The 144,179-nt window shown below is 40.3% G+C and overlaps 1 protein-coding gene and 1 pseudogene across 1 annotated transcript; one reads left to right on the top strand and one right to left on the bottom strand.

The window, feature by feature from the left end:
* Window positions 1-48,141: 48,141 nt before the first annotated feature.
* On the bottom strand, window positions 48,142-93,968 carry TES (testin LIM domain protein). Its single transcript, XM_070423759.1, has 7 exons — window positions 93,765-93,968; window positions 73,048-73,133; window positions 61,587-61,839; window positions 60,145-60,480; window positions 58,032-58,247; window positions 57,502-57,660; window positions 48,142-49,380 (listed from the first exon to the last, which is right to left on the bottom strand). The coding sequence occupies exons 1-7, from the start codon at window positions 93,789-93,791 to the stop codon at window positions 49,192-49,194; spliced, it is 1,266 nt and encodes a 421-aa protein (XP_070279860.1). The 5' UTR covers window positions 93,792-93,968; the 3' UTR covers window positions 48,142-49,191.
* A 4,574-nt stretch (window positions 93,969-98,542) lies between these two features.
* Window positions 98,543-98,986, top strand: LOC139016736 (ubiquitin-conjugating enzyme E2 N-like; annotated as a pseudogene).
* Window positions 98,987-144,179: the final 45,193 nt, after the last annotated feature.

The following is a 144,179-nucleotide window of genomic DNA, read 5'->3' as shown; positions in this document are numbered from 1 at the left end:
CCCTAAGAACAGGAACAAGACAAGGATGCCCACTGTCACCACACCTGTTCAACATAGTATTGGAAGTCCTAGCCATAGTGGTCAGACAAGAAGAAGATATAAAAGGCATCCAAATTGGAAAGGAGGAAGTAAAACTGTTCTTATTTGCAGACATGATATTATACATAGAAAACCCTAAAGACTCCATCAAAAAGCTACTAGATTTAATACATGAATTTGGCAACATAGCAGGATACAAAATTAACACCCAGAAATCTATGGCATTTCTATACAACAATAATGAACTCTTAGAAAAAGAAACTAAAATAAAAAATCCCATTTACCACTGCAACAAAAAATTAAGAAAGTTAAGAATAAACCTAACCAAGCAGGTAAAAAACCTGTACTCGGAGAACTACAGGACATTGACAAAAGAGATAGAGGAAGATATATACAAGTGGAAGAATATACCGTGTTCATGGATTGGTAGAATCAACATCACTAAAATGTCAATACTACCAAAAGCAATCTACAGATTCAATGCAGTCCATATTAAAATTCCAACAACATATTTCACAGATCTACAACAAACACTCCAAAAGTTTATATGGAATCAAAAAAGACCCTGAATAGCCACAGCAATCTTGAGAAAGAAGAACAAAGTTGGAGGGATCATAATATCAGATATTAAGTTATACTACAAAGCCACTCTACTCAAAACATCCTGGTACTGGCATGAGCATAGGTATATAGATCAATGGAACAGAGCAGGGAACCCAGAAATCAACCAAAGCCACTATGCTCAATTAATATTTGACAAAAGAGGCAAGAGCATTAATTGGAGCAGAGACAGTCTCTTCTCCAATAAATGGTGTTGGGAAAATTGTACAGATACATGCAAAAAAATAAAACTAGGCCACCAACTTACACCATACAAAAAATAAGCTCAAAATAGATAAATACTTAAATGTAAGATGTGAAATAAAAGTCCTAGAAGAAATCATAGGCACCAAAATCTCAGACATCTCTTGTAACAGTATGCTTACTGATACATCTCCTAGGGCAGTGGTCGGCAAACTGCGGCTCGCGAGCCACATGCAGCTCTTTGGCCCCTTGAGTGTGGTTCTTCCACAAAATACCGACTTCTGTGCATGGGCCACGAAGTTTCAATCGCACTGTATGTGCGCGTCCACATGTGGTATTTTGTGGAAGAGCCACACTCAAGGAGCCAAAGAGCCGCACGTGGCTCGCGAGCCGCCGTTTGCAGACCACTGTCCTAGGGCAATAGAAACTAAGGAGACAATACACAAATAGGACTACATGAAAATAAAAAGCTTCTGAACAGTAAAAGAAACCATCAACAAAATAACAGGGAACCCCAGTACGCTGCTGATGAGAATGCAGACTGGTGCAGTCACTGTGGAAGACTATGGAGTTTCCTCAAAAAAATTAAAAATGGAACTCCCATTTGACCCAGTGATCCCACTTCTAGGAATATATCCTATGAAACCTGGAACACTCATCAGAAATAATATATGCACCCCTACATTCATAGCAGCACAATTTATGATAGCTAAGATTTGGAAACAGCCTAAGTGCCCATGAGCAGATGAGTGGATAAAAATATATGGTACATTTACACAATGGACTACTATGCAGCAATAAAAAAGAAAGAACTCTTACTATTTGCAACAGGGTGGATGGACCTGGAAAATATTCTGCTGAGCGAATAAGCCAGTCAGAGAAAGATAGGAATCACATGTTCTCACTCATATGTGAAATCTAATGAACAACATAAATTGATGAACAAAAATAGATCTAAAGACAAAGAAGCACCAAACAGACTGTCAAACCTCAGAGGGAAGGCAGGGGAGGGTGGGTGGGTGAGAAGAGATCAACCTATGAACTTATATGCATATATGCATAACCCAGGAACACAGACAATAGGGTGGTGAAGGCCTGGGGTTGGGGGCAGGGGCAGCTTGGGAGAGGTCAATGGGAGACAAAGGGGACAAAAGTATTCTTAGCTCATGGGACATATAAAAACAGGTAGCAGCCTGGACTTGGCCCACAGACTTTGCTTCCCCCTCGTCTACCTGATTCAAAGTCTTTTTGTTCCTTAAACATCTCATGCTGTTTATTTTTTAGTTGCCTTTTTAAAATTTATGCTGTCTCCTCTACCTGGAATTCCCACTATTCCTTGCCCACCCCTACCTCTATCTTTACAAGATTGTTTTTACAAGATCAGCTCACTTATCACTTTCCTAAGACTTCCCCTGATATGCTCCTTTCCCTCAAGAGTTCCTCCTTTGTTTCCATAATAACTGCATAACTGTAATTGATTTTATCACTATATTAAGAGTTTTCTGTTTATGTAATTCCTTCCCAACAGACTATACCAGTGATGGCAAACCTATGACACATGTGTCAGAGGTGACACACGAACTCATTTTTTTGGTTGATTTTTCTTTGTTAAATGGCATTTCCTATCTAATAAAAGACACATAGGGTAATTAACCGTACCTCCGATACGCTTCCCATTGGCTAATCAGAGTGATATGCAAATTAACTGCCAACCAAGATGGCGGCTGGCAGCCAGGCAGTTGAAGCGAACATGAGGCTTGCTTGCTCCAGTGATGGAGGAAGCCAAGGTTCCCCACCTGCCATGGCCGGCTCTGAGCCTGAAAGCAACAGCTCCGAAAGCAACTATGTTTCAATTATAGAAGCTAAACAAACCCCAGATACCTGCTTTCAGCAGCCAAGGCCTCAAGCTGGAGCCGGGTCTCAGAGCTGGAGGCGGGTCTCAGCTCCAGTGACAGCCATAGAAGGTAAATAAATCCCAGAATTAAAAAAAAAAAAATGGAGAGGTTGGGAGCTTCAGTCACCCACCAGCCTGAAAACAGCCCTCAGCCCCTCACCCAGACTGGCCAGGTACCCCAGTGGGGACCCCCACCCTAAAGGGGGTGTGACCAGATGCAAACAGCCATCATCCCCTCATCCAGGCTGGCCAGGCACCCAAGCAGGACCCCCACCCTGATCAGGGACACCCTTCAGGGCAAACCAGCCGGCCCACACCCATGCACCAGGCCTCTATCCTATATAGTAAAAGGGTAATATGCAAACTGACCCTAACAGCAGAAAGACTGGGAATGACTGGTCACTATGACACACACTGACCACCAGGGGGCAGACGCTCAATGCAGGAGCTGCCCTCTGGTGGTCAGGGCGCTCTCACATGGGGAGCTCTGCTCAGCCACAAGCCAGGCTGATGGCTGCCAGTACAGAGGTGGTGGTGGGAGCCGCTCCTGCCTCCTCAGCAGCATTAAGGATGTCCGACTGCAGCTTAGGCCTGCTCCCCGCTGGCAAGTGGACATCCCCCGAGGGCTGCCGGGCTTCCAGAGGAATGTCTGCCTGCCATCTTAGGCCCAATTCCCTGGGGAGCAGGCCTAAGCCAGCAAGTGGTCATCCCCCGAGGGGTCCCAGACTGCGAGAGGGCACAGGCTGGGCTGAGGGATCCTCCCCCCCCCAGTGCACAAATTTTTGTGCACCGAGCCTCTAGTAAATATATAAAATAAATATAAAAAATATAAGTCTTTGTTTTACTATGGTTGCAAATATCAAAAAATTTCTATATGTGACACAGCACCAGAGTTAAGTTAGAGTTTTTCAAAATGCTGACACACCGAGCTCAAAAGATTCGCCATCATGGACTATACAATTGGGGACAAGAACTGTGCCTCTTTTTATTACCATATAGCTGGCACCTACACAAAGTAAACATGGGTTTTACATATATATGTACCTATTACACACATATACAGGGATGGGCAAAAGTAGGCTTATAGTTGTGAGTACGTGAAATACATGGTTAATAAAGTCACTTTAATAACCATAACCTGCATGTCTTTTTCAATACAAACTACTGTAAACCTACTTTTGCCCACTCCTGTATAATTCATATATGTATAAATGTATATTTATATTATATATAACATGTGTATACATATACTATGTAAAGCCATTTCCATAAAACAGAAACCTTCAGCTTTATAATTTATTAAAGTCACTGCCTTCTAAGATTCAGAAAATATTTGTAAAACTTTTTTGAGCCATGAAGTTAATTCTTGTGAGGAAAGCCAGGTTGAGAGCAATGCCAATCCCACATTTTCTAGGACTTGATTGAAAGACTATATAAAGATATGTATTAAGCCAATTGTGATTATTGGGCCATCTATAGATTCATGTAAATGTATCTAGTTTGCTTCTATATTTCAGTGTGTCTCCTTTGGTACTTTCCTTCTGAAAAACAGGCTGTATTACTGGGCACATTTTAGCACCCCGATTAGTCATGGATGTGGTGATTCATCAGGTTGGCTGGAAAAGTGAAAGCAGCCTTGCCCTTCCTAAGCGCTGGCTATTGGAAGCTCTTTCCTCCCCTCTGAATCAGACGTGTATTTGTTTGAGTAATCAAGAAAGAACTGTCTGTCTTGTGACCTTAGAGGCTGGTGGAATGGAGCAACTGAGTGCTTTTGGCATAGGAAAGTTAGCAGAACAATGCAAATCTGTAAACCAGAGGCTGCTCTGCTTGGCCACTTGCGCTGGGCAGAGTTGAATGCCACACAATCCTCTGATTTCCGGCAGGATTCTTCACCTTCTACCGAAAACGATTTTAATATAAGCAAAATGGATTTCAAGTTGTATAAAAACAGTTCTTAAACTCTCTGCATTTTATCGAATTTTCTATCATCTATTAAGACTTGCAGTTTTCCCAAAATGAGGATTCTAAATCCTGGTGTGATAAGAGCCAGTAAGTGGCAGTTTTACATGATGGATGTCATTGGGGGAAAAGCACATAAAACATCCCTGCTGGGGAATAAATGAATCAACCTCATGCAAATTAGATCAGGCGATTGGACCACACAAAGGGCGTATTAGAACCATTTTAAAGATGAGTGAGAGGAGTGAGAGGGAGCCTGAGAATTTTGAATGAAATGACAGATCTGATGACAATGAAGCTAAAAGAGTCTGGTGGAAGCAAAGAATTCACTTCTTATAGTGAATTCAGCTGAAGGAAGTCCAAGTATCTGATTTTAAGAACACCTATTAGACTAGTTACAAGAGAGCGTCTCTCTTTTTCTCTCTTTCATTAGGGGTATGTGGGAGATCGTTAGAAGGCCAGATAGAGGTACAAACTATAAAGCAGTGAAACATCTCAGTGGACTCCGTTCTGCCTTTTGTTTGACATTCTTGAAATGTATGCCCCATCTCTTGATATCTTTAAGTAATGTACAATGTTCTTTTTCTTGCCTCGGGAAACATTTCATTATCAGAGTTGTGCTTATTACAACTTTTTTGAATCATGTTCCCAAGTAATCTTATTTCAGGTATAATTTGGTGACAGTTATGTGTGCTGTTCAGATGTCTTCCTAAAAGGAAATAAGTTGGAAGTAAAGTCACTAGTGAAGTCAACTCAGAAAAATGTACTCTATAAATATGAAAATATGAGCATTGTTAAAGACCATGTTTTAAAAATACCAATTATTTTTACTGGAAAGCAAGTACAATAGAACAAAGGTATATCTTTAAGGGGATAGTAAAAGGGCATCTGCAGGGAGCAGCTATAGAGTCAAACCTCAGACTGACCTGTGGCAGAGCCACATACAGGTACCAGCTTGGAGGGCAGAGCGCTCCTAGCACAATTAAGCTTGACCTTATAGTCCTCCCTTGTTCCTAGGTAGCTAATGGGCTGTGGGAGGTGCAGCAAGTGCTGCCAAAATAAGGCTTGAGTAACAAAATAGATTTGAAACTTGCAAGAACATTGTAAACATGTTGACCACTCCCCTTGTTTTGCATTGTGTGTGAACTGGCAATAAAATAAAGCTTTGGCTTACAGACTATGTCACTGTTTCCTCATCCAGGCAGTGATCCACCTGGTCCCAACTGTATTCTCTTGTCTGTCTTCTTTAATCCTTCACCGCCCCTCCTCAGGTTCACCCCTGGCCATGCTGGATGTGAATAAGGTACCAATTTGAGAAATTTGAGGAGGCAAAAGTTTTAAATAATTATTTTCAAGCCCTGGACAGTATGGCTCAGTTGGTTGGGCATCATCCCATGTACTGAAGGGTTGCTGATTCGATTCCCTGTCAGGACACATGCCCAGGTGTGGGCTTGATCCCTGGTAGGAAGCGCACAGGAGGCCTCCTACCAGGGATGTTTCACTCTTACATTGAAGTTTCTCTCTCTAAAAAATCAATAAAAATATTTAAAAAAATAATTCGGTCAAGAGTATTACTTCAGTGGTTACTTAAAAGACAATTCTCTATGTAAAATGAAAAACAAAGGCCAACTTGAAGAGAGTAAGAGTTAATGTTATAAAAAAGATGAATATAAATCATGTTTCTTTTCATAACCCAACATCTCCTTTTCTCATGTCCTGTTTCCCATGGGAGAAACTTCCTCAAACATGTCAGTTCCAGGTTTGGTCACCCTCCCTAAGGGGATGAGAAACTCAGTAGGCGCTGGCCCGGTGGGGATGGTCTGGGGAAGAACAACAATGCTCAATTTCTTCCATGGACTTACTGGGCTCACTTCTCGCATTCACGAGCTAGGTAGTGGAGGCTAATATGGATACAGATCTAAAGCCAAGTTATTTTTTACCTTTTTCTTTTTTAATTAAATAATTTATTTTTTAATTGTTGACACTATTACAGATGCCCCCTATTCCCCTCCGTTTTGCCCCCTCTACCCCCACCCCAGGCTTCACCACATTGTTGTGTGCGTCCATGGGCTATGCATCTATGCATATATGTCCTTTGGGTGATCTCTTCCAATCCCCCCAACCCCCTAACACTCTTCTTCCCTGAGATCTGTCAATCTGTTCCGTGTATAAATGCCTTTGGTCCTGTTTTGTTTGTCAGATTATTTTGTTCATTAGATTCCACATACAAGTGAGATCATATAGTATTTGTCTTTCTCTGAATGGCTTATAAAGCCATGTTCTTAAATCCACCTTCTATGGGGCCACTGGTCTCCCTCTGCCTTTATCGCTCATTTGGTTCTGAATTTAGGTAAGAAAGAGAAGAGATGTTTTTAGATCTGGATAAAGCTCCAATAGTTGATTTTTTTAAAATTATGTGAAATGCAAGAGGTGTATATAAGTATTTTGTTTAGAATTAATTTGTTTCTAAGAAGCAAAACTGGGTAAAGAATATAAGCTAAATTCCATGATATTTATTTGTTTATTCTAATGTAGGACATCAAAATAGTAGATGTATAAAAGAGAACCAATTAGATGAGATTAATTAACCAGAGAAGAAATGGAGTATCAAAAAAAACCTGAAAGGAGAAAAGAATTATGAATTTTGCTCCTTATGCTTTCTTTAAAAAAAAAAAAAGATTTGAAAATGTTTGCGAGAGAAGCATGGCCATAGGCACTATGAGGCCATGCAATGAAGTCAGACTGCAGACTAAGGGTAATTGATTCCAGGATTTAATTAAAGATCAGTCATAATAGGGCACATGAAATGCCATGAGTCTGTGCATGAAAAGCTGCCCACTGGACAGAGGCAAGAGTGTTCTGTACTGGAAGGAGAGAGCTGCCCTTTAAGAAAGAAAGAGGAAGAACTAAAAGGGTAGTTACAATAAAGCTAGAGACTGGGGGGGAAAGGGGGGTCGGGAAGGCAGGACAAATAATGGGATTGGAAAGTGACTTGACCAAAAATAGGCAGAGCAACTGAAATACAGATCTCCAGTGGAGTACACTTTTTACTTGGGCTGAAAAAGACAATGACGATTCATTAACCATCTTTACTATAAACTAAGCACATCTCATTGAAAACCCTACTTTCATTGTAAAAGAACTTAGTGAGGACTTCAGATTAACAGTCTTTAATTAAATAACGAGTGACTAAAATTTAGTCCTTCCAACGCTGCTTTCGCCAAAAAGTACATCTTCTCCTCCACCTCCCACTCCTCCACCTCCCATCCTTCCATCTCTCACCCTCCCAGGTCCCGCCCCTCTACCATCCCCCCTATGGAGGTGGCCAACTCCTACTCATTCAATACTCAGTTTAATGGCATCTCCTCCGAAGGCTTCCCTCCATCCCTTCAATTCCCACTGCGAGCCTTCCATGGCCTCTCTCAGGTTTAGACGGGCTGGCCTAGTGTTTAAAAACTTGAGCTCTACAACAAGAAAGTTCTACGTTTGAAAACATCTCTATAATTTGCTGTCTGCATAGTCTTGGAAAATGTTATTTAATCTTGGCTAGATTTGGTTTCTTCATCAATAAAATCTGGCAAATGATAGTAGATATTCCATAAGGCTGTTGTGGGCACTAAACAAAATAATATACACCGAGCACCCGGCACAGTGCCTGGCACACCGGGAGAGCACGGGAGATGGTGGCTGGATTATTGGACTGGCCGTTGTCACTCCCCAGCACAGTGCTGGTCACACTGCACTCAACTGTTTGTCTGCATGTCTATCTGCATGTCTGTTTGCATGCACTCTGGGAACTGGAAGTTGAATCCCCAGTGCCTGGTACATTGTGAGACCCCTAAACATTTGTTGAATAAATTAAAAGAGTATGCTTACTCCATTCTCTACTATAAATGCTGCTGCTGTCTGTTGTTATATTTTACAAAGGGCATGCTAGGCAAGAATCTGCCAAAGTGAAACTATATCATTATCTATTTGTTCAAAAAAATCTAAAAATGGAGCTTCTCTATTTTGATAACACTCTCCAGTCAACATTTCTCTAAGTTAACCCTATACCTCCACTTTAAAATGAAAACCTATCACTTAATTTTTTACATCAATGAAAAAAGAAAACAGCTGCCTTCCTTCTCTATAAAATAACCTCTCATACATGTGGATGTTTACATTAGCTATTTTTATCACTCTACTTTGTAAAATAAACTTATTTCTTTAAACTTTTAAAATAGTCTTTTCTTTTCAAGCCCTTTAATAATTGTGATTCTGTAAGACACTGGCCATAGAACATTAAAACAGTGGAAAATGTGGTGAAGCTTTAATGTGGTACATTTAACACTTGAAGAAGTGACATTCATTTTAAAATGAAGAGCTACATTTGGAAGCAGTGGTCTTCAAAAACATCGTTATACTGGTAAATAAAGTCTCAGTAGTTTTAACCACTTGTGCTAGTTGATCTTTCTTGCTTTTATAAAATATATTTCTAAGGGGTTGAATTAAGTGGATATATCAAGAATCTTAAACTATTTTGTTCTTGGCACATTACCTACATTTCTCAAGATCTGGCCCAAAATGTAAATTTGTATAGCCACAGTGGAAAACAGTATGGAGGGTCCTCAAAATATTTAATATAGAACTAATCTATCGTTCAGTAAACCCATTTATGAGTATATACAGGTTGGGGCATAAGTAGGTGTACAGTTGTTCATATGGAAATCTACACTAATAAAAGAGAAACATGGTAATTAGCGTACGACCGCTACCCTTCCCATTGGCTAATCAGCATATCCTTACGCAAATTAACTGTCAGCCAAGATGGCGGCCGGCAGCCATGCAATGAAGTGAACAGGGAGGCTTGCTTGCTCCAGTGACTGCAGACTCCAACGTTCCCCATCTAACTTGCCGGCCTCTGAGCTGCAACTCTAAGCAACTATGTTGCCAATATAGAAGCTAAACAAAACCCAAGAAACCAGCTTTCAGGCCTTCAGCCAGCCGGACCACAACATTGTATCAAATACAGAAGGAAAAACAAAGGCCAGAAACCAGCTTTCAGCAGCCGAGGCCTCAGAGCTAAAGCTGGCCCAGAATAAAAAAAAGAAAAAAAGAAAAAAAGGAGCGGTTGGGAGCTTCAGTCCCCTGAAAACGGCCCTCAACCCCTCAGCCAGGCTGGTCAGGCACCCCAGTGGGGAACCCCACCCTGATCCAGGACACCCTTCAGGGCAAACCAGCCGGCCCCCACCCGTGCACCAGGCCTCTATCCTATATAGTAAAAGGGTAATATGCCTCCCGGCACCGGGATCAGCGAAGCAGCGAGGCTCCCACCACCAGGATCAGCGTGACAGGGGGCAGCGCCCAAACCCCCTGATAGCCCTGCGGCTCTGTGAGTGACAGGGGGTGGGGCCACAACCTCCCTATCTGCCCTGCTCTGTTCATGACAGGGGGCACTGCCCCAACCCCCCAATCGGCCCTACCCTGAGCATGACTGAGGGTGGCATCGCAACCTCCTGATCCACCCTGCTCTGTGCATGATGGGGCAGTGCCCCAACTCCCCAATCGGCCCTGCTCTGAGCCCCACCAGGGGCTGCACCTAGGGATTGGGCGTGCCCTCTGCCACCTGGGAGCAGGCCTAAGCCAGCAGGTCGTTATCTCCCAAGGGGTCTCAGACTGCGAGAGGGCACAGGCCGGGCTGGGGAACCCCCTCCCACCTGAGTGCACAAATTTTTGTGCACCGGGCCTCTAGTAATATAATAATTAATAAACAATAATACCAAAATAAACTCTTTGCTTCACATACTCACAACTGTAAGACTATTTTTCTCACCCTGTATGCAAAGGAAAGGAAAACAGGATCTAAAAGGTATTTAGGCCTGGCCAGTGTGGCTCAGGGGTTGATCATTGACCTATGAACCAGGAGGTCACAGTATGCTTCCTGGTCAGGGCACATGCCTGGGTTGTGGGCTCGATCCCCAGTGTGGGGCGTGCAGGAGGCAGCTGATCAGTGATTCTCTCTTGTCATTTATGTTTCTATCTTTCTCTCTCTCTCCCTTCCTCTCTAAAATCAATAAAAATATATTTAAAAATAAAATAGGTACTTACACTTTCATGTTCACTGTAGCATCAATCACAATAGCCAAGATATGGAAAAAACCTACTTGCCTGTTAATGAATGCGAGGATAAAGAAAGTGTGGTATCTGTACCATGGAATATTCTTCAGTCATGAGAAAGGAGGAAATCGTGCCACTTGTGACATCAGTGCACTTGAGGAGGTTATGCCCAGTGAAATAAGTCAGGTAGAAAAGACAAACATCATGTAATATCACTTATATGTGGCATCCAACAAAGCCAGACTCATAGAAACAGAGAGTAGTGGTGATTACTCTTTTAAAGATTATTTATTTTTTAAAATATATTTTATTGATTTTTTACAGAGAAGAAGGGAGAGGGATAGAGAGTTAGAAACATTGATGAGAGAGAAACATTGATCAGCTGCCTCCTGCACACCCCCCATTGGGGATATGCCCGAAACCAAGGTACATGCCCTCGACCGGAATCGAACCTGGGACCCTTTAGTCCCTAGGCCAACGCTCTATCCACTGAGCCAAACTGGTTAGGGCTAAAGATTATTTTTGACATTTGAAAATGTTTAGGATACAAAGTAAAATTTAAAACCAGCTTATAAAATTGTACCTTCAGCATGAAAATTTTGTTTAAAAGAACATTTTTAAAATAAATATATTATGGCAGGCATTTGTTGCATATGTGGCCACCTATGGTATAAGACTTGAAACTAGGGCTGAATATTATGAGCTGTCTTGACATTTGGTAAAATTGAAAGCGTCTCGAATGACATGTCTGCAAGTTCCCCTCCTCACTCTGCTCCCACGGATAAGGTCCATACCCAAACTTAAGAAGGTTAGTGATCCTCAGTATCACAAGGACCAGGCATAGTTCCTGCTTATTCCTGAGTAGCAGGTTTCAGTCCTTTGCTAGCCCATGGAATTATTTAAACAAGCCAATCACATCTCCTGCTGGATGGAAGGATCATTCCATGCTCTTGATCTTACCAAGTGTCCCCCTCCCCCAGGTTGTGAGCGTATGTGATTAATAGACTCTGTCAATCTCACCTGTTCAGTGTTAGGTAGCATGTGTTCAGCCAGTCCCATAACTACAGACCAGAAATCCTTCCCTACTACAGGGTGAATAGGAGGTAATAAAAACACCACCCAGCAATAGTTGGTAAAAATCTCAACAAAATATAAAGTCTGAAGCCATTTTACCAGCCTTCCTTATAGCTAGGACATCTATACTAATAAAAGGGTAATATGCTAATTAGACCGAAAGTCTTCCAGGCATCCTTCCAGACAAAGCCACAGTGGTGGGGCCAAGGCAGAGGCGGTCAGGGGTGACCAGGCCTGCAGGGGAGAGCAGTTAGGGGGATCAGGCTGGCAGGGGAGAGCAGTTAGGGCGATCAGGCCAGAAGGGGAAAGCAGTTAGGGAGATCAGGCTGGCATGCGGAGTGGATAGGGGTGATCAGGCAGGCAGGTGAGCAGTTAGGAGCCAGCGGTCCCAAATTGTGAGAGAGTGCAGGCCGGGCTGAGGGACCACCCCTTCCCCGCCTCCCCTCCCTGCCCCGCCCCGCCCATGCACGAATTTCATGCACCGGGCCTCTAGTGTGTATTTGATAAGGTTTCCACTCACTCAGCTATATGAAACTTTGGCCTGGAATGTGAGTGGTTAGGCACTCAAGGCAGTGCTCTCTCTGAGTGTGGCAGTGGTGATATCTGATAGTGTGTTTACTGCAGAGGTGAGGTTTTCTTATTTAGTCCCAAACATCATCCTGGGAAGTTGCAGTGTTGTGATCAAGATGTGGCAAGAGTGGTGTGGATTGGACAGGGTTCCAGATTGGGTGTCTTATAACACTAAGTCTCTGACCCTCACAGATCCTGTGAAGACCCAGTATCTTTGGTATGTACTTCTTCACTATTTTCTAAAATTTTAAATTAAATTTATTGGGGTGACATTGTTGATAAGATTATAAAGGTTTCAAGTGTACAATTCTATGACACATCATCTGCAAATTGCATTGTGTGTTTACCACCCAAAGTCAAATCTCCTTCTGTTGCCATATATTTGACCCCATCCCCCTTTTCCTCTGGTAACCACCATATTGATTTTTTGTTTCTCTCATTTGTTCATGTGTTGCTTTCAGTTTTATATCCCACATATAAGTGAAAACATGTGGTTCTTGACTTTTTCTGTCTGACTTATTTCAAGTAGCATGATATTCTCAAGATTCATCATTTTGTTGCAAAAAGTATTCTATTATTTTGTGGCTCAGTAGTATTCCCTTGTATATATGTACTACATCTTTTCTATCCAATCATCTATCAAAGGATATACTTCTCTTGCCTTTGAGGTCAAATTCATAAAGTCTTTCCTAAGAGTAAGATCCATATATTTAGGAACTATGTTTTCTCCTACATAATTTATTGTTCCAGATCTTATATTTAGGTTTTTGATCCATTTTGCATTAATTTTTGTGTGTGGTGACAGCAGTCTAATTTCATTCTTTTTGCATGTGGTTCTCCAATTTTCCTACCACCATTTCTGCTATTCACAGCATAGTACTCTGACCAAAATAATAAATGGTATCAGAAAAAGATACAGGCACCCTAGCCGGTTTGGCTCAGTGGATGAAGCATCAGCCCGAGGACTAAAGGATCCCAGATTCAATTCTGGTTAAGGGCATGTACCTTGATTGCAGGTTCACCGGCCCTGGTCAGTGCATGCAGGAGGCAACCAAAAGATGTTTCTCTCTCACATCAATGTTTCTCTCTGTCTCTCCCTCTCCCTTCCACTGTCTCTAAAAATCAATGGAAAAATATCCTCAGGTGAGGATAGGAAGGAAGGAAGGAAGGAAGGAAGGAAGGAAGGAAGGAAGGGAGAGAGAGAGAGAGAGAGAGAGAGAGAGAGAGAGAGAGAGAGAGAGAGAGAGAAAGAAAGAAAGAAAGAAAGAAAGAAAGAAAGAAAGAAAGAAAGAAAAAGAAAAAGGTACAGATCCTAAAGAAAATGGAAATCTGTGATCATATGGCCTGCTTATGTCTGAGGAACCACAGAATAAAATTGTTAGCAAATAATGGGACTCTGCCATCTATGGCAAACTGGCAAAATAGTTAATTAATTCTTCACCTATGATTACATGGAATGGCAGCCTTTAGGAACAACAACTGATCGGGAACAGTGGGATATACATGAGAAATACAAGGATTGTGGGCCAGGCTGGTTACTTGTAAGCGCACTGGAGAACTTATAGAAATTAAACATCATGCTCAACATCCAAAATCCTTGTCTTGATGCAGTCAATGGTAGATTATTTCCTTGATCATACAAAATGATCTTTTAAAATATTTGGTATGGAAAATTGTAATTGAAAATAAAATTCAAACTTTTATCTTGAGACTTACCAAATTACAAATATATATTTAACTTGTAGTCTGCTCTCATGTAAAAGTTAGGGCATTTCTTGGGTAAGATGGAAAACTATGTATTTATATAAGGCTAAATGAGAAGAATCAGAGTATGAGAGTATATAAACTCCTAAATTCCACAGACTCTCCTCTGTCAGCAGAAATCCATTTTTCTTCTTTCTGCCATGCGTTTTCCCTGGCTTGCTTGGAGACTTGCACCGGTCTTGCCTAAGACGGGCCTTGCAAAAGGATCCTGCTTTTCTTCAAGTCTGCCTGTACAACCTCTCACTGACGTTAGCATAACTAGAGTCATATATCAGTATGTTCTAGGGGAAACTTTCAAATAAAACAGGGATTAGAAAGTTTATATACCAGATAATTACAAATACTTTATTAGACTTCTGGTCAAGAGGGCAGAATAGTAAATACTGTGCTTGAGTCCCCCCTACAACCACATCAGTATTACAACTAAACTTGAGAACCATGTGGAGACTAGCGGAATAGAACGCCTATAACTATGGATATAAAAAAGTCACTTGAAGACTAGCAGGAGGGGTGGAGACTAAAACGGGTTAGGCTGGTCCCACACCCACATGGGTGGTTAAGAATCTAGAGGGATATCTCAGCTGTAGAGGTCACCCTTAAGGGGAAAAGGGTCCCAGCCCCACACTGGGCTGCCCAGCCTTGAGCATCAGAGCCAGGAAGAGGAGTCCCCACAATATCTGCTGTGAAAATCAGCAGGGATTTCAATCCAGTGAGAGAGAGGGCTGCTACAAGCACAGGCTTCTTAAAGGGCCTGAGCACAGACTCACTCCCTCGCTCACAAGCACTTTTCCTCAGCTCCAGTGAAGGGACAGTGGCTTGAAAAGCACCAGAAACATAGGGAGAGGAACTAAATTGAGTGGCTTCAGGATGAGGCCTGGAGGGGCAGCTCTCTCAAGACATAAGTGCCTGCAGGCACCACTGTTCCTTTGTGGAGCGCTCACCCCACCTACCATGCAGGCACAGGCAGGCCTCAAATCTGAATCTCCACCAACCTGGCTAACATGCTCTCCCCACATGGTGATTCCATCGAACCCTGCCCCTACTGACTCAACCACGAGCCCAAACCTTTTTCAGCAGCTGTTCTGCAAAAGTGGCCAGCCTCAGCTGCACTGAGGACTTTCCTAAAATCTCTCAAAGGCCCACAAACCTCAAACAGGCACTGTTGGCCTTGTGCCTGTGCCACTTGCTAAGCAGCCCCAAGTCAACACTAGGGCCAGGCAGCCTTGGTTTATAACAAAGCATCTCCCAGAAGCCTCTAAGCTCAAAGAATCTCACACTAAGAAACACCAACTCCAAGTCACTTTGTAGTTCCAGCAGGTGGCCCTGGGCGAGGCACAGGGCGTGGCTGACCTTCAGGCCTTTACTGGATCCCCTTGAAAGAGGCCCCAGATGCAACACAGCTGATAGCTGGCTTCAGACTATACCAGAGTGTCACCGTTACCTCCACAAATGACATATCCTAAGGGTAAACACAGTGGCATCAGAGTCCTGTTAAAGCAAATTCTGCTCTGTTTAGTTAGACCCTGCGCAACAGCTCATCTGCTGTGGTCATGTCATCTTATTATTTTTTAAATTGATTTCAGAGAGAAGGGAGAGGTAGAGAGATAGAAACATAAATGATGAGAGAGAATCACTGATCGGCTGCCTCCTGCACGCCCCACTCTGGGGATTGAGCCCACAACTCGGGCATGTGCCCTTGACTGGAATCGAAACCCAGGACCCTTCAGTCCGCAGGCTGGTGCTCTATCCACTGAGCCAAACCAGCCAGGGCCATATCCAGTCTTCATATCCAGTCAGCTAGAGGTCAATCCTGCCCACTGACATGCCAACAGCAATTCAGTCTCAGCTATAATGGGAGGGCATACACAGCCCACACCAGGGACACCCTTAAGCACCTGTTTTAGGTGACAGGGCGGATTACACCACTGGGCCCTGCAGGACACTTACTGTAAAAGGTAATTCTGCCAAGACTGGGAGACATAGCAGATCTATGTCATATATAGAAACAAACACAGGGAAGCAGCAAAAAATGAGAAAACAAAGAAACATGTTCCAAATCAAAGAACAGGACAAAACTTCTAAAAAAAGAGCTAAATTAAATGGAGGCAAGCAATTTACCAGATACAGAGTTCAAAATACTGGTTATGAAGATGCTCAATGAACTAAGGGAAAAAATAGAAGAACTCAGTATGAACTTACCCCAAAAGATATAAACCATAAAAAATTTAGAAATAAAGAATACAACAACTGAATTAAAGAATACATTAGAGCAATCAACAAGATAAGAGGAAGCAGAAGATCTAATCGGTGATTTGCAAGACAAGGTAGCAGAAGACACTCAATGAGAACAGCAAAAAGAAAAAAAAGTATCCCTCCAAAATGAGAACAGTTTAAGAGGTCTTTAGGACAATATCAAGCATACCAACATTTGCATCATAAGGTTATCAGAAGAAGAGAAAAAGCAAGGAACTAAAAATGTATTTGAAAAAAGTAATGATGGAAATCTTCTATAATCTGGTGAAGGAAATAGACATGCAAGCCCAGAAAGTGCAGAGAGTGCCAAATAAGATGAGCCCAAAGAATCTCACATTAAGAAACACCATGATTAAAATGCCAAAATTAAAGACAAAAAGATAATCTTAAAAGCAGCAAGAGAAAAGCAATTAGTTACTTATAAGGGAGTAAGACTGTCAGGAGATTTCTTAACAGAAACTTTTCAGGCCAGAAGAGATTGGCACAAAATATTAATGATCAAAAGCAAGAATTGACAACCAAGATTACTCTACTGAGTAAATCTATCATTTAGAATCAAAGGAAAGATACAGAGCTTTCCAGACAAGAAAAGCTAAAGAAGTTCATCACCACCAAACCAGTATTACAAAAAAATGTTAAATGGACTTCTTTAAGAAAAATAATTTTTAAAAACTAAAAACATCCTATAGAATAAAGAGGTAATATGCAAATTAACCCTCACGCCCTCACAAGATGGCTGCCTACAACCAGGCCAGCAGGGGGGTTAGTGAGAGACAACCAAAGGACTGAACAAGCAGGCTGTGTGGGGCGACCAGGCCGGCAGAGGGGGGCAGTTGAGGGTGACCAAGCTGGCAGGGGGGGGCAGTAAGGGGTGACCAGGCTGGCAGAGGGTGCCTAAACTGGCAGTCGGACATCCCCCGAGGGGTCCCGGATTGTAGAGGGTGCAGGCTGGGCTGAGGGGACCCTCCCCCCCATGCACAATTTTTGTGCACCGGGCCTCTAGTAAATAATAAAATGACAATACTTACATACACCTATCAATAATTACTTTAAATGTAAATGGATTAAATACCCTAATCAAAAGACATAGCATCAGTGAATGGATAAGAAAACAAGACTCATACATATGCTACCTACAAGAGACCGACTTCAGATTGAAAGACACATACAGACTAAAAGCAAATAAATGGAAAAAGTTATTTCATGTAGGGAAAAACAAACAAACAATAAAAGCTGCAGTAGTAATACTTATAATAGACAGCATGGACTTTTAAAAAAATTTATATTTATTGCTGAAAGTATTACAGATGTCCGCTTTGTTTGTTTTTCCCATTGACCCCCTCCTCCCCACACCCAGCCCTCCCAGGCCTTCACCACACTGTTGTCTTTGTCCATGAGCTATGCATAAAGTTCCCTGGTTAATCACTCCCAGGCTTCCCCCTGAAATTTGTCAGTCTGTTCCATGCTTCTATATCTCCAGATCTATTTTGTTCATCAGTTTATTTTGTTCATTAGATTCCACATGTGAGTGAGACCATGTGATACTTACCTTTCTCTAACAGGCTTAGTTCACTTAGCATGATACTATCCAGGTCTTATCATTTGCAACAATATGTATGGACTTAGAGTGTATGATGCTAAATGAAATGAGTCAGACAGAGAAAACAAATACCTTCTATTTCACTTATATGTGGAATCTAAAAAAACAAAATAAATAAACAAGCAAAACAAATGCATACATACAGAAGACAAACTGATGACTGCCAGAGGGGATGGAGTTGGGGGCTGGGTGAAGAAAGTGAAGGATTTAAGAAGTACAAATTGGTTGTTATAAAACAGCCATGGGAATGTAAAGTACAGCATAGAGAATATAATCAACAACTATGTATGGTGCCAGGTGGGTACTAGACTTATCAGAGGGATTACTCCATAAGTTACATAAATGTGTAACCACTATACTGTACACTGAAATCAATATAATATCGAATGTCAACTGTAATTGAAAAATAAATTTTAAAAAAAACTTCAGTAATTTTTGTTGGCAGAAATGTGGGGGTTATAAGTGGGAATGAATTCTGAAGGAGCTAGCCTGGGAGGGTGGTCATTTCCTGTGTGCTCATTTTCCAAAAATCCATTGTGCTGTTCATTTATCACCTACCCCCTTTTATTCATATTTTATCTTAATAAATTTTTAAAATATCAACAAATCTGCATGTTCAATCAAATCAGAATATGATGCTAACCCAACTAAAGCATTGTCTTGCTTTTCTTTCTGCAAATTGCTCTTCAGTGACTTTTGAGTTTACCTTTTATACATATATGTATCATTTATAACAAGCATTCATTAAATTTATTTTCTGTTATACGTGTTATTTTTAATAATTAAAACAAAGCAGTTCTTTCTATGATTTGAGCAGAAAGAGGTTCCAAAAGGGCTCCAGATGTACGTGCAGCCTCTGACTCTCTCCCTCTTGGGAGTCTGGTACATTGATTGCTGACGTCACTATTACATCCCAACTTTTTACCCCCTGGTTCCAGCACACAAAAGCCTGTTCAGTTTTCTCTACTTAGAAAAATTAAGATAGACTGATATTTTCAAAGTAAATTCTACTATATAGGAATAAAGAAGTACAAAGAGAAATCTAGAAAAAAAATTAAGCCTGCATTGAAATAGTTGGGTTTCCAGTAGAGATCTCATCCTGCCATAACTACCCTATTCCCCACTTCATCACTCCTATTTTCCTACTATTTTATATACGGTGGGGTAGGTAGGAGCTAACTTTAGTATCTAGTCCATAGCTCACAAAATAGCCACAGGATCACGATGGAACTAGAGGGGAGATTAATATTTCTGAGGAATCCTAACTTGGAATCAAATGTAGTAACTAATGAGATTTGTATTGTCTCATTTAACAGAGTAAGAGTGCTTTATTTACATGATAAATAGTGGCATAGTGTTGGATGAGAAAATAGCAATTTGGAAGTTTAAATAAAGAGGGATAAGTGTTGACATTGGGCAGCTAAGGATAGTTCATGGACATGCCTCATATTTGTGGCTGAACTGTATATTTTTTTAATACACTTGTATTCTTTAGGAAGCCATAACTGTATTTCCTAGTTTCTTTTGCATCTAGGATTTAGGCATATGATTCAATCAGATGCATCCATACAAGTAATTAGGTGAATTAACAGCATCACTTTAAGGCAAAAAATACTAGTGTAGATATGAATCTTTTATTCTCTCATGAAATACACTGGTTCTGATTTGAGAGTGTGGTCTCAACCTGGGATCTTTATAAACCAAAAGGTAGGTGTGGAGCTAGCTAGGAGGGAAGGAAGCTAAATTTTATCAATTTCTGAAGCTGCACCAACTTATGAAAACATTTATATAGACACAATTGTGTTTTATATGTCTTCCCTATAGCACTTACTGGTACTGTTTTACAGGTACTAGAGGTTCGGTGAGGATTGTATATATTATTATTTTAAAATCACTCAAGTATATTGGAAGGTACTCCATGTCAATGCTAGTTTAACAGGATATATGCTAAACCAGTATGTGCTAAGGGGTTTAGCAGCATTTGTGGTTTTAATTCCATAATGGTGGGGCGAAGGGAGGGAATGTGGGGGAAAAGAAAACATCCCACCCTGAAGCTGGGAAATATTTTGAATCTGACATCACAATTAATATGAGGGTAAAATGAAAATTTCCTAAAGCGTGAATTCAAAATTCCACCGTTCTTGCCAGGCAGGGGCGGGCCTTGGTCCAGCTGCAGTAGTTGTGTTAAAGCCAAACTCTAAGATAGAAGAGATAGGAGAAACACAGGCGCCAAATATGCTAGTTAGGAAAAGTGGAGGCTTTCTATATTTTAGTACTCATCTGAGGAAATGTTTATTGATTTTTTAGAGCGAAAAGAATGGAGAGAAAGAGAGAGAAAAAAATTTATGTGAGCAAGAAACATCAATTGGTTGCCTCTCTTATGTGCCCCAACCAGGGATCGAGTCTGCAACCTACATATGTGCCCTGACTGGAACTGAATCTGAACCTACCACCTTTGCGTGTACAGGACGCTGCTCCAACCAATTGAGCCAGCCAGCCAGGGCAAAAGAAAGCTTTTTACATGGAAACTGTGAGGTGCCTGAGAAGTCACATTCATTATCAGAATGACATTTAGCACTTTGATAAACTGAAATCTCATGGTGACTCTGTGCAGTAAAGATCACAAGTTATTCCAAAGCCTGTATCCTTCCTAGTAAGCCATTAATCAAGATCTCCCAATGGACACCCAGGAAATTAGACACTTTTTCATTTAAATTAAGTTTGATGCTTGAATTAAATATATGTGAATGTCAGACTTAAAATATATATACTCATTTCTAATATTTTTGTGAAGAACAATTTTGTTCTTGTCAGCATAGATGGAGATAAATGGTGGTGCTTGAAATAATGTTAAGGGAACTATTATATAAATTTAAGTTAAAGTAAACTCTGTGGGGACTGAGAATGAGTGACTTCGGGATTTCCTTGCTTCCCTTGCCCACATTTTCATGTATTTTAAATGAGTTTAGTTAGTAAAAGACTCTGAAAAGAAATCTATCTTCACCATATATTTAGATTTTTCCGCAGATCAAAGGATGGTATTTGCCTCATGGTTGGTATGAATTGGAGAACAAGGTTTCTGTTCAATAGTATATTTCATTGGATTCAAGAAAGTTGGTGAAAAACACCATTATCTCTACTTGGCCCATGCAATCTCTTCAGTATAGTTATGATTCAGTTATTTTGCAAGAGTGTTGGAAAAAATAACCTATTGCTATCTATCAGTTCCTCATCTGTCAAAGAATGCTTCTTAGATGCTCAGTAATGGGTGAATGTGTGAGTCATTTGCTTAATGGTGAGTGCATTGTGTAATCATTAGCTCTACTTTCAGACTTTTCTAAAAAGGTTTAAACAATTTTGCTTCCTTGGTTGTTTAAGGTTAGACCCAAGCATGGCGGTCTATCTATCTAGTCCTAGTTTGGGCCTTTCTATTACATGTTCAGCAATACCAAAGTCATGTTTGCAGTTGAATTTTATTATTCTGAAATTTTTTCTCACTGCCTGATCCAATTGTCCAGTCACCACTGTCCTTCATTTGGCCTGTGACTGCTAACAAGACACCTGGCAACCTGGAAGGGGGAGGGGGGGTATTGTGCTCCAGGTCTGAATCATTTAGCAAATATTTATGAGCAACTGCTAGAAGCCATAAGCATGCAGGTTGCTGTGCAGGTTGCTGTGCTGGTTGCTAAGCATGCAGAGTTAAATAACATCCACACACCCCCTCCTTGAGTTGCCCACATTCTAGTGGTGTAGATGGTGATCTATTCCTTTCTCTTGACAAATTCCCTGATACCTTAAAGGTTTAAAATAGTAATGGAATGAAGTGAACAAAGAAAAAGTGAAAGACACCCTAAAAATCACATCTGAGTTGGTCTCAAAGACATTAAAAAGCAAAATTTTACATTAAGTTAGATTTGGGCCAATAGAACCTGTAGAATTTTCAGTTCTACCCAAAATCTGAGATTGGTTTTATCACTTGGTGCAGAATTCCCACCTGACCCTAAGTGATATTACACTTTCATTCTCTGTGACTGTTGCCCTACTTTTGGCATAAAACACCATTCTCTTTTGCCTCCAAGTATTTCTCCTTTCAGTTTTATATTACATTTAAATTACCTTGCGATATTTTTTCTCTCCTCACAGTACTTTCCTTACCACCTATATCTCTTGCTCTTCTGGTTTATTCTCACAGGTTGTCTCCTACTTTCTTCAGGCCACCTCTCCCTCCAATAAAGTTTGGCTTTTCCATCTACTGCTTCAAAGCCATAGTGCTAAAAACACCAATTATTTCTTCTTCATTCATATTCTTTTCTTAGAAAAAATCCTCCCAATTACAAGCCCCCAAAGACTGCAGCTTCATTATCACATGGATCATGACAATATCTGATTGTACCAGGAGTGGAAAAGTGCCTCAAACTGGGCCAATCAGAATGTGCAATGTTAGAAATTCGACTCAGAGACACACCTGTCTCAGGTAACAGTGAAGAGCTCACAGCAAGGTCATAGAGAGCTCAAAATGGAAACAAAGCCATAGTGAGCCAAATGCATATATGAAAACTAAGATAGTGAGGGAAGCCAGAGAGTCATGTTGAAGGCCATGATGAAGAATCTGTAGACGAGGGGAGCTTTCACATGAAATATAAGAAAATAAGAACACTTTTGAGTAAGAATTCTATGGTTTCAATTGTCAGAATTTCCTTGACCTTCAGAGATCATTTGTGTCTTTTGTGCTCGGAGTACTTAGGGTTAAAATAAAATTTAAGCCATGAGAATTTAAGTATAGGTTTCTATTTGTATTTTTTAATACTAAAATGAATACATATTTCATAGAATTAGCTTGGATATTTTTCCCAATGAATAAAAAAAATGATGCTAGAAAACCTTAAAAATTATTCCAGCCCTAGCTGGTTTGGCTCAGTGGATAGAGTGTCAGCCTTCGGACTGAAAGGTCCTGGGTTCCATTCTGGTCAAGAGCACATGCCCGGGTTGTGGGCTCGATCCCCAGTAGGGGGTGTGCAGGAAGCAGCAGATCAATGATTCTCTCTCATCATTGATGTTTTTATCTCTCTCTCCCTCTCCCATCCTCTCTGAAATCAATAAACAAAATTTTAAAAGAATTTTATTCCAGCTGGCTCTATTTATTTACTAACGTATAAACTGCTTAAGTTGCTCAATGTCTCTAAGTCTCCATTTTCTCACCTGCAGAGTAGTGATAAAAATATTATCTGATAACAAGACTAGAGGCCCAATGCACAAAATCTGTGCAAGAGTAGGCCTTCCTTCCGCTGGCTGCTGGCACCAGCTTCCTTCTGGCACCCGGGACCTGGGCTTCCCTCATAGCCCTGGCTTCATCCGGAAGGTTGTCCGGTCTAATTAGCATAGTATGCTTTTATTATTATAGATTTTTGTGAGGATTCAATTAAATAACATGTAAATGAGGTAATATATATAAAGAGTGTATGAGTGCCTGACTCTTGGTTAAGCACACTAGAAATGCTGGTCACATTGGTAGTAACGTGATCAACAATGGTATTATCAACATCATTTTTATAGTCAAGTCTACTTCCACCACAATTTCTTCACATCTTTCCTGTATCCTGACACACCCTCTCCCCAACCCCTGAACCACTGAGGATGGACTCCTGTGATAGCTCTCTTGCACAGTGCTCTTACTCCAAAATTACCTTTGTTCATTATTTCACCTTCCTTAGCCCTCTTCCCAACTATACTCTCCATCCACAGTACACTGTTTGAGAACTGAGTCTTGGATGGGAGCAATCCAATTACAGTGATTCACATTAAAGCTATAATATCTAAACTACTCAGAAGGCCTGGCCTCTGAGAAATAACACTTGTCTTCTGCCCTGGCCGGTGTGGCTTGTTTGGGCGGAGTGTCATCCTATACACCAAAAAGGTAGTAGGTTCAATTCATGGTCGGGGCACACACCCAGATCGTGGGTTCGATCCCCGGGAGGCAGCTAATCCTTGTTTCTCACATCAATGTTTTTTCTCGCTCTCTCTTTTCTGATGGGAACTTTTTTGGGAAAAATCCTTTACCTCATATTTTGCTATTGATATGAATAATACAGATGTACAGAAAAACGTGTCTTCTTTAAACAGGGAATGTAGATTTCTTTCAAACACCATGGAACATTTATAAAAATACTAAAATTACTATTAATGCAACAAAAAAAAGCTTAAAAAATCCAAAAGGTAGAAATTAAGAAACTACTCAGGCCACAGCCTCATCTCTGAAAGCTAAAAGAAAAAGAAAAGGCAAGGGATGCTATTTTTATTGACATGTTTTTTCAAGTTAAAGTTTATAAACCTTTATATGCTATATTATACAGCCTTGAAACACATTTTTTTAATTTGTTAAAAATAGGAAAAAAGTTCTAAAGAAAAACCATGCAGACTTTTACACAAATATCCTTGGGAGGTTAAGAAAGTTTAAGTTAAATGGTTTAAGTAAAAAAAGTTTAAGTAAAAAATTTAAATTAAATAACTTTTCTTGAATAAGTTGGACTTATTAGAGCAACTTTATTCTTTTCCCATAGTACCTTAAGTGCAAGCTTAGTTCAGTTTTTTCCCCACTGTTGAATGGCATCTCAGATGGGTCACTCAGCCACGAGGACACTCAAATCAATAATTAAAATGCCCAGTTTAATACAGTGATCAGAACTCTAAACTTCACTTAAGGCAGTGGTTCCCAAACTTATTTGGCCTACCACTCCCTTTCCAGAAAAAATATTACTCAGCGCCCCCTGGAAATTAATTTTTTTTAAATTTTAATAGCAATTAAACAGAAAGATATATGTATTAACGTTTCTATCTTTTTCGTAAAATATAGTAAAGAAGGGTGTAAATTAGAAACATTGAAGTTTGAAATTATGAAACTATTTATTGAACTCAGAATAGAAAGGTAATACAAAAAAAGTTAAAACAAATGCACCTGTGGCCATCACCACCCCCTGGATCGCTGCAGTGCCCACCAGGGGGCGGTAGCGCCCACTTTGGGAATCACTGACTTAAGGTGAAGCTTTCTTCCTTTCCTCAGAGAGGGGGCAATTAACCCCACACAGCCTCTCTCTGTTAGAGTTTCTTTGCATCTCCAGGCAATTCTCTTGAGTAGGGGCCCTTTTAACACTTCCTAAGTCTACGCCCTCCCAGGGAACTACTTGACAGTTGTCAGGCGTCCTTGCCCTACCTACTCCTTGGAAAGTATAGCTTGTGCCCAATGTTCCAATTTCCTGTTTCTGAAAAAAAGAAACCACTCCAACCATAGACATCTCTAAGGAGGCCTCAGACACCATTTCATCCAAAGGGTATACTCACTAATATCTCAAGATTATTCTCTCACAGCTGTTCTCACCTGACTGAGATGGAAGGGGTGGTGGATTGTGGGGACACACAGTGATCTAACGGCTTCTCTAGCATCTTTATCCATCAGAGTGGGGATTATTTGGCTTGATATAAGGGGACACAAATGAATCTTCTCTTTAAACTCTTCACCTTCATTCTTTAGTCACTGAAGGTGTGTGATCACCAGGGAGCCATCGTCTTTTGTGGGACCTGAAGCTGATACAGTTTTGTGGGGGTGTTAACAAACAGAACACAAAAGAACAAATGCAAAATTAGGAATGAATGTGAATATTTACTAAGAGGATGAAGAGAAATCAGAACTAATTTAAAAACTTTAGAAGCTTACAAGTACCCTAAATCTCACAAAATTAAAAAAATAACAATATTTTAAAAAATTAACTGATCGACACACCTCTAAAATACCTTTTCTCATATGTTTTTGGTTGCATATTCTTTGATATCTTCTTCATATGCCAATGATTTAGAAATACCATTTTTAATAGATATATTAAGAAGGTATTTCAATTTTTGCTCTTGCATGGTTAATTAAAATTTGTTTTTTACTATTAGTTTAAAAGTTTCTTCCACCTTTGCCTTCTTTATTGTATCTGCCATGCAAATTTTTGATATTCTTATAAAATTTTGGGAAACCACTAGAAAGTTTCTTTTATATATGAGCTTTAAGGTTCGGGGTGTTCCCAAGTTTCTGGTGCAGCAACCAAATCTCCTTTTCATGAGCATTATTCATTGTCTGGGTGGAGCCTGTGCAAGTTAATTTGTTGTTAATCCACTGTGAACTGCTGATATTGAAAAACCTGGTTTTATAATGTCTTGGCACGTATCTCTAGGTCAGCAATCTTCAACCCCTTTTCATCTTATGGCACACATAAACTAATTACTAAAATTCTGCAGCACACCAAAAAAATATATTTTTGCCTATCGCGCAAAAAATATAGGTGTAATTTTGATTCATTCACACTGGATGGCTATTGTTGCGTTGGCTATTGTCATTTTTTTTTATTTGACAATATAAGGGAAAATAGGTCAGTGGCCCCGACTATATAATCAGGTATTTCAAGTTTTAAACATTTTGTGGCACAGTGGTTGAAAATCGCTGATCTAGTTCATCCAGTCTCTTGACTTGGGATGTGAAGACTCAGCACTTAATCTATTGTTCTTAGCCTTTAGGACTTCGATTGAGATAGACCTTAAATGGTATTACAAATAATGTATAAGATCTGTGTGTGAGGATTATGTTAGTTTAAAAAACTAAATCAATTTCTGTACCCTGTAGACAGAAAATCTATATCCCACCTTTCAAGCCATGCAACTTCTAGACATTGTTGTAAGGGTTAATCTTTGAAAAGACAGTAAACCTAGAAATTCGTTATATAGGGATACTAGAAAAGGTCAACTGTTTTAGTAGAATTTGAAGAAAGTAGCAAAAGATGCCAGAAAACAATTTTTAAAAATCATATAATTGTATAACGGTTATTCTGTTGTTTGTTCTAACCTTTCTAGTTTTAGTTTGATGTGAATAAGTGATGATTTCCTTAACTTTACTTCTACCCCGTTCTCAGTTCTGTTACATAATAGACTATTAGATGATAGTAAGTTTGATAGCTCATCTCATAAAAATCTGCTCATTTTACAGAAGGAAGGAAAAAGAATTAAACATAAAAAGTGACTTATACTGAGTGCAAACTGGAGTCTGGATTCTGATCTCCTAGTTGGTTGACTTTCACCCCCACATGCCATGACAACCATTGGCATTCTGTTTACACACAACCAGGTCTTCCATTTGCCACTAGTACTCAAGGTTTTGTTTTTGTTTTCCTTCTGAAATTAGTTTCTTCATCTGCTGATTCCTTAGACCTGGAGTCCTAAATCCCACCCCTTGAGGAGCCAAGTACATTGAATAAAATGATGGCCATGAACTGATTGGCCAAACCTACTCTTACCCAAAGTCCCAAGATGAATAGCTTCGTTGGGTTTTAGTCCTACTTTTTTTTACAGAGGATCAGCACCACCTCAGCTATTTCAAAGCAAATCTAATGTTTCGATCCAGGGAATGACTGGGTCTTCTGGGCACGTTTCTGGGTGCACCGCTTGTTCTTTTCAAGGACCTCTCCATGAGTTGCTAGAGTGTGAAGACTGCTTTCCTCTGAAGAAACCACTGGCCTACATACTTCTATTTAAAAAAATCTGTTACAAGGGGCATTTCTAGTTATCTTTCTGCCTGTTCTTTATCCATGTGCCCGAAGAGAGCGATACGGCTTTGTGAGTCAGCTAAATAAGTTGAATAAATTGACAAATCATATAACTGAAGAACAGGTGTTAAACCACAAACCCAATGCTTTCATAATGGACTCCTTTCTATCACATGACTTTCTTCAAAAATATCGTTTTCCTCTAACCACCTGTGCTTTTAAGTTTCTAACAATCTTGCCTTTTCTTAAACCAGGTCACTCCCTTTCCTTTGTTCCTCCCCTCCTTCCCTCTCCCCACTGCTAGATTTTTTTGTTTGTTTGTTTAACAATTCACATGAAGTGCAGTTTTAATCACTAAATCTTACTGATACTGGATTGTTATCAGTTAACAATCCACAAGACATTGAAGAAAGGAATTGAAGATACTAATGAGTGGATGCATATACTGTGCTCATGGATAGGGAGAATTAACATCATTAAAATGTCTAAGCAATATACAGATTTAATGTATGTCCTATAAAAATATCAACCACATATTTCATTGAACTAGAAAAAGCAATCTTAAAATTTGTATGAAAACACAAATCACCCCAAAAGAAATCTTGAAAAAGTAGAGCAAAGTGAGAGGTATTACACCACCTGATATAAAAAAAATACTACAAGGTTATAGTAATCAAAACAGCATGGTACTGGCATAAAAACAGACACACAGATCAATGAAATAGAATAGAAAGCACCGGAATTTATGATCAATTAATCTATGACAAAGGAAGCAAGAACATACAATGGGGGTAAAGACAATCTATTCAATAAATGGTGTTGGGAAATTTGGACTGATACCTGCAAAAAAATAAAATTAGGCCACCTTTTTAGACCATAGAATAAACTCAAAATACTGTAGATTAAAGACTTAAATGTAAGAACTGAAACCATAAAACTACTAGAAGAAAGAAAAGGCAATAATATCTCCACATTTCTCATAACAATATTTTTTTCTGATATATATCCTTAGGCAAGGGAAACAAAAGAAAAAATAATCAAATAGGACTACATCAAACTAAAAAGTTTTTTCATAGCAGAGAAAACCATCAACAAGACAAAAATATAAGCTTGAATGGAAGAAGATATTTGTCAATGATACATCCTATAAAGGTTTAATATCCAACACTTAACACAACTCAACACCAGAAAGCAAACAACCAAATTAAAAAGAGGTCAACATAAAAAATCAGAAACACCAATCAGAAAGAATATATGCACCCCTATGTTCATAGTAGTGCAATTTACAATACCTAAGATTTGGAAATAGCCCAAGTACCCACCAGCTGTGGCACATTTACACAATGGAATATGACGCAGCTGTAAAAAAGAAAGAACTTTCACCATTTGTAACAGCATGGATAGACCTGAAGAGTATTATGCTAAGCGAAATATGCCAGTCAGAGAAAGATAAGTATCCCATGATCTCACTCATATGTGGAATCTAATGAACAAAACAAACTGATGAATCAAATAGAACCAGAGACATAGAAGCATGGAACAGACTGATGAATATCAGAGACAAGGTGGCCGTGAAGGGGTGGAGGGGGGAGTGATTAACCAGGGAACTTATATGCATATATGCATAGCCCATGGACACAGACAATAGATTGGTGAAGTCTTCAGAGGGGGGGTACGGGGTAGAGGGGGTCAATGGGAAAAAACCCCACAAAGAAACAAAGGGAACATCTTTAATACTTTAAACAATGAAGATAATTTTTTTAAAAAGGTGGTGAGCACACAATACAATGTACAAATGATGAATTATAGAATTCTAGTTAATTGCATTAACCAATGTTACATCAATACATTCAATAAAAATGAAAATACAAAAAATGGGCAGAAGACCTGAATAGACAATTCTCTAAAGAAGAAAAATGGATGGCTAGTACACATATCAAAAGTTATTCAGCAATACTTTTAGCGAAAAATAAAAATTAAAAAAAAAAAAAGTTATTCAGCATCAATAAACCTCAGGGAAATGCAAATCAAACCTACAATGAGATACTATCTCACATCTGTCAGAATGGCTATCACCAATAAATCAAAAACAAAAAAAGTGTTAGTTAGGATGTGGAGAAAAGGGAACCCTTGTGCACTGTTGGTAGGAATAAAGATTGGTGCAGCACTATGGAAAACTGTGGGGTTTCAAAAAAATTAAAAATTAAATTGCCTTATGACCCAGCAATCCCACTTCTGAGAATATATTTGAAGAACCCCAAAACAATAATTTTAAAGAATATATACACCCCACAGTATTGCAATATTATTTACAATAGCTAAGATATGGAAGCAACCCAAGTTCTCATCAATAAAGTAGATAAAGAAAATATGGTATATAATATAAAATATTAGTAGGTCTTAAAAATAATAAAAATCTTGCCCTTGCTGGTGTGGGTCCATTGGTTGGAGTATCATCTTGTACTCCCAAAGGTCTCAGGTTTGATTCTAGGTCAGGGCTTATACCTAGGATTCAGGTTCAATCTTGGTCCGTGCATGTATGGGAGGCGACCGATCAATGTTTCTCTCTTTATCTCTCTCTCTCTCTCTCTTTCTCTCCTTCTCTCCCTTCCTCTCTCTCTGAAATCAATAAACATATCTTCTGGTGATGATTTTAAAAAATATTACCTTTTGCTACAGCATGGATGGACCTAGCAGCCGTGGGCAAACTATGGCCCACGGGAGGGATCCGGCCCGTTTGAAATGAATAAAACTAAAAAAAAAAAGACCGTACCCTTTTATGTAATGATGTTTACTTTGAATTTATATTAGTTCACACAAACACTCCATCCATGCTTTTGTTCCGGCCCTCCAGTCCAGTTTAAGAACCCATTGTGGCTCTCGAGTCAAAAAGTTTGCCCACCCCTGACCTAGAGGGTACTACACTAAGTGAAATAAGTCAGTCAGAGAAAACAAATATCATATGATTTCACTTAAATAAGGAATCTAAAGAAAAAAATAAACAAATAGGAATAGACTCATAGATACTGAGAGAACAGACTGATGGTTACCAGTGAGGAGAGGGCTTGGGGGACTGGATGAAAAAGGTGAATGGATTAAGAAGTACAGAATAGCATAGGGAATATAGTCAATAATATTGTAATAACTATGTATGGGGACACATAGTTATTGAAATATAGAGGGGAATCACTCTGTAAAGTACGTGATTGTCTAACCACTATGCTTTGCCTATGTATAATATTGATGCTGAAACAGGAATTTTTAGGGGTGAAAAAGACAGGTGTAGGAAATTTTAGAAACTTTAGAAATTAAGGGGACCATGGAAGAAGCCCAGGGCTGCAGAGCAGGTGTATTTCCATAGAATAGAGGAGCTGACAAGCTGCAACAGGTACATTTCCATAGAATGAGGGAGCTAGGAACAGCAAAAGGTCCATATTTACAAAATAAAGAGAAGGAAGCCCTTCATCCAGAAGGCAAAGAAAGCCCAAAGAAAATAGGAAAACAATAAGGAGGTGGGGGGGGCCTCACATGTCCATGGTGAGGTTCAGACTTTTGAGCTCAGGAGTTACTATAGTAACCAGTCTAAGGGGATGGTGACCAATCAGAGGGGATATCAAGGCACAAAGATCTACAGCCTTTATAAAGTGTAGAAATAGGAACTCTGTGGGACTCTTTCCCCCTCCCCACGTGGGAATCTGTGCTTGTTCTTCAATAAATTTCCACCTTTGTTATACCTTCTGTCCTGGATTCATTCTTCTGCTCCCATGGACAAAGAGCCCAGGAACCATTCTGCCCAGGGGAACATGGCGTGTTCCAGTCCAAAAATCCTGCCTAGATTAATAGAGGACTCAGCTTCCTCTGAGGGCTCATCCCTAGTATCACCAAGATATTATCCAAAAGGTGAGTCCAACAGTATTTCTTGGGACCAGAGGACGCCACCAGCCCTGTTCATATGCTCGCAATTCCAGAAACAAATGCCCTCAGTGCACCCTTGGAAGCTTCTAGAAGTGACTGTTACCACTGCTTATGCTCTGCCTGTGTTTGCTTAACATTACCATGTCCTGGCTAAAAGAAGGGAGTCTGCCTTTTCTCTTTACCACTCTGCCCCAAGAGCTGTGAAATCTCTAAGTCCATCAGTGCAGTTCAGCTAACCACTCACTAGTTCCAAATTATCAGCCAATCTGTATTGGTATTTTCTTTGTAAAATTCTTCAATAAATGGTATCCATAAGCCATCTTTGGAAAATATCTCTTCTTTTATTGATTTTAGAGAGAGACGGAAACATCAGTTGGTTGCCTCCCGTAGGCTCCTTGGCCTGGGATTGAACCCACAACCTAGGTATGTCTGCAACCTTTTTGGTGTATGAGACGACCCACCAGCTGACCCACCAGGCCAGGGCAGAAAAATATCTTTATACCAATACAATGTTCATAAAAGTTGGCAAAAAGGCAGTTAAAAGAGGCAGGGAGTATCACGTAGTGGGGCCGGTAGAAGGTCGGTGCAAAAGACCCACAAAAAGCAAAACTATGGCCTGTGGGTTGAAGAAAATACTCAGAACTTTGTTACCTCTCAAAAAGTAATGTGTCAGAGAGTTCATAGAAATGAGGCTCAGCCCTAACCAGTTTGGCTCAGTGGATAGAGCGTCGGCCTGCGGACTCAAGGGTCCCGGGTTCGATTCTGGTCAAGAGCATGTACCTTGGTTGCGGGCACATCCCCAGAGGGGAGTGTGCAGGAGGCAGCTGATCGATGTTTCTTTCTCATTGATGTTTCTAACTCTCTATCCTTCTCCCTTCCTCTCTGTAAAAAAATCAATAAAATAAATTTTTTTTAAAAAAGAAATGAAGCTCAAATAGACTAACACATGGATTTAGGAAGATTCTAAACTCAAATATAGGAGGCAGTGAAGCATTGCTACCATCATCTGCCACCTCCTCGGGGGCTTTTGTATTGTACTTGAAAGATAATCAAAATAAAAGTTGGAAATATTTTCTGATGGGTGGTTTTCCTGGTACAGATTCACCTTGAACCTATACTTTTCCTACTAAAACTATGGATATTTTTTATAGAAAATATTTGTCTTTCCACCACAAATTGTCAGTAACCCTAGTGAGAAGAAACTGCATCCCAATTAGAGGTGAGTTAAATGCTAATGGCAGCCCTATGTGGCTGCCCAGGAACAGTGTGTCCAGAGGGGCTCAGGGGATGTGCTACGATATCGAATCTGCTTCATCCTGGGGCAATGCGCAAGACCCCAGTGGCAGAGCTCATCTGGGGCTCCTCAGAGAGCAGCCAGAGGCTGCTGCGTTCCACCAGCAGGGTGCCCACTCCTGCCACTCTGCACAGACAGGATGCAGCAGCCAGTGACTCCTGTTCACTTCAGCAACCAGCTCCCCTATCGTGGGCAAGGCCCCTGCTCTACAAATCACCACAGATTTGGTGGCTTAAAAACCATGGGAATGTATTCTCTTGCAGTTCTGGAGGCCAAAAGACTGAAATCAAGGTGTCAGGACATCAATGACACATGAAAATATTTCCCAGATATCTAGACATTAGGAACTGGTGGTCAGAAAATAACCGAAACTAGTAAACATTGTTAATGCCTACTTTAAATATCTAATAGCATGGTTATATCTGCACAATGGAATAAAATGGCAATACATGTAAGAGGAAACAACCTAATAGCATAACATAAAATTCAAGATAAAGTTAAGGGGGGAAAAGCATGGCACAAAAGAATATATACTGTACAAATCCATTTATTTACAGATTCATTTATGGTGTTGGACATCAGGAGAGTGGTAGCCCTTAGGAGGCTATAGACTAGAAGGGGGTTCTGAGTTACTGGTGATGTTTTATATCTTGATTGAGGGCAGATGGCTCAGCCATGATGTGAAAATGCATTGAAATGTACACTAATGAGCCCTAACCGGTTTGGCTCAATGGATAGAGTGTCGGCCTGCGGACTCAAGGGTCCCGGGTTTGATTCCGGTCAAGGGCATATACCTTGGTTGCGGGCACATCCCCAATAGGGAGTGTACAGGAGGCAACTGATCGATGTTTCTCTCTCATCGATGTTTCTAACTCTCTATCCTTCTCCCTTCTTCTCTGTAAAAAATCAATACAATATATTAAAAAAAAAAAAAAAGAAATGTACACTAATGATACTATACTTTTCTATATGTATATTTTCTTCAATCCAATTTAACAAAGCATAATTGGCCATTGAGCTCCCTCCCTGCTGGTCAGGGGGTGGTGCTGAAAGTTCCAACCCTCTAATCACATGATTGGTTCCTCTGGAAAACTCGGGTATGGTTGAAAGGGCCTTATGCTGAATAACTAAAGACACCTTTATCTCTCTCATCACTTGGGAAATTCCAGGGTTTTAGAAGCTCTGTGCCACAAACACTCAGTGTAGAGTGTCACTTACACTCCTGTTAAGGACCCAATTCAAATGTTGCCTTTCTCCCTAAAGTCGGGTCTGCTCTCCTTATCTCTACTCCCTCCCTGCACCCTTCCACTGAAGGCTTACCATGTGTAGGATAATTACTGTTCGCCTGTCTTCCTCTCTCCCCACAGAGTGAGCTTCTTGAGCCCCTGAGCTCCTGGTACACACCATAAACATCACAGTTTTGGGAAACTCTAAGTGATTGATTATTGAATAAGTGAAAGAACACATGACATTTTCTATATGTTGATGAGACTATTATCTGGTAAATTTGCTGACGTCGGGGCTGTGCCTAGTAACCATGTCAGATTACAGATACTGAAGGGACTTTTGTATCAAGTCTTAATGGTAAGTATTCAAAATAGATTATTTATTTTCCATTCCCTTTTCTCACATCACTGACCTGTATTTGGAACTATATTTTACAGGGTATGCGAAATAAATAACTTGATTTGTTTCTTTGAATATTAATCAAAATTAGCAAGTGTCTTAATTTGTTTTGCCAGATAAGTGCCTATTATTGATAAGAAAGCTTATTTTCTTCCACTTATCTATATATATAAAAGGCTAAGTGACCATCCAACCAGCTGGTAGAGAAGACACGCACTGACCGCCAGGGGGCAGATGCTCAACGCAGGAGCTGCCAAGCTGCAGTGACTTGGCAGTGGCAGTTCTCAGGTGACACACCCCAGAACCAGAGAGGTGGGAGCCCGATTCCTCATGGAGCCGTGTGATTCCACCAGGCCAATGGACCCCACCTGCAGGAGGGACCCTGCTCACTCTGCACCGCCCCAGGTGCAGTCAGCTGGGGAGGGACCTCAGAAGGTTGTCCCCAGGGTGTGTCCAGCCCATCTCGCCCAGTTCAGCCCCACTGGCCACCTTCTAATTAATTTCCTTTCAATGTGCACGAATCCGTGCACCAGGTCACACTAGTTGTAAATAAATGAAGAAACATGGTGGGAAACCGTTTTTTCACATCTGTTCTGAATTTTTTTTTTAATCCTCACCAAGGATATGTTTTTTACTGAATTTTAGAGAGAGAGAGGAATGAAGAGAGAGAGAGAAAGAGAGAGAGAGAGAGAGAGAATCCATTGCCTACTATATGCGCCCTGACCAGGGATCAAACACACAACCTAGGGTATTCCCTGACCAGAATCAAACCCACCACCTTTTGCTGCATGTGAGGACACTCCAACCAACCGAGCCGCTCAGCCAGGACTGTTCTGACTTTTATAAACACACCTATCTTACAATATTCTTTAGCCTTCTTGTTGCCTTTAAGGATGGGATCTATCAGACTTTACAGAATTGATAAAAAGTCTTTGTCTATGGCAACTGTGTATTCTCAACCGCACATATTTCCACTTCAGCTCACCAAAGGAGGGACTGCTTTTATTTCCCAAACAGGAAAGCTGGGTCATCTAAAAGGGTCATGAAACAGACTCTTTCCTAATCAGAGACCTAGGAGCCTGGCCATGCGCACCTTGGCTCCTGTGGCTTTGGAGACACTGCTGTGGGAGTGATTTTTCCGTCGCAGGAGAGACACCGTGATTTTCCTCATTGCACTCCAGTTTCTCGAGAATGTGCATGAAGTCAGATGTTGAACTAAACTCTAGATTTCTGTCTTCTGTTTCAAGTACATTCCATACGGATTACGGCACAAGTGTAGGTTATACCACTCAGCCTCCCTACACACTGTGACTCATAAGGAAACCCCTTTTATCGGCTGCCAGCAAGTCAAGAGCTTGGGAGAGCAGTGTTTGAGAGCATGTGTTCAGAGCGGGCCTGGGCTGGGCTGGAACGTGGTGTGCATTCCGGGTTGACAAGAGTGTACCGTTTACCACTGCAAGGCAAGGTGGAGCTGTTGATGCTGAAAAAGAGTCAAGGAGACTGCAAATACTTAGCAAATGAGGGCAAATTCTTAGTAAATGAGGGGGAAAGTAAATAAGGTCATCGTTCTCTCTGCCTCTGTTTATCTTTCTTCCTCTCTCTTTCTCGTTACTGTATTTTCAAAGCTGAGACATTAAATGTAAATTTTCCAAAGTCCCTTATTCTTCATGTAACAGATCAGCCTCAGTGTTAGTTCTTTCTGCAGCTCCACACCTATCTATCCCTAAGATCGCTAAACGTGTGATGCTGACTAATGTTAGTTTGCAACAGCATTACCATACAAGGCAGCTTTGAATTCCTCATGTTAACCTTTTACTACTCTTTTCAAGTTTCCCAAGCATTGCCAAACATCTTGAACTTTGCAGGATGATTATAAACGTTATAAACATAAACCTCTGATTCCACTTTGAAACCTGCTAAAGAATGCCAAAATTATATTAACAATGCCCATTTCAAATCAAAGCCCTGGAATACCATTTTGTTGGTATCATTGGGCAATTGACAAATGGGCAGTGCGACAGCTTTGCTGGTTTTCAAGATTATACAACCCAGAAACAATCCTTGGCCTGCGAAGCTGGCCTGTGTGTCTGGGTTGTTTGCAAATGCCTCGTATGTTTAGAAAGCTGCCCCTTTAAAATCTCCAAAACATTTGTTAGAAACACTTCATAATGTAAGTATGTTTCCTTTGGCATCTCAGCAGGGCAGTGCTTATTTTCAGCAAAATATGAAAGATTTGGTTGAGGAACAGAAAGGGTTTTGTCTTTAACAGGCTGTACGGGGCTGCTGCTGGTTGCATGGCCCAGAATCAATGCAGTACGAAGCCACTCCTTCACCAGGGAAGGCCTTTCCTTAATGATGACCTGATGCTGTTGGGGGATGCACAGGTGCATGGAAGAATCCCTGTGGAAGACCAACCCAGCAAAGGAAAACTACTTTTATGTGGATCCGACATGGTTTATATGAAAGGGAAGAGACATGTACACAGTGTGGCAGCACAGTGAAATAAATACAAATTCAGACCTTCGGGTCTATTATCAGAGTTCAAATTACGGTTCTTATGCTTCCTCATAGTGGCTTTGATCAAATTACATAATCCCACTGTCCTCAGTTTCCTTATCTACAAAATGATATAATAAAAGTATTTACCTTTGGCCCTGGCCTGTTTGGCTCAGTGGATGGAGCGTTGGCCTGCGGACTGAAGGGTGCCAGGTTTGATTCCTGTCAGGGGCACATGCCTGGATTGTGGGCTCGATCCCCAGCGGTGGGCATGCAGGAGGCAGATGATCGATGATTCTCTCTCATTGATGTTTCTGTCTCTCCCTCTCCCTTCCTCTCTGAAATCAATAAAAATATATTTTTTTAAAAAGTATTTACTTTCAGTGTTGCTATGAGGATTGATGATATATGTATACAGCATTTAGAACACTGACTAGCTCAGCTCATCAAAAGAATATTAAGGCAATTTTTAACAGAAAAGAGTGACGAAGAATGAATTTTGTTTAAAAAAAATGTTTTGGCCAAAATTTTCTCTCACATGATAATGCTTGCCCTAACACATACACATACAAGAAAGGTCATTGTAAAGCTATTAACTCTTCCTTTGGTAAAATCCATATTAAGTATTCTGATAAATGCTCTATGATTATCCCCCAAAGGTCTTTTGGCTGAAGATAAGTAATGGAAATTCCCATGTTCATTTTATAAGTAAAAAAAGCAAGAATTATTCTCAGCCTTTGATGGGAATGTTGAACCCTCCCGCGGGGAGGCACCCCTGGCCTCAGGGGCCCAGCCTGCCTGCTCGCTCGGCCTCATGCTGCCCTAGGAGTGGGCAGAGAGAAACCCTTAGCAAACATTCCCTGGTGAGGATGGTTTCACAATAGTGCCTTACAGATAGCTCGTAGATTTTGCAAAACTCTACAGGGCACTTCTTGATATTGGAAAATACTGGGTGCAGTGCTATTTGGTGGACAATCAATTCAGAATGAAAGTACTGTATGCCACTGTGGTCCTCTGCTGTCCTCCAGCTTCTCTCTTCCCCGTTTCTCCAGCCCGCATTTCAAGCCCTTTAGCAGAATTTTATTTGGAAGTCATTCATTTTTAAATTTAAAAATTTTTTTTAAAGAAATAGGGTAAATCACTGATTAAAAACAGGATCACAAGCCATTCTTTTTTTTTTTTTTTTGTAAATTATATGTCTTGACAAACTTCTGAACTAATATCAAGATTCTATCTCTTCTATTTGATTTTCTTCAATGGATTGCTACTTTAAATACCTGTCTCCTTTATGAAATATGAGATTGTGAACTTCTTGAGGGCAAGGCCTATAATGTATATAGTTTTATACCCACAGTACTTAGGAGCTTATGGGTGATGGGTAAATCCTCCCTCAATTTTCCTTATATTTCATAGACTTTGGAGAATAAACATGGCCCTGTATTCTAAGCACTTTCCCCGTGAATCTTTAGCAGCATTAATGGTGTTTCTTACCTTGGCAACTGGAGTGCTGAGGATTCCATTTGTCGAGCAAAAAATTCAAAAATTGAAGACTCTCATGGGAATACAAGCCTCCTGCTTGCTCCCAGGTCATGGTCCTGTACCCTGGAATGTACTGTGCTGAAAATAGTGCTCACCAGGTTTTCTGAGTCTAGGTTATTATGTGTTCCCGATGTTTCTAAACTCTACTACAGAATAACACGTAGTAGCATGCAGAATAAATTCACATTTTGCAGGAATTCTCCTATATGTATCGAATAATTCTGTTCAACAGAGGTTGCAGATACCATGGCTGCAAAGCAAATTACCCCAAACTTTTGTGAAATAAAGCAAGCCTTCATGTGCGTTTATGGAATCTATGGTTCAGGAATTTGGACAGGACTGAGTGGTTCAATTCGTCTCTGCTGATGTCAGGGCCTTCAATTGAAAGAAGCGAGGCAGGGGAATGGGATCATTTGAAGACTCATGTAGTCGCCTGTCGACGTTGATGCTGGTATTGACCTTGGAGCCTCAGCTCCTCTTCACATGGACCTCTCCACGTGGGTGCTCCCAGTGAGCTTCTCTGGGCTTCCTCACAGGTGACAATGGGTTTCATCCCTGAGACAGAGCCTGGGGAAGTCCTACTGCTTGTTATGACCTAGCGAGGAAGGCAGGCATGCCACATTCTCTTTATCCAGGGAGTTACAAAGTCCCTCTCAGGTTCCAGGAGAGGGAAGACAGACTCCAGGTAATGAGTGACAAGGCTCTGGAACAGCATGTGGGACCAGAAAGATTACTAGGACTATTTTGAAAATGCAATCTGCCACTTCGGAATTTATATCCCCATTTTATCGATGAGAAATTAAGACAGATAAGTTCTGTGGTTGTTCAGAACATTCAGTGTTTACTGTGAAAGTACTAAAACTGCTAGTGACATGTTTATGTTTTCAGAAAAAAGACAGTACATGAAACTTGGCTTAATTTTACCTGGAGAAAAATAGAGTAACATGAAAAACATTTCAAAACTATCATTGACATATAGTCACATTTGGTAAGAAGAATAAGACCCTTTTTGTAAGTTAATATAAGATGTTAACATAACTTTTATCCACTGACTACTTCATCTTCATCTCCAACCAGAGGTGTGCTTTTTTTTTGTTTTTTGTGTGTGCACGGTTGCTGGTTTTTTCAGATCCAGATTTCAAGTTCTAAACCATAACCCTCCACTTGACTCAAGTTCAACAAATTCCAAAGCAAACTCATCATTTTTTTTTTCTCAAGAGAGAACAATTACCTGTGACTTGAAAATGGGTCAGATAAGAATGAGACGGTGAGGGGAGCAAGCCAAGCACACTCCAGAACCAGTCCCTCAGGCACTTCCTCTTGTCTCTTGCACAGACTCCCCACCATCCCTGGCTGTGGAAGAGGCACCCTGCCTAAGAAAGATGTCCCCAAATGGCGCCCATTTCATCTCTCCAGTCAACAGAAACCCAAGCTTCAGAACTAAACAGCTGCCTGGCAATCCCATATCTTCCAGCTCAAGACTGAATTCTAAATAACTATGCATCATAGTGCTCCCTGTCATCTGCCAATTCAATAGTCATTTCCTTTCTTCCTAGATCAGAAAATTATTGTTCTGGGGAGCTACGTGCCCAGCCCTCATAGCATGAATTATGATTGGATAAGTCAACCGTAGCTACTATTTTCCTTTTCCTCTGAGCATGTGACCTAGTTCTAGCCCATGAAATGGATCACTAGGTAAGTCTATTAGGGGCTCCAGAGAAAGATTTTCCTTCTTGCTAAGAGAGTAAAATACTCCTTTTCCCTCTCTCTGCTTTATACTTTGGGTGCTGTTATGTGAGGGAGGGGTGCTTGAATAAAAAGACAAACCTGAGAATGGAAGGCAACACATAGAGGATGGCATAGCAGAGAGGTTAAAAGAGAGCTTCTTAGAAGCCAAATTTGTGCTAGGCTATGACTTGTCTTTAAAGCACTCTTAGTTTTTAGTTACTTGTTGCCAAAAGCATTCCTAACTGATGACTCATCCCTCTCTGGCAAACTGTCAGAACTAACCTTGGTATGCCTCTCGGCCTTGTTTATGGTAGGCATCTATATTTTTTGGCCTCATTTGGAAACCTGATATCCATTCTGCGTTGTAAACCCCCTAATCTGGCTCAATCCTTCCTATACTCCCTAATATTACCTCTTAGGGAGTCTGCCTTCTGTGAACTGCAAACTCACTTGTACTCTCAACCTCTGCACCTCTTTGCTCCAGCTGATGATCTGTTACCCAGCAAGGTCTCTGTTTCTTCTGTAGTACTTCAGGTAGAGACCAGTTATTTTTTTCTCCATATGGGCATTTCCCAGTGCTTATGAGGTAGGTGTCTTACTTATTCTCCATTGTTATTTCCACTAATTCCCTTTTTTTCCCCTTCCTAACAATCAAAGCTTTTTGAAGTATAGTAAATGACCTCAGACTTAACCAGTCATTTCTACCTTTAGATGGCATCTATCAATTTCCAGAACACTGTGTTTTTGATAACTTTAGCCTCTAGATCACTCTTCTCTCCACTATTTTCCTTGCTGTTACTCTTGGTGACTTCAACATATTCACAGATGTCCATCCACATTTGGGCCTGTTATTCCCCAAGTTCCTCAAATCTAACAATCTTGTCCTCTATCCTGCTTGGCTGTAACTCTGAGGAGAGGAAGAATCAATGGGACCTGACCAGGTCTCTGGGCTCCTAAGCATAGCCCTCTTTTTTAAACTATACCATAATGCCTTCACGACCACTACTTCTGGTGATACCAACTCAAATGGCCCTCTCTGCATTTGATAATAGCTGACTCTAGTGACTATAACTGGCTATAAGGATTTTATTTTTTGTTGTGTTTTTTTTTTTTTTTTAATGTGTGTGGATGTGTGTTATTGTCTGAAGGTCAAGATATCCCGGAGAAGCCCAGCCAGCATGGCTCAGTGTTGACCTATGAACTAGGAGGTCATGGTTTTTTGATTCCCGATCAGGGCACATGCCCAGGTTGTGGGCTCGATCCCCAGTGTGGGGCGTGCAGGAGGCAGCCAATCAATAATTCTCTCTCATCATTGATGTTTCTATCTCTCTCTCCCTCTCCCTTCCCCTGTAAAATCAATAAAAAGATATATGTTTTTTAAAGATATCCTGGGGAAAATTATTGAATAAAAATCAATAGTAGCCTTCACAAATGTGAGCATGAAATGCAATTCAAAACAGGCATGAAAGTTAATGATATCTTGTTTTGAGTATTTCAAAATACATTATCAGATTAAATAGAAGCTACAATGGCATCTGTTTCCCATGAAGAGAAAAAAATAATTAGCTAAACTAAATATAATTTAGCTAATGGTAAATATATGAAAAGTGCACCCATGTACCCAACACAATGATTCCTTTTCACATACAAGAGTATTCAGTGTAATCATGAAAGTTGACATGGAACACTTAAACCAGGAGAGGTCAAAGAAGGGCAGAGAGAAGCTGGTAAGAATTTGTGGTAAAGTGCTATGAAATGGAGACAGCACAGGAGTCATAAGTTTTCTGAGGAAGTAAGTGAACACATAGAAGACAAGTTCAGATCTGCTAGGGCAGATCTTGAGACAAAGGCTTAATACAGATCTTGGGTGGTGGTGTCTACTTTGTAACCATGGTGAAGTTGGTGAGCTTAAACACTGCATGCTGGAAATTCCTTAAGAGTGAGTCAATAATACATCTTTTGCCTTTGATGAAATTGGGTTGAAATACTTCAAAGTCAGATTTTGAAATCTATGCTTGAAGACTTCAGAGTCATAGAAGTTTCGCCTATCCTTGATTAAAGAAAAACAAGTCTTAGCTCCCCATTTCCAAAAAAATAAAAATAAAAAAAGATACAACGAACATGAAGGCCAGTGAGTCTCTTGAGCAACTGGTATTTATTAACGGAATTAAATCACCCAATCCACTGATTTCTCAAAACTATAACTGCAATCCAAGCGTTACAAGAAAAATTTCTTCTGCTTAGAGATGAATAGGATATGTGTGCATTCTGTGAATGAGTTCATGATTTATTATTCTAAGATGGTCTGTTCCAATAAGATAGTAAATGTATTACCTTAATATACTTCATCAACGGATAATGTGTCAGAATCTTTTTTTGAACTTCCTGGGTCTAAGGAAAGACATTTCTCTCCTCTTTTTTCTCATGTAACCCCTCTGTTCTCAAGTACCCACTGCTGATTAGGGGAAAAGAGAATCAGAATTCATCATTATACCGTCTCTAAAAGCAAGATAGTGGCTTCTGCAGAAGGGAAAAGCACATCTCTTTTCTTACTCTCTATGGTACCTTTATCTTGGTTCATATTTTGCTATTTTCTCCCTTCCAATCTAATCCCTTTCAGGGTAAGGGTCTCTCTACTGCTAACTGCACAAGTGTGGTTGTTAAATGCCTGCTATATTGAGTGCAAACAGGATAAGCTATATCTTAGAACTTAAATGGGATTTGGATGATAGAAACTTTCATTTATTGACCAATAGAAAATAAGTAGAACAAAAGATTATTCATTATCTACTTTGAAAAAAATGCATGAATCTAGATAAAAACTTTTATTACTTCCCTATCTTTTCCTCACTGCAAGAGGATTTAACTAATCTATTAACTATCTTGTTCTCTTGTGAAGTGTTCAAAGGACAGCGTATCTGAAACAATTCCTTTTTACCTGATTAACACTTTAAAGTGGCGGGAAACTTTGAAACCTTTCATTCTCTTATAAGGCCAAACTAAACATAAATCAGGACAAAGAATCAAATGTAGTGGTTCTGTATCTCCCTGGCAAAGTAATTTATTGTTCTAGGAAATTCCTAATATGCATGCAGTTAGCATCTTTGGTAGTGAATTGTGGCTTTGGTCAAATTTCTTGGGCCTTTACAACTCCTAACCAGCCTGTTTCTACCTCAGACCCAAAAGAGTGGAGGCTAGACAGGCAGACATATGAAGAGTGGACATGTTAGTACGTAGGAAAATTGTTTCAACTTATTCCCATTTAGCCATGTTTTGGGGAAGAGAGGGAGTGAATTTAAGGAGAAGCACTATCAGTCAAACAAACAGAAACTGAAAAAAATCAAATTATTCTGGGTTTTTGTCAGAATATGCTGCTATTCCCACTATACAGAAATACTTCACACTGAGGGAAAATACATTCATGATTTGCTAATCTGAAGAAGAATAAATCTACTACTATTCCACATTTGTTTCCTTTTTACAATAGGTTGCCATGAAAAAATTCTTAGAAAACCAAATCGAGTTGCAATTTGTGTATCAGAGTAATCCTTGTTAGATTTATCTCAAGAGAAGATAGTTTTTCCTTTTTTCTAAAAGAAAAATAACTCCCACAGGACTTGAAAACTAACAACTTAAATGCCTTGATTTATTTTAACGTTTCATAAAACTTATCCCTTTATTGTAATGAAAAGTCTAGTTTCTGTTTTGGCAGAAGCAGCCTTTGTTTGGGTCGTTTTTAATCCTTGGAGACAGCTCCCCCTGCTGTAATAAGTGCTTAATTGCAGAAGGATTTTTTTTTTTTAACAGGAGGCTGAGTGCCCTTGTTCCATAGACTGGATTTACAGCTAAAATTCTGCACAGCCTGCTTGAGAAAACAAGGCAAGTATAGCTGATTGGACTATATTTTGTCTAAGGAGCACTGAAGAAACAAGACAAGACTGGTAGCCCTAACCGGTTTGGCTCAGTGGATAGAGCATCGGCCTGCGGACTGAAGGGTCCCAGGTTCGATTCTGGTCAAGGGCATGTACCTTAGTTGCAGGCACATCCCCAGTGGGGGGCGTGCAGGAAGCAGCTGATCGATGTTTCTCTCTCATTGATGTTTCTAACTCTCTATCCTGCTCCCTTCCTCTCTGTAAAAAATCGATAAAATATATTTTTTAAAAAAAGACTGGTAAACGAGGGGGAGTTGCAGAAAGGGGGACCCCCGCCCCCTCGAGATGGTGCTCATCTGAGAGGCCTGACAGATAGTGGCTGCAAAGCTCCCTTTCCTTGGGAGTGTGGACTGGCATCCGAATGCAAGGATATCAAACCCTGAGCGATGGAGATGAAAGGAGAGCCCGTGAAGCATTGGGCAGAGGAACCCAGGGGAGCAGTCTGCCTGGGAAGCAGGGTGTGTGCCTTCCCAGGGAAAGAACACGCCTAATGTCAGCAGAAAAGCCGGAGAGATTCACCAGGGTGTGTGGCTCCAGAATAGAAAGCCTCCTGTGGGTTGCAACCAGCCGTGACCTAAAGGGACCCTCTGCTTTCCTGAAAGGCATGATACAGAGCCCCAGAAAGCATCTAAATTGTGTGGCAGGGAGAAGAGAAAGAGGGTCCTCCCACCTCCAGAGAGAGTCTGAGCTGCCACTTCAGCTGCCAGCAGGGCAAAGCAGGGACTTAAAAAATATATGTATTTTTACTGATTTCAAGGATGGAGAGGGAGAGAGAGAAACATCAATGATGAGAGAGAATCATTGATCGGCTGCCTCCTGCACGCCCCACACTGGGCATGTGCCCCCACCGAATCGAACCATGGTGTCCTGATTCATGGGTTGACACTCAACCACTGAGCTATACTGGTTGGGCAGAGAGCAGGGATTTTATGACCCACACTGAAGATAGCTGGAATCACGAACGGAGCTGGGAATTTCGGCCTCAGCTTTATGAGATCAGCTGTGTGGAGAACCTGCATGGGGCTGACTTTGTAATCCCTTTTCCTTGATGGGAGTGCAGGGACAATGAGTCCTAGCAAAGCAGTTTTCTGCTTGTTTCTTTCTTTATGGTTTTTTTTTGTTTGTTTTTGATGGCGCCCCATGATATCCACTGGGAAGTCTTATATTGGGGAGAAAGAGCAGCAAGAGCCGGGCTTTCTGTCTGCATTTGGCGAGGCTGACACAAAGGCCCTGTGAGTTCAGCCAGCGGTTACGGGGAAAGGTGGGGTGGAGTACATCTACCTCTCCTGTAGGCTAGGAGCACCTCCCCAATAGGAAAACGGCTGGATTAGCTCTCTGAAGCCCCAGATACTCCCACTGGGCAACGTTTGGTGCTGAAAGGAATAGCTCAGAGGAGGATGATCCAAGAATAAGACTCTCATGGACTATTGTTTGGGACCAGGAGGAAAAGCTTAACACCCCTCCTGGGGGCTGGGAAGGCAATATGCTCACCGGAGATCAATCCTACTGGACCCAGGACAGCTGAAACTGAAAAGGCAGTAGGCTATATCCAAACAGAACCTACATCAGGCCATTTTAGGGGGAACTAGGGTCGGAGGACATGGTACAGACTGAAGAGTTGGCTTCAAAGCAGAGATTAATCTCGCCTCAGTGAGTGCCTGATGGCGAAATCTCTAAGTAAGGGGCCCCCTAGCCCTAGTTATGTTAGCCTGCCTCCACCCTAAAGACACTCTTCGAAAGACACTGGAGAAAGACCAGGCAACTACAGAGGGAGGCGGCCCTCAGAGAGCCTCAAACTGACCAGCTACAAATGGACACCAAGAGCCAAACTTGGACAGCCCCTGACATTGGCTGACACAAAGGCACCTCTCAGGAGGCCTGAAATCAGCATACAAAACAGTGAGCGTTGTGGAGACAAACTTCACTTGGCTTACTTAAAAAAAAAATTGTTTTGTTTTGCTTTTTTGTTGTTCTATTTTAAATATTTTTGGCTTTATTGCCTTGATATTATTATAATTATTAAGTTTTTGCTTTTCTCTCTTATTTCATATTTCTTATTGGCTTCCTTCCCTTTTTTTCCACCTTCTTTTGCTTTATATCTCTTCTTACCTTTGCATAACATGTTTTTCTTTCTCTTCTTGTCTTTACTGTTTTCATTTTCCTACTCTCTACTCTTATTTTGCTCTCCCTTCTTTCCTTTCAGAATCTTTTTTCTGCCCAGTAACCGTTTTATTTACTTATTTATTTTTTAACTATTAGCAATATCCTTTTCAGTCTTTTTTTATTGCCTTAGTATTTGTGTTCTCTTTTCTCTTTCCTAATTCTCTTTTCTCTTCGGTTGTTTTTATCATGGTTATAGGGATATTTTGTATGTTCCAGTTCATTTCCTGTCGGTTTTGTTTTGTTTTGCCCTGTCATCCCCTGTACAATAGTTCACACAGTGTGGTTGTGGCTGATCCCCACAGTTAGCCAGCCTGTGAGGACAGCTCTCTGGCAAACAGGACAACAACAATCTAGATCCAATCACATGAGAACCCAAATAACACACAAAGGGACACACATACAGCTCAGTAGTTCAAGGAAAACACACCACTGGGTCCTACAGAACATTTACTACAAAGCCCAACCCACAAGACTGGGAGTCATAACAAATACATATATAATGCATAGATATGAACACAAAGAGACAACTAAAATGGGGAGAAAAAGGTCCCCAAAATGTAAGAAAAGGAGGAATTGCCCGAAAAGGACCTAGATGAGATGGAGGTAAGCAAGTTTTCAGACATAGAGTTCAGAGTAATGGTTAGAAAGATGCTCAAGGAACTCAGTGAGAACTATAATAAACTTAGTGGGAACTTCCAGGGAGTTAGTGGGAACTACAAGGAATTTAGTGAAAGCTACGTCAGTATGAAAAAAAGATATAGATATTATGAATAAGAACCAAATAGAAATGAAGAATACTATATCTGACATCAAGAATACATTGGAAGGAATTAAAACCAGGCATTATGAAGCAGAGGAATTAGAAGGTAAGGAAGAAAAATAAATTAAGAGTATTCATACAACTCAACAAAAGGAAGCCAAACAACCCAATTAAAAAACGGACAGAGGACCAAAATAGACACTTCTTCAAAGAGGACATACAAATGGCCAAGAAACATGAAAAAATTCTCCATGTCACTAATTATCAGAGAGATGCAAGTTAAAACACAATGAGGTACCACCTCACACCTGCCAGAATAGCCACCATCAATGTTAATAAACAAGTGCTGATGAGGATGTAGAGAAAAAGGAACCCTAGTACACTGCTGATGGGAATGCACACTGGTACAACCATTATGGAAAAGTATGGAGTTTCCTCAAAAAATTAAAAATGGTACTCCCATTTGACCCAGTGATCCCACCTCTAGGAATGTATCCTAAGAATCCAGAAATGTCAATCAAAAAGAATATATACACCCCTATGTTCAGTGTTATTTTATCACTGTTATTTACAATAGCTAAGATCTGGAAACAGCCCAAGTTCCCATCAGTAGATGAGTGGATAAAAAGCTGTGGTACATTTACACCGTGGAATACTATGCAGCAGTAAAAAAGAAGGATCTCTTACTCTTTGAGACAGCATGAAAGGATTGGGAGAGTATTATGGTAAGTGAAATAAGCCTATCAGAGAAAGAGAAGTATCACATGATCTCACTTATATGTGGAATCTAATGAACAAAATAAGCTAATGAACAAAATAAATCCAGAGATATTGAAGCATGCAACAGACTGATGTATTTCAGAGGGAAGGGGCAGGGGCTGGGAAGAGATTAACCAAAATGCTTATATGCTTGTATGTATAGCCAATGGTCAAACAATAGTGAGGGGAAGGTCTGGGGAGGCAGCAGGAGAGGGTGGAGGGGATCAACAGGGGAATAAATGGGGACATTTATAATACTTTTAACAATAAAAATTTTAAAAAGAATATAATAAAGGTACAATTATTAAAGTAAAAGAAATTTTATTTTGAATAATATACATATCATTAATTTTATTTTTCATAGTGCATAGTATATGTAAGTATACAAGGAAAAATAAACATTAGGGATACCTATGGAATGAAGTATATAAGTGAAGAAGGCTTTCGATATATAGGCTTAGTAGCATCACAGGACAGTATCCATTAGAAAAAAATAAAAACCATGCAAAAATATATCCAAATCATGGTGAGGAAGTGCAGTCAGTACAAATTATAGTTTCTTGGGTATAAAAAGTATATATGTTCTTTGGATTGAAAAAATAATATATAAATATGTGGCATGGATTTTAAGTCCAAGCCAAACATCATCTAAAGTAAAAAGTGGGATGCCACATGTGACAATAAAATATTAAAGGCCACATATGGAGGTCACCAGCTTACAAAGAGACTACTAAGAGGTAGGGAAAAATTTTTTTATAAGAAATGCAATGAAGCTACCTCTGCCTAAATTAGAAAATAGTGAATGCCTCGACATTAAAATGATAACAGCTCCCCATACTATGTTGCATTTCTATTTCCTCTGTCAAAAGAATTCACTGTGCATCACTACAAAGTTCAGTGAATATGATGAGGTAATAAATGTAGAGCTTTGGCATTAGGGAAAGTTTAATATTTTTCATTTTACACTAGAGGGAAAGAAGAATATAGAACAAGAAATGATCATCTCTCCATTCAGCACACTACCTTTTAATTGCTTCAGATATACTATTTGGCACAAGGGGAATAGAGATATAAAGATATAAACCCAACCTTCCAACTCAAAGATTTTACATCTAGAAAGCTAAAAAGATAACATTCTTTACCATTTTAAAATTAAATGCTCAAAGTGTGTTTTAAATGTTGAGATGATAAAAAAAAGTGAGAGAAAAACAGCAAAGAGAGATACTTAAAATCTTCTGTTTCCTTTATAAAAGTTTCTTTTTTTTTCCATTTATTTTTCTAAATTGCATTTACAGTAGGAATGCAGACAACTTTGGATAGCTGTGGCTCAATATCGCGTGGTGCTCTCCTCTTAATACATCATCTTCTTGCACTCCACTGAACAGAAAACCATCCCTTCCACCGGCATGAACTTCTGCCCAATGAGACACTTGCTGCAGCAGGAGCACAGAAAGCACTCTGTGGAGGCATGCCAGCTGAAATTGTTATAGGTCACCCGCTGCACTTCAGGATCAATGGCATTGTGGCATCCTTGACATACCTGATACAAAAAAAGGAGAGATGAGATTGACCTTTCAAGTAATCTTTCTAGCCAACAACTGTTAATGGGGTTTATATGCTGAGCACAGTGAGAAATAACAGGTGAAGGCCAAACAGGTAATCTGATGCTTGCAAAATATCCCCATGGTATTCAAGGCAGAAAGTCTTGATGGCAAGTTCCAAAGCAGTGCATCTGGTTCAAGGGTATTCTATTATAATTGCACATTAGTAATTACAAAAAAGTTTATGGTTTTTCCTACAACACCAAATTCTAGGAAGGCTGTAGAGCAACAGGAACTCTGTCATTGCTGGTGGAAGTGCAAAATAAGGCCATTTGGCAGTTTAACTAAACATACTTTTATCACACAATCCAATAATCATGTTCTTTGGTATTTACCCAAAGTTAATAACTTATGTCTACTCAAAATCCCTCGCCTGGATGTTGCTTTACTCATAATTGCCAAAACTTAGAAGCAATCAAGATTTCCTTTATTAGGTGAATGGATAAATGGTGATATATCCAGACAATGAAATATTACTCAGTGGTAAAAAGAAATGAGCTATCAAGTCATAAAGAGACATGGAAGAAAATTATATGCAAATTATAAAGGGAAAGAAGCTCATATAAAAAGGCTACATAGTGTATGAATTCCAACTATGACATTCTAGCAAAGGCAAAATTATGGATACAATAAAAAGATGAGTGGTTGCCAGGAGTGGAGTGTGTGGCAGGGAGGTGGGAGAGATAAAGAAATAAATAGGCAGGGCACAGAAAATACTCTTTATGAAATAATCATGATGTGTGTATGTGTATATCTACTTATATAAAAACCCTGGGTGGTGTTCATCACGACCAGACCAGAACCGCGACCAAGCGGAAGGAAGTCAGTCCTGAAGGGGATTTCTTGGCAACAGCTGCACCCTCCCCCCGAGCTGTTTCCTGTAAGGGCGGGGTTTGAGGCAGGAACCCGCCCTTGGAGCATGGAGGCATATCTTTATAAAGTGTGCCACGCCAGCACAGCCAAGGGTGAACCTGAGTGGGGGCAGCTGAAAGGCTTAGAAAAGACAGACAAGAGAATGAAAGCCGGGTCTCGGTGGGACGCTGCTTCTCTGAGAGACAGCGACCATGCCCACAGCCATGCCTTTATATTAGAGCAGGTGCTAGGAGGCAAAGTAAGGGCGTGACCAAGATGCTTAAAACATTCTGCTGGGTTTCAATCCTACTCAACTACATGCAGCTGAACTCTATCAAGCCTACATCACTCAGGCTCTTGGGGCCATGTGTTCGGACCATAGGTTCAAGCTTACAACTACAGCTGTTGGCTATAATTGTGCTGGGAGGGCCCTGCTCTCCAAGCTGGGACTTGCACGTGGCAATGAGAGGACTGTGCCCTCTCATCAGTCCAAGGCTTGAACCTGTCCAAAACACTGTAGCAACTCCCCAAAATAAAGTTTCAATTCTCTTTCTTTGTTACTAATGTTGTGGCCCCACCCCATAACAAAGAAACAATTTCCAGAGGATGAGGCCCAGGAATCAGGATTTTAAAAAGATTCCCAGGTGATTCTAATGTGCAGCCAAGATTGAGAACCACTGCTATAGATAATATTAAAAATATATCTAAAAGTGCAATTCTTTGTCCAAAAAATGAGCATGTTCAAAAATTAAATGAAGAAAATTTGGATATACTCGATGGAGATTTTCACACATATTTGAGTGATGATTCTTTGATTCCACAGATGATGCTTAAAAGGAAAATTTTCCCATCGAATTTCTTAATAGTATTACTCCTTCGGGAATGCCGTGTCATAAATTAAAATTGAAAGTGGGTGCAATCATCATGCCATTGAGAAATCTCAATAGTAAATGGGGTCTTTGTAATGGTACCAGATTTATTATCAAAAGATTACAACCTAACATTATCAAAGCTGAAGTATTAACAGGACCTGCAGAGGGAGAGGCTGTTCTGATTCCAAGAATTAATTTGTTCCCATTTGACACTGGCCTCCCATTTAAATTGATTGGACGGTGATTTCCCATGATGCCAGCATTTGTGATGACTATTAATAAATCACAAAGACAAACTCTAGACAAAGTAAACATATTCCTACCTGAACCCATTTTAGCACATGGTCAGTTACATGTTGCTTTCTCTCAAGTTTGAAGAGCATGTGACGTTACAGTTAAAGTTCTAAATTCTTCATCACAAGGGAAATTACTCAAGCACTCAGAAAGTGTTTTCACTCTTAATGTGGTGTACAGGGAAATATTAGAATAAGTTTAATCACTTTATCAGTCAGTGTTTGCATCACTGTTGTTTTTATACCATGCTTTTGTCGTTTTTATATCATGCCTCTGTTGTTATATCCTTTTGTTACTGTTTATTTATTAATAAATTTATATATTATTTTCATATACATTTTACTAATTTCCTTTCATCTCTCACACTTCTATTATAGAGAAAGGTCAAATAGCAATATTAAAATATCTCTGCTAATTAATTCCCTTTTTTAAAAAAATATATTTTATTGATTTTTTACAGAGAGGAAGGGAGAGGGATAGAGAGTCAGAAACATCGATGAGAGAGAAACATTGATCAGCTGCCTCCTGCACATCCCCCACTGGGACACAGAAAATACTCTTTATGAAATACCGCAACCAAGGTACATGCCCTTGACCGGAATCGAACCTGGGACCCTTGAGTCCACAGGCCAATGCTCTATCCACTGAACCAAACCGGTTAGGGCAATTAATTCCCTTTTAATGTGCACAAATTTCGTGCACTGGGCTACTAGTATATATATATATATATATATATATATATATATATATATATATATATAAATATGTATAATTTTATATAAATATGTAAACATTTTCTATATATATATATATATAAGCCCAGCAATCAGAAAGGCAGAACGACCAGAATGACCGGTGGCTATGATGTGCACTGCAGCAGCCAACCAGCCTGATCCGGGCCCCAATCGACCCCCAACATCCTGTTTGGGGGTGGGGCTGGCCAGCCAACTGCCTGTGGAACCTCCTCCCAGCTGCTTGCCAGACCCCATCTGTGCACAAATTTGTGCACTGGGCCTCTAGTATAAATATAAAATTATATATGTACTAGGGGCCCAGTGCACGAATTCGTGCACCTTGAAAGGAACTGTAGGATGCGAGGCCCCGGTGGGCAAAGGAGCGGGTCTTGGCCCACCCTCTATGCCCCTGTATGGCCCCTCCTGCCGCAGCCCCAGTCCCCTGACTGCCAGCAGCTCCGCTCCCACCACTGCTGCTCCCACCCGCTGACTGTGCTGACCCTGCTCACACTCGCTGTGCGGAGTGATTAGGGCCAGCACCAGCAGCGGATGAGAGTGGGGCCGGTGCTGTCAGTGGGTGCAAGTGGGGTGGCACCGTCAGTGGGTGTGAGAGGCGGCTGCCGGCCCTGATTGTTCCTCAGGAGCAGGGGGAGGTGGAGAAGCCCTGAGGGGCGATTGGGGCCAGTAGCCGATGCTCGCACCCACTGATGGTGCCGAGCAATTGGGGCCGGTGCCAGGTGCCAGCAGCAGGTGTAAGCGGTGGCTCCAGCGCTCGCAGCAGGTGCGAGTGGGGCCAACGCCGGCAGCGGGTATAAGGGCCCGAGGAACCGCAGAGCACGGGAGCAAAGAATTCTCAATAACCACCAGAGGCTCACCCCAATGACAGTGACCAGCAAACCGCCTTGGTTTGGCACCCCCGCTTACCTGCTCTACCATCCCACCGTGGCCAATGCCCGCCATGTTCTGTGTGCACCTCCCGGTGGTCAGCACACATCATAGCAACTGTTTGTTCTGCTGTTTGGTCTATTTGCATATTAGTGTTTTATATATATAGCTATTTATATATAAATAATTTGTCCATTCTATACATTGTCCAAAACCAAAAAAAATACACCAAGAGTGAACCCTAAGGTAAACTATGAGCTTTGGGTGATTATAATGTGTCAATGTAGATTCATCCTTGGTAAAAAATGTACTATTCTGGTGAATGATATTGCTAATGGACAAGGCTATTCATATGTAGAAATAAGGGGTATATGGCAAGTCTTTTACCTTCCATTAAATTTTGCTGTAAATCTAAAACTGCTCCCCAAAAAAGTCTTAATAAAAGACTTTTCTTCACTCCTTCAGAATTTGAAGCGTTAATTTTATCAGTCTTACCTATGACACAAGATTATTAGCACCACTAATTTCTAGATAGTAGTAAGTGAAAAATCATGTTTAAAGTAATTAAGGACTTAATTAAAAACACAGTGTTTGAGAATAATTAGTTTGCAATAAAAACATAACTTGTAGTTAATTGGCTTCTGTTCTGTCATAAGTCATAATCTCTCTCTCTCTCTCTCTCTCTCTCTCTCTCTCTCTCTATATATATATATATATATATGGCTAATATGCAAAGTGTCCCCTCCGGAGTTTGACAGGGAGACTGGGAGTTCGACTGCTTGCTATGAGGTGCACTGACCACGAGGGGGCAGCGTGGAACATGAGGGGTGGGTGGATCTGAGGAGGGTCATCCAACCTGAGCCTCCTTACTTGACTAGACCTCAAAATGTGGCTGCTCCTCAGCAGGCAAACTGGTTAGGGTGTGAAGTGAGACCTTGTTACAAATACCTATTTCAGGTCTGCAGTATACTTTCCATATTTTTTAGAGCTCCATGACCTTTAATTACAGAAACTGTAGCTGTTTAATTCACACACTGTCTACCCACTCTTCCTGAGAAGCAAGGGAGAGATCTCTTTGCATTATCAACACAGAATTCCTGAGTATAATAAAAATGAGTGTTTTAATTACAAATGCCCTCCTATTTTTAGCGGCACCATGCAAGCAATTGCTTTTTATATATTCATTTATAGATTTATAATTCATTTTGAATGTTCTCCTTTGTAGTTTTCTATATTTTATATTAACTTTTCAATATTTTTAAACTTATTTATGTAAAACAGAAGGACTTCACACTCAATTTTTTATTCGCTTGCTTTTAGACCATGAACTATCTTCTTTATCTAAGCCTATATTTGTGGATCTTTTTATAATCTTTTAAAACACACCCTATTATCTGTAATTTCTAAGAGATAACTACTGTTCAACTATACATAAAATTAATTATTTAGGTTAAAACATAACTAATGAACACACTAAATTTAAGGTTTATAGTTTCATAAAATTTAGTTTTATTAATAATTTGATTGCCATTCATCCCAAGGTCTGACACATAATCCTAGGTGAAACATACTGACCCCTGGTTCTTCATAAACCTGGAAGCAGCCCAGCCCTCACTGAGGGTTTGGGGACTACCCAACCCTGCAGGGAGATGATATGCTTCCTGTGTTCAAAAACCTCAGATATTTCAGAGCTCTTATTTCCTTCAAGCCCTCCTACTTCTTTTATTTTATTCGTGTACACAATGTGAACTAGCTAATGGGAATTGCTGTAAGGAGCACTCTGGCAGCAGGGCCCTGTGAGATGTTGGAGATGTGAGTTCTGGGGAAGGCCCTTTGATACTGGAATTCCAGAGACAGAGACAAGCTCAGTGCATTTCCCATTATCCTCCTTCTAAGTTAGGTTTTTTCCTCAGAAATGCCTTGTTTTGAGCTCAGTTCTTGTCTTTAGATTAAACATAAGTTGTATCTCTCTCCTTTTATATAAAAAGAAAATTAAAGGATCTAAGTAGATCAATCCCCTAAACTAAATAACCTTCTTCAAAATTTTACATCCTTTAGCATGTTGCATACTTTCTTTGCCACCAGCTGGAATTTGTTTAGGTGGTGATATGTTCATTTTGATATTAGGGAAAGGACCACAGTATATCTTACATAAAAGTAAACTTTTAAAATCATATCATATTATAAAGCGAAATAATTTAGAGTAACTCTTTTTAAAAAATCATATCTGTGATTATAATCCTCCACTGAATTGATAAAATGCAATGGAGAGAAGCTTGTAACAGTTAAAGCAGCTTCATCTATTTAAAGCGTCATTCAATAAGTATTTATTATCTACTGTATTGTTCTAGTGTTGGAAATAGAACAGAAAACAGGGCAAACAAAAATCCCTGCCCTTGTGGAGTTTGCATTATAGTCCTGGAGACCAAGGTCACTCACCCTACAATAAAATACACATTATGGTATTCCTCTTCTGTAGAGAAACTTGCAACTCTATTCAGAAAAACAGGACTTTTTGGCTAGATTATGTATCAGGCCACATGGTGGTTCAACATCTTTTCCCCAGGTATAAGGAGGGCTCATGTTGACCTCAAAACAAATGATAAATCTCAGAGCGCAAGTCAATTACTCAAAAGTTTCCTAGGTTCAGAAAATGAGGATATGAAAATGAAAAGGCAAGCTCTATGTTCCAGCTACTTATAGTCTAGTGGAGGAGACAGATGAGTTACATTAACAATCACACGCATGTGCGTAAGCACACACAGGAACCCAGGGGAACGGAGGGGTAGCCAGCCTAGTCAGAGAGAAAGGGTTGGGACTTAGTGTAGGGAATTAGGAAAGGTGTTCTGAAAAATATTAAACCTAAACTGAGTCTGGAGGAAAGTGCTGGCACAGTCAGGTAAAACAGGAATAGGAGGATATATCAGACAAAAGAATAAGTGTGAGCAGAAGACAAAGAACAGTGTATAAACTAGAAAATACTGGTAACTTGTGGAAATGTATGATTTGGGTTGGATAACTAGTGGAAGCAGCTACATAGGCAAGAAGAGACTGGTGCATTTATTAAGCAAATGCTTAAGGAACAAATTTGCATTTTGAAAGATTACCTTCCATTGTTATGGAAGGTGACTGAATAAGATCAAGAGTGAATGTGGGAAAACCAAATATTTGAGGCCACTGCAATAATCCAAATAACAAAAAATAAAGGTCTGAAGTAGAGTAGCTGTAAATATGAGGTTCTGAGATATATTGATGAGGCAAAGTTGATAAAAAAAAATAACTATATCTGAGGACAATGGATAAGAGTTGGAAATTGGCATTGACACCAAAATTTGTTAGCTTATTTTCATAGTATCACACTCCTAGAACAACATAAATATGTTATTTTATTTCTTAGTGAGGAGACTACTTGATAGCTCAGGGGGATCTTTAACTAGGATGTATTTTTCTGCATATAAAAAATGTCTATTCTTTTCATATTCCCTGGCTTATTTACCATATGTGGTCAACCTTTTATTTACTAAATTATCTCTTGACCATCATGCAATAGCAGCTGTGTAAGTAGGGTAGATCCAAGAAAAAAACAAAACAAAAAACTCTCACATTAAATACTTGAGTGTTTGGTCCGAGCAAATAAATCATTTAGATTTATTTAGTGCAACCCAATAGTACATATTAAATCATTTAGATTTACCAATTCAAACCAAGAATTACAGGTCAAATTTTGTTATACTAAATTAATTCCATGAGAATTTAAAAAAGAGTCACTGACCAGCTGGTGTGGCTCAGTGGCTGAGCATCAAACCATGAACTAAGAGGTCTTTGGTTCGATTCCCGGTCTGGGTATATTCCTGGGTTTCGGGCTCAATCCCCAGTAGGGGATGTGCAGGAGGCAGCTAACTGATGTCTCCCTCTCATCGATGTTTCTATCTCTCTATCCCTCTCCCTCTATCTCTAAAAAAAAAAAAAAAAAAAAAACCATAAAAACATATTTTAAATAAATAAAAAATAGGCACTGTACAGGCTCCAAACAGCAAAAACAAAGCTCTGGTGGATGGTCTAATAACATGAACAGAAACCATAAGTACTAAAAGAGATCTAAAGAATATGAACAGCCCCTAGAAATCTTAATTTAAATAGAATCGGATCGGCATGATCAGAATCAATTAATCTCATTCTCATTAAGAAACTTTTTTTAAAATGGGGATTTGATTATCAAGTAGCATTTAGGATGCACAGCTAGAAATCTTGAGGTGGCCAACAGTGAACACATGTATTGCTTTTGCATTATCTGGATTTTAACACCCGAGGCAGGAATTATGTTTCATATTTGAAAGTAGCACTTTCTATTTCTCACTTCTAAGAGGCTTAAATAAAGGCATAAAGTCAAGTGATAGAGCAGTATCCCTAGAGTGCTCCTCACCACAGCATGGTTCTTCACGTAGCAAGGCTTGCACACGGGCTTGTCGTTGACCATCACGTAGATTTCCCCAGCGAGGATGTTGTCACAGTCAAAGCAGCAGAAGTGTTTCAGATGCCAGTTCTGGTTTTCTGCCTGGGTGTACTCATTGCTAAAGATCAGCTGGGAAGAGAATAAAAATAAGATGAATCGTGGATTTTTGCTACAATAACAAAGCTAGGCTCTTTAGACAAGTACATCAACTTACTTTCTTCTCTGAAAATAACTTAAAACTTGAACTTAGATGATTAGTTAGTTTAGTCCAAATCAATTTTTTGCATTTCTGGACAATCTTTCCTCAGTCAACACAATTAACACAGCATACAGAATGATTGAAATTAAAGTTTTTCATTCAACTTCTTTGGATGTAAATAAAGCAACTGATGCTTGGCTAAGTTATGTTGCCTTCTCACTAAGGGGAGCCTTAGGATGGTAAGGGGACCATATGGGGAAACAAAAATGAGCCTGCATGCAAGTGGCCCCAGAGAACTTACCTCATCACAGCCAGCACATCGGGGTTTCTCACTGTCACAGTAATGTCTGCCACAGTATAGCTTCCCATTCTTCCAGAAATAAATCATGTCGACCAGGAGTTCATGGCAGGTACTGCAGACAAAACAAGCTGGGTGCCACAGTTTATCGTAGCCAGCCCTTTCAGCATAGATGGCTGGGTCACCTTCCTTCATGCCCAGTTTGCAGCAGTAGCAGGACTGAAAGGGAATCCATCCAAAACAATCTGGTCATCATACAATTGGCATAGCTCATCATCAGCTTTAGTAAAAACTCAGAGAAACCACTTTTAAGAGAAATAATTTCTACTGAAATCATAGTTTGTTCATGTAGACAATAAGGTGAAACAATCCTTGACTTTCTCAAGGCTGTTCAAACCTAATTCTTATACTCTATGTGTAACAGAGTATTGTTTCCTGAATTAAAGCACTTATGGAAAAAGGCTAATAGTAATTTTCACCTAAATTTATTTCATTTTTCCATCACCATTTATCCCCTCTATGCCCTCTTTCACCTCCACCCGTGCCCCTCCACCCTGCAGGGAGCTGTTGGGGGTGGGAGAAATGAGCTAAAAAGAACATTTTCACCTAAATTTTGAGTGGGTCTCTAAAAAACTATTACCTTAGAGCTTATTAGTACCTTTTAAAAAGAATTTCTTTTTATAAAACTAAGTCTTATTTGTTGAGGTGCTAACAGAATCTATGAGAAATATATTAAGTTTAGTTCTCGGATGAACCTGGAGAGCATTACGCTAAGTAAAATAAGCCAGTCAGAGAAGGATAAGTAACATACGATCTCACTCATTTGTGGAATATAATGAACAAGGTAAACTGATGAACAAAAATAGATCCAGAGACATAGAAACATCGAAAAGGCCATCAAACCTCAGAGGGAGGGGAGGGGAGGGGTGAAGAGAGTTGCGAGCAGCCAGGGAGATCAACCAAAGGACTTGTATGCATGCATAACCAATGGACACAAGACAGTAGGGGGGTGAGAGCATGTGCTGGGGGGGTGGGAGCAGTCAGGGAGAGGTCAATGGGGGAAAAAAAGAGACATATATAATACTTTCAACAATAAAGAATTTAAATTTTTAAAAAGTTTTTTGTACATCTGTATCACAATTTTCTCCAAGCCATTAAAAAAGACTTCAATTTCCCTCTTTAGGAGAGATTTTAAAAACTATGATTGAATATATATCCACATAAATTTAAGTCTGCATTTTAGGTGCAATGTACCAAGCAAAACTGAATTAATCTAATCACATACTACTCTTATTTATGGGAATAGATAATTAACACCAAAATTATGTTTAAAAAGAGATTCTAGATTAGTATGCTGTATTCCAGCTTGATACCAAAGCTAACTACTGTGTTTACTAAAACTCACAATTATCCTTGGCAACAAGTAGTCAGAAAACTTGGCTCCAGACCAGTGGTTCCCAACGTGGGGCACACGCCCAACTGGTGGTCAATTTGATTTTTAAGGAGGGCAATTCGTGAATGAGTTATTAGCAGTGAACTTTTTTCCTTCCTTATGGTTCTAGGGACCTTATATAATGTATATAAATATATACTGTGACATATTTATGCATTTCAGTTCTCTATTATGTGTTTTGAAACTATTTGCTATTTTTTCATATCACTTCATATTATTATTTTTTTAACAATTTCTTAGTGATTTCATCCTCAGTACTTCAACTGTCCTTTCATTCTTTTATTTTTCTCTTTCATCGATGCCATATTCTTTGTAAGCTTGTTTAGACCAAGTTAATGGTCTTTTAGGCTTCCTCCACGTGAATAGCAGTTCACTTTTTGAATAAAAAGAATTATATGTCACAGTGGGCGGGGGGGGGGGAGCATCAGGATTTTGGAGATGCTTAGGTGGGGCATGGCCCAAAAAGGTTGGGAACCACTGCTCTATATACAGGTTTCAAACATGACGATTCTTTAAAATCAGCATAAACTGAATTTTAATTCAATTTATTTCCCTCACCTACTCCCTTTTGGAAACAGAAGAGTGGTCTCCAAAAAGGTTCAAAGAAAGGGTAAGAACCTATAAATTACACCAACTGGACCAACGTGTGACCACTGTACTCACATACTGAGTTCTTCTGTGCTCTGCCGATTTGTCCTTCATGGTCCCCACTGATGCCATGGTGCTTCTGTCTCCGCCAGAGATGCACACTCTGCCGGAGTCTTGAGCATTCATCTCACGGGGAAGTTTGACATCTCCTACTCCCAGAGCTTCGCTCTTGTATTTCTTCACAAACTGCTCCATCTCCTTTACCTCTTTGGGAGACAACTCATGGCACTTTGAAGGGTCCTGGTCGTGTGCAGGGAGCTGCTTTGCCAGCTGCTTCTTCCGGTACTGCGCCCCCTCCGAGCCTGCCACGGGCTGCTTCTCCTTGGGCAGCATCTGCATGTACTGCCTGGCCTGAGCCACAAGGAGACCGGTGTTAACTAGGAGATGACTTGGCCATTAGGACAATATTATTTTATAGACACATCAGAAGCACGTTACTTAACATAGAAGTTGGTTTTATCTACTATAGTATTAACAACAAATTATCTTCATCATATAAGTATCTTGAGATATTAGCATATTGAAAAGTGATATACCTAATAGATTTAATTCAATAAAAATTAACACATTTTTCTTCAAAAAACTTAAGATTTTTGCCCTAGCTGGTCTGGCTCAGTGGATGGCGTGTCGGTCTGTGGACTGAAGGGTCCTGGGTTTGATTCTAGTCAAGGGCACATGCCCGGTGGCAGGCTCAATCCCCAGTGGGGGGCAGTGCAGGAGGCAGCCGATCAATGATTCTCATCACTGATTTTCTATCTCTCTCCCTCTCCCTTCCTCTCTGAAATCAATAAAAAATATATCTTTAAAAAAAAATTAATATTTTTTCTTCAATTTATAAAAACATTTGGGTTACTAATGTTTACTTGTGCAAAATATACAAATGTACAATTGTAAGAGAAGACAGATTTTTAGGCAGCATGTATAGAATGGCCTATGGATCAGCAGCATTTTCATTATAAAAAATATCACCATAAGATTCACTCTAATGATTTAACTCATGTTCTTAAAAGACTTCCAAGTGTCTCATCTGGTTAAAACAGGAGCATTATACAAAATACATTTTTTTGCCTTACATAGTAAAATATAGTGTTGAATATGTTTGGAGTTCTAAATAATGACAGAAATTTTATTCCTAAGATATTATTTACCATCATAAGAGGAATATTCTCAAGAGTAAACTAGAAGAGTCACTAGATTTGAAAAATACGTTTTTTTCACCTAAACTATTCATAATATCAAACCATTCCCTCAAAGAGGTTAACGTATTTGAGAGAAAAATGCTATGAGGTATCTAATCCTACTTTCAAAAGACTATAATAAGAGTTGAAAGTCAAAGCAATGGGACCCTAGGAAAATAATAGACCTGAAGTTGATTAGGTCACTAAAGGAACTGCCCTAAATAAGTAGTTGGGGAAGCTTAATAAAGATTCCTCCTCCCTGCACACCCGCTTATTTACCAATGCCTGATTCTGAACAGGAGGAGCCCACTCGTAGGTAACTGTATTGATGGAGACATTCTTCTTGGCAGCAACTGGATTGGTCAGTATCATAACGTTGCGTTTATACATGGGAATTCCATCTGATTTTAGCTTTGCAATCAGGGTGGTGTACTTGGTGTCTTCAAAAAGTTTCCCCACTTTTCGATCCTCTTCATTGCTCAGTAGGATATCATGTTCTTCTTCACCACACTTGCAGTTACGACATATTTTTCTATGATTTTGGAGAAAAGCAGGCAATGATTAATTCTACAAAATCAATTATAATTATGTGCATACATTTATAACTCACAAAATACTTTTACATATATTCCATTTTATAGTACTCAAGGTAAAATCTTTTTTTTGTCAGAGAAATACTAAGTAGCTATCCATAAATTTAAGTAAGGAAACATAAAAATGTACCTTCACTTTACAAGACCTTAAAAAAGTTAGTTTTTTATTTTAAAATACATGCTCAAGAGGCCATTCTGAGAGTAATACCACTTGGTATTCTTCATTCTCATAAATAAATAATAAATAAATAAATAAATAAATCCAGCAGAAAAGTATCAGAGCAAGAAGTTTCTTTTCTTTTTTTAAATAATCACATTTTATAGCCATTACTCAAGTTTTTCTTTAAAATGAGAGATAGATTGATATAACTTTTCTCATCAAGGACTATAACTCTAGATTTAGGTTTATCTTTTCTGACCAATTTCCTTTCCCATTTTCCATTTCTTTCCTCCTTTCTCTGCCCTCTTCTTTTATTTCTTCAAACACTTAGTGATCACCTACAATGTGCTCCATTATGTATATAAAGAGATAAATGAAAATTTCTGCTCTTCTTACACTGCCAGCTCCCCCAATCTGGTCTAGTACATAATTACTCATTCATTCATGCAACATATATGAGTGTTTATATACCAAGCAATGTACTTGATAGTAGGACATAATGGTGACAAAAATAGGTCCAGTCTCTGACATTCTAAATCCTCCCACCTGATGGGGAGACAGACATAAACACACACACACACACACCCCTATAATTGCATTTATGATAGGAAAGAAAGTACAGGGCACCTTGAGAGGACATAATTTTGAGTTGGAAATGATGAAGAAAGAAGTTCTTAAGAACATTGCTCAATAAGTGACATTTAGGTTGAGATCTGAAGGATGAGGAAAATATAGGTGTGAATTGAGTATGTATGTGCATATTTGGGAAGGGGAAAAGAAAGGAGAAGAAAATCCTTCAAACATTCTGGGTAGAAAGTATATTTGTGGTGGTCTTAAATTAGGAAGAGACTGTTCCCTTAGGTTCCACGACCAGAGAAGGCTGGTAGTGAAGTAAGAAATGTGCAGTGTCAAGAATGGGAGGTGGCCATGGGATTACACAGGGACTTGTAGGACACCTTTAGGAATCTGGCCTTCATTGTAAGAGCATTCAGAAGGCACTATAGGCTTTTAGGTTACAGAATTACATGATTGGATCTATCATTTAAAAAATTATAATATCTGCCCTGTGGAGAGAAGATGAGAGGTACACATAATTGAAAGTAGGGAGGTCAATTAACATGTCAATGGTTTCAAAGAACAAATCAAAGGACAAATTTAAGATCTCCTTGAATGTAAACCTGACTACACATTGTGGTTGATTTGGATATAGTGATGGTGAAGGGAAGGCCCAGTCATAAAATGAATACAGGTTTCTGGAATGAGTAAGTTTGTAGAACAAATATAATTTATTAAGAAAGTAAATGCAAACAAACATATCTGAGGTATGGGGAGAAAAGGTTGATGAAAGGACTCCACAACTGAATTACTGTTCATTTTGAAATATCTATGAGACTGGGTAAAGATCTCAACATTATAGGATATATAGATCTAGTGTTAAAAACTGTGGCCTGGTAAAACATGTAAACTCAAGATCCAGGGAATGATGAATATGCATCGTGAGTTGAATAGGTCTCCTTCACTTCCTGGGGGAGGAGTGGAGGAAAAAGGTGAGGACTCAGGAAAGAATCTGGCTGAAGAGCAGATCTAGAAAATGTGACAGAGGAAACTGGAAATAGAGACTGTGGTGTTAAAAACAAACCAAAATCCAAGGCAACAATAGCAAGTAAATCAGGGGGCCTCTGAGAGTTTTAAGAAACATTCTAATATCCTTACACTGTCAGGGAAATATTAAAGATATAAATTAACATTAGATGTTAAGTATGCATGCTAAAATATCTAGATAACTAAAGAAAGAAGTATTGCATATAGTTTCTAAACTAACAGAGAAAAGGGAATCTATATATATAAAATTTTAATATGCAAATAGACCAAACAGCAGAACAACCGGTCACTATGACATGCACTGACCACCAGGGGGGAGGGCGCATGCAGAACATGGCAGGCGTAGGCAGCAGAGAGCGGAACATGGCAGGCAGGATGGTGGAGCAGGTGAGCCGGGGCACCAGATGAAAGCGGGGTGCCGGTTGCTATCATCGGGGCAAGCCTCTGCTGATTAGTGAAAAATCTTTGCTCCCACATGCTGCGGCCCGCCCAGTGCTCGCACCTGCTGCCGGCACCAGCCCTGATGGCACCTGGGGCCAGTCCTGATCACTCAGCGCCGTCAGTGGGTGAGAGCAGCATCTGCTGGCCCTGATCACCCCGAGGGCTTCTACACCTCCCCCTGCTCCTAAGGGGTGATTGGGGCAGCAGCCACCACTCACACCTGCTGCTGGTGCCAGCCCCAATAGTTCTGCGCCATCAGCAGGTGCGAGTGGGGCCGGCGCTGTCAGTGCATGGGAGCATCGGCGAGAGCAGAGCTGCTGGCAGACAGAAGACCAGGGGGTTGTGGTGGGAGGGGCCGGGTGGGGGTGTGGAGGACGGGCCAAGACCCACCCCTGTGTCCACCGCGGCCCACAGTTCCTTTCAAGGTGCACAAACTCGTGCACTGGGCACCTAGTGAAAATATAAAATGCAATTAGTCAAGCAGAAGGCAATAAGAAAAAAGAAACAGGAGATCAGGACTTGTAGAAAGCAATAATTAAGACGGCTGATATAATCCAAATATATCAAAAGTCACAATAAATGGACTTAATTCTATAGTTAAAAGCCAATGGCATTCATTGGATAATACAACAAAATCCAACTATATGCTAGTGTAAAAGACAGTTAAAACTTAAAAAGTGAGAAAGGATGAAAGTATAAAGATCCAAAAAGATAGTACCGGCAAATACCAGCAAAATTAAGTTCGATACCTCTATTAATATCATACAAATTGGACTTTAATGCTTTTTCCTTTTAAAGATTTTTAAAATTGACTTTTAGAGCAACAGGAGGGGAGAGAGAGATTGACATGAGAGTTGAGAGAGAAATATCAATTGGTTGCCTGCAGCGTGCCCCCTAGAGCGTGTGGAGCCCACAACCCAGGCACCTGCCTTGACCTGGAATCAAACTGGCAACCTTTCAGTGCATGGGACGATGCCCAACCAACTGAGGAACACCAGCCAGGGCTGTTTTTTCCTTTAATGAGAATTAAGTCATTACACAGTGATAAAAGTTTAAAAACACCTCTATGATGTAACCTTCTAAACTTAATAATACCTAATAACCTACCTACAAAATATATGTGAAAATAAAGAACTACATAAGAAACAAATGGACAAACCCATCATTATAGGAAAACTAACAAAATTAGAAATAAAGATTTGAATCAGACAATTAATAAGCTTTATATAAAAGACACATAAAAAATACCATAGGGGGAAAAAAATACCATAGGACAGTGACTGGAGAATACACATTCTTTTCCAGGCACTTGAAATACTGGGAAAAACTGAACATAGAGCAAGTCTCAAGAAATGCCAAGGACTGATCATCAACCACAGTATCCAAACAGAATGCAATTATGGTAAAAATCAACAAAAAAACAACTAGAAAATACTTCTTACAAAAAACAACAATAAAAAATACTAAAAAACTCAGTATTGAAACAATCACAATAGAAATTAAAACAAAAATATTTTCAAAAAAAAAGAAAACAAACTTACTTCTTGAAACTTGTAGAACACATCTAAAGGAATACTTAAGGGGAAATAAATAGCTTAAATGCTCAAATTAGAAAAAAAAAAAGATTAATAAGCTAAGTGTCCCATTCAAGAAGTTAGAAAAATGCAAAGTAAGCCTAAAATAGAAGGAAGGGAAATAAAGATAATAGCAGAAACTAATAAAGTAAATGTTTCCTTCTCTCTAAATGCAGAAAAAGCCTTCAATAACATATTCCAACATCTTTTCTGATTACATTTTGTTTATTAATTCTAGCTATTGTAGAGAACTTGAAATAATTTTAAAAAGGGTTTCTGGGAAAAACAACAACCCAAAAAAACTCAGCATACATCATACTTAGTACATTCATTTTAGGACCTGAAGCAAGAAAACAACCTTGCTATCACTACTTCATTCATATTGCCTTGTGGGTATTAATCAGAGCAAACAAGAAAAATTGAAGAAATAGAAGTTATAAGGAGTCATCAAAAAGAAAGAAACTAAACTACTGTTATTCATAGATGCTATGACTAATCATATAAAATGCAATGCATTAGCATCAATAAGAATTTAGTAAGTTTTCTGGATTTAAAGTTAATACAGATAATTGGACTTCTCTACATGAGAAAGTTAGAAGAAACAAACAAAAACTCTGAAATGAATCTCTTTGCCAAATAAATTATTAAACAATTACAGATTTTTATGTTCTGAGTTTTCTTGAGATGAGTTTTACAAATGGAAGATATTAGATATGACCTGTACAGTTTCAGAAAGTGAGAAACTGAAGCAGAGAAAGACAGAGAGCAATGGAGAAGTATAAAGGGTGGGGAGGCAAACTACTTTCCCTGAACACACACTAGTCAGAAATGTTTATTTGGCAAGAATCTGCTGAAGAGTTTGCATATTCTGACTAGACTCTTACATCTGGTTATCTCATACTCCCATCTAGTGGGAAGGAGCATACTATTCTACTACAGGATGTTGTCTTCATTCTTGTTCTTTGGTTAACAAAAACAATATAATTAAGCATAAAACTGTCACACTGCTTTTGGATCAAGTGTAAAATAATACCTTTCTGAGGGGAAAGAGCTGGGGTGGGAATTTAGTTCTGAATATAGATAAAGAGGTCCATATGTGGCTGTGAATTATGGCATACATCCTAATAATTAGCAAGTGATTGACTAAAGAAGTAATAATGTCACAAGGACATGTGGTGAATACTAGGCTTCTACAGCTGTATAACATGCGCACCACAAACCAAGGGAAGTTAGGATTTTAGAAACTGCAAGATAAATAGTAAAAGAGTCAGTGACATAACGCCTGCTGATTTCTAAAGCATGAACTGTAACAAACAGTAGCATGGATAAATAAATTATATTTACTGTGAAAGAGATATATGCATATTAACCAATGATATCAGAGCCACCTGTATTCTTTTTCTTACTTTTTATCTTGGCTATTATTGGAAGATTCACATTTTGAGGAAATCTGTTTTCTCTACTGACCCCTTGACCCACCCAATATACTTTTATTAAGAAAGTAAAAATCAGGTTAAAACAGTACACCAATAGCAACAGGGATGAGGGAAAAGAAGTAGCTAAAAAAGTCATACTGTGCTCAATTATCAGTTTTCTGAGTGGGGAAAAAAACTATAATTGATTAATTACAATTTTTGAAGTCACAAATATATAACAAGCTCATCTACATCCTCGCTCCAACGGTTGCGAGGTGACCTGCACTAACAGAGCACTTGGCAGGAATATGACTTAAGAAAGTGGAATGGCTCTTTCAGCTGGAGATGTCATCACTAAAACAGTTGGAATGACTACATACCTTCCAATCACTTACACTGATTATGCAATAAAAAGGGACAGCTACAAAACACTATGCAAAAAGAAACCTATAAAATGTGGGCCAGGGCCTAAGAGCTATCCATTGTGGAAACCTGTGCTCTTTACTAAACTAGTTTTAAATAATTGTTTTAAATACTTTGCAGCAGTGCTTTATATTTGAACCTCCCATATTTAAATTAGGAAATTTTATTTTTTAGAAATATGTTTTAAGAACTTTTAAAGTCATTTGGAAGATATCTGAAAAACTTCCTATATAATAAAAGGCTAATATGCAAATCAACTGAACAGTAGAATGATCAGTCACTATGAGGTGCACTGGCCACCAGGGAGCAGATGCTCAATGCAGGAGCTGCCCCCTGGTAGTCAGTGCACTCCCACAGGGGGAGCGCTGCTCAGCCAGAAGCCCTGAGCTGGACTCACGGCTGGCGAGTGCAGCGGAGGTGGCAGGAGCCTCTCCTGCAGGTACCCTCCCCCGCCCCCCCACCCAGTGCATGAATTTCCTGCACTGAGCCTCTAGTATTAAAAAGAAAACCTTACTGAGAAATTGGGGAAGAAAGGATATTGTTATCTTGGTATCCAAAAAAGGGTATGAGAATGAGTGGAGCGTTTATCTCATTTAATTTCAGTCTGTAACCCAGATTCCATCCTTCTTAAGAAAATGAAGGACTTTTAAAAAATGGTTTTATGCAAAATGAAAACAAAAACAGGACATGGGTAAGCACAGTACCTATGTGGTAGGGGCTAGGTTTGTAAGTTAGTGTAGTATCTTTCCTCAGATGAGTCCTAAATAAGTTTTGATGACATATGTACACTTAGAATACTTTGTGCTTACTATATTCATTTGAGTTATACTAATTGCTAGCAGTTATTTCAGGAGCATATAAATCAATTCCCATACTCAAGCGCAATTGCGAAATCTCTACATCTTCTAAACTGTTCTGTAGAGTAATTCTCTACAAACTCTCCATGGGATGTTAATTTATACAGAATGGAAAAGGAGGTGAGGAGTGTCAGAATTTAGTTTAAAACAGCCATTTTTATGACTTTTAAAAAAATGCAAAGGAAGACTGGTAGACTGGGAAACTCTAAGGTGTTGGGAGAGGAGGATTATTTGTACTAAAAACTTGTACATTAATGCACACACACATACAAAGATTAATATGAATGACAAATCAAAACTTCATACTCACAATTTTATATTAAAACTTCAGAGTTCTTTCATTAAATCCTAGACAGTACCAAAATTTACCAAAAACACTGCCTCAAAAACACACACATAGATTTACAGTTTTAAGCCAAAGGCATTCAAACTATCCCTCATCCTCTGAAAAGAGAAATGTTTTTATATCCCTATTTGTAAAAAATTATTTTCCCAAGGCAAGTAGTAGCAACTGGAGTGCTCTAACAAGTTGCCAGCATTCACAGTGATTTAGAGGCATGGCCAAGGCACTGCTACAAACCATAATTTTAAAAGGGTTGGAAGATGCCCTTTTATAACAGGGATACACATATATGGACTTAAGTGTGGGCCTCTGTTATAGAATTCAACACAGGCATGAGTCCATTTATGGTGGGGAATTTTTAGTTTCAGTCAGCTCCACACCAATCAGACATTCTCTCAATTGATCTATGGCTCCAATAATATTGCTATACTTTCAATATAAAATAATTGGCTATAAACTTCTTAAAATCTTGGGTTTATGTCTTACATTTCATAAATATTTGTTATCTCTAAATATTACTTGAAAGTGTGCCCAGAAGGTAGTACTTTTTATTCAGTAAGTGTTGGGCATCCTTAGTCTTTTATTCTCCTCTAGTTTTGTAATCACTGGTGCACTGAAGAAGACTGACGAAGGGGAGAGCTCATAGTTAAAGGACCCCATTGTGCACTAAGATGTCTATATCACAAAAGTACCACACTTTAGAGAAGACACCTGGTGCTGTTTTAGGTTCACTGATCATGACAGTGTATGCCTGGGCTCTAGTTTCTGCTCTGCAATGTAGAAAGGTGGTGGTGATAAGGAAGGTTTTGGCAAGCTTTGGATCCAAATTCCAGCTCTGCCATCTTTAAACCATGTCTTTGGTAGGTTATTTGACTTTCCTAAGTCTTTGATTTCTCATATGTAAAATGGGAAAACTACTGCTTATCTCAAAGGTATAGCCAGGTACATAAAATGTTGTGATAAGTAGAATTTTAAGATGGTTCCTATCACCTTTACTCCCAGGTGTTACTTGCATGATCATGTAACTTTACATGGCAGAAGGGAAATTATCCAAATTTGCCTAATTTAATCACATGAACCCTTAACAAGCGATGAGTTTTCTCTGGCTGAGAACAGAAGAGGAAGGCAGAGAGATATGAGGTGCAGAAAGGATTCCAAGCACTGCTGAAGGCTTTGAAGATGGAAGTGCTCTGTGTGAATATGAGCAGCTTCTAAAAGCTGAGAGCAGCCCCTGGCTGACAGCCAGCAAGAAAACAGGGACCTGGCCTATGACTTCAAGGAAATGAATTCTACCAACATCAGCAATGAGTCTGGAAACAGATTGTTTCCCCAGAGTCTCCAAATAAGAGCCCAAGCTGGCCAAGATTTCACCCTTTTGAGGCCCTAAGCAGAGAATCCAGATAAGCTTGCCCAGACTTTTGACCTAAGGCATAAACGGATGTTGTGTTAATTAATAAGTATTGTTTTAATCTGTGCCTCCCACCAAAAAATCTTATGTTGAAGCCCTAACCCCCAATGTGACTACATTTGGAGATAGAACTTTCAGGAGATAAAGTTATATGAGGCCATAAGAGTGGGGCTTTAATCTAATAGGACTGGTGGCCTTATAACAAGAGGGAGGGAGGGAGAAAGGGAGATCTCTTTCCATGTGCACACAGGCTAGTAGTCCCTCCAGAATTATAAGGAAGTAAATTCCTGTTAAGCCACATAGTCTGTTGTAATTTGTTATTGAAGCCTGACAGACTGATACTGGGGGCAAGGAGGACTTGTCAGAGGTAGTGCTTGAGCTGAAGCATGAAGAATAGGAAGGACTTTGTGTTTCCTGGTGGTGAGATACATGGTCTTTCCAGGCAAAGGAAACATGCAACAAGGCACAGAAATTTCAGGTAGCAGCATCCATCCAAGCTGTTGGAGCATAAGGTACTTGGAGGGGGAGTGGGAGATGAGGCTAGAAAAGCAAGCTGAGGCCAGACACTGAGGCTTAACATCAAAGGCCAAAGACTTAACCTAAAGGATCAAGTTCAGTGGGATAGTACCAAAAGTTCTTAAGTATTGGGAAGTATAGAATAGTATCCATTTTCAAAGGACCACTCTTGTGGCTGTGTAGGAGGACAGACTGATATAAAGTGGAGAATAATTTAGCTCTGACATTCACATTGTGCCTCATGAAACCCATGGGTCCTAGAAGTCAAGGGTCACCATAAAAATGGAGAAGGAGGCTAAGTGGGCAGGTTCCTGGGACCCCATCCCCACTTTAATCACAGCAGTTCTGTGGCCCTAGCCTCAACCTGGAATCTTTGTTACACTCAGGACAGCCAGCCTATAATATTTTACTTCAAAGACTACTGAAAAAGTGGGTCATCTGTAGGTCAAGGACACTACCCTCAAAGCCTTCCAGTTGTGGTGAAAAAGTCAGAGAATTATCAAGAATTCTCAGAAAAATATATCTGGACTCCTGCCAGGAAGAAGACAGAACTAGTACCATGTGAATGGGCCCAAGCTAGATTGGGGGTCATGCCAAAGCCCTAGTCTTTCATGGCTCTTAACATAGTCTAAGACTACACCTACACAAGTAAATGATTCTGTGTGGAAACAAAATTGTAAAGTAATTTTCATGCCACAGAGATCTACTCTTATCTCATATATTTTTTACCTCAAAATATCAGGTTGTGACCTGAAATAGGAAAATAATATAGCGCAAACAGAAATTACTATAAACTAACCTTCTGGTTTACAGAAAATATGTTATCATTTAGGAATGAGCTTTAAAAATCTCATAGCAATTTTTTGCAACTGTACTTGTATAGCAGAACTAAAGAGTATTTTCAGATTGCAAAGTAAGAACTTTATGCCCAGCAGAGGGCAGTGTAGTTCTCCACAAAGCCCTTATGAGCACAACAGAGAATGGTGAGCATACAAGGGGCTGAAATATTCTAATCCATTAAAACTATTTTGTGTCTGTCTAGTGACTTTACTTTTCTCAAACATGTCAGACATATTGCCTAACAGTTATCCTTGAAAAGGTAGCACAAAGACGAGCTATTAAAGTCTTGTAGTAATTAAAAAACTCCCTGGAAAAATTTAGCTCCCTACAAATGAAAAAATGATATGATCGTTTCTGGGAGGGCTGAGGTTTGTGTTGTCTTCACTATTTAAAACAACTGCCTTTTTGTTTCCTGAAACTTAAAAGCTAGCTTTTTTTCTTTTTCTTTTTTTTTCTTTTAGAGAGAGAGGAGAAATAGCGATCAGTTGCCTCCTGTACGTACCCAACCTAGGTTTGTGTCCTGGCTAGGAACAGAACCAGCCACCTTTCAGTGAACAGGATGATGCACCAACCACCTGAGCCACACTGGCCAGGGCTATATAAGCTGTCCTTTAAAAGAACCTAATATGCCATCGTTTTTTTTTGTTGTTGTTGTTGTTTTACATTCTTTTTTAACTTACGCTGTACACAGCCTTTTACTATAGAGAGTTTCCTATGGAAATAGGCAGTTCAGAAGTGGTTCTCAAGTGAGGTTCATTCTAACAGGCAGCTGACATCCTAATGATGTATCCTGATTATTTTTTTCCTTCTAACAATAATGTGCTGATTCTAGCTTTGAACAGATTTAGAAACTACCATTATGGTCTTGACAACCATTGATGAACACCATTCATGTTCTTCATAAGAACAGGTTTTAAATACAATTTTAGCTTTATATTAAATACACTATTACTTTTAAAACATGAAAGTAAGATCTATACAAAATTCACATTTTTTACCTACTAATATTTGTCCTCCATATATAGGAACTTGACTCAAATCAAGACACTGGCAATCAATTATCATTTTGTTGTTATTCTCATAAATTCCAGTGCTTCAAAATTTCTCAGCAATAAATTTATAATGGAAAATTTTGAAGAAATCTAGATTCAAGTTTCCTGACAATCTGGACCAGAATGCCCAATCCATCATTCATACTTATTGTTTATTGCAAATATACAGACAACGATGTGAAAAGTTACCAATAATTATAAAGAGACTAATCATTAAATTAATAAACAGTCCTGGGAGATTACCACAAACCGCAAAGAGATATACTCAGTATGCTAGATTCCTAAGAAATCTGAAGGACAGCAAACAAATTAAACAATTCTAAATTATGGCCCAATTAGCTCAAACTTTACAGGAAGACAGACTAGCTTTATTTTTCATTTATTTCTTATAAAAGAATGTAACAGATCTGCAACTTAGCAACCAAGCAACAGAACTTGTAAGAGATTTGCACTGTCTGAGAAAGCATTGCCAAAGAGTAGAAATTCCTAATGTGGTTGTAGTTTTCAAAATATTACCTCCAGAAGTGCAGTTCAAATCCTTCACATTTTTCTTTGCATTTTAAACAGGGAGCTCCAAATCCTTGCTCATGACCTAAGCCCATCTGTTAAAAAGAAAACAATGTGGATTTATTATTACACATTTTAAAAATCTAAAAAACTCAATAAATTACACTTTCAATTCCACTTACCACTCCTGTTTAAAAAACTTTCAAACAAATCTTTTAGGAGTATTACACTGTTTAGTCAATGATGACACCCAAGTATGTATATGGGGACTCCAAGTACATACATAACATACTTTGTATTCTTATTGCTTTTTTCCAAAAAAGAAAAGCATCAGAATAAAATTATATAGAATATTGCAATTTGCAAAACGTCATGAATTGGTATCTTTGGCCACTACATGCCCTGTATACAATATGTACCGGGAGCTTAGAAAGTAAGCTTGGCCCCAAATGACCTACTTTGTGTGAAATATTTTAGGCAGTACAATACAAATATTACTTATATTATGATAAATATAAGAATAGCAACAACAAACATATATTGGATGCCATGGAATTGAGATAAGTATGTATACCCTCATAAAATGCTTATAAAGTAGACAACATTATTTTCAATTTTAGAGATCAACAACTAAAATTCAGAGATGTTATGGAACTTGTTTAAGATCAAAGTGTTAATAAGTCCAGATCTGGCTAACTTTGAGGCATGTGCTTTTATGCCAGGGTGGGAGTAGGGGAATTACGATTGCCCTTATTATAACAAATTAGTATTTTTCTTTACCATATTAAACAATAATTCTCAGGAACTTCTTGACACATGACCTGAGTGCTGAATGGGGGAGGAGGAGATGAGGGAAGGACACAAGAAGGCAATGGAAGCTCTTTTACCCAACTATTGATAGAATAGTAAAAAAGATCAACCAGCTTTGTATCAGCACATTGGCAAAAAAATAGCTTATTTTGTGTTTTAAATACCACATTAGTGACTACTGAAAAAAATCATTATCTGCTAGTGCCTGGAGAAATATTTCAAGACAGACATGCAACAGATTTTTTTCAATGGCACCTTTTTGTAATGTTGCCAAATTGTGTTTGTCACTAAGCATTCAAAATCACATTATAACTTGTTCCTTGAAAGATCAGCCCAGCCATGTCCTGAAGTTTAATAATTTTTTTTTCACATAAAGAGAGCCCTTCCTTTTTTTCTGAAGAAAAACACCACATCCTCTTACTATAACTAAGGGCATATTCAAAACCAGCTGGTCCACCCAGCTGCTTGGGAGAACCCAGGTTATTTTAAGTAAGACCATCTCAAACACGCTTTCCAATGGTGAAAAAAAGCTGTCCAACATGAACTAAACTTCATCACCTTTGCCACGTTTACATTACCAATTTTCAAAAGAATAATAATTCTCCAAATTGTATCTTTAACTTTAACACTAGAATACACTTTTTTTTTCTTTTGAGAAATCAAATTGTTTCCTTATCACAGATGATTATCATCTGCAGTACAGAAATAAAAAACAGGCTAAGCAAAAGCCAGAGATGACTAATTCGAGTTTTCTGGTCTTTTATAAATGCACTAGAGGCCCGGTGCATGAAATTCATGCACTCGGGGGGAGAGGGGTTCCCTCAGCCCGGCCTGCGCCCTCTCACAATCCAGGAGCCCTCTGGGGATGTCTGACTGACAGCTTAGGCCCGCTCCCCCAGAGAGCAGGCCTAAGCCATCAGTCGGACATCCTTAGCGCTGCTGGGGAGGTGGGAGAGGCTCCCACCACCGCCGCTGTGCTCGTCAGCCATGAGCCTGGCTTCTGGATAAGCAGTGCTCCCCCAGTGGGAGCACACTGACCACCAGGGCGAAGCTCCTGCATTGAGCATCTGCTCCCAGGTGGTCAGTGCACGTCATAGCGACAGTTGTTCCACCATTCAGTTGATTTGCATATTAGCCTTTTATTATATAGGATAATTAAAGTGTTTTCTCTATCACAATACTCATAGTAAAATGAATAGCTAATCTACAAAGGTGTATTCTTTTTCAAGCCCTTTCTAGTTTTCCATTAAGGAAAGTTAACAATCCTGAATTCACCTGGTGTATGGAATTGCTTCCTACTGTGTTCCATGCATCATCTGCTAAACTCTGATCCTAAATAAAAATTAAGATTACATTATTAAGGCTTAATCACATAACTCGCTTAAATCAACTACTTTAAAACTCTCTGATGTATAATTCACAGTAAAAAATATGTTATCTCATGACACAGAACTTACATACACACATACAAACTCATGTGTGTATAAGTATGTGTAAGTCCTGGAACAAATAACTGAGACTAAGTGTACTTCTGCCTTTAAATGAATTTTTTGCCTGTTTTTAAATCTGAATCCCCTGGTCTAAGCAACACTGGGCTTAATAAAATACTACAAACATACTGAAAAAATACCATTATATTTTTTTATTTCTGAATGAAACTTATAAGGTCAGCTAATACCACTAATAGAACCTCAAACAGCAGACATTTTATACTAAGTAACTCACTGCTGATCTACAAAATCAGCCTTGGAAAAGAACAAGTTGTTTCTTTCCTAACTGCCTTTTATCTTCTTAAAATAGTTGTCAAAATTTTATTAGAATTATTAAAACTGGTAGTATTCCATGAATATCTGCTCTTTTAAAGTGTCCCACACAGTTTTAGTGCTGAACAGGCCTAGGCTTTCCCTAATATAGGAGATCAGGAAGCTAAAATCCAGAGGAGGTGACCCGCTCTTGGTCACACAGTTAGTCAACAGCAAGTTAACCTAAAACTGGATGTCTGGCTCATGTCCAGAGCTGAGGGGTAGACCTCTACAGAGTGTCCAATAGGAGCCCTTCAGCCTTCCGAAGAGATGTCCTGGCTCACTTTCGTTTCAAGGAAAGGACTACAAGCCTCCAAAGCCTCCTGCGACGCCTCTAAGGAAGACTTTCAGAGAGCTTTCAAAGGAAGATTTGGATCTGTCAGGAAGTAGGGACAGCTCTTTTGAACAAGTGATGCTTGAATTGTGATTTTTTAAAAAATGGGAAGAATCTAAGTCAGTGAAGAGGAGGAAGAAGTTCATTCAAGGCAGAGGGACACCACACGGGAAGGCCTGTGGCAGAAGAAGGCCTGGTAGAAGCAAAAGACATCTTCAAACATGAGAGGTGACGGGGCTAGCCTTGAGTAGGCAGAGTGGTGTTTCCTCCCTTTCCTTTTCCTGTTCCCAAGGAAGAAATAAATGTTCTCAAGTAGTTGGTACCAAGTCTTGGGCTACCAGCTTTAACAGTGAAAAAGATATTCCCAGACAGGATGAGACTGTAAGGGAGAAGTGCTACCAGAACCCAGGCAACTGGGCTGAGTGTGGGAGGACAAGAGCCCCTCTCATCTCTGCTACCCACACCTCAGAGGGGCCACCCTCAGGGAAAGTAGGAGACCTGACTGAGAAAAGCAGTAATTTGAGGAAATGGCTCTATTGCCTGCCCTGGAAAGCTCAGAAAGCATTGCTCCAGTGTTCTTCCATCCCTGTTCGCCTGACTGGAAGGCCAAATTCATCTCCATTTAGGCTCCTTCCAGCACAGTTGTGACCACCTAAAACAAGTATTACCTCCCTACACTTCATTTTTTTCAAATGCTCAAACACAAGGAGTAAGGGCACTCTGAAAATATCCGAGAGAGAAGTACATGAAAGAGAGTGGAATGAGGTCGTGGCAATATGATACACTCTCTCCTACGATAACCCAACGGAAACAGTTCTAATTTAAAATAAACACCCAAACAAGAAACACACCTCATTTCCAAAACCAGTTAGTAGCTAAAGCAACTAGAGAGAGTTTCAGACTGAAAATGCACTTATTTTTTGGGGAGTTTCATTTAGAGAAATTATTTTATAGCTATAAATATCTATATATATATAAAGAGCCAGGGGCCATCACAACTGAACTGACGACCGAACAGACAACCAAACAGGCTGATAGGGGTGACAAGGCTGGCAGGCTGTATGGGGCGACCAGGGTGGCAGGGGGGCAGTGAAGGGTGATCAAACGACTGAACAGCAGGCTGTGTGGGGCGACCAGGCCGGCAGGGGGGTCAATGAGGGGTGATCAGGCCAGCAGAGGGGGACAGTTAGGGGTGACCAGGCTGGCAGAGAGGGGCAGTAAGGGGTGACCAGGCTGGCAGGGGGGCAGTTAGGGGCAACCAGGCCAGTTTGGAGGAGGCAGTTGGGGGCAACTAGGTTGGTGGGGGGGGGGGCAGTTGGGGGCAACCAGGCAAGCAAGCAGAGGCAGTTAGGGGTGATCAGGCTGGCAGAGGGCCAGTAGGGGCCACCAGGCAGGCATGCAGGTGAGCAGTTAGGAGCTAGAGGTCCCAGATTGTGAGAAGGATGTCCAACTGCCAGTTTAGCCACATGGGGTCCCAGATTGGAGAGGGTGCAGGCTGGGCTGAGGGGGAACCTCCCCCACCCGTGCATGAATTTAGTGCACCAGGCCTCTAGTATAGCTATAAAACTTAAACCTAATTGACAGTCAGCACTGAAGATCTCTAACTAATGCCACATTACTGGGTGGGAATTTCTTCCATATGCTTACCCTCTTTATCAACCTGTGAGGATAAAAAACCCACAATGCCACTCAAAAAACAAAGATAAGTGGTTCACCAACTAGTGTTTTCTCTGTTTAGTAGACTGCATGTTCCAGACTGAATTATAACCAGAGTGCTATTGTGTTCTCTAATCCAGTTAAACCCAATGTATATAACATTGCACTGGAGAAGACATGTATCTACTAGAGCAGCCGTGGGCAAACTACGGCCCGCGGGCCGGATCCGGCCCGTTTGAAATGAATAAAACTAAAAAAAAAAAGAGACGATACCCTTTTCTGTAATGATGTTTACTTTGAATTTATATTAGTTCACACAAACACTCCATCCATGCTTTTGTTCCAGCCCTCCGGTCCAGTTTAAGAACCCATTGTGGCCCTCGAGTCAAAAAGTTTGCCCACCCCTGTACTAGAGTGAGGCAAATTTCTTCTGCTTCTCTTCCCACCCCGATTTAGGCATCTGTATTCTCCCCTTCACAAGTCAAGCACATATCAGATAAAGGGAATGTACTGGTACTAACTCTACTCTATAATAAAATGTGCTTCAGAACCACAGCTGCCCCAGGCACAGTTTCTCAAGGCTGAATCCCATACCTTTTGGGGCCAAGGTTCACAGGAGCTGGGATTCCCTAACTCTTCCTGGTCTCAGTTCAAGATTTGAAACGTCCCCTGCCCCAAGAGTTCAGCTAATTTCTCTCCCTCCTTCATGCTGTGTTCAGGATTCCCTCACTATACCTCCTCCCTTCTCTCTACCCTCAACAAACACCATACTCTTAGGGCAGGGTCCTTCTCCTTTCCTCAAGAGCCATATCTGTTCCTCTTGGATATCTAGATCATGTAGGTTAGTTCCTGCCCAGGTGTCTGGGTTTGAGAATTTTTGGTGAGTGGTAACACTTGGAGTGCGGGAAACGAGTTAAGTCGGCTCGCGTGAATTGCGCGTACTCCGCGGGAGCCGTCTTAACTCGGTTCATATAGATTTGCGGTGGAGTGCGGGAAACGTGTAAACTCGGGCCGATTGTAACTGCGTATTACCAAATATTTGTTTGTTTGCCGTTCACAAAGATACCTACCTGCGTATGCGAACCGTTTCATACCCATTGGGGTAATAGGTATCATAAAAATCCCTGATTTTGCGCGGGAAACCTAAATAATTGCCCGCGCCATCTTATATTTTGGCGGGAAATTCACCCGACACCGTAGTGGTAAGAACAGGAAAGGTATGTGGGAGGGGTTGGTGGAGAGCCCAGAAAGCTCCTCTGCTAAGGCACCCTGACTGTTAAGAAAGTGAATTGATCAAGAATTACATGGCAATATATCAATTATGTCTCAATTTTAAAAATTACATGGTTATAGATACTAGAGAACTAAAGAAACAGAGAACTATAGGAATGTAGAAGGATCACTGGAGGAGAGTCAGAAAAACTGGGATCTGGTCACAGGTGTCAATGTCAAGTTTTAGTGATTTTAGATGTCTTCCCTTCCATCCCCAACACCCTACCCCGGACTTCATCTATGACTAATCAACTAGATGAACTTGAAGACACCTCTTAATTCTATAATTATGACTGCAAATTATGTTTTATATTAACTTTATCTTCGTTTGTTATTCAATATGGTCATCTGCTCAATGTTTTAAACACTAAATAGAAAATAATTATTTGAGAAAGCAAATATATTATTGGCTCTTATAAATCAGAATTGTCTGAACTTAGTTTGGAAGAATAGTTCATAAAGTACACATAGAAAACAAAAAACTTTCAGTTTTAAGGGATAAGACTCAGTTCTGTTGCATGTAATTATTTCAACAGCAAATATGATATGGTATTCCCTGCAGAAGCGACACTTGGTGACAAGTCCCAAAGCTGTCTATTTCATTTAATTTTAGTAACACATTCTGGATAGCATCAATACAAGGATATAACAGATTAAGATTTCTTCTTCAGTTCCAACAAAAGCAGATCTTTTTGATTGACTATATTTGTAAAAACTATAGTCAGACTTTGAGAATACCTACCAAATTCCTTTGAAAATATAAAAACAATCATAATATTTATCCTGAAACACAAGTCATAGAAAAATATGTTTTTTTCTATGTGCTTTTTCTATGTGCCTTAACTATAGGCTCCAGATACCAAACTTATTTCCCTATGATCTGTACCTCCAAATACCCTCTTATCCCCTGCTTATTTTAGAATAAGAAATGGGAATATAAATTTCTCCATATTCATAATTTCAGGCGACCCTTCTGACCCAGAAAAAGGTATTGCATATCAGATGGAGGGGGAAAAAAAACAAAGAAGGGTGGGGAACACATAGTGTTTCAAACATAGTTTGAGTGATTTGGAGACCATTTGGATCTGGAAGCTATTATGCAGTATTCAGGGTGAGATCATCTGATCATGCTGTTTTCATAACCAAATTTTCTTCTGGAGCAAGGAAACATGTCATTACAAAAAGGGGTAGTGTTACTAAGACTTCTTTAATAATCTTGAAATGAAGCTGACCAAAGTAGATTATATGAAATATACATATATAATCCCCCTTCGTCTGTATGTATGTATATGTACATATCTATTTATCTACTTATCTTATATGTATACTAGAGGCCCAATGCATGAAATTCATGCAAGAGTAGGCCTTCCTTCCCCTGCTGCCCCTAACTGCCCTCCGCTGCCAGCAAGGTTGCCCCCAACTGCCCCCCCCCCGCTGGCCTGGTCACCCCTAACTGCACCCCCTGCTGGCCTGGTCACCCCCAACTGCCCCCCCCCCGCCAACCTAGTTGCCCCTCACTGCCCCCCCTGCTAGCCTAATCGCCCCTCACTACCCCCCCCTGCTAGCCTAATCGCCCCCAACTGCCTCCCCTACCGGCCTAGTCACCCCCAACTGCACCCACCCTCCCCTCGGGCCTGGTCACCCCTAACTGGCCCCCGCCGGCCTGGTCGCCTCTTACTGCCCCCCTGCCAGCCTGGTCGCCCCATGCAGCCTGCTTGTTCAGTAATTTGGTCATCCCTCACTAACCCACCTGCAGGCCTGGTTACTCCACGCAGCCTGCTTGTTAGGTCATTTGATCGTTCCTCACTAACTCCCCTGGCAGTCTGGTCGTAGGCAGCCATCTTGTGAGGGCATGATGGTCAATTTGCATATTACTGGTTTATTATATAGGCTGTTTTTCAGGAAACTATTGATACTTGGTCCTTTGGTGGAACAAAGAAATGTTGATTTAAAGTTTAGTATTTTAGATATATTATTAGATTTAATGTTTTCCTTTTTATAATTTGTAAATTACTTTGATTTCAATTTTTATGATAAAAGTAACCATTTATAAGTAATCATTTCCCATACTTGTTTGAGTACCTACCAAAGCTATATTAATTGGGTTCTCTAGAGAGGGGGCATTTGATTTAACATGACCAGGTATTCTGGTCTAGTATAGAGAACAGGTATATTTTCCTAAACAGAATCTTCTTCAGAGTTTTTGTGGTAAATTGCAAATATGGCCACAATTTTTTTACAGTACTTCCTATTAAAAAATGAAGTCCATTTTCCTACCCTTGTGAATTTGGGCTGCCAATGGATTGATGGAAGTAGTGTTATGTGTACTCTAAGCTTGGACCTCAGGAGACCTTTTTGCTTCTAACTACTTTCTTGGAACCCTGCTGCTGCCATTTGAAGTAGCCCAACTCAGCCTGCTGGAGGATGACAGACCCCATGGAACAGATGAAACATCGCAGCTGAGGCTCCTCTAGACCGTCTGTCCCAAGGTGCCTGCAGATGCAGTGAGCCAGCTGAACTCAGCCCAGGGTGCTAAAATGCAGAAGCATGAGTGGAATATCATGATCAGAAACTACAAAATAAACTGTTATAACAAGCCACTATGTTTAAGGGTGATTTTCTTAGGCAACAAATCATAACTTACACTCCTGCTAACTACTGGGATGCAAGTGAGCTATGGAAAGGGTTTTCCCACTCTGAGTTACCCTCATAGCCCTCTGTACATATGAAAGAATAAAGAGTCAGGATACGGTAGCTTCCTTGATATCATTGGTCATTTCAGAACGGCCCCTCTTTCTAATACAGTCAAATCTAATTTTGATTTGTGGTTGTTCCATCAAGATAAAGGGAAATTATAATTAATTTGCAACTAAAATTTGATCCTAGTTGTCAGAAGGTGGTATAGGCATGTTTTGAAAGTTGTCTGTTTCCTCTAAATCGTTAGACAAATCTAAAATGACGTCTATGTGCCTTTCATGCTGAGAAGTCCTTGGGCTATAGTCTGAATATAGGACAAAAAGCACATGAAATCAAACCACTTTTCTAATAGAAGAAAAATCAAAAGATGGGTCAAAAATTAGTTAAGATTCTTATGTTTACACACCACATGTAAACACAATTCATTTTTGCAGGGTAAGGGATGGTGTGAAAAGGCCTGGCAGTAAGTAAATAATTTAAGGCACCTGGCAGGAGTGTTCCTGCATTTCTCCCCTCCTTTTCTCCATTTACTCAAGACCCTTATTTGTGCTTAAAATTTTTGTTTTTGTTCTAAATGCCCCTGGATGCCATTCCTGAGCAAAAGTGGGTAATGAGATTGTTTGTTGGGTGCCCCCTCCCCCAATCCTTGTTTTCTGTGCCTTCTCTTCATTGGGTTTTACTCCCTTGGATCCTCCGACTCCCCTGGGTAGCCCCCTCAAATGGATCTCTCACCCAGTGCCCCAAGCCTTTCCCTTCGTTCTCTGCTCTGTGAGAAACATCTGTACAGTAAAACCTCGATATAAAGGACTAATTCCACTGAGGGGGTGTGTCTGTTAAAGTTAAAAGTCCATAATATAATAAAGTAGGTTTTCCAAATGCATATGTTAAAAAATTAACAAATTAGTTTACCTATTTTTACTTATGTAGACATGTTTGCATAATTAAAATTTGGAACAGACTGTGGAATCTCAGAGCGAAGTCGAAAGTCCATTATATAATAAAGTATATGTTCCAAATACATTATGTCAAAAAATTGACAAATTAGTTAGTTTACCTGTCTCTATGTAGACACGTTTGTGTAATTAAAATTAAGTATGCATGAAAAGTTTAATTTCACAGAAAAGTTTTCTATATATATTACTATAATTTTAAGTTTATACTGAATAGGTATAGTAAATGCTTGCATTCACCAGTCACCCTGAGTAAACAAATGAGCATGGCTGGGGCGTGGCTTAGTGCACACAGGAACAAGGGCTGGCAGGTGTTAAAACTGCTGCAGAAAGTCATCCAAGTGACAAGAGAACCAGTTACTGTGGGTGATTCGATGTAATCACGTGCTAATCTTCTGTCAAACATTGTTTACAAGCAGTGACACTTGAATTTATATATGTAGACTATAGTTGTATATATGTAATATTTATATTGGTAAAATTACTACAGTGTTTTTTCCAACATGGGACCTATTTGCTAAAATTTGATAAAAATAACTGAATTAATAACAAAAAATAGCCAGTTAATTTCATTATAAGCAAATGTTGGTTAAAATCATTTTAAAATTAACAGGGTGTTAATTTTCACGTATGACACATGGACAGGAAATTTTGCCCATTTAACACATTGTATACGGGAAACGTATTTATACGTTTTACGTTGACTGTAAGTAGTAGAGCGCGGGACACAAATGGCCTGCGCCACCTGTTAGCGCGCGATAAAAACTACCCGCAAACAATGTGTTAATCCGAGGTCCGCAAAATTGAGGGTTTACTGCACTATTTTCTTTTCTTGCATGTGCTCTGATTAGATATTTAGGGAATTAGTGCCAATAAGTCACATGATTGTACAGTCACCCTCCCCTTGCCCTCACCCATCTGTTACAACAGGTTACTCCTAAAAAATAATACTACAGCCCTTAGGTCTGGCACAAATGGTGGCAATATTCAAGTGTTGGGTTACACAGAATCTACACTAATAAAAGAGAAACATGCAAATTGGTGTCACTCCATAACACCCACCAGCCAATCTGATGAGTATGAAAATTAACCCAATAAAGATGGTGGTTAATTTGCATACACAGGCACCGAGCGAAGACTGAAGGCTCCAGAGGACTGAAGACTGAAGACTGAAGACTGCAGTAGAGAAGCCAAGCCTCGCTGTGGCCAGACCAAAGGCCTGGGTCCCGGGTGCTGGAGGAAAACCAGTGCCGGCAGCCAGGGGAAGAAAGGCCTATTGCATGAATCTTCATGCAATGGGCTTCTAGACTATAATAATAAAAGTTTAATATGCTAATTAGACTGGATGTCCTTCTGGACAACCTTCGGGATGAAACCGGGGCTGCGAGGGAAGCCCGGGTGCCAGGTGTCTGCCAGCAGCCAAGACCAGGCAGGCAGGCAGGTTAGCGATTAGGAGCCAGTGGTCCAGGATTGTAAGAGGGATGTCCGACTGCTGATTCAGACCCAATCCTGAGGGTCCCGGATTGGAGAGAGTGCAGGCTGGGCTGAGGGGACGCACCCCTCCTGTGCACAAATTTTATGCACCAGGCCTCTAGTGTTGTCATAAAATGCTTGATAATAATATTCAGGTGCCTACTGAATGGTTTGAAGATCTATGAAGGGTTTTCCTCCCTGTACATTGGATTTCTCAATGATTATGATACATCTGTTTACTGTCTATGTGCAGACACTATACTTTGTGCTTTAAAACAGTGGTCGCCAACCTTCTGAACCTCACGGACCACCAGTGGTCCACAGACCACCAGTTGGCAACTGCTGCTTCAAAGGTTTCCTTAAACCAGCGGTCAACAACCTTTTGGACCTCACAGACCACCGGTTGGCGACCGCTGCTTTAAAATATTCATCTCCATTATTCTTATACCCTGGTAAGATAGGTGGCTGTAGCCCATTTTCAGATAAGAATCCTGAGGTTTAGATGGTTAAGTAACTTTGCCAAATCCACACAGTAATTTGCATGAAAGTTCCAGGGCTAAGAACTAAACGCAGGATTCTAAGGCTGATAATCAGTCTTGCTGCAATGCCCTCCTGTGCTCCAGCCTTTTGCTTAAGGTATCCAATGACCTAAAGAAGATGAAAAATTTGTGGAGTCAACATGGTCCCGACCCAAAAGGGGAGCCAAGCACAGCCTACATCAGCTAAACCTCAGTGTGACATTTCCTCCTCTACCTCAAGCGATGACACAATGTATTAAAAAAGAATCAAAAGTAGGACAGATCCTTAACTATAGGTTTGGCTCCTATGCTAGCTCAGTGACTTCCATAATTCAAACCCATGACCTGGAAAAATGAGTAATTACTGTTGACCATGTACCTTGGCTTTACTGTAGAAGAATCAAAACTAAAAAGGTAATAGTATGAATAGCAAGAGTTTACCGACTTTTCACAGCCATGTTCTTTCGTTTCATGTTATGTATTCTTCCTGAAATGCCTTTTTTTTTTTTTTGCCCAATGAAATGGAATTTTTCCTATGAATGTTGTTTCTGCCATAAAATACTCCCAACCCACATAATTAGTTATTTACTTCTACTTCTGAGACTTCATAATAGTGGTCTATATTCCTATTATTGCAGCACTACAAAAAGTGTGGCAGTCCATGAGACACATAAGCAAACTGAGAGTAAGCAATTAGCAAATATTAAGCAATTTGATGCACTTAATAATTTTTTTAATTGGCCTTGCATTTGTCTTTTTTTAGTAATTTATTTCATTTTTTTTCATTTATTTCATTTTACCCAGCATCATAGTTAATCCACACACCTACCTTGCCCACTAGCTAGCTTGCCAGCCTGCATTTTTTAAAATCTCCCCAAGCTGACACCACAGTGTTTTGGGGATACGAGCTCAAAAGGTAATATTGATAGAAACTGAGTTAAGATCTTTCTGTAGTCTTACATTTAAACTGCCCTCTTAATAATCTCTATGAAACACAAAAGGTAACTTTCTTTTGTTTAGCCCCAACTGTTTTTATTGTAGGCCAATACCAGTAAAGGGAGGCAGTTTCTTTACCTTCACTTTGTGACTCATTCTATCATGGCTTTCATGATGCTACTCAGAGAAACAAAATATCCACATAATATCTGCATGACCATTTTTTCAATGAAACATGATATCACTTTATCTTCAAAGAAAGCAAGGGCAAGTTCACTGTGGCTACAGACTTATTAGTAGACTCATCACCAAGGCATTTGTCTGAGGCTTTCAATCTTCTTTGCTGGTCAGATAAAAAGCTGTGCAATGAACACACAAAATCCTTTTTGCAATATTGCATGGAGGTCAGAATGTCATTATAATAAACACAAGATGAATCATTCATGTTTTGAGGATGACTCAGCACTTCAGAGATTAATCATCCTATATAATAAAGAGGCAATATGCAAATTCAACATCACTCCAACACACAAGATGGCCACCACAAGATGTCCAGCAGGGGAGGGCAGTTGTGGGCGATCAGGCCAGCAGGGGAGGGCAGTTGTGGGCGATCAGGCCAGCAGGGGAGGGCAGTTGTGGGCGATCAGGCCCGCAGGGGAGGGCAGTTGTGGGCGATCAGGCCCGCAGGGGAGGGCAGTTGTGGGCAGTCAGGCCTGCAGAGGAGGGCAGTTAGGGGTGATCAGGCCTGCAGGAAGGGCAGTTGGGGGTGACCACGCTGGCAAGGGAGGGCAGTTACAGGTGACTGGGCTGGCAGGGGAGGTCAGTTGGGGGCGACCAGGCCAGCAGGGGAGTGGTTAGGGGGTGATCAGGTTGGCAGGCAAAAGCAGTTAGGGGCAATCAGGCAGGCAGGCGAGCGGTTGGGAGCCAGCAGTCCAGGATTGTGAGAGGGATTCCAGATTGGAGAGGGTACAGGCTGGGCTGAGGGACGGGGACACACACACACACAAACACACACACACACACACACACACACACACACACCTGTGCACGAATTTCATGCACCGGGCCTCTAGTCTAAACTAATAAAAGACAAACATGCAAATTGACCATACCTTCGCTACACCTTAAGCCACGCCCATCAGCCAATGAGAGCAACTATATGCAAATTAACCCAACCAAGATGGTGGCCGGCAGCCAAGGAGCTGGAGAAAGCAGGAGGCTTGGTTGCCCCAATGATGGAGGAAGCCAAGCTTCCCGCTTGTCGCGCTGGCTCTGAGCTCCACTCCAAGAACAAAGTTTCAATTATAGAAGATAAATAAATCCCAGATACCTGCTTTCAGCCGGCCGTGGCCACGGAGCTGGAGCTATCAGGAGGCTTGGGTTGCCCCTGGCGATGGAGAAAGCCAAGCTTCCCTGCCACCCGCCCTGGCCGGCTCTGAGCTCCTCTCAAGGCTACAAAGTTTCAATTATAGAAGGTAAATAAATCCCAGAATAAAAAAAGAAAAAAAAAAAAAGGAGAGCTTCCGTTGCCGGGGGGGGGGGGGGGGGGGGGGCTTGGCCAGCCTGAAAACGGCCCTCAGCCCCTCACCCAGGCTGGCCAAACCTCCATGGGGTGAGGGTCCCCACTGGCGGGGGGGGGGGGGGGCTTGACCAGCCTGCAAACAGCCATCAGCCCCTCACCCAGGCTGGCCAGACACCCCAGCGGGACCCCCACCCTGATCCGGGACACCCTTCAGGGCAAACCAGACAGCCCCCACCCATGCACCAGGCCTCTATCCTATATAATAAAATGGTAATATGCAAATTGACCCTAACAGCAGAACAACTGGGAATGACTGGTCACTATGACACACACTGACCACCAGGGAGCAGACGCTCAATGCAGGAGCTGCCCCCTGCTGGTCAGTGCGCTCCCACAGGGGGAGCTCTGCTCAGCCACAAGCCAGGCTGGTGGCTGCCAGCACAGCAGTGGTGGTGGGAGCCTCTCCCGCCTCCTCAGCAGCACTAAGGATGTCCGACTGCAGCTTAGGTCTGCTCCCTGCTGGTAAGTGGACATCCCCCGAGGGCTGCCGGGCTGCCAGAGGGATGTCTGACTGCCAGCTTGGGCCCTATCCCCCAAGGAGTGGGCCTAGGCCAGCAGGTGGACATCTTCTATGGGGTCCCAGACTTCAAGAGGGCATAGGCCAGGCTGAGGGACCCCCCCCCAACAAGTGCACAAATTTTTATGCACCGGGCCTCTAGTATATATATATAATAGTAGTCTTACTGTCAGCAAATGAGATCCAAGCAATTCTCATTGCTGCCTTCTCATACAGCTCCTTCCTTAGAGCTTTGCTCAAACCTGAGCAGCCCCTAATTCTTTCTGTTGTTGTTGTTTTGATATATTTTTATTGATTTCAGAGAGGAAAGGAGAGGGAGAGAGAGATAGAAACATCAATGATGAGAGAGAATCATTGATCGGTTGCCTCCTGCACAACCCCTAGTGGGGATCGAGCCTGCAACCCCGGCATGTGCCTTTGACTGGAATCAAACCTGGGACCCTTCAGTCCACAGGCTGACACTCTATCCACTGAGCCAAACCAACTAGGGCAGCCCCCAATTCTTAGCAGACTACCTAAGGATCAGAGAAATGTACTTATTGACATTTTATTGTTCATATTTTCTATCTTTTTTTCCCTTCATCTTCTTACTAACTGCTTTTTATCTTGATGCTTTTAAGATTCTTTGTCTTTAACCTTTGGCATTTTTATATGACAAGAATCCTGGTGCACGAATTTGTACACCAGTAGGGTCCCTCGACCTGGCCAAAACCGGCTATCCAACATCCCCCAAGGGGTCCCAGATTGTGAGAGGGCGCAGGCCAGGCCAAGGGACCCCATCGGTGCACGACAGGGACCAAGGAGGGACGCAGGAGGTTGGCCAGCCAGGGAGGGACTGCAGGAGGGCTCCAGGGCATGTCCAGCCCATCTCACTCAGTCCCGATCGGCTGGACCCCAGCAGCAAACTAATCTACCAGTTGGAGTGTCTGCTCCCTGGTGGTCAGTGCACATCATAGTGACTGGTCGGCCCGTTGACTGTCTGCGCCCTGGTGGTCAGTGCAGGTCATATCAAGCGGTTGAGCTGCCTTAGCATATCATTAGCATATTATGCTTTGATTGGTTGAATGGCCAACCAGACGACTGGACACTTAGCATATTAGGCTTTTCTTATATAGGATGTGTCTTGGTGTGGGTCTTTTGGGGTTCCTCTTGTTTGGGACTCTCTGTGCTTCCTGGACTTGTAAGTCTATTTCTTACAAGTTCTCTGTTATTTCTTCAAATAGGCTCTCAATGTCTTGCTCTCTCTTTTCTTCTTCTGGCACCCCCATAATGTAAATGTTGGTTTGCTTGAATTGTCCCAGGGGCTCCTTACACTTTCTTCACATTTGGATTTTTTTTCCTTTTTTGCTCTTCTGATTGGGTGTTTGTTGTTTTTTTGTTGTTGTTGTTGTTTTTTGGTTTTTTTTGTCAGATTGGCAAAAAATATATTTTTGGGTGTGCTGCAGAAATTTAGTAATTAGTTTATGTGTGCCATGAGATGATAAAGATTGAAAATCACTGATCTAGAGGGAAAAAGTGATGAGTGTCCTAAGAGTTACAGAAGAGATTTTTTTTTAATTGCTTAAAGTATTACAAAGGGTATTACATATGTCTCCTTTTTTCCCCCGCCCTTGACAATCCCCTGGCCTCCCCTACCCCCCAGTGTCTTGAAAGAGATTTTGCATCTAGCTTTGGAACAAGAAGAAATATTTCATGGAAGTTGGTAAATGGTGGGGTCAGGGGGAGGGGTCTTGAAGGATGAGAAAGACTTAATATTTTAGATGGGCAAGTAAAGCCAAGCGGTAAGGTGATGGATGGTACACAGCTAATAGCCAGCTGAGATATAAATCCCCAATTCTACTTCATAGTATAGCATAATAGAACAAGAGGAACAGAAAACCTACTTTAGTTTTATTCAAAAACAATATTCAGGGCAAGTTAGAGAAAGTGACTTTTCATATCCAATTAATGTAATGAATCACATCATTGGTTAGAAGAGAGAAAAGCCAAGCTGAGGACCACTTTACTGCCTTTTGTACTTGTTCTCAAAGACATAGTAACTGCCTCTAAGGCAAAGCCCTGGAAGTACCGGGCCCTGCCCTCCATTCTCCCTCACCTTGCCAGTGATTCTTGCAGCAAGACAGGTGTCAAGCAGAAATCCAACTACAGATTTGATCATCAAGGTCACTGCATACTTGCATTTTCCATTTCAATCAAGAGCCCCTAAAATAAAATGCTCTTTCTAATTTCTAACAGAAATAATATATGTGGTTCAGTACTCTTTCCAATTGGTTTCACTGTGATTTTTTTGTTTAATGACAAAAGCTTTTAAAACAAGTTTGGAAGCTAAGAAAGGGGATTTTTAGTGACTTATCTTTAAAATGCATCTCATCTTTTTTTTTAATCCTCACCCAAGAATATGTTGTTGTTTTAAAATTAATTTTAGAGAGAGAGAAAGGGAGAGAGAGAACAAGAGCAAAATATTGATGTGAGAGAGAAACATCCATCAGTTGCCTCCCAACATGCCCAACCAGGATAGAGCATGCCACCTCAGTATGTGCCCTGATCAGGAATCAAACCCACAACCTTTTGGTGTACGGAACGACATTCCAACCAAGCCATCTGGCCAGGGTGCATCTCGTATTTTAAAAATAAAATAAAATAATAAGATAAAATAAAATAAAACAAACAAAGAAGAGTACTAGAAAGAAATGCAAGATGTTAGGAAGAATCAAAAGATAGAAGTTAGAAGGCAGAATAAATAAAGTACAAAATTAAAATTTTTGCAGCAATTTCAGGCAGCATATGGGAATTACTGGAGTTCTGTTTCCTTTTAGCATGGTTCTCTTTCTCTCTGGTATATTTTTAAAGGAAAGAAAAAAGCAATTTTCATGGGAGAGTATAACACAGAAACGAAAGAGGAAAACAGCTGGCTCTGGGCCATACTTTACCATTCACCCCAAAATGAAACTCCGTTCCTGCTCTCCAAAAGCCATTGTTTTTCGCCAAGTAGACATAGGCTCTACTTACACAAAGTCAGTTATAATGAAGCGACTGATACATAAGCGATACAAATGTATAATTCAGAAGATAGTGCAGAGATGTAAAAGTCAAATTCTATTCTAAAATATTAAAACAAAAACTCTGCATAACCCAACTAGCTCCCACATCCTAGCAACAACTCAATTACTTCAAATAAAACAAAACATAGTAAAATCTAATTATGAAAAAGAATCTAATTATGAAAACCCCTTGTCTTTGTGATGGTGGGTTTTACCTGGTAATTAATCCAAATGTGTGCAAATGATAAATGGAAACCAACTTCTCCTTTTATAAACCAAGAATCCTAAAATAGGATCATTCACTTCATTTGTTGTGGAATAAAGACAACCCTCTTTAATTCCTATACAAAATGTTAATGGAAAAAAATAACATCTTTCATCTACCTGGGGAAAATTCCTTATGAAAACAATAGTATAAGGGTTTTAGAAGGGGAAAATGCCACATATCTTAAAACAGAAGTCAAATTTAGTTTTATTTAAATAGTTGGTTGTGTCTTTGCTCCAACTTCTGACCTGGCTTTTTAAAAGTTACATGCAAACTATTACTGTTCCTGTATACCCAAGTAAAAAAGGAGAACTGAACACTATCTGGGTGCCCAAATAGGGTGAGAGGGCTTTGCCAATAGATCAGAGATAATCTTGTAATGAGTCCTTCTGATGTGTTAGAAAACAATTTCTAAAAGGAATGAAAGGGCTTTTTTGTTTGTTTGCTTCTTTTGTTTGTTTTTAGATTATGACTAAGACTATAAAATGTATTCCTGGGATCTCTAACCTTTGGACTGGGAAACTCTGTGGAACCCACAGGATATCAATTCTTTCAAGAGTCCTACAAAGCCACAGAGAGGGTATAGTTAGCAGTCAAATTGGACATGGCTGGGATCTTTTAATAGTTTCCAATTGACTGATTGAGGACGAGGTAGTGAAACAAGGACTTGTTATTGTTATGCGATTATCTGTAAAAGTTTTACATTTATGGTATCCTTTTTCTTGGGGAAGGAAAGGAGGAAAATTAGAGAGAAGGGTAAGATTCTTGGTTGAAAAGATAACCTTTTAAAGTAAAGGGGAGATGAAGGAAAATAATTACACCATATATCAATGGCATTCTTCATCATAATCCACATTTTAACACTAAGGAAATGGTTTATAAATAATGTCTGCCTTTTTCCCTTGCAAGCACAAAGTTAATTCTTAACTTCGAACTTTCTCCCTTGGAAATATTTCTTCTTTGTCTCAAGTACCTATTTTTTCTTTTTAAAAATTAATTTTATTGGGATGACATTGGTTAACAAGATTATATAGGTTTCAAGTGTAAAATTCTATACTACATCTTCTGTATATTGCACTGTGTGTCCACCACTCAAAGTCAAATCTTCTTTCATCACCATATTCAAATATCTTCAAGATCATTTTAGATGTTGACTTTCTTTTTTTAAGTAGACTTTACTTTTCAGGGTAGTGTTAGGTTCACAGCAAAACTGAGCAGAAAGCACAGAGTTCCCATATATCTATCTCACACACAGCTTCCCCCAGTACCAATATCCCACGCCACAGTGGTGTATTTGTTACAACCACTGTGTTGGACACATCATTATCCCCCGAAGTCCACAGTTTTTATTAGTGTTCGTTCTTGGTGTTTTTTATACTATGGGTTTTGACAAATATATAAGGACATGTATCCACCATTACAGTCTCATACAAAATAATTTCACTGACCTAATAAAAAAAATCTTTCACCTCTTCAGCCCTCCCTCATTCCCTCCCTCAACAAAGAATGCTGACTTTTAAAAGTAGTTTTGAATCAATATCTATAAGCATTAAAGACCCCTCCAACTTTAGACAACTACTCAGTTAAGTAACTGTTACCCATTTAAAAAACAATGTTCCTCAACAGAAGGCTAACTAAGCAGCAACCAAGATGCTCCCTTAGTGGCAAGCAATATTAACAAAAAACATTAGTGTCATTTAAAAGCAAATAGAAGAACTACGAAACCAAGTGGGAAAAGACTGGAATGCAATGACACTACTCGTAAAATTTACATTTTCTGTTCCTGTCCTTAGATTGCCTTTGAATGCAGGTTCCAATAAGGGACGACCTGTTTTTCCCACTGCAAGTTTTTTTCAACAGCTTCCTAACCTGAATATTTGAATTTTCATACATGTTCAAAAAAACCCAATTTGGGGCATGAACAGAATTCATGCTCAAGTCAGGACTCTGTCTTTAGAAGACAAGATAATAGCCACAGTGGACAACCATCGTGGGCAAGAGAAGAACTTAGGTTCCATTCTCTCTGCACAACTTCCTTCCCTGTTTGCTAAGGGGCAGCTGGCTGAACTTCAGGGCGAAGTCAATATGAGCAATTCCGTGGAACCAGAGCTCACACCCGGCGCATCACACCGGAATGTGACATCAGCATCCCTTATGCGTCACGGCCGGGACCCCCTCCCTTCCTCCCCGGAGACGCGAGGCTCCTGGCTCCCAGACCGGAGCGGGCAGCTCAGGTGGTGCCCGGGGCCTCGGCGGGAACCATTCCTGGGCGCTGAAAGCCCTGGTGACAACCGCCTTTGGGGCCCGCTGCCAGGAGGGAGAACGTTTTCATGGCAGAGTTACCTTCCCGGGAGGGAGGCAGTGCTTCGGAAGTAAAGGAATGAATGAATGCACACACACACACACACACACACACACACACAACGATGATCACTCTTCACGGTATCACGCCCTCGGGGTGAAGCCAGCGCCTTCAATCAGCGCTCACAGCGGAGAGCCCACAGCCGCCTCGCTGGGAGGGGGGGTCGGGCGGCCAAAGTCACCCCAACACCTAAGCCACAGAGGCGACACGAAGTTGAACTTCCTGAGGCCGGAAGAAGCGGTGTCAGGGTCCCGCCCGACGCACCCCTCCGCTCTCCCGTTTCTTTGGGGGGCGGCGAGGCGCGGCTGAACCGTCTTTAGGAAAGTTTCACATACTTCCACCCACGACGCGGTTGGTCCAGAGAGGCCCCGGGATTTCAGGGGTTCGGGGGTGGGGGGAGTCGGGCGCCCCCTCTACCCCGGGGGCAGGTACCGGTACCGCAGCCTCGAGCGGCAGGCCCTCGCGCCCCACCCACCGCCCGCGGCCAGGTGGAGCGGCCGCCCGCCCCTACCTTCTTCACTCTGGTCTCCAGGTCCATGTTGGCGAATCGCGGGGTTCCGTCTCCCGCCCAGGATCTCCCGCTCGGGTCCGCCTGGCCGCCGGCTGCGCCGCGGCGATGGGGGTGAGGGAGGTCGGGGTGACTGCGGGGAGCCCGGCGCCTCGGCAGCAGCCACTCGCCCGGCACCGGCAAACTTCCGCAGCCGCGCCAGGCGCAGCCCTCCTGCGGCGGACCGGGAACAAAGAGGCCCGGGCAGCCAATGGCAGCGGGGCGGCGCCGGGCCGCCGCCAATCAGCGAGCGCCGCAGGCACCTTAAGCGGCCGGAATGCGGCGCCGTCAAGGTGAGGGGCGGGGCCACGTCCCGAGCCGCGTCCTAGGCAGGCGCTCGCCTCGCTGGGACCTAGTGGCTTCGCGGTGCCTGGCTCCTCTGCAGACCCCGGGCCTCTGCAGATCCCGGTCCCCTGCAGATCCCGGGCCTCTGCAGACCCCGGTCCCCTGCAGACCCCGGTCCCCTGCAGATCCCGGGCCTCTGCAGACCCCGGTCCCCTGCAGACCCCGGTCCCCTGCAGACCCCGGTCCCCTGCAGACCCCGGGCCTCTGCAGACCCCGGTCCCCTGCAGACCCCGGTCCTCTGCAGACCCCGGTCCTCTGCAGACCCGGGCCTCTGCAGACCCCGGTCCCCTGCAGACCCCGGTCCTCACCAGACCCCGGTCCCCTGCAGACCCGCTTGTGAAGGATGGGGCTCAGTGTGCCTCCAGGTTCAGACGAGGAAGAGCCCTCTCCATTCTGGCAGCTTGTACCTATGTCTGCTTTCCACCTGTGTGCTGAGGCGTGCTTATCCCCCTACTAGCTTCTTGGTTTGTTTTCCGGGCAAGGAGAAAGCAAAGGCATTGTAGAGGATGGGCATTGCACCCCAATTTCACTACTGAATGGTGAAGGTAGCCCTTTCGCAAATGTTTTCTCCACAGTCCCAAGCACCGACAAAACCTATTGTAGAATTGAACACCTGAAACCGACATAATTTTATTAACCAATGTCACCCCAATACATTCAATAAGTAAACATAAGGACTTGGGATTTGATTCTAGGGGGGAGTCAGAGAGACTTAGGGTTCTAAGTGGAAACCCTGGAAGCATGATTTTTAAAAAATGGGGGGAACCTCATCTCATATTCTCAGCATCAATGAAGATTGTCATGTATGTTTTCTGAGCATTGGATTGTTCCAACGTGAGAATGGTGTGAGAATGGTAAGACAGGTCGTGTGGTTCCTTGGGAAGTGGAGGCTTCTTGACCCTGCTGTGGGGAGCGGTGTGAGGCTGCTCAGGTGTCTCCTGTTTGGGGAAGCAGTTTCACAGCCCTGACATGCCCCGCTGGAGCACCAGCACGGATCCGTTTCATGGCCTCATTCAGGGACAATTGAAATAAATACCCGCAGGTTGGAGGATCTGGAAGGGATCCTAGAGGTTACTGAGTATGGCTTTCTAATTTTACAGGAAGCTGCGGATACCAGAGATGCAAAGACCGGCCCAATTGCTGAGTCTCCTGGGGCAGAGTTAGTGCTTATAAGTGATTAAGCAATGTGTCCGGCATGTTTGAGAATGTAAACACAGCATTTTCACTAAGTAAAAGAGAAAAGTCCAGGTTTTGTTTGATGTTATGACAAATATATAACGGGTGAACAGCAGGTGATTTCCTAATCTGGAACTTATTTTTTTTATATAATGAAAAAGTCTCTAATGGGGGAAAGGGAGGATCTATGTAATACTTTCAACAAATAAAGGTTTTAAAAAATAAAATAAAGAAGTCTCACCCAGCTGAGTGGCTCAGTTGGTTTAGCTTCCTTCCCTGCACCTAAAGGGTTATGGATTCAATTCCCTATCAAGGCACATACCTCAGTTGTGAGCTCGATGCTTGGTCAGAGTGGGCACATATGGGAGGCAACTGATGCTTTCCTCTTTCTCTGTGTCCCTCTCTCTCTAAAACCTATGAAAATACCCTTGGGTGAAGATTTAAATAAATAAGAGAAATGAAATGAAATGAAAAAAAATTCCAGAAAAGTAGATGTTTGGGTCCAGATGTCTTTCCCATTTGCCTCTGAAAATTTGGTAACTGAAAACATTCAAAATTTATTTTAAGCCAACACTTTCAACCCCTTGCCTCCCTAGCTATTTGTTAACATTATTCAACAGAACATTGATTTATAATGTGCATGTTTTCCTTATCCTATTAATAAACTAAAAGTGGAATGACCAAAATGGATTATTACTCAGTTGAAGTAAATCTTTCCCATCCTGTTTTCCCAAAGCAGCCTAAAACTTTGGTCCCCTACAATGTTTACCCAGTGTAAAATCCATTGACATGAGTTTATGACAAGGCAATTCAGTTTCTTTCGGGGAGATTAACAGATGGAAAATATCCAGTAAAACAGTTTAAATAAGGCATCAAACAAATGTTGTAACAGAAATTTTTAGTTTAGTTGGTGGGATTTCAGAGATGACACTAAGGAATCTGTAACCATTAAAAATTGATTTTAACTATTACATTCTGTCCTTCCTCTCCTCCCTGCCCATCCTCCAGCATCACTTTGTATGTGTATCGTTGGCAAGGATGGAAGTTGAAATTCAGTGATTTCTGTTTGGGTTCATTACTGTACAAATTATACAGAAAATAAAATTGAGGTGAATAAGTGCTAAGTTGGGAGGCTTAGATTGTGAGTCCCTATTCAGCTATTAAGGTGTTAAGCTAGATATTAATGTGTTAGAACTGCCCTACTTGGTGACTAGATGTGATGATGATAGAGGAATGAATAGCAGATGGTACACACGTTTCTGGCTTAATTGCCTTTGTAGAAGATTCGGGAAATAAGAATATATAGAATGAGGGGCAGGATTTTGTTTAGTTTTGCCTTATTTGGGGGATGGTGGAGATAAAGAGTACTGCTTTAAATATATTGGATTTTAGATTGGGATATTGAAGTGAAGTAGCTAAATATAAGATGAGACCTGGACTGGAACAGTGATTTAGGAGTAAACATCCTACATAATTAAATAATTTAAAACTACGGGTGGAATAAGATTACCATGGGAGATTGCAAAAGAAGAGAATATCAGTGACTACAATTGAGCAAAACTGAGCAAGAGAAGCACAGAAAGGAGATGTGCTAGTCAGAGGGTGAGAAAAAAATTATTGTAGTGGAGTCCCAATGACCAAGAGAGGAAATTCAAGAGTTAATTAGTCAACAATGTCAAATTGTAGAGGAGGATCAAATGCCCATTGGATTTAACAAAAAGAAAATCGTTGGTAAACTTGGGAAATGCTAGCTATTAGACATGAGCGGAGCAAGGACAATGGGCCAAATACAGAAACTCACCAGGGCAGAAAGTTCCAGATGCCTAGCAAGGGGGCAAACCTGAGAAAACAAGAACTTCACCCTCAGGGTAGCCTATCCTCTCCTAGCATATACTGGTCATGTGGTTTGGACCCCTGATCTTTCATATCACTGGTCAGGCGGTTTAAACCCCGTGAACTTTTCCTCCCTGAAGATAACATCTAGGCCTCAATTGTATTCCAGCTCCAGGCCCAGAAAAGCAGCAAAACCAGACAAGTGATGCTGTAGCTGCCTCAGGACACCCTGCCCTGGCACTGACCAATCAATGGAGACCACAAACCTGAAAGAGCATATCTGAAAAGCTGATCGATATTCTATGGAGGCAATCCCCTGAAACCTCCCCTAAGATTTCCACCTCCAAGAAAGACATAAATACACTCAGGACAAAGGACCCAGTGCACCCTCCCCCACCAAAGAGCATGCCAGTGCCATTCCCCCACAGGCACGAACCCCCCAACCTCAAAGGGACCCCATGAGACTTACAACCAGGGGAACAATGGACAACAGCTAACCCCCTGAACCTGTCTTTCTCCAAGGCTCCCTTACCTTTGATTTCTCAATGAGCCAGAGCAGCCCAACCTAGACTTTTCTGTTGCTTCTTCTACGCCCTTCCTTGTTTCACTGTCCAAAGTATATTTTTGCTGCCATCAGGGACCCAATACCCTTTGACTCAATGCTGTGTAGCCTTTCCCTTTGGAATTTCCATTCTTCATCTCCTTTTCCTTGAATAAATTCGATTTTCTTTAACCATCATCTGAGATGGATATTTAGCCTGCCCATGTACCACCAACTTTAACCTTTCACTGCTATAACCCACCTGAAATAGGATAATGGCCAAAATCAGGTAATAGCAATGGATATGGAGAGTTGGAAGAAGTAATAGTGGTATTAAAAAGAGAGAAAATATTGGAATTGCTTGATTGGTTTAAAGGGAGGAAAGACAATTAGTCTAGAATGACTTTTTGGCATCTATACTGGGTGACTGATATGGTGGATGTACCTCACTCCTTAATGTAAGAAACACAAAAGAAGGAAGATTGAGAAAGATAAATGGGTTTAGTGTTGTATGCATTGATTTTGCAAGGACAATTGGATCTGAGTGTGGTGGTCAAAAGAAAGACCTGGGCGAGAAATACAGATGATTGATTATAAATACACAGGCACACACATATACTAGTACACAAATACATATGTACATATAAACACAGACACACTAAACATGCTAAAATCACTGGGAAAAGGAAACACCAATAGGAAAGTTTGTGAAAAATTCAAAAAGAAATGAAGAGAGAAATATAAAGTATTATAGATAAAGAAACAAACATTGGAAATAGGATAAGACTCATGCATGAAGTTAGCGGAGTCGGAGACTAAACCAGATTCCTAACTGGGATCTGACAAGATGGCGGGGCTGCCATGCGGGATTGCAGAGGAGACCCAGCGTTCCAGGCAGAACTTACTGCCGGTGTGAAAGGAGAACCAGAGGAGAGCAACGCCTGTTATTTTCATGTGGCCCCAGGATTCCCCTTCAAGGGAGGGACTTTTAAACTTGAACTATTCCTTCCAGAAGAACACCCAATGGCAGCACCTAAAGTAAATTTCATGACCAAAATTTCTCATCCTTATGTTGACAATTTGGGAAGAATATGTTTAGATATTTTGAAAGCTAAGTGGTCCCCAGCACTGGAGATTCAGACAGTTCTGCTCTTGTTCCAGGCTGTACTCAGTGCTCCCAATCCAGACAATTAATTAGCAAATGATGTAGGGGAGAATGGAAGACCAACGAAGCCCAAGCCACAGAAACAAGTGGACATGGACGAGGCTACATGCCATGGAGACTATTTAAATTGATCTGATCATCAAGTGTGCATCACTTCTCCTCTCTGCCAAGATTCCTTCCTTTGTTGTTTGCATGTAATGAACACAGTCTTAGAAGCATTACAGAACAAAAGCCCACACATCTCCAGTCCTTTGGTGATTAAACGCACATTAGCAAATCTGTGTCTTGTCCTGATTCACTGTTATAAAGCATGAGCGGAGGCTAGAAATATCTGGAAACGTTTAAAAGCAGTGGGCCCTCTCTACTTTTATTAATTTCCCCCATCATGGTTTAAGTATAAAGCACTGTGAATGAAGGTAATTGTCAGGGTTAGCAGCCAGGGGTATTGGTGTTTTTCTTTGTTTTATTATTTTTTTTGAAGGGGGAGGTAGTTTTATGGGCTCTTTTCCCCCTTTTTGTGGTAATCTAATTGCATTGGATAAAAGCAGCTAACCAGTTCTTTAGAATATGCTCTCTAACCAAGTCTAACTTTATGTAGACGCAGTAGATGGACCAGCTTGATTGTTTGAACCAAAATGGGAACATTAAACAAGCACCATGGCCCTCACTAATAACGCTATGACTGCTGTCAAATGCAGAATCCTCCCTTCAGGGAAAAGCTTGTGACCGTTTTGTATGGCTTGTCTAAAAACTTCTGTAAATCTTATGTTTTAGTAAAATATTCTTGTTATTCTAAAGGAGAAGAAATTGGATAAAAAGATCCAACATGTGGACAATATGAGTCCCCAAAGATAAAAACTAAACCAAAGGAACAAATATATACTGAAATCTCTGATCCAGGAAAACTTTCTTGAATTAAAAATAAGTGATATGAAACTACATATTGAAAGAACTTACTGCATACCTATGAATATTGACTCAAAATAACCAATACAAGACATATTCTAGTAAAATTACTGGACTTTGAAAAATAGGGGGAAAATACTCTGGGTATCCCTCCAGATTCAGGGATGGGTATGACTGGTAAGGGGAAGAAAAATACATTAGATACTTTTTCTACAGTAATTCTTTAGATCAGAATAAAGAAGAGTCACATATTAAAGATATTCAAGGAAGCTAGTATGAACCAGGATTTTATATGAAATGACTTTCACGAATAAAGAGCACAGGCAAAATGTTATCAAGGTAGAACTCAGGCAATACAGTTCTCATGCCCCTTCCTGAGGAATCACCTTCACATGGCCCGTGTGTGTGTGTGTGTGTGTGTGTGTATGTGTGTGTGTGAATCCTTCTTTCCTTTCTCTCATGAAGACACCTTTTATTGGATGTAGAGGTCACCCCTAATCCAGCATCACTTCATCTTAACTAATGATATCTGCAAAACACCTATTTCCAAATAAGGTCAGATCCTGAGGCTTCAGTAGATATGAACTTGGGGGGACACTAGCCAACCCACTGCAGTGGAGTACCGAAAGCAATATAACCCAATAAAACCCCTGCTTTGAAAAACAAACCAATCAGTGGCAAACACTATATCTTCCAGAATCAGGCAGATCAGAACTAACTTTATTGTCAATGGAATTAGTTCCTTCATATTCCCTTTCAGATGCACTGGATTGTTACTTTTGAAAGGGTCTTCCTTATCCATTGGCCCTAAGGTGAATGCCAAGAAAGGTATTGTTTGAGATTTTTCTTCTGGAGAATTGTGCTACCATAAAAGCACCGTTTGAATGATTGGAATATTTGAGATATTCCAGTAAGGAAATAAACGGTAGGCCAGTTTTGCTAGGCTTGAGACTTAAGATAGCCATATGCCTGTCATCTTTATTTCAGGGGTACTTTAAATCAGTATTTCTCCACCATGATACCAATGACATAATGAGCCAGATAATTCTTTGTTGTAGGGGTCTGTTCTGCATATGGCAGGGTGTTTAACAGCATCCCCAGTCTTGACTGACTAGATGCCAGTAGCACCCTGACCCAGTGGTGACAACCAAAAGCGTCTGTTTTCCGTACAGCAAAATTGTCCCCCGTTGAGAATCATTACTTTAAATGATTCCAGAAACCTATAATTTATTGTTGTGTAACAAACCACCTCAAAACTTAGTGGCTTTAAACCTCAACAACAAAAACACGTTTATTTTACTCACAAATCTCCAGTTTGAGCAGAAAGGCAAGGATCCTTTGTCCCTGCTGCATACAACACCAACGGAGATGGATGAACTGGAATAATGCAAGATGGCGTCACATGGATCATGTTGGTGCTGTTAGATGGGACCTCAGTGACGTTTGCAGGTGGGAGGCCTCCGTTGCTCTCTAGCATGTCCTCTCTGAGCTGCATGGGCTTCTTTACAGCATGGTGACTGGGTTGCGAAAGCAAGTGTTCTAAGACAGTGAACTGGAATTTATGGCAGTTTAATGATCTGGCTATGAGAGTCACACCGAGTCACTCCCATCATGCTCCATTGTTTTAGATAATCACAAAGATCTGCTAAATTTAAGGGAAGGAGACAGAACCCCACCTTGATGACAGGATGCTAAAATCACGATTTAAGAAGAGTAGGTATATAGGATGGGAGATATTGTTGCAATCTTCTTTGGAAAATATAATATTCTACCATGTGCCCTATTGTAATAAAAATTTACATCACTTCCACATGAAATATAATTATTTCACCTTAAAGATCTTTGCGTCTCCTCAATTCACAGTCTATATCTGTCACTTAAATTGAATCCAAGTGTGGATAATGATCCTTAGGTGTACTAGTAGCTAATTGGTTACAGTCTCTGAGTATCATTCCTTTTGATCTGAAAATCTCTGAGGTAAAGAAACATAGTACGTGTCCCTCACACTCACTCAACATATAGTGGGAGAGTGCTTGAATATCTGCTATAGATGATCCTTTTTGAAAATAGGTAAAACAAGAAGCACAGAACAGTCACTGCTTTGTAGCAATTCTGAAATCCAGCTAGGAACATGTCACTTTCTGGATTAGGACTCATTTCCACGCCTTGGACTGCTTTCTGAAGCATTCAATCCTTTCCCATCAAAGTGCTCCCTGTGTGCACCTGAGTCATTTTCTCAACCTGAGTCTCCCATGCGAAAGTTGGGAGTCCAAAAGCCTCTTTCTGTTTTGTACCGACTCTGTGCCTTCCAGCCCCAGCTGTTACAATTATTCTAAAAGCCTTGTGGGTTTCTCATGTATCAATGTGTACTCCATTCCGTTAAGCCAAAGCCACACCCACAAACCTCTTTGATATTACTTTTTCTCTATCGGGTGCTCCCAGTGTGAGATTCTCATGAGATAGCTCATTTAGTATTCTTAGAAACTCTTTTAAATTCAGACTTACTCCTAAGATCCTTAAGGAGCTGTGTGTCTGCAAGGTTATACATGAGTCACTATGTTAGGTATTTCTGAAATCTTAACAAAGGCTCTTACACACCATTCTGGATTTTATCTTTACCCAGAAATCACTTCTTAATTCTTCATTGTAAAAAAATTGCCATATGAAAATGCTGGGTATAAGAAACAGCTTTACTTTGAAGCCAGAAAATACTAATCCATTTTTATTTAACAGTGCATTCTCTGGTTTCTCTCCCCTCTCACATTTTATCCTAAATCATAAATTCAGACAGTAAAAAGGGTGGCATTAAAAAGATGGCATTTTAGCCCTAACCGGTTTGGCTCAGTGGATAGAGCGTTCGCCTGCGGACTGAAAGGTCCCAGGTTCGATTCTGGCCAAGGGCATGTACCTGGGTTGTGGGCACATCCCCAGTGGGAGGTGTGCAGGAGGCAGCTGATCGATGTTCCTCTCTCATCGATGTTTCTAACTCTCTATCCCTCTCCCTTCTTCTCTGTGACAAATCAATAAAATATATATATTTTTTAAAGATGGCGTTTTTAATATTCGGCAACCATTAAGTCCTCGGTATTTTCTATTTTCTACATTACTATAAATAATAGTATTGACAAACTTTCTGCCACTACATAACAATTGCTTTCTTTTCTTCAGCTTCTAGTTACATATCCCTACTTTCCTTTAAGCCTTCACTGACAGTCTCCTTTTAGCCCCTTAGCTTCATCTGTCTTCTACAAGCCCTTTAGATTTTCAGTCACCTCAAGACCCTTCGAGTTTCTCCTCACTTTTGCCAAAGCCAATGTCACATGGTTTAGATTTTTTTGGCAGCACTCTACTTCGAGAATCCAAAAGCTGGTGTGGTATGTATTGCTTTGTACAAATCACCCCAATGTTATTTTCCTAAAAGAGCCATTTTGGTAGGCTTAGACATTGTGTAGATAGGCCAGGAACTTGGACAGAACGTAGTGGGAAAGTCTGGTTCCATGATGTCTGGGGGTTTAGCTGGAGGTCTTGAAGGCTGGGGATGATACAGTGGGAGCCAACATCATATGGATGTATCTTCACATGCCTGGTTGATGCTGGCTGTTGACCAGGACTCAGCAAGGACACCTAATGTGCTCTCTCCCTGTGTTATTTCTGCATTGGTTAGTTTGAATTTCTTCACAGCAAGGTAGCTGGATTCCAAGAGTGAATATCTCAGAGAGCAAGGTGGAAGTGTATGACCTCTTTCTGAGCAGTAGTTAACTCAGCAAACGTGGGTTGTTCAAAACCTGAACAATCTAAAAGACTGGCTCTGACTGGATCCTAGGAGATACCCTCTAAACCAGCGGTTCTCCGCTTGTGTGTCGTGAACAATGAAAATACATCCTGCATATCAGATATTTACATTAAGATTCATAACAGTAGCAACATTACAGTTATGAAGTAGCAACGAAAATAATTTTATGGTTGGGGGTCACAGCAACATGAGGAACTGTATTAAAGGGTCGCGGCATTAGGAAGGTTGAGAACCACTGTTAGAATATTCTGCCTGATAAGAATGTCATTGTATACCTGGAGACTTAGAGCACACCAAAAATGTGGCCTGTGGTAAGGGCCTTGGGCCATGCTGTGTTAGTTTGATCGCTTAAGGAGCTATAAACAAAATAACTAAGGCAGACATACAGGTACTCAATACTTATGTGAATGACCACCAATAATAATACTAAACAACAAGGCTCAGGTGAGCTTTCCTGGTTGACAATACTTCATGAGTTTTGTCATACTGGGAGAATTCAGTGCTGTATTTATTTATTTTATATATTTATATATATATATATATATATTGATTTCAGAGAGGAAGGGAGAGAGAGAGAAACATCAGTGATGAGAGAATCATTGATCTGCTACCTCCTGCACGCTCCACACTGGGGATTGAGCCTACAGCCTGGTATGTGCTCTGACCAGGAATCAAACCCTGACCACTTGCTTTCGTAAGTCAACACTCAACCACTGAGCCACTGCAGCTGGGCTCAGTGCCGTATTTAAACTCCACTTAGAGAAGACTACTAGAAAGCCATGCCTGATCTCTCCAAGATTCTGCCCTGTGTTCCTTTTTCCTTTGCTGATTTTAATTATTATAATTACTTAATGTATTGTTTCACTTTAATAAACCATAAGTATAGTGGCTTTTCTGAATTCTGTAAATCCCACTGAATTATTAAAACTGGGTGTGGCCTTGGAACCGAGATATAAGAAAGGCTTGTTGTTTTTCCATGTGTCTGGAACTTTAGCTGGAAGACTTGAAACATGGTTGTGGGATAGAATTACCTGAAGGTGCTTTCATGTATCTCATTGATGATGGCTGTTGACTAGTACTATCAGCAAGAGCATCGACAAATGGCCTCTCCATGTGTTCTTTCTGCACAGGCTACTTTGAACTTCTTCACACTTGGCAGCTGGGTTCTAAGAACAAATATCCCAAGAGAGCAAGGTGGAATTGCATGGCAAATTTCTAAACTAGCCTCATAAGTCTTATGGCATCACTTTCACTAATTTTTTTTTTTTTTTGCCAAGGCAGGCACAGAGGTCCACTAAGGATCAAGGAGACATAGGTATTATGCAATAGGAAGAATGTCACATGGTAAGAATGTGGTGTGGGAGATATTTTTGTGGCCATCTTTGGAAAATAAGATGTGCCGTGTTCGTAAAGTAAAAGCTTTGTATCTCTAGCTTATAGCCATAGATTTTATCCATTAGCAAAAATTTGGGGTCTCTATCTACCCCATCTATCCTCAGTTTAATTGCCTATTCTAGGCCACTGACTTAGAACAACCAGATATAAAGCTTCACTTTGTTGCTGTGTTGACACCAGGTTACCATATTTTGAAGTGAGGGTTTGGAAAGGGAGTCAGGCAGGTGGTACACAGAAGATAATTTAGTGCGTCATGGGAAATTAAACGATCCCCATTTCTCTGACTCCTTCTAAAAGCACCGAGCACACTGTATTTGGTATAGAACAGTGATGGCGAACCTATGATACATGTGTCAGAGGTGAAACACGAACTCATTTTTTTGGTTGATTTTTGTTAAATGGCATTTAAATATATAAAATAAATATCAAAAATATAAGTCTTTACTATGGTTGCAAATATCAAAAAATTTCTATATGTGACACGGCACCAGAGTTAAGTTAGGGTTTTCCAAAATGCTGACATGCCGAGCTCAAAAGGTTCACCATCACTGGTATAGGACGAAGTGCTCAGTCTTTGTAATTCAGCAGGATTTTTGACCTCCCACTACAGTGGATTTCTGATGACAGGTGGAGAAGGCTTGTTTTGACAAAACTATTTATTGATCCCAATAGTCGCTTTTTGTTTTGTTTTTTTCTTTCTGATGAGCCAGCTTGGATCCTTGCTTGTCTCTGTCTTGTACTTACTGAAGATTGCAAGGAGTCACCAGTATGGCTTGTGGCCTAACAGAAAAGTAAAAAGAAATTTAACCAACTCTCAATATTGTTTACGGAGCATTGCTAACACTATGGCCTCCCTCCCCAACAGAATCACGTGTTTTCTTTGTAGTGTGCCACTTTTCTTAATGACTTGCCATTATCTAATTTCATGTGACAAAAACAGAATTTGAACTTGTTTAAACCAATTGGGATGACTAGCTTTATTAGAATTCTCTCTCCTTCCTTCCCTCACTCTCACTCTCTTCTCTCCAAACCTTCTTCTCCCTTCCTTATAGCATTTTTGGATTCATTCTCTCAGACTAGCTTCTCCATGTCATGAGGGACACAGCTATAGATACTTCCGTGTCACATCTTCCATAACCAAACAAAAGGTGGCTCTTCTTTACAAGTTCAAGTTTGAAAAATCCTTGGAATGATTTGTTTTCTATTCTCATTAAAATGAGGTGTCACAAGGTGTTATTATCCACTTCTGTTCCTTATAATCTTAAGGCAAATACTGGCACAAATGCTCATTTTTCTATTCCAGGAACAAACCTTCCTAAACATTATTTTGATTGAGAAAACTCCACATTATTGCACCAAGTGTAAGGTTTATTTTTAACCTAAGACCAGAGCAGTGAGGAATACCTTTTGAATTGTGGGATGAATTTAGAAATGATGTAAAAAGCAGATAGAAAAGATATCATCTGCCTCTTCCACAAGTCAAAGGTCAATGTTAACTATTTTCTCACTACTTCCCTAGATAAACAAGGAAAATGTGATATAAAAGAATTATAAAATAAAAGTATCACACATTATAGCATTAGAGTTTATTGTGGTAACTGGTGTGGAATCCCTGTGTGTCTTGGAATGGAGACTTTTACATCATTTTGAAAATAAATGCAGGGAGTAGCGAGTGGTATTTATGGAATTATTGTCTATGTCAACAGGCTCCCTGGGTAGAATAATACGTTTTACCAATAAGCAATGAGGGCATGTTAAGTTTTACTCAGTAATAAAAACAGCTGTGGAAACATTCTGTGAAAAAGAAACCATGAGCACTGCCATAGACTGAATGTTTATGTCTGTCCCAAATTCCTATATTGAAACCTAATCCCCACAGTGACGATGTTAATAGGAGCTGGGGCCTTTGGGAGGTAATTAGGTCATGAAGGCAGTGCCTTCCAGAAAAGGATTAATGTGCTTATCGAAGAGACCTCAGACCCCCCTCAACCTTCCACCCCCCACCCCTCAACCCACCCTCCCCCTGCTTTTACTATGTGAGACCACAGCAGGAAGACTGCTGACTCTGAACCAGGGAACAGGCTCTCGCCAGACAGCTAGTTGTTGCTTAAATCACCCAGTCTATGCTACTTTTGTTATAGCAGCTGAACAGACTAAAGCAAGACCTACGCAAAAGCTAAACAAATATAATTGTCTTACATTCTTTTAGCCATTGTAGCAAATTATTTCCTGAAGGTCATAATTATGACTTTTCTAGGAGACAGCCAGTGCAGTGTTTTAGTGCAAAAATAGAGACATTGGCTTGTATGTGCAATACAGTGCTCTGGGCAGTTCTACAAGGCTCAAATCTCAGATATTTTAATTCCACATTAATTATAACAACCTTTTGCCTTAATAATATTAAGTATTACTAAGTAGTAGTAAAAACCATAATTTTGCTTCATAGTAAAAGATTTCTCTGGCTAACATATTGTCACTTAATAACTTTTTCCCTTTAAAAATTTACACAAGATCTCACTTTTAAACTGCTTCTCTTTAGGTAGGGCATTTCCTAAGAACTCAATATGTTATGACTAATGGAAATGCGCACTTTTAAGACTGCCCCTTAACTGTAATATAAATATGAGTTTCTGGCAAGCCTCAGTGTAATTTACTTTTCATAAGTTGAATCGGTCCTAAAAAGGGATGGCACAAGCGTATTGGTGACTCTTTTGTGTACAGCTGTTGTAATAGCTGGCTAAGGAAGAAAATCAATTATAGTTCTGAAAGAGATATAAATTTTGTTCATTTAAAACTCAGGCTGTTAAGCTCTGGATCAAACCATAGTCTGGAATGCATTCTGGAAGGCTTTTACCATAAGAGGATGTACTAACACCTCTAGATGCCTATCAGTTAAACAAATGACTTAGTCAAAATAATGATGTTAGAGATGCCAAATAAGGCCAAGTTGCTCTTTTGGAATGTGTGAAGAGTAAATTGTGCAATAAAATTTTCATCACATTTCATCTGTTTCTGATAGATCGCAGAAGCTATATAAGTATTCATATGCACAGGCGAAATTCCAAGAGTATCAAAGCGGAATGGATTAATTGACTTGTAAGCTTCTTGTTAAGATTTAATTTATCCATAACCTTAAAAAATAAAGATATGTACACATTTAAAATATGTACAGTTAATTTTATCCTGTTGCTTCTGCTCTTGGTAAATTCATAGGAAATAAACTATTTCATGTTACATTTCACTGCCTACAGCAGGCTACTAATTACATTCAATTTAATTGAAATCAATTCAATCTATATCCTACTGAGAGCTCATTCCTCTCTTAGTCAATTTGGTATATAGCCCAAAAATATAAGATTATCTTTTTTCTCTAAAGTTCTAGTGCAAAAAGAGTAAGTAATAGAAAATAGCTTAATAGCAGCTCATTCATTCAATTAATACAAGTTTTAAGTGATTGTTTAAAATAACATATATATTAGTATTTTTACAACAGCTCTCTATTCATAATTATGAAACACTGGAAATAATCAAAATGCTCATTATCACTGGAGAAGTTATTTATAGCCACACAATAGAATTTAACACATAAAATGAATGAACTATAGCTATTGCATCAACAATGAAGAATCTTCTACATAATGACATATTGGAGCAACTAGGTAGCGCAACTTAGAAAAAGATACAGTTAGATCCAGTCTTTATATTATACACTGGTAAAAACTCAAAGATTTAAATAAAATCATTTAAATACTGAAAGAAAACATAAGAGAATTTCTTCATAAAATTGGATTATGAAAGCACATTCTAACTTTGTTTAAAAATTCTGAGCTATTTTAAAACTCACGAATTAATTACATTAAAAATCTTCTCTGTGGCAAAACTATCATATGAAAAGTCAAAAGACAAATTATAAATCAGAGAGAAAAATTCTTACTTGTGTAATTCTAAGAATTAATATGCTAGGAATTGCTTTTTTAAAAGTACCAATCTAAGAGAAAAATGTGCAAAGGAAATGAGTAGCTAGTTCACAGATAAACAAATGACCACAAACATAAGAAAAACTTATACAACATTCTCCTAATAAAAACAATTTCAAATTAAACTACAATGTGATTTGTTTTTTTACCTATTAGATTATGAAAATCTAAGTTTAATGAAGCAGTGGGGATATAGGCATTCATATATCATTGGTATGAGTATAAACATGTACATCCTTTATGAAATGCAACTTGGTAATGCATATCAAAGTTACAAATGTATTTCCCTTTTGAGCTAGGAGACCCACTCACAGGATTTTGTCCTACAGTAATACATGCACACACACAAAGTGACCTATGTTATCTGCAACCTTAAAAAGACTTGAGAACATCCAAGTGTCCATTAAAAACCATAGCACATGCACTTCCTAGAATGTTATGCACGTATAAAGAATGAGAAAGTGTTCTGTATACAGATAGGGAAAGATTTCTATGTGATAATTATACCCCAAATGGCAAGCTGGGACTCTCCTTGCAGGTTCTTGTCTCACGAAGTTTGAAGAATAAATTCACAGACTAAAAGATTTTTAGCAAAAGTGTGGAAATTTACTGGAAGCGTTATCAAACTCCCACATAGGGAGGGGTTCCCAAGTGGGCAACCCCCTGCGGAGGGGGTCTCCAAATTGGGAAAAACCTGCTCTCTCTCTAAAATGGGAAAAAAAACCTCGTCCAGTGAGTCTCTGTCTATGGGTTTATAAATGCTTGTCATTCTTTGTCTGCTCATTCTGCTTTCTAATTGGACCCTTCCTTATTTTATGTCCTTCGTTCTTTCCTAATTGGCCACTTCCCCCCTTTCCCCTGCATGGTATTAGTTTCAAAGCTCACCTGGTGCCCCGCTCTTCTTCTTCCCCTTATCTTGTAACATTCTTGTAAACAATTTGGGGACCTGGAGTTGTCTCTGCCCATTAGGTATGCATGCTTCTCCCCCGGACCTCCCCTCCCCCTAATTTGCCTCTTCTTGTCTCTAAACTCCTTTCAATAGGTTAAGTACTTTTTCATTTAAAAAGGGGGGAAGAATACAGGTGTGTTTGCTTATACTGGAAAGATTAAAAATGAATTAATAAGAGTGATTAAGTGAGGCCTCTTGGGAGGAGGGGGACTTAATAAAATGGTTCTTGATGGGAGTAAATCTCAGGAAATATAGTTAAAATTAATGTATGATTTTATAGTTTACAATATGTGGCATTTACATGATGTTATAGTGAGTCTGGATAGGCAGCAATAGATGAGAGTGGATATTCAAAATGAGGAAAATAGCACAGCCAAGGCATAGAGGGTGTGAAGGCACATCCTGAATTATGAGAACTTGGGGAGCAAGCCAGCTGGGCAGTTGGATTGGGCAGTAATGAGTCATAGACCAATAGATTAATAGGTTTGATTATAATGGGGTCAAGAGCTTATCTGGGAAGCCATTAAATACATAGATGTTTGTTTACAGACAAGGATAAGTCCAAGAAATAGTTGAGAATTGAAGACAGCGGCATTTCTTAGGCCTTGCCTAACTTCGGCTCTAGCCTTGAGGGTCATCACTAACCATCATCTACAGGACTAACACTGCCCAATCTGGCTGCCCAGGTAGATCTCTTGATTATTTAGGAGTGTGTTGTTTAACTTCACATTCTTGAATTTCCCCAACTTCCTTCTGTTATTTTCTAATTTTATTCCATTGAAGTTGGAGAACACACTGTATGAGTTCAGTTCTTCTCAAGTTAGTGACACATGTTTTATGACTTAACATATGATCTTCCCTGGAGAAGGTTCCATATGAACTTGACAAAAATATTTATATTCTAATGCTGGGGGAGTGTTCTATAGATTTCTCTATCAATTACAATGTTTATAATGTTGATCAACTTTCTATTTCCTTGTTGATCTTCTTGTTATATGTATTATTTAAATTCGAGTATTAAAGTGTCTAACAATTATTGTTGAATCGTCTTATTTCTCCCATCAATGCTGTCATTTATTGCTTTCTGTATTTTGGAGCCCTGTTTTTAGGTACATATATATTATAATTGTTTCATCTAATTAAAGAATTGCTCCTTTTATCATGATAAAAGGTCCTTTTTGTCTCTAGTGTTAATTTTTATTTTAAAGTCCATTTTGTCTGATACGAGAATAGCCACTCCAGCTTTCTTTGGGTTTCTGTTGACATTTGTCTTCTGACACAAAGTAGGGGGTAGAAAGGAAAAAGAAGCTAGTGTTTATAAAGCTCCTAAAATTTTCTATACTATGCAGGAAATTTTCCATATTAGAAATATTTTTTTAACTGAGGATGATAATGCTTTCCAGGAATGACAACATTCTGGGTTACCTCTATGTTGCTGTTATATAACAAAGTGCTAAGTTTTCCTTTTTAACTTTTTTTTTTTTTTTTATTGTTCACAGTATTTCAGATGTCCCTCATTTCCCCCCATTTGCCCAACTCCCATCACACTATTGTCTATATATGCATACTAGAGGCCTGGTGCACAAATTCATGCACGGGTGGGGTTCCTTGACCTAGACGGCGATAGGGGCCGATTGGGGCTGATCTGACCTGATCAGGACCAGCCAACTGGGGAGAGGGACCACGGGAGGTTGGCTGGTCATGGGAGGTTGGCTGTGGAAGTGCACTGACCACCAGGGGGCAGCTCCTGCACTGAGTGTCTGCCCCCTGGTGGTTAGTGCATCTTCATACCGACCGGTCGACTGGTCATAACCGTCACTTTGGTTTTTTTATATAGAGATATATTCTTTGGTTAATCTCTTTTTATTCCCCCACCCACCCATGCCTCTGGACCTATTTTGCTGGTGAATTTATTTTGTTCATTAGATTCCACATATAAGTGAAGTCATGTGATATTTACTTTCTCTGACTGGCTTATTTTGCTTAGCATAATAATCTTCAGGTCTATCCATGCTTTCACAAAGGATAGAAAATTCTTCTTTTTTTATAGCCACATAGTATTCCATTGTGTAAAAGTACCACCACTTTTTTTATCCACTCATCAACTGATGGGCACTTGGGCTGTTTCCAGATCTTAGCTACTGTGAATAATGCTGCCATAAACAAAGGGGTGCATATATTTTTCTGATTGGTGTTCCAGGATTCTTAGGATATAGATCCAGAAGTGGAATCACTGGGTCAAAAATTTTTAATTTTTTGAGGAAACTCTGCACTGTTTGCCACAGTGGCTGCACCAGTCGGCATTTCCACCAACAGCATACTAGGGTTCCCTTTTCTCCACATCCTCTGGTTGCTGATTTATTGACAGTAGTCTTTCTGACAGGTGTGAGGTGATACCTCATTGTAGCTTTATTTTGTATCTCTCTGATGATTAGTGTCATTGAGATTTTTTCATATGTTTATTGTACATCTTTATGCCCTCTTTGGAGAAGTGGCTATTCAGGTTCTTTGCCCATTTTTTAATTCAATTGTGTGTCTTCCTGGTGTTGTTATATGAGTTGTTTATATATTTTGGAAATTAACCCCTTACCGGATGTATTATTGACAAATATGTTCTCCCATACAGTAGGTTCCTTTTACTTTTTGTTGATGTTTTATGTTTGTTTGTTGTTTTTGCTGTGCAGAAACTTTTTAGTTTGATTAGTACAGCTTGTTTATTTTATCCTTTGTTTCTCTTGCCCCAAGAGATGTGTCAGCGAAAATAATGCTATATGAGATATCTGATATTTTACTACTTACATTTTTTCCTAGGATTTTTATGGTTTCATGACTTACATTTAAGTCTTTTATCTATTTAGAGTTTATTCTTGTGTCTGGCATAAGTTGGTGGTTTAGTTTCATTTTTTTGCATGTACCTGTGCAATTTTCAAAACACCATTTATTGAAGAGACTGTCTTTACTCCAGTGTATGACCTTGCCTCCTTTGTGAAATATTAATTGACCATAATGGTATGGGTAGATTTCTGGGGTCTCTATCCTCTTCCATTGATGTATATGCTTGTTGTTGTGCTAATGTCAGGCTGTTTTGATTGCAATGGCTTTGCAATACAGTTTGATATCCGATATTGTGATCCCCCCTACTTTGTCCTTCTTTCTCAAGACTGCTGAGGCTATTCAAGGCCTTTTTGTTCCATATACATTTTTGGAATATTTGTTTTAGAGCTGTGAAATATGCTGTTGGTATTTTAATAGGAAATTTGTTGAATCTATATATTGTTTTGGGTATTGTGGACATTTTAGTGATGTTAATTCTTCCAATCCATGAACACATTATATGCTTCCACTTGTTTATATCTTCCTCTGTTTCTTTTTCCAATGTCTTATAGTTTTCTGAGTGTAGGTCCTTTACCTCCTTGGTTAAGTTTATTCCTAGGCATCTTATTTTGTTGTTGTTGTTGTTGCAATTATAAATGGGGTTGATTTTCTAGTTTCTCTTTCTGAGAGTTTGTTATTGATATATGAAAATGACATCAATTTCTGGATGTTAATTTTTGACCATGCTATTTTGCATAATTCATTTATTAACTCTAATAGATTTTTGGTGGAGTTTTTAGGGTTCTCTACATGTAATATCATATCATCTGCAAATAATGACAGTTTTACTTATTCATTTCTAATTTGGATGCCTTTTATTTTTTCTTCTTGTCTTATTCCTATGGCTAGGACATCCAATACTATCTATAATAATAAAAACGTAATATGCTAATTAGACTGGACAGCCAAACAACCTTCCAGACGTCATTTCAGACGTCTTTCCAGATGAAGCCGCTGCAGCAGGGGCCCAGACAGAGAAGGTTAGGGGTGATCAGGCAGGCAGGCAAGTGGTTAGGGGCGATCAGGCAGTCAGGTGAGTGGTTAGGGGCAATCAGGCAGGCAGGCGAGTGGTTAGGGGCGATGAGGCAGGCAGGCAGGAGAGCGGTTAGGAGCCAGCAGTCCTGGATTGCCAGAGGGTGCGGGCCGGGCTGAGGGAACCACCCCTGCTCCATGCACAAATTTCATGCACCGGGCCTCTAGTATTGAATAAAAGTGGTGAAAACAGACACCCATGTCTTATTCTTATTCTTAAAGGAAGCACTTTTCATTTTAACTCATTGAGTATGATGTTGGCTGTAGGTTGGTCATATATGGCCTTTATTATGTCTGATCACTCCATTTCCATTTTGCTGAGTTTTTGTATAATACTCTTTTTTTTGCATCTATTGATATGATCATGTGATTTTTTTATCTTTCATTTGTTTATGGGATGTATCACATTTTTAAATTTGTGAATATTTTACAAGACTGGCATTCCAGGAATAAACACTACTTGGTAATGGTGTATGATCTTTTTAATGTATTGCTGGATCCACTTTGCTAATATTTTGTTCAGGATTTTAGCATCTATGTTCATCAGGGATATTGACCTATAATTTTAATTCTTTGTAGTGTCTTTATCTGCTTTTGGAATTAGAATAATGCTGGCCTTGTAAAAAGAGCTTTGAAGTTTTCCATCCTCTTGAATTTCTTGGAATAGTTTGAAGAGGATAGGTGTTTGTTCTTTGAATGTTTGGTAAAACTTGCCTGTGAAGCGATCCGGACCAGGACTTTTGTTTGCTGGGAGTTCTTTGATTACTGCACTAATTTCATTAGTTGTTATCAGCCTATTCAGGTTTTCTGATACTTCCTGATTCAGTTTTGGAGTATTATATGTTTCTAGAAATTTTTCCATTTCACCCAGGTGTCCAGTTTGTTGGCATATAGTTGCTTATAGTATTTTCTTACAATCCTTGTGTTTCTCTAATGTCACTTGTTACTTTGCCTCTTTCATTTCTGATTTTATTTATTTGGGTTCTCTCTCTTTGTTTCTGGATAAGCCTGACTAAAGATTCCTCAATCTTGTTTAACTTTTCAAAGAACCAGCTCCTGATTTCATTGATCGTTTGTATTGTTATTTTAGTCTCTATGTCATTTATTTCTGCTTTGATCTTTATTATTTCCTTCCTTCAATTTACTCTGGGCTTTTCTTATTGTTCTCTTTCTAGTTCTTTCCATTGTATGTTTAAATTACTTTTTTGAGATTTTTCTTGTTTCCTGAGATAGGCCTATAATGTTATGAATTTTTCTCTCAGGACTGCATTCCCATGTCCCATAAATTCTTTGTTGTTATATGTTCATTTTCATTTGTTTCCAGGAAGTTTTTATTTCTCCGTTGATCTCATAGGTAATCAATTCATTGTTTAATAACATGCTATTTAGCTTCCATGTTTTTTAATGTTTTTGGCTATTTTTTATTATAGTTCATTTCTAGTTTCAGGCTATTGTGATCTGAGAAGATGCTTTTGATATTATTTCTATCCTCTTGAACTTGTTAAGACACTTTGTCCTAACATGTGGTCTATCTCTGAGACTGTTCCATGTGCACTTGAGTAGAATGTATATTCTGATGCTTTGGGATAAAATGTTCTGTAAACATCAATTCAATCCATCTGATGTAGTGTGTCATTTAAGGTTGCTGTTTCCTTGTTGATTTTTGTCTGGAAGATCTGTTCAGTGATGTCAGTGGGGTATTAAAGTCACCTATTATGACTGTATTGCTGTTGATCTCTCCATTAAAGTCCTCCCAGAGTTTTAAAATACATTTATGTACTCATATATTGGGTGCATGTATATTTTTTCGTTGTATCATCTTCTTGGACTGATCCCATTAGTATTATCCATTCAGTTTCCCTATGTCCCTGATTAGAACATGTAATACATTTATATCTAAGGTTATTTTTATAGTACTTACCAAATGGAATATATATTTCTTCTTCGTTTTTATTTTTCCATCACCATATATCTCCTTTATGTACTTTTCTACCTCCACCCTGTCCCCACAATCACCACACTATTGTCCATGTCCATGAATCCTCTCTTTTTTTCTTTGTTGCTTCATTCCTCCACCCTCTGCACCACCAAGCTGTCTGCCTGCTCTCTATCTATGAGTCTGTCTCTATTTTGCTTGGTAGTTCAGTTTGTTCATTAAATTACACATATGAGTGAAATTATGTGGTACTTGTCTTTCACTGACTGGCTTATTTCACTTAGCATGATGTTCTCCAAGTCCATCCATGCTGGCAAAAAGGTAAAATATACTTCCTTTTAATGGCAGAGTAGTATTCTAGTGTGTAAATGTACCACAACGTTTTTATCCCCTCATCTAATAATGGACACTTGCACTGCTTCCAAATCTTGGCTATTGTAAATAATACTGCAATGAACATAGGGGTACATATATTCTCTTAAAGTAGTGTTTCTGATTTCTTCTAATAAATTCTCAGAAGTGGAATAGCTGTGTCATAAAGCAGTTCCAACTTCATATTGCTTTCCTCAGTGGCTGCATCAATATGCATTACCACCAACAGTGCACAAGTATTCCCTTTTCTCCATATGCTGGCCAACACTTGTTGTCTGTTAATTTATTGGTGGTAGCCATTCTGACACATGTGAGGTGACTCCAAATTGTGATTTTAATTTGCATTTATCTCATGATTAAACATGTTGATCATCTTTTCATATATCTATTAATCATCTGTATGTCCTCTTTGGAGAAGTGTCTATTCAGGCTGAGAGAAGTTAGCTTGAAATGCAGACAGACAGGGCCAGTGGGAAACATAGGCAGGGGCAGACACGACAGTTTGAGCAAGACTAATCACAGAAACTAACCATGCTAAAATAATAAAATGTTTTTGGACACGGAGCAGGAGGTATGGGAAACCAAGGGAAGGCCTGAAGCAACAAGGTGTACTGATTCATAGAACAGAGAAAGTTCAGGTCTGTTGCTGGGCAAGAATAAAGAGGGAATCAATCAGGTGGTGACACAGGTAAATATAAAGCACGCTTGTAGCACATCTATACCCCTAGACTGACTAGCTTCGTGGGGAACCCATTATTTGGACACCTTCCCCATAAGAGAGTCTGAATCTGCTTATAATAAATTTTCCACACTTTTGCTTAAATTTTCTGGTCTGTGAAGTTCATTCTATGGCGTCAGGAGACATGACCCTGGGTAAAGACCATTCTGATTATCAAAATCATTGACCAATTTTTTAATGGGATTGTTTTGTTGGTGTTGAGTTTTACAGGTTCTTTATAAATATTAGATATTAACCCCTTATCGGATGTTTAATTGGAGAATATGTTCTTCCATATTGTCTTTTCATTTTGTTGATGGTTTCCTTTGCTGTACAAAAACTCTTTAGTTTGATATAGTCTCATTTGTTTATTTTTTCTTTTGTTTCTGTTGCCCTATATTTCTTCTTCTTACAGCAGTCCCTTCAACATTTCTTGGAATGCTGGTTTGGTGGTAATAAACTCCTTTAGCAACTTTTTGTCTGAGAAACTCTTTATTTCACCTTGAATTTTGAATAATAGCCTTGGTGGATAGAGTAGTCTTAGTTTCAGATCCTTGCTTTTCATTACTTTAAATACTTCATGCCATTCCCTTCTGGCCTATAGTGTTTTTGTTGAGAAATCAGCTGACAGTTTTATGGGAGCTCCCTTGTAGGTAACTTACTGCCTCTCTCTTGCTGTCCTTAAGTTTCTCTCTTTGTCTTTAACATTTTCCATTTTAATTGTGATGTGTACAGGCCTGAGTCTTTTTGGGTTCATCTTGATTGGAACTCGCTGTGCTTCTTCTTCTTCTTCTTCTTTTTTTTCCCCTGCTGTGCTTCTTGAACTTGTGTGACTTTTTTCTCCAGGTTAGGGAAGTTTTCTTTCATTATTTCTTCAAACATGTTCTCTATCTCTTGCTCACTTTCTTCTCCCTCTGTTACCCCTGTGATGCAGGTGCTGTTGCATTTTATGTTGTTCCAAAATTCCCTTAAACTATCCTCATGCTTTTAAATTCTTTTATTTTTCTTTTTGCTGCTCTGATTGAGTAATTTTTTTCTAGCTTGTCTTCTAATTCTCTGTTTTGATCCTCCACTAAACTAGTGATTATTCCTTCCAGTGTAGTCTTTATTTCAGCTATGTCATTCTTCATTTCTGACTGATTGTTTTCATGATTTATATGTCCTCTCTCATGCTGTTGAGCATTCTTAAAACCATTACTTTATACTGTTTCTAATAAATTGCTTGTCTCTATTTCATTTAGCTCTTTTTCTAGAGATTCCTCCTGTTCTTTAATTTGGGTCCTGTTATTTATTTATTCATTTTTGCTGCTTCTTTTTGTTTGTTTCTGTGTATTGAATAGGACTGCTATGACTCCCAGTCTTAGTGGAGTTGCCTTCTGTAGTGGGTGTCTTTGGGACCCAGTGGTGTAGTCACCTTAATCTTATTAGCTGGGTACTCCAGAAATGTCCCTTGTGTGGTTTGTGTGGGACCTCCAGTTTTATTTGGGTCTTATTGTTATTGTCTCATTTGTGTGTCACCTCAGCCCTCAGGCTTGCTGCCTGTGAGGCTCAACCTTGACCTGTTGTGCCAACTGTTACATAGGTGCTGACAGAAAAAATACAACCAAACATAAAACAACATGGAAAATAAATACAAATCACCACCGCCAACAAAACAGACTTAAAAAATAATAAAGGCTTCGCAGCTGCAGCCAGTGGATGCCTCTAGGCTCCTGGCTCCGGTGGCCCATGGGGCGAGGCCTCGGGGTCTGAGGGCCATAACCGAGTTCGTGACCGGCTGCCACCAGCAGGATGCAGTGCAAGATAGGAATCATTCAACAAATGAATAAATGAATAAGGACATCTTTACTGAGAGGACTCATTCTGGAGGTGATGGACTAGTTCTTCCCCCTTGGCCTCTTCAAGTTGGGAAATTTCACGTGGATTTTGGGACATGTTAAATATGTTTTACAGACAGAAAAAAATCCACTTATGGAGTCATCTTCATCCTATCAGGACACCTGCTAGATTGCAGTCAAATTGCCAATGAATAAATAAAAACTAATTTCCATAAAAAAAGATAATAAAGGACAAGGGACCAAAAGAATTAGAGAAGAATTAAAGAGAATATGAAAAAAAAGGAGAGAAAGGAAAGTGTAGGAAAAATAAAATAAAAGAATAAATGAAATAATAATTTTGAAAAGTATTAATAATGAATAAAATAAAATATAGAAAAGTAAAAAAAATGGGAAAATAAATAAATTTTAAAAGAAAAATAAAGAAAAAAGAAAGTGAAGTAAAATAGAATAGAGGGACATAGATATGAAAGGAAAATGAGAAGAAAGAAATAAATCTAAAAAGATGAAATACAAAAAAATTTTTTTAAATATTAAGAAAAAAGTGAAGCTTGCCTCTGCAGTTTTTTGGGGTTTTTTTGCCGCTCCCCCCTCCCCCCGCCCCCCGTGGTTATCCTTTAGACCTGCTATTTGTAGAACTCAGCGGATTTTGCTCCAATGTTGTCTGAATCTGGCCCGTTGGTGTATCTATCCCTGGCCTCCTAGTAGGGTCTCTACTGCAAGTTAATGTCAGTCACTGTCCCTGCCTGGCCTTCAGCAACCTGACTGAAATATGGCAGGGGGAGCCCCAAGTAGCCTGGTGGGTGGGGCCACCATAGCCCAGAGGCCGCATCTACCTCAGGTCATTCACTTTGAATGTCCCTGTTCTGAGCTGTTCTTCCTTCCCCCACGGAACTGAACTCCGTGACCTTGCCAGAGCAGTTCAAACAGACTCACATTGGGGATGGTGTCTGTGGCTTGTAGGAGGGGGACAGGCACCTCCTCTTCTTCCCAGGGCTATGCCAGCTGCACTCACTGGGAAGCTCTGGTTCCCCATAATGCAGCTGAAGGGCTAGACTATGCCCATCTGTCTCCTGGACAGAGTCCATCCCAGAGACATAGTTCTAATGCCTCAGCTCCGCCTGGCTTCCTGTCACCCCCTGGCCACTACACCAAGAAGGATAGGTTAAAAAAAATCAGCCCCACTTTTCACTCCATTCTTTTAGCACAGCCAGCCCTTGCAGGGCGAGTCCTCTGCCCCAGCTCCAACCAGGCCAAATGTCTAAGCCGTCAGTACCATCACACCCATCCATAAGGGTGCAGATCTCCCGCCCAGAGCCATTCCCCTTTGCCTCAGGTTGCAGCAGGACAAGGCAGTTTCACAGATTGGGGAAGGGGAACTGACTGTGAGCTCTGGGTGGGGAAAACCAATCCTCTTTCCTAGGCCATACTGTGCAGCCCCCATCCTGCTCTCTGCCCATAGTTTTTCCAGAGAATAAAAGGTACCTCAGATTCACTGCTGAGCATCCTAGCCAAATCCCTCTGCCAGCCCTGAGTTTTTCTGTGTGGCCCCTCCCACGGACACATATGGGAGCAAACTTCCCAAGCTGGTGCCGTAACAAAGAAATTGCTCTTTGCCTGAGATGGTGCAGTCTGAGTCTCCCAGATGGACCAAATCATCACTGAGTCCCATCACCCAATGCTATGTATGTGGGCTCCCCTGCCCTTCTTAGTTGCTCTGGATTGGGGATCTCTCCATGGGGCTAAGACCCCACACCCCCAGGGAGGAGGACTCAGCTGCTTCACTTTTCCTCTGGCTTCCCAGTCACACAGGTGTGCAAGCTGGCTCGCCCTCTCTGTGTCTCCTCCTGTCCTTTCTCTGTGTTTCCTACTTAAACAATTTCAGATCATCAACTGGCTTTTCAAGCCGAATGCTCTGCAGGTTAGTGGCAAGTGTGGTGTTGGCAGCAAGCTGATGGAGCTTCCAACTACTCTGCAGCCATCTTGGAATCTCTCAAGTGCTAAGTTTTGATAGACAAGGCATGCGGTATGTGAAAAACCAAAAAATCCCAGTTTGTTACATAAAAGTTAGTAAAAATTATTCCACCGTCTAACTACAGAGATACTGACTGGCCATGATTGTGTTTATAATTTGATATAATAGACCAGGTATAGCCTTCAGGAACACATGATTTGGAATATGATTGATGTAGAAAACATACATGCACTCTCATTCACATCCCTTAATGAATAATTGACTTAGGTAGGTATATTAGGTTTCTATTTCTGCTAAAATAAACCACCACAAATTGGTGGCTTAAAAAATACAAGTGTATTATGTTACACTTCTCTGGGTCAGAAATTTTACAAGAATCTCATTGGGCCTAAAATCAAGGTGTCAGCAGGATCTGATCTTTTCAGAAGGTCCAGAGAAGAATTTGTTTCTTTGCCTGTTTAGCTGCTAGAGGCTGCCAGAATTCCTTGGCTCATGACTTCCTGCCCCATCTTCAAAGCCAGTAACTTGGCATATCTCTGTCTCTGTTTCCATCATTACAGTTCTTTCTCTAACCACAGACAGGAAGGTTTATCTGCTTTTCTTAGAAAGATAATTAGATTGGACTCACCTGGATAAGGACAAAGTTAATGATTGTTAACCTTAATCAAATCTGATTGTGTGTGTGTGTGTGTGTGTGTGTGTGTGTGTGTAATGCAACATACTCAAAGATTCTGGGATTAAAGTGTGGATATTTTTGTTGGGACCTTATTCTCCCTTGCATGGTAGGGATAATTACTGGATTCTAAAACCATTAAGTAAAAGGTTGATGGGGAACACAGGTTATATGCAGGTCCCACATGGGGGGTAAGGGGTGTAACTTTGAAACACAGATAAGTTTGTCTCCTCTTTAATCCAGGAATTACATTTACTATCACTAATAATGGGACTTCAAACATAAAATGCACAATGTTCTACACAGTTTATCACCTAGGAATTATTCTTATTAAAATGTGTAATTTGTCCTAGCCAGTTTGGCTCAGTGGATAGAACGTCGGCCTGAGGAATGACAGGTCCCGGGTTTGAATCTGGTCAAGGGCACATGCCCAGATTTCAGGCTCGATCACCAGTAGGGGGTATGCAGGAGGCAGCCAATCAGTGATTCTCTCCATCATTGATGTTTCTATCTCTCTCTCCCTCTCCCTTCCTCTCTGAAATCAATAAAAAAAAATTTAAAAAATAAAAATGTGTAACTTGACTATAATTTGGCCATATAATTCCAGGGTATAAGAAATAGGGAGGATAGAGAATTAATTTAAAGGATACCACAGGAAATGGGCAGACAAATCAAAGATATGTAATATTCTAAAGACAACTTATCCCTTTGAGAAGTCTATATCATGAAAGAAAAAGGAAGAGGCAGTGGAAATTGATTTAGATTAAGAGAGACATAACAACCAAAGACAATGCATCATCCTAAATTAGTACTTGGTTTAGAAACAAAGACAGATATAAAATATGTTTTGAAGACAAATGGCAACATATAAATATAGAATGAGAAATAGATGACATTAAGAAGCTTTTTAGATGTGATGACAGTACTGTTAATAGACAGGAAAATGCTCTTATTTTCTGGAAATGCATGCTAAAATAGTTTGGTTAAAGCATCATAATGTTTATAATTTACTTTTAATGGTCCAGGAGGAAAAAAGACTTATATAGAAGAAACAAATATGCCAAAATTTTAATTATATAGAAAGTATGTGAGTGCTATTGTGCTACTTCCATATCTCTGTTATTAAAATTTGCATTTTAGTAGAACTTTAAAAATCAAATATAAAAGTACATATACATATAACTTAACTTCATTATAAACCTGTTGATAATAATAAAATTGTCATTACAGAATAATGTCTGCAGAAATAATTAGAAAAGGGGAAAACAGTTTAAAAAATAAACTTTTCTCACTTTTTCCTAGTCTCATCTTTCTCATTCCAGGAAACAGACCTATTCCTCCATTTTTATTTTAGAAGAAAGTGTTTCTTGAGTCATAATACCACAATGGAATTAAACACACACACACACACACACACACACACACACACACACACACAGTGTGTCCCAAACAGATAACCAGTCTCAGTTCTTGAAACAGGCAGAGTATGACTCATTCATGTAAAATGTGACCATGTCGCCAATACAAGAGACTACATGGGGGTCAGTAAACCTCAGACCATGAGTCACTTGAAGGACCAGTCAGGAGCATCCAATAAACCATCACTGTTTTTGAAGCACCTGGTCTTTTTGCTCAATGGATGTTAACTGCTGGGAAAGCCTTTGTACCAACAGCTAAAAGACACTTGTTAAGGGCTCTCTCCCTGACAGACATTGCAGAAGTTGTTGGAGACCCCTGGTGGCAACACAAAGGCAAAACAGCCCATCAGGAAATTCCAGTCTTTCTATTAAGGAAACAATACAGTGGAACCTCCATAACTTCACTCATTCCAGAAGGCTGTTTGAGAAGCAATTTGCTTGAAAACGGAATCATTTTTTCCATTAGAAATAACGTTAATTCAATTAATTGATCCATTTCAGACCCCCAAATGATTCCCTGTTTTAACCATTCTTATATACAGTACAGATCTAATATGCTGTTTAATCTATAAATAAACACTTCTTTTCTTAAATTTATCAAACCACTCCCTACTAGCCTTAAACCAGTAACTTTTCGCATTTGGTCCAGGGATGTCTTTGAGGTCAGTATGCAGCACCTTTGCTTGTTCATATATCACTGTCTCCGAAATGGCTGTCACCAGCTAACTGCTTTTTGTTTATTCAAATCAACAACAGTTTTTCTATCTCTTCAATTATCTGTGATCTTTCTTTCTTTCACACCCTTAGCAACATTAGCACTCTTTATGGCCTCTTTACGTTTCAAAATTGTGCTAATCATAGCCTTCCCCAGCAACTAAAAGCATCCTCTTCTTTGTTGCCTGAGAGACACTTTGTTAATGCTGAGGTATCAGCATGAATAGGTTGATTCTCGTGATTCCTTCTTTTCCTTCATTTTGGGGTTGTTTCTTTGTCTCCCCATTTTGCTGTTCCTTTGTAATTGTTTCTGTGCATGAGGTCATACTGCTTTGCCATCCAGATTTTTTGAATCGGTCTTATGTAATAGATGTTTTGTGGGGCCCAGTGGTGCAGTCTCTCAGTTCTCCTGAGCTGGGTGTTCTAGGGAGGCCCTCTACTTGAAATATTTGGGTTCTTCTGACATAGTTGGGTATTGAATATTATTGTCCCGTTCATGGATGGAGTCTCCTCTCATGGTGTCTGATCATGTGGCTCATTCTCTACCATGTCATGGTGCTGACCAGACAGCACAAAACACAACACGACAGGACACGATAGAGAAGGAGCAGAACACAAATGTACACAAGACACCTATGACCTCGATGAAAGTGACCACCAGAGAAAAGAGAATTAGAAAAGAGAAAAAGTGTAAGAATGACAGTGAGAGAGATAAGAAAAAGAAAGAATATGGGTGAAAATACACCAAAACAAATAAATAAACCAAAAAGCACAAACAAAAAACACCCAGAAAAAAAAGCAGGGGCATAATCTGTAGATGCAGAACAAAATAGATAAAATAAGTATAAGAGATTGGATGAATAGGAGAAGAACCACAGTTTAGAATAGAGGAGAGAGAAAAGACAAGAGAAGACTAGAAGAAAAAAACAATTTTTTTTTTGAAAACGAGAATATAGGAGAGAGCAGATAGGCCTGAATTTAGGAAGTGAAACAATTTAAAAAATTAGAAGAAGAAAAGAGCAAGAGGAGAAAGAAAGAAAAAAATGAGTAGTGAAGAAAGAGAGAAAAAAGGGGGAGATAGAGTAGGAGCAGGGAAGACGAAATTAGATCTATTAGTAAATCAACAGAGACTAGAATAACACATCAATACAGCAGATACAGAAGATCTATTTTTGAAAAGGGGAAAGAAGGAAGGAAAGAGGAAAACTAAGACAGGGAAAGGAAAAGAAAAATGGGAGGGAAAAAAGAGAAGTGAGGGGGAAAGGTGGCAAAAATATAATAAAATAAAATAAGATAAAATAAACTAAATAATTTTTAAAAATAATAGAAAATCTTAAAATATAAAAAGTGAAGTGTGATTCATTTCAGCTGAGTTTTAATGCACCATGTTAAGGAGGAAAATAAGATATTTGGGGGGAGGGGGGTGTTAGCAGGCTGACTCTGTATCCCTAATGCACATTCCTGTTAGCCTATAGTCTAGTGACCCATTCCTTAATTATCTGGTCTTGCAAGACCTGTTTACCTAAATACTCCCATTGTACAGAGGCCATAAACCATGAACAATACACCCCCCCACCCCCAGGGGGTTATCAGTGCTGGCACCAGGCCAGGCCTTTAGGTGTGGTCTCATGGCTCCCATCCCAACACACGGGGCTTTTTGCAAAGCCCGAGAAAGGTCCAGAAGTCTGATCCTTCCGGAAGTCTGATCCTTATTTGGGGGACAAAGAAACCAAAGGGTATAAAGAGAAAGCTTCCTCCATACTGGCTTACTCAGGATTTGGAGAACTGACCCCCTGAGTCACTGTACTAGTACATGTGATACATCTGAAAATAAATGGGTTTTTCCTGTATCTCCGGGTACTCCTGCATATTTTTCAGTCACCTAGTAAATTCTGTAACAATGTGAGCTAGTTTAGGGCTCCACTTTTCTGTCTGCTAATTCTGGGCTTCCTGTTAGGTACTTATGTGCTGGCCGCTGTCAGGCACTGTCTTTTGGCTTTTTGCACCCTGCTTGAAGCTCCAAGCGATCCACAGGTCCTCTGCTTGTGTCTGTCCCCACAGGCCTTGGCTGCAAGCAGGTGGGGTTTTGCCTGTCTGCCAGATCTCAGTCTTACTCAAGCATCTGTTTCCGACAGGGCTTTCGGTGGGGTTGGTGCTGTTTCACTTTCAGGGAATAAGATGGGTGGTTTTTCCTAACCCAGAGCTACTCCTCTCCGAGTGGCCCAAAATATTACTCTGCTCTTGGCTGGACAGAGGTCCTTGTATGGAGACCAATGGGGCTGGCTGGCAACCTGGAGATTTTATTAGTCTGGTTCCCAGAATAGCAGGCCCCTCTTCCACTCCAGTCCCTGGGGGCTCTTTGGGGCTATTCAGTCCAGTAAGCTTGACCTCGGCCTTTGTTTCCTCTGTAAAGCTCAAACTGCAGGGTGTGGCAGGCTGTCACCTGTCTTGAGGCTACTGGGAGGGGCTAGCTCTTCTGGGGAGAAATGGCCGTTTAGGTTTGGAAGTTTAAGAATGTCCCAATGCAGGACTCCTGGCGACGTCTCTCTGCCCTGCTTCCCACCCCCCAACCCCCACCCCTGGCCCCCAGCCTCTCCAGTCATCTCAAGTCTGTGCCTTTCTCCCTGTGCCAAAGCCTTGGGTGAGTGTTTGCAATTAAAAAGTCCTGGGCTCTGGGTTTAGAGAATAAAAGCAAAAACAAAACCAAAACAACAACAGAACTGTGGAGGCCCCTCCCCCCAGCACTGCACTGCTTGGGTTGCCTTTCGGGGTGCAGCCTTTCGGGGTGCAGCCTTTCTTTCGGGGTGGTGGTCTTGGGTCCAGATTCCCTAGCAGCCAGCAATCCTGTGGCTTTTCCTTCTCACTGTTATGCCTGTCACCAAGGGGCGTGGCTTTGGTGCAATGCAGCTTCCTCCTCACCCTCTCGGCCCGCTGTCTAGCCGCCTCTCTCAAACCCACATCCCCTTTCCTACCGGTCTCCAGGCATTCTCTGCCCTTCCTTGCTGTAAGTTGTCTCTTCAGCTGTGACTAATTCGTTAATTCCAGGTGGATGTTCTGTGATTTAGTTGTATTTCCATACTGGTCCTGGGACGAGGTGCACTACCTGTCTGCCTATTCGGCTGCCATCTTTTCCTCCCCTCTATGTCCTTTTTCGTGTTAAGTTCTCACTTAGTTCCTTGAAGTCCTCACTAAGTTCCTTGAGCATCCTTTTAACCATTTTTTTTTTTTTAAATTCTATATCTGGTAAATTGCTTGCCTCCATTTCATTTAACTTTTTTTTTTTTTTTTTAAATCCTGGAGATTTCTCCTGTTCTTTTATTTTGGGCATGTTTCTTTGTCTCCTGATTTGGGCTGCCTGATTTTGTGTTTGTTTCTATGTATTAGGTAGATCTGATATGTCTCTCTATCATGGTAGGTTTGTCTTATGTAGTAGGTGTAGTAGGTGGGACTCAGTGGATTACACCTGAGCAGCGTAATCCAGACTTGTCTCTTGAATATCTAATGTGAATCCTTCTGTTGTAATTGAGTCTAGATTGCTATTGGCTCATTCGTCTGTGGTTTCACCCCTCAGGTTGGCTGACTGTGAGGATCTACCCCAACAACAGTGTACAAGGTGCTGTGTAGGAACTGGCCACATGAAATGGAATTTGTCTCAGCATGGTCTGGTGCTTATTAAGATCTCCCTTTAGATATGCCACTTGTGAATCTAATTGGTTCCTGCTCTGATGCTGTTTGAATCTGTTTGTCCTGAGGTCTCTTGGGAGGGACTTTAGTGCAGGTCAAGGTCAGATGCTACCTGTGACTGGCCCTGGGCAACCTGTTTGGAGCTACAAAGCGATCCAAAGTTTGTGGCTGCCTCCCTTGGCCTGGGTGTGCATAGAAAACCGAGGTGTGCACCAAGATTAGTTTCCACCAGCATTGAGCCAGGGCCAAGTCTTCAAAAGGCACAAGTCATCCAGTGAGTCACCAGGTAGGGACGAGTGGGGGCACGTGGTGTTCACCAGATTGACACAAATTCAAACTTGTTGCCAGTGCTGGGTCTGAGGCTATTCAACAAAAGTAGCATGGTATACCAAGTCTAGCAGCCCTCTCCCCTTGCCCCCCCCCCCCCCCCCCCCCGCCCCCGCGATTGGGCAGGACTCAGGGAGTCATCAAAGGAAGGCTAGAAGAGTTTATCAGGCCCAAACACACTAAGATTTGGCCATGTGAAGGGAAGTGTCAACGTAAAAAACCATTGAAACCTGTAAAGAATTTTTGTGAGTCTATTTGAGCCAAACTGTCGACATATGCCGGGAAGCAGAACCTCAACGAATTGAGATAGTGCTCCAGAGAATGGCAGGGTTACATCCGTATTTATACATGAAATTCATTGGTGACAGATTTAAGGAGGTGGGATTAAGTGAAGCAGGGAGAAACCTCTGTGATAGGATAGCAGGATCAATTAACATGATAATGAAGGAATTTGTAGTATCTGTCCTGGCACCCACAATATTTGGTTGTGCCCCAGGGGCTCCAGAAAAAAGGGAAGTTACAAGTTACCCAGACATTTCAAGGGTATGTTATCTTAGAGGCAAAAAGGCAAATGGGCTCAGTAAGGATCAAAGTTGATCCTGTCAGTGAAGATACTGGCCTAGGACATAACTGCCCACCATAACTGCTTTTAGTTAAAGTTTAATTTCAGACCATCCTTTGGTGGTTACATTAGGTCTCCGAGTCTGCAGAACTGCCATGCAGGCCTCTCCTGAGCTTGTCAGGTCAGCATGTGGCCCCTTTCGTCCACAGAAGGCTCTACACCAGTCAGATGTGTGAGGGGAAAATGGCCCACCCGTCATAGAACCACTTCACCCAGTCTTTTCCAAATTCTGCTGGGCAGCCAAACTCAGCAGGATAGGGTTGCTGGGAGTCGGGAGGGTGGAGCTTGTGGATATCCCAGGAGGAAGCGGTGCTTATCAGGTTTGGGGGGAGTAGCCCCTGCCCCAGATCCACACAACTCAGTCTGTCTTGTATTCTGCCCGGACCTCCTCAGTAGGGAGCCTGGGTCTAGTGGATCTCCCATAAAGGGGAGGTGCCAGTCAAGTTCACAGAAAAGTTGGGTGAATGATCTCCTAGCCCAAAGCCACACAACTCATTCACTGACAGCTCCTGAATCTTCCCAGATCTCTCAGCCCAGGCAGCTGAGTCCTCAGCAGGAAGTGAGCTCCATGCGGCAGGAAGGTAGGGAGACAGGTGGTGGGGCTATTGCATTCCTCCAGGCTGATGCTGAAAGGAGGGGAATGCTCCACCCAAGAAAGACGGCATCTGTGTGGGAGAGGGACTCAGCACGGAGATCCCAGCAGCTGTCCCTTCAGCTCTCCCCAGAGCCACAAACACCAGTCTCTCCTCACAGGACTCTAGTGCACTCTGTTCTTGCTCTGCAGAAATGCAGGGTGAGTGACTGCAAACACGATTTTGTGTGTTGGCCCTTTGCGAGGGGACCTGTGTCTCTAGCGGACTTCCACCTTTCCCTGGTGGACAGAATCCCTGCTGATTTTCACAGGCAGATGCTATATGGGCACCTCTTCCTGGCTCTTGTGCTCTTGGCTGCGGAGCCCAGCTTGCAGTTGGTGCCCCACGCTCCTCATTGGGAACTTTTGCAGCTGAGCTATCAATCTCGGGCTCTGCCTGTGGGAGTGGGGCCAGCCCTTTTTGTGTCTCTGCCTTTTGGACTAGTCTCTATGTAGCTTCTTCTGTATATCCTTGGTTATAAGACTTCCATTCAGCTAATCTCCAGTTGATTATTTTAGCTGTAATTCCAGTTTGGTCCTGGGAGGAGGTGAATGTACCTTCCTCCTACTCTGCTGCCATCTTGGATCCTTGTTTGAACCCTTTTCTGCTACCCCCAGGATATTGATAAAGGCAGGACCAAGAATATGTGGATCTCATTCCCATACACAAACTTTGGGAATAGACTTGGGCCCTCTAGAACACCTAAAAATGGGAATGAAGGGGTCAGATATCTTTATTTAGAACATTTTAGATAAGTAGAGTGATTTTGATGATGTCTTGTATTCTTCCCAGACCTCCTCAGTAGGGTGGGGCCACCCTATATTGTTAAGATTTTCAAGCTTGAATTTCTAATCAAAATTTAACTTTGTAAAAAGAGGAAGATTTTTTTCAGATGACAAAACACTGGTATAAGAAGTGATAAAGGTTGCAGCCTGACGTTTTGATGTTGCTAGTGTTTATCAATTCAATTTCAAGTTCTGTATATTGCAACAAAATTCATAAAAATAGAAAACATCTGGAATATTACCGGCATGTGTAATTGACAAATTCTTTGGATTAAATTGGAAAATAAAAGAATGCTCTTTTCTTTAAAAAAAAAGTGAAGGATAATTTACTTTAACAAGTAAGCCTTTAAATTCAGTACACCATGGATCTTGATGTTTATGTAGCCCCTTCCTCTGACAGGTAACAATCAAACATTTATATTTCTCTTTGTGTAGTATAATTGGTCAAACATGGTTAGAAAGCATTGAAGACAGGCTTTAAAATTTATTAGTATGGAAGAGTTTTGCTGCCACCTAATGGACAAATGAAATACTTTTATTATTCTGCAATAATTTTCCTTTTACCTCATATGAAATTGTAATAATAATTTTAACAAATATATATGATTTGAAAATAATATTTTCATTTATATTGATTTTACTTTTACTGTTATTGATATGTATGTTGTATGAATGTGTGTTATGATAGTAGAATGTGCAAATAAATTTAATTAATTTGATTTTAATCTATGCATCACTGGGCCCCGTTTGCCCCTCCAGTAACTCATGAGGGTCATGGGAAGATTTGTTTGCAAAAATATCTCATCTACATATCCTCCTGGATTCTTCCTTCATCCTCCATAAAACCATCACGTTCCATTTTGTAAGAAGGTGGGACTTCTTTACTTACAGTGATTCCCAAAGTGGGCGCTACCGCCCCCCGGTGGGCGCTGCAGCGATCCAGGGGGGGCGGTGATGGCCACAGGTGCATTTGAGGGCGATGAGTAACTGCTATTAAAATTTAAAAAAAAATTAATTTCCAGGGGCTGAGTAATATTTTTTCTGGAAAGGGGGCGGTAGGCCAAATAAGCTTGAGAACCACTGCTTTAGGAGGAGGGCAATTTTAGAAAGGTGTTACCAGGTGGAAGGACCAATGTTCAAGACTTACTTTACTTCAAGTTTCTTTTGAATCTCACACGTCATGTAACCTAAAATTTAGGGCTTCCCAGGAATGGGACCTCATGGATGACGTTTTCCTGGAAAAGTCGTCTCCCCCACAGCTCTACACAGTCACTTCCTGGACACTCTCCATTCAAACCCCCACTGTCTTCCCCTGGAAAAACCGCCACTTCTCAGAGAAAGGGCCATCACTCCCTGTACCCACCTGAGTCTGATACACTGGCCTTTGGTCTGGTGGACATTGACATTCATCGCTGCCCAGGCTTCCATCTCATAAGGGAGAGTGAATGCAGGTCCTTCCGTTAGTGTCCTTTGTAAGCCTTTCACAGCAAGAACCCTGGTCTGCTGGCTTCTTTATTACCTAACGTACCTTTCCCCAAAGTAAATGACTGGGCTTGGTCATGGGAGGGAAAACTATACTTTACTATTTAGATATGCCTCAAAAGCAATGCAACCTTTAGTTTTGTTTGTTTGTTTGTTTTTTGATGTCATATTTACAAGTTTCCTTTTTCACTATTGGGAGGTTTGGGGGAAGTTTTAAAAGATAAATTAAGTAGCTCATGCTCTTTAGTTTTAAGTGGTCTCTTCCGGTTAAATTCAGTGTCTTTTGTTAAGCTCAGTCTTTCATATATTTTCTTCTTTCTTTTATAAAACTCATATTGGGCCAAGGAGGAGCATCTCCTTTATATTTTGTCTCTATGTGTGGCTCCTGTGGACCTTGTATTGGGGTCTTTGGATGTCAAATCTCACTCTCATAACTTAAGTCACATTAGTCTTTTGAAGACACATAAATATGTAACTTGCAGTCTACTAGGGCCTTCACTGAGGACTCCATGTCCGCTGCTGCCACTTCTAATGTATCCTGCGGTGCCATAAACTTGTGTTCTCTTATCTCAGCATTGACATGGTGTGAAAATTGCTGCTGGTGAATTTGGGCACCTCCCCTATTTGGCTAAGTCCTCTCTCAACTCCTTCTGACTATCTGTGTCCCCTAAGGTTCAGTTATGACCCCAACTAAATCCCTTACGTGGAAAGCTGATCTCGAAGCTCTCTGCTATAAGTTCACTTCCTACTCTTCCAGACCCCACAGGTAAGCTCACTTTATCTACCTTCTACCCCCACATGGGACCTTCTATATCACTTCTCTGTTACTTAGGAGGCAAGGGGGAGCTGCAGGAACACCCAGCCCATGTATCTAGACCCTTTCTCTATCTTTGAGGCTCTACTGTTCCCCACGGTGTGAGCTTGAGCACCAACTCAGTTGCTGTCAGATACGTTCTCAACTTATTTGGAGTCTCTATCAGAATTTTATGTATCATTGGGTTGAGGCCCTTTCCAGGTACCTGCAGCCTCCTTACCCTGGACTTATCTCATCCGAATTTCATTCCTTACTCCTTAACCTTCTATCCTACTTCTCTCTTCCTACCCCAGCATTCTCCTTCCCAATCATCCATTTGAAACCAATAGGCAGATAGGACCGTCAGGGTATTATGTGATATCCCGAATCTTCTCTGCTTATGCCTTATAGGAATTCCTGGTCATACCTCCAAGCTTGATATACAAAGGCAAACTTTGGATTTTAGAACATTCTTTACTCTCCCAACAAAGCCTGACTTTCAAGAGTATTCTCTTGCTGTGGGCTCAAAAAACAATGATTTTTGTTGTTGTAGGTCTTATAACTCTTGCTTTTCCCCTTGGACAGTGAGCCTTTGGAGTGGAAGGAATGGCCTTTAAAGAATGAGAAAAATAGAATTATTACAAGGGAAAATAGAGTGTGAGACATTTTCAAAATGTTACTTATTTCTTAAAGCACATAACAAACCATATTGAGAAAGGATGCGCTCCACATTAGCAAGGCTCTGGGACACCCTGGATATAATAGGCTCCCACTAATATGCTGAGGGGATAGGCAAAGGCACAGAAGAAGGTCTGTTTGTAGTAGTCCCTGTTGCTGTTATGAGAAATGACAAGGTCTGCACTGCATTGTTTTGCTTGTGAATCACATTCAGACAGAAGATGTGGATAGGGGATAGAGGAATATGGATGTGCAGCTAATTGTCCTTGTTCCTGTTAAAATTATAGAATAAATACAATTTTGAATTGGAATGTAAATAACATATTAACTATAACATTTTTATTTGCATAGTACTTGGACAAAATATTTACATTTTATTATGTCATAAAGAACATTCAAAAACTTTGAGTTAGGAGTTACAAGTCCTGTTTCACAGGAACAGAATCCAGAGGCTCTTAAGATACTTCCTCATATGTGTAGACAACAAATGCCAGCTAATGAATGGTGTTAATCCATACATAATTTTGATGTTGTTTAAACCATACCATGATATCTCTGCTAATAAATGATCCTATATAATAAAAGGCTAATATGCAAATTGTCCCCTCGGGAGTTTGACCAACAGGGAGTACAACTGCTCAGTGTGACATGCACTGACCACTGGGGGCGGCATGGAACGAAGGAAGGCCCTGGCCAGCAGCTGGGGGAAGGAAGGTCCCAATTGGCCCTGATTGCCAGCCAGGCCTAGGGACCCTACCCATGTACGGGTTTCATGCACTGGGCCTCTAGTATAATTAATAATAGCTTTATCTCTTTTCTGCATGACAGCCTTTCACATATTTGAAGGTCTTTATTATGTCTGTATCTTCTCGGGTTTTCGGATCTATCTTTGTGTGCTAGATCTGTCTTAGTTTTCAAAAGAAAGAAAGGAGGTTAAGAAAGCTGGTTGAGAAGTGATATCTAAAGTGAGTGGAAGAATCATCATCAAAGGAAGAAGAATAGAAGTGTGCAAAACCAGGAAGCTGATTCCGAAAGATCCACTTTGAAGGCATTTTAGCTTCATTTAGAATTATCTCTCCTGATTTTTCCCTCCACTAGACCAAGTCAAATAGCCTCTTAGATTTGCAATTTGGGAGTAAAACTGCAAAATCAAACTATTCTGCATTGGAATTCTAGGACACCAGTAGCATGACAATAAATGTTTAACCACCAGGTCTTAGGGGAAAACAAAGCCTCTTATTTTTAGTGTTAACTGATTTTTGTGATGTAAATACTCCCATGATAGCCAGTTTCAAACCTACTTAAATGATATTTGAGATGATAATAATTACCTCTTGTGAGCTAGTCTGAACCAGTAGTATTAACAAACTACTGCTAGGTTGATTGTAACCCTAAAATGCTACCTAGCCTGAGCTTTGAAGAGTCCTAGCATCCAATATTACCATTCTACTGTTTGATAGTCCTAATTATTATTAGTCTTTTCCTGATTGTGCTTCTAAAATTACTTTTGTTTCACTTTGACTCACTGGCCTTATTCTCCCTGTTTACTGTCATCTTAAACCTTCCCTTCCTCAGTATATGTATTCTCTTCTTTAAATCTATATATATGATATTTTTCAGATGCAAAACTATTCTAATAACCCTGCCTTGGTGATGTTTTTCATTGCTAATGTTTCTTTACAAACTTTGTGTTTATAACTCACTACACAATGTACCTCAGTAGAATGCGTCTCTCTTTAGTTGAATATATTTCCAATATAGACTAAATCTATATGTTTTTATTTTAAATTAATTAATTATTTATTTTTAGCAGTCACATGACTGCTTGGTTACTTTTAAAAATATATTTTTATTGATTTCAGCGAGGAAGGGAGAGGGAGAGAGAAATAGAAACATCAATGATGAGAGAGAATCATTGATCTGCTGCCCCCTGAAGGCCCCCTACTGGGGACTGAGCCTGCAACCTGGGCATGTGTCCTTGACTGGAATCAAACCTGGGACCTTTCAGTCCACAGGCCAATGCTCTATCCACTGAGCTAAACCAGCTAGGGCTGCTTGGTTACTTTTGAGCTTGTGAATCCACCACTGAAAATTCCCTTGGTCTTAATCATGAAGACAGCTTTTTTTTTCTTGCTTTTTTGTTTGTTTTTGTTTTTACATGTCTTCACTGTTCTAATCAATCAAAGAATAGAATGTTAGCGCTAAATGATTCATTTACTTGTAGATCATCTAGTCTGATCTCCTCAGTTTAGAGATGAGGGAACTAGAGATTCCAGCAATTAATTTATTTAAATAAGATTACACGCTAGTTGGTGACAGAGTCAGATCTAGACGCAGATCTATGGCTAGCTCTATTTCCCCATATTCTATTATTTCTTTTTACTCCTGAACTCTGAGAGATAGGAAGATCAAGTTCCATTAACTCCTTTCTACACAGGATGACAGTGTCGGGGGTGCCAAATGATTTGTCTGAGGTTACATGGCAATAGTGGTAACTGATTTTGTGAACCTAAGTACAAGGCTGTTACACTTTTGTTATGGCCCTTTACAGTAGACTGCAAGGCCATTTTAAATGTTGACTCCATAATCCAGGGCTTATACCCTTCCTCCTATCTTCTGTCATTTACAAGTATAATACGGTTTGTGACAGCCAGGGTCCCAGCAGGATACAGAAGACAACTCAGATGGTTCAAGAGACATTAACAAGGTATTAGTATCCATGGCTTCCATAACAAATTACTACAAAGGAGGCCAGTAGTGCAAAACCAAGGTGTAGAAAGAGTTGGTTTCTTCTAGATGCTCTGAAGGAAGAAATGGTCTATGCTTCTTTGCAGCTTCTATTGTCTGCCAGCAATCCTTGGCATTTATTGGCTTGTAAAGGCATCTTCATAGAGCCTTTTTCTTTGTGTATCTCTCTGTCTTCTTACAAAGATATCTGTCCTTGGATTTCAGGCTCCCTATATCCAGCATGATTTATATCAAGATCTTTAAATAATTGCATCTGCAAAGATCCTATTTCTAAATAAAGTCACATTCTGATGTTCTGGGAGGACATAAATTTTGGGCAATACTGTTTGACCCACTCCAGGTACCATTTACAAAATTGTGGGTAGAATAAGGAACTAAGCAAGAGTGAGAAGTCTTTGCCAGCTCTAGGCTTGAAGGGGCCAGAAGTGGAAATTGTGCGCTAGGATGCCAGTGAGCTGGAGCAGTGAAGGAGGGGCCCTCAACAGGATTCTATCTGCAGAGAGATGCCGCCCGAGACAGGGCGTTGGGCTCAGCATAGGTAGAGGACAATCAGGAAAAGCTTTATCTCCTGTCTCCAGTCCCCTTCAGATGATTCCCATTAGCCAAATGCAATCAGAAACCAGGCGAATTAATGTTTTATCACTGCTATAAAAATGGCCACACACTTGATAGCTTAAAACAATTCGTTTATTATCTTGCCTTTCTATAGGTCAGAAGTTCTACAGAGGTTTCATTGGGTTAAAATCAAGTATGTCAGCAGGGCTTGTTCCTTTCTGGAGGCTCTAGGGGAGAATCCGTATGTATGTATGTATTTATTTATTTATTTATTTATATTTATTCTTGGTCTTTTACAGCTTCTAGATGCCATCCACATGCCTTAGCTTCCCTCCTCCACCCAGCTTCAAAGCCAGCAATGGCAGATTAAGTCCTCTTTTGCTATGTAAGAACATAAGAATATATTCATAGGGTCCAGGGGTTAGAATGTGGACATCTTAGGGAGGGACATTTTTCTGGTGCCATATCAGTTGACAGCCTGTATGATTCAGCCTCCTAGAAAGGGCTGGATCCAGGTTATGTGGAATGAAGCTATACAGTTAGGAGTCCCTCTATAGGTAAAAGAATTAAAAAATTGCCTTAGACACATGACTTGGAAGAGGCAACATGTGAGGGCACTGAAGTCAAAATTTCATTAGCTCCACAGCAAATCAGTTCTGCTTCTGGGCACAGAACAGGGCAAAGTAGGGTAGAGAATGACCTGGGGTAGGATGGGGCAAACAAGCAAGAATCAGAACAGCATGTCTTGTAAGTTCCTCCAAATGGCTGATAGGAAGGTTGACTTGTTTGGAATTTGTTGGCATTTCACTGGGGTCTGTACTTCAGAGTGATATCAGCCCTCTTCAAGCATAAATCACCTGATATTTGACCATGTTGTTCATGAGGATAGCATGAGAAATGGCCAACAGCTTAGTGAAATTTATTTATAAACCATGCCTTCATAGAGTTTGGGCTTCACCTATTTTTTTTTCTTATTGCATTTAGGCAAATATGTAGTAATTAGTGGCCTGGTGCATATTGAAAGGAATAATTAGAAGAAATATTTTAATATTGCTATTCTCCCTTTCTCTATAATAGAAGTGCCAACCAAATTCAGGATTGACAATGACAGATTGAAACAGACATGAGCATTGGTGCCAGTGAGAGCTTTATATGTATTGTACATGCGTGAGTCAAAGTTTATTTTTAAATTGCCAGTGCGCATCATATGTACCATCCGGTTGGTTGGTCACTAGTGGCCCGGTGCACGGATTGGTGCACATTGAAAGGAAATTAATTAGAATAAAGATTCATGTGGTAATTACATTATTGCAAAAAATTACGTGTCAAAATAGTATATATATATATATATATATATATATATATATAATATAGTATTATAAATACAAAGGGAACTCAGGGGAAGGGAACTTAGAAGTGGTGGTTATCTCAAGTGCTGCCCCTTTCCAGAAGCTCATGGTCTGATTTAAATAGTTGAAGGGAGCACAGCTTTGTCTTTGATTCAACAGCAGTGCCAATACAAAATGCGACTTAAGACCTCAATTGGCCTTTGGCTCTGTCACTTACTGACTGTGTGATCTTGAGTAAGACACTTAAATTCATTTTAAATCTCTCTCTTCTAAGATTTAAAATGGAGATGATATGATGTTCCCTAGAGTTTTATAAGAATTAGAGGTAATGTGTGTAAAATGCCTATTACCAGCTGGGGCAATTATGCTGCAGTATTACTGTTACTGTTGCATAGAAGTTCATAATTATTTTCTGTAACTCTTTTCATATATATTTACTTTTAAATAAGAACTAACACTTAAAAATAATCTCTAGCTGGGGAATTATATGCATTCATTTGTTTCTAGGAGTGATAATTTTGAGTGAAATAGACAGCATACATCTTTCTCAGTCAAAAGGATTTTCCTTTGATGATATGGTCTGCAGATATTTACTTAAAATGTGTCTCATCATTAGTAGAAGAAATGGAGGGTTCAAGTACAGCTAAGTTTTACATGGCATATTCTATAATTCTTAGTTTATTAACTCCTGAACCACTGATAATTTTTAAAGTACTATGTGAAATACTACAATTATTTCCAGTAATATTTTTTTATAAATATAAAAATATAAATTATTAAGGGAAACAAGTGCATGAATATTGAATCTTTATAGTGAATGATAGCAAGGAAAGTCACTCACTGACTTTCCATGTTTTTCTGAATAAGTTAAAAGATGTCATAAAACTATATTTTAGTGTTTTTATCTATAAAATGGCGACGGGCGGTAAACCCCATAAATCTCTTCCTCTCAAGTCTCACATGTGTAACGCTTGCTAAGTTTCCTGTGGCAGAGTTTCTTAGATGTCACCAAGATCCATTCTCTTCTTCTTTATTAAAAGAAATCTCGAGTCTCAGCAGAGTGGATGGACGCCGGGCTGGTATTGTTTTCCAGTTTCTCTCAGAGACACTGTTCTGACCAAAAGGATGGGGGAGAGTGATGTGGGCCACGAGAAGGTGATGAAACTAGGACAAACACATTGGCCCAGAGATGGCAGTCCCCTGCTCAGAGTGGCAGAGTACTCACACAGTTTCCACACCTCTTATCTCTGTAAAATTATATGAGGAGCACAAAATAAACTACCTTGTTTAAGCCACTGTATTTTAGGTCTCTATTGTAGAAGCTTAGCCTATGCCCTGCTAATGCAACCCATTAAAGGAACACAGCACTAACTAGAAAAAAGTAGGCAGTTTCTAGATAAACATTGTTGTGGGGTCTTTATCACCCTGAGTGTACACCCCTGACAGCTGGTGGTGGCAGACAGAAACATTAGAGACCTTCTAAAATTCCAGAGATTTGTATTGAGCTGTGGTTTATGGGGCTGAGCTGGTGCTAGCATTCATAGTCTCAGGAATTCTCTGAAGCTATTGGAGCAACTGCTGCCTCCTGGTTGCCTTGACTTTAAGAAGTAGACTCAGAGCAGCCTTAACCTTTCTTCTCTACTGCTGAACGTTGCCCCTGGCTTCTTAGCCCTGGACTACCCGGATTATGCCTCCCTGCTCTCTTCTAAAGTCAGTTCAGTTGACCCCCCGCAACCAACTTGAATTGACTTTGCCATTGGAAGTGGCTGGGAATATGGTTCCCTGTCTGGGCTATATTCTAAGGGGGTCACTTTTGACTGGCTCAAATTTAATTGAAATTTAGAGAAATGCCATCTGTAGATTGTTTGAGATTTGCACTGGTAACAATTCTGCTAGTCATATGTAACAAAGGGAAATTTTCTTGCAACAATAGAAACCAGCATAATGCAAAATCATCATAGTAATCTCATGATGTCCTTAGTTTGTCTTCCTCCCTGTGAGTTGTGTCTTATGAAGGATTGGGTTGATTTAGGGGCTTATCTTCGACTTCTAGGCTGATGTGCCTGTGTACTTCATCTGCCTACATTGCCTCTTGCTGGCTGTTCTTTCAAAATAATTCTTCTGATGTCTGTGGGAATAGGTCCACAGGTTATTATTTTGTATATGTGTTGCTTCTATGGTTTTCTCTTAATCTAGATTATTTTGATTTCCAATCTTCCCACTGAAGGCTACTTTTAAAAAAATAATCAACCTTTAGCAAATATTTCCTTCTTCTCCTCCTCACCCTGTTCCTTCATCTTCTTTTCTTTCTTTCTATGCAGAACCTTGATGAATCGGGATAATGAGCTACCTGGCCAGGGCCTATGGTTCCTTCTCTACTCTTTGGGTTGTTCTTGGATATTAGGGTTTGCACAGTTCAAAGAAAACATTGTGGAGGCATTTTTAGTCTGCAGTGGTCCACTTGAAGATACTGGCTTTTGATACCCCATTATTTCAGGTATCAATAAGGCGAGCCACCTCAGAGACCCAAGTCTCCGTGGGGCTTGCTACCCTCGTGTCCCACCAAACCTCAAGAATCCAGCTCCAGGGATTAGACAGCTTGCTTCTCCATCAACCTTCAGAGACTTTTCCTTTTCACAGAATCCAGCTTCATGTATTTTAAAATTTGAGGCTTTTAAAAAACAAAAGTTTGGTTAATCCCCCAGTACATAAGGGAAGCTGAGCCTTAGCCATTTCATTCTAATCCTGAGGTGTTATTTTCCTCATTTTATGAATGAGGAGATTGTGGCTAAGAAAAGGTTTAAAAACTTGGGTAGGTTGATGTGAATGGTAAATAGGGGCCATAGGATTTGAAACTAGAACTTGGTATGTGTCAGATGAAGAACTGGATGTACTAAAGGAGACTGGTATTCAGTGGGAAGGAGGACACCTGAGATGCACATGAATGCCTTTCAGTGTGATGGTAGGTAAAGTATGCAATTATATTTGAATATCAATGAGAAAACAGAGGAGGGAATGAACAATTCAACACGAGGTGCTCAAATATGGCTTCTAAGAAGAAGCAACACTTTTAAGAGCTGAGACACCAAACCTTCCCAAAGATGGGTAAAAGTATTTTGAGCATTTTTGCATCTATCATCTCCTAATCACTTCACCATCTTATATTTTATTTTCCTTCTGTTTCTTGACTTTCCCTCCAAATACTGTCCATAAAAGTATTTTGTCGCCACATATTATTTGTAATCACTAATCCATTTCAGTTGTGGAATATGTTTTTCTTAATGTGTTATTCCATATGCACTGAATAGAATATGCATAGTATGTATACCGTTGAATAAAATTCACTTTGTAGCCAAAACCGGTTTGGCTCAGTGGATAGAGTGTTGGCCTGGGGACTGAAAGGTCCTGGGTTCGATTCCGGTCAAGGGCATGTACCTGGGTTGCAGACACATTCCCAGTAGGAGATGTGCAGGAGGCAGCTGATCGATGTTTATCTCTTCGATGTTTCTGGCTTTCTATCTCTCTCCCTTCCTCTCTGTAAAAAAATCAATAAAATATATTTTTTTTAAAAAAGAAGAAGATATAGAAAAAAAATTCACTTTGTAATGATATTTGTACTTGCTTATTTGTTCTGAACATCTAGGATCTTCTCACCTGTCATGAGGGATATTATTGAGGGGAAATAAAGAGGAGAAAGTGGGAAAAGTGAGCCAAGGAATACAAGAGAAAAAAAGAGAGGAAAAGGGGAGAGGGAGGAAATTGAGGGAGAGAAAGAAAAGGGAAAATAACTGTTAAGAAATGTAAGCAGCACTATGCAAATTCTTCCATGTGCTTGCAAATCTCTGCATGTGAAAGGAAAGCATCCTGAGATAGAAAATCTTAGGGAATATGATTAAAGAAGGGAACAATTTGCACTGGTCTGGTGGCTCGGTTGATTGGAGCATCATCCCATACACCAATAGGTTGTGGGTTCAATTCCCCATCAGGTCAGATACCTAGGTTTCAGGTTTGATCCCTGGATGGGGTGTTACAGGAGGCAACCGATCAATATTTCTGTCTCACATCTCTCTCTCTCTCTCTCTCTCTCTCTCTCTCTCTCTCTCTCTCTCTCTTCCTTTCTCCCCCGCTTCCTCCCTCTCTAAAATGAGTAAGTACGTATCTTCAGGTAAGGATGAAAGAAAAAAAAAAAGAACACAATTTAAATAAATGAAGATAAAAAAGTATGATAAAGATCATGAGAGACATATTGGAGGCCTGACATAGGAAATAAAAAAATCTTGCTATGATTAGAAGTCCCAAAATTATTTTTTAAGTGACTAATTTTAGTTAAAGCTATCCTATATAATAAAAGGGTAATATGCAAATTGACCAAATGGCAGAATGACCAGAATGCTCACGGACCCTCACCCCAGCCAGCCCCGCCCCCAGTGGGCACCCCCACCCAGATAGGGAGTGGGGATGGCCAGCCCCACCCCTGATCAGCCCCCAACCCAGCCAGCCCGCCCCTGATGGCCCCCATCGGGAGTGGGCTAGCTGGACTCCACCAGTGCACAAATTTGTGCACTGGGCCTCTAGTTTCAAAATAAAGTTTAGTGTTACACACAAAAGAGGAAATGATAAGAGAGTGCCAGTAAGGCCAAGTTAGGCTAAGTCTTCCATAAGTACTAACATTTGTATGTGAAGCAGAACCACTTGATCACAGGATGTGAAAATGGAAAAATATCTAAATGACGTTTTAGTCCAAAATCTCCATTTTGGAGATGAGGAGATGAAGACCTAAATACCTTTCTTAAGCACAAAAAGGAGTCATCTGGAGACTTACCCAGATTCCACATCCTGGGTTCTTTTCCAGTTGAATTGAGGACTACTCACATTAATATGGAAGATGTCAGATTTGTGGGCTATACTCAAGAAACATAGAGTGAGACCTTGACAAATCAAGCAGACATTCTAGAGCAGTGGTTCTCAACCTTCCTAATGCTGCGACCTTTTAATACAGTTCCTCATGTTGTGGTGACCCCCAATTTCATTGTTACAGATTGAACATAATTAAAGCATAGTGATTAATCACAAAAATAATATGTAATTATATATGTGTTTTCTGATGGTCTTAGGTGACCCCTGTGAAAGGGTTGTTCGACCCCCAAAGGGGTCGCGACCCACAGGTTGAGAACCGCTGGTCTAGGGACTCACAGTACAGAGAGAGCTTCAAAAACACGTGACCCATTCCTATGTGGGCAAACTGTTTTAAAGTGTCAAGGCTGAGGATGACTACCGTTATGGCGAAGTCCACATAGAATGAAACATTTCCCTGCTCTGTAATATCTCATTTTCCTATCTATATAGTGTCTTTTGCTAATTGTGAGTTGATTGTAATCTTAGAAGTAGGACTGATAAAAAGTTTAAGTAATTTTTTAAATAAAATTTTCATCTTAAAATGTATTTGAAACCCATGTTGTATTTTTTTTTTTAAATAATGAGTTTCAGAAATGATAGTGTCTAATATTGAAATTTGTTTATGCAACTGTCCTCAATTACCTGTCTTTGAATATGCTTTAAGAGAATTAATTTCCCGGTCCCCCCCCCCCCCCCCTTCCTCCCTCTTGCAGTTCTTGTGCGCCCAATGATAAGGAGTCTGAGGGGCAGTGTAGGCAGAGATGCCCCATTCTGCTCCCAGCACAAGCTATGATCCCTTCAGGGAGTCACAAGAGCTATCGGGTTGGGACTAAGGCAAGAGGAGGAAGTCACTTGTCTCAGGTGCAAATTTTAAGGAGATATCCAAAAACGCAGAAATCAAGACATAATATTTTAATGTTATTTTAAAACTGCATAATGAACAAAGTACTAAAGGATCAGTTAAATAACATGGCACCAGGCCATATCAGAGCCTCTGGCAAAAGAAAAAAAAATCAATAATTCTGATCTAAAAGATGGAGTGGAACAGGGAATTTTATTTTACTGGAAGCTCAATTTGAATTAGGCAACCACTTCTCACGGAATGTTATAAAAAGGTAGAAAGATAGAAGCATTTATTCAGTCAGTCAGCCTAATCTTTTTGACATTTCAAGACTCCTGATTAAATGTGTGGCCTGAGGGTGACCAGGTAGGGAATGTGCTTGGAAGATGCTGGTAAAATAAAATGATGGGTTTTTATGAGCCAGATATTTCTCTCTGGGAATGTTTTAACAGGACTGTGAAGATGTTTGAGTTGGTAAAAGCAAAATATCGTTGTGTTTAATAGGATCATAATAAAGGACAAAACAAATCTTTGAGTTAATCCTCTAAGGCAGAGCCCATGGCAGACTTGCTATAGGTCAAATGACACAGTGAGAAGTGCAACACGGAAATATATCAACTGTATAGCAAGGAATTGCCTTTTGAAGAGCAGTTCTTCTTTGATATCTTAAATTATGTGGTGGGGTTGTTTCTCTTTATCTGGCTAACTTCTTTTCATACTCCAGTACTTAATTCAGCCATTAATTCTTTAAGGAAACTGTCTCTGATTCCCCGGTATAGAACTCCCATTGTGTATGTTCGTTGGACCATGTAGTAGCATTAATCAAAATGAGAGGTGTGTCAGTCAAGGAAACAGTAATTATCTCTTTCAAGTAATTAAATCTTCCAAGGAGAGTAAATGTAATAGACTTAGTTACACAAGTGGTGAGAGAGTTGATTGCATATACTGGTTATTTTCCTATTAAACTGGAACCTATTAAGGTTGATATGGAAAATGTTAGATTTGTGGGCTACACTCAGGAAATGTAAAAGCAAGGTGAAAGGTGAGATAACTCAGATTAGGGGTGTCTTAGCAGGGTGTCAGAACTGCCAAAGAGGACAATTTGGCAGGGCTTATGTAGTTGGGGAATTCAGGGCCAATGATAGGACAGAAGGCCAGGGACACCACCACAAGGCAAAGAGAGAGGAATAAATACCCTACCTGAGAGAGGAAGACCCATGACTTCTCTCCTCCTACCATATTCTAGTATTATATCAATGCCTTTTATTAGCCAGGCCTAACTGGCAGTCAATTGGCAAAGGATTCCTGGAAATAGAGTCTATAGGGGTTTCTGGCCCTCTGTGATATAGCACAAAATGCT

The sequence above is a fragment of the Myotis yumanensis genome, unplaced genomic scaffold, assembly GCF_028538775.1.
Source record: "Myotis yumanensis isolate MYYU_CA2020_CCGP unplaced genomic scaffold, mMyoYum1.0.hap1 SCAF_9, whole genome shotgun sequence".
NCBI classification, from domain to species: domain Eukaryota; kingdom Metazoa; phylum Chordata; class Mammalia; order Chiroptera; family Vespertilionidae; genus Myotis; species Myotis yumanensis.
Note: the sequence above shows the minus strand (reverse complement) of the source record. Positions and strands in the feature narration are given on the sequence as shown.

Coding starts and splice junctions, on each gene's coding strand:
- TES (XM_070423759.1), bottom strand. CDS start 93,791: ATGGACCTGGAGACCAGAGTGAAGAAG. Junction 73,134..93,764: donor TGGAGACCAGAGTGAAGAAG/GTAGGGGCGGGC, acceptor TCTTTTTAACAG/ATGGGCTTAGGTCATGAGCA. Junction 57,661..58,031: donor GATGTGCTGGCTGTGATGAG/GTAAGTTCTCTG, acceptor TTCTCTTCCCAG/CTGATCTTTAGCAATGAGTA.